The sequence below is a fragment of the Silene latifolia genome, chromosome 1 (assembly GCF_048544455.1).
Source record: "Silene latifolia isolate original U9 population chromosome 1, ASM4854445v1, whole genome shotgun sequence".
Taxonomy (NCBI): Eukaryota; Viridiplantae; Streptophyta; class Magnoliopsida; order Caryophyllales; family Caryophyllaceae; genus Silene; species Silene latifolia.
This window is the reverse complement of record NC_133526.1, coordinates 194925039-195065985: the sequence shown is the minus strand read 5'-3', so window position 1 is coordinate 195065985 and position 140947 is coordinate 194925039. Positions and strand designations below refer to the sequence as shown.

General features: G+C 39.3%; 14 protein-coding genes, 3 long non-coding RNA genes, 3 other non-coding genes and 1 pseudogene across 20 annotated transcripts; 10 read left to right on the top strand and 11 right to left on the bottom strand.

Moving 5' to 3' along the window:
* Positions 1-22393: 22393 nt before the first annotated feature.
* Positions 22394-24915, bottom strand: LOC141615254 (large ribosomal subunit protein eL30-like). Its single transcript, XM_074433691.1, has 4 exons — positions 24776-24915; positions 24437-24542; positions 23153-23254; positions 22394-22696 (listed from the first exon to the last, which is right to left on the bottom strand). The coding sequence occupies exons 1-4, from the start codon at positions 24797-24799 to the stop codon at positions 22590-22592; spliced, it is 339 nt and encodes a 112-aa protein (XP_074289792.1). The 5' UTR covers positions 24800-24915; the 3' UTR covers positions 22394-22589.
* Positions 24916-26400: 1485 nt separating this feature from the next.
* LOC141615172 (uncharacterized) lies at positions 26401-32596 on the top strand. Its single transcript, XM_074433666.1, has 12 exons — positions 26401-26547; positions 27253-27403; positions 27759-27836; positions 28606-28721; positions 29047-29100; positions 29525-29612; positions 29725-29817; positions 30739-30779; positions 31331-31384; positions 31463-31626; positions 31910-31979; positions 32125-32596. Exons 1-12 carry the CDS (start codon positions 26452-26454, stop codon positions 32248-32250), a joined length of 1131 nt encoding a protein of 376 aa, XP_074289767.1. The 5' UTR covers positions 26401-26451; the 3' UTR covers positions 32251-32596.
* On the bottom strand, positions 32482-34879 carry LOC141615186 (salutaridine reductase-like). Its single transcript, XM_074433669.1, has 5 exons — positions 34789-34879; positions 34379-34622; positions 33444-33521; positions 33170-33361; positions 32482-33019 (listed from the first exon to the last, which is right to left on the bottom strand). The coding sequence occupies exons 1-5, from the start codon at positions 34866-34868 to the stop codon at positions 32642-32644; spliced, it is 972 nt and encodes a 323-aa protein (XP_074289770.1). The 5' UTR covers positions 34869-34879; the 3' UTR covers positions 32482-32641.
* Positions 33356-33794, top strand: LOC141615236 (uncharacterized). The gene is made up of 2 exons (XR_012529740.1): positions 33356-33447; positions 33528-33794. It is a non-coding gene; the product is annotated as an uncharacterized LOC141615236 (long non-coding RNA).
* Positions 34880-36610: 1731 nt separating the features above from the next.
* On the bottom strand, positions 36611-39403 carry LOC141615199 (salutaridine reductase-like). The gene is made up of 5 exons (XM_074433673.1): positions 39035-39403; positions 38041-38284; positions 37549-37626; positions 37257-37448; positions 36611-37134 (listed from the first exon to the last, which is right to left on the bottom strand). The coding sequence occupies exons 1-5, from the start codon at positions 39103-39105 to the stop codon at positions 36757-36759; spliced, it is 963 nt and encodes a 320-aa protein (XP_074289774.1). The 5' UTR covers positions 39106-39403; the 3' UTR covers positions 36611-36756.
* Positions 37434-42200, top strand: LOC141615244 (uncharacterized). Its single transcript, XR_012529753.1, has 3 exons — positions 37434-37535; positions 37633-37730; positions 41217-42200. It is a non-coding gene; the product is annotated as an uncharacterized LOC141615244 (long non-coding RNA).
* LOC141615211 ((+)-neomenthol dehydrogenase-like) lies at positions 39954-42675 on the bottom strand. Its single transcript, XM_074433677.1, has 5 exons — positions 42565-42675; positions 42225-42468; positions 41032-41109; positions 40750-40941; positions 39954-40548 (listed from the first exon to the last, which is right to left on the bottom strand). Exons 1-5 carry the CDS (start codon positions 42588-42590, stop codon positions 40171-40173), a joined length of 918 nt encoding a protein of 305 aa, XP_074289778.1. The 5' UTR covers positions 42591-42675; the 3' UTR covers positions 39954-40170.
* Positions 42676-43664: 989 nt separating this feature from the next.
* On the bottom strand, positions 43665-54966 carry LOC141615223 ((+)-neomenthol dehydrogenase-like). Its single transcript, XM_074433683.1, has 5 exons — positions 54770-54966; positions 54427-54670; positions 44493-44570; positions 44217-44408; positions 43665-44143 (listed from the first exon to the last, which is right to left on the bottom strand). Exons 1-5 carry the CDS (start codon positions 54793-54795, stop codon positions 43766-43768), a joined length of 918 nt encoding a protein of 305 aa, XP_074289784.1. The 5' UTR covers positions 54796-54966; the 3' UTR covers positions 43665-43765.
* Positions 54967-61166: 6200 nt separating this feature from the next.
* Positions 61167-63415, top strand: LOC141615158 (F-box/WD-40 repeat-containing protein At5g21040). Its single transcript, XM_074433662.1, has 2 exons — positions 61167-61329; positions 61459-63415. The coding sequence occupies exon 2, from the start codon at positions 61567-61569 to the stop codon at positions 63214-63216; it is 1650 nt and encodes a 549-aa protein (XP_074289763.1). The 5' UTR covers positions 61167-61329; positions 61459-61566; the 3' UTR covers positions 63217-63415.
* Positions 63416-64082: 667 nt separating this feature from the next.
* Positions 64083-64156, top strand: TRNAV-AAC (transfer RNA valine (anticodon AAC)). Its single transcript has one exon. It is a non-coding gene; the product is annotated as a tRNA-Val (tRNA).
* A 172-nt stretch (positions 64157-64328) lies between these two features.
* On the bottom strand, positions 64329-67258 carry LOC141615145 (uncharacterized). Its single transcript, XM_074433658.1, has 6 exons — positions 67036-67258; positions 65793-65936; positions 65309-65373; positions 65155-65215; positions 64910-65056; positions 64329-64636 (listed from the first exon to the last, which is right to left on the bottom strand). The coding sequence occupies exons 1-6, from the start codon at positions 67166-67168 to the stop codon at positions 64509-64511; spliced, it is 678 nt and encodes a 225-aa protein (XP_074289759.1). The 5' UTR covers positions 67169-67258; the 3' UTR covers positions 64329-64508.
* A 4299-nt stretch (positions 67259-71557) lies between these two features.
* LOC141590412 (mannose-6-phosphate isomerase 1-like) lies at positions 71558-87881 on the top strand. The gene is made up of 5 exons (XM_074411009.1): positions 71558-71842; positions 75372-75539; positions 75741-75953; positions 77846-78103; positions 87555-87881. The coding sequence occupies exons 1-5, from the start codon at positions 71558-71560 to the stop codon at positions 87879-87881; spliced, it is 1251 nt and encodes a 416-aa protein (XP_074267110.1).
* Positions 87882-88297: 416 nt separating this feature from the next.
* TRNAT-UGU (transfer RNA threonine (anticodon UGU)) lies at positions 88298-88369 on the bottom strand. The gene has a single exon. It is a non-coding gene; the product is annotated as a tRNA-Thr (tRNA).
* Positions 88370-88458: 89 nt separating this feature from the next.
* TRNAT-UGU (transfer RNA threonine (anticodon UGU)) lies at positions 88459-88530 on the bottom strand. The gene has a single exon. It is a non-coding gene; the product is annotated as a tRNA-Thr (tRNA).
* Positions 88531-89043: 513 nt separating this feature from the next.
* LOC141615136 (uncharacterized) lies at positions 89044-94193 on the bottom strand. Its single transcript, XR_012529657.1, has 3 exons — positions 94104-94193; positions 93978-94017; positions 89044-91250 (listed from the first exon to the last, which is right to left on the bottom strand). It is a non-coding gene; the product is annotated as an uncharacterized LOC141615136 (long non-coding RNA).
* A 142-nt stretch (positions 94194-94335) lies between these two features.
* Positions 94336-98877, bottom strand: LOC141615121 (BTB/POZ and MATH domain-containing protein 4). The gene is made up of 4 exons (XM_074433654.1): positions 98391-98877; positions 95642-95987; positions 95040-95328; positions 94336-94850 (listed from the first exon to the last, which is right to left on the bottom strand). Exons 1-4 carry the CDS (start codon positions 98762-98764, stop codon positions 94663-94665), a joined length of 1197 nt encoding a protein of 398 aa, XP_074289755.1. The 5' UTR covers positions 98765-98877; the 3' UTR covers positions 94336-94662.
* A 6108-nt stretch (positions 98878-104985) lies between these two features.
* Positions 104986-111301, top strand: LOC141615082 (5-methyltetrahydropteroyltriglutamate--homocysteine methyltransferase-like). The gene is made up of 12 exons (XM_074433642.1): positions 104986-105224; positions 106635-106988; positions 107089-107176; positions 107489-107616; positions 107702-108093; positions 108180-108343; positions 108882-108962; positions 109048-109214; positions 109498-109603; positions 109687-109937; positions 110055-110256; positions 110689-111301. Exons 1-12 carry the CDS (start codon positions 105052-105054, stop codon positions 111055-111057), a joined length of 2475 nt encoding a protein of 824 aa, XP_074289743.1. The 5' UTR covers positions 104986-105051; the 3' UTR covers positions 111058-111301.
* A 360-nt stretch (positions 111302-111661) lies between these two features.
* Positions 111662-115770, top strand: LOC141615097 (uncharacterized). The gene is made up of 4 exons (XM_074433647.1): positions 111662-111920; positions 113662-113759; positions 114167-114508; positions 114938-115770. The coding sequence occupies exons 3-4, from the start codon at positions 114409-114411 to the stop codon at positions 115657-115659; spliced, it is 822 nt and encodes a 273-aa protein (XP_074289748.1). The 5' UTR covers positions 111662-111920; positions 113662-113759; positions 114167-114408; the 3' UTR covers positions 115660-115770.
* LOC141615109 (uncharacterized) lies at positions 112125-113594 on the bottom strand. The gene is made up of 2 exons (XM_074433651.1): positions 113410-113594; positions 112125-112884 (listed from the first exon to the last, which is right to left on the bottom strand). Exons 1-2 carry the CDS (start codon positions 113510-113512, stop codon positions 112289-112291), a joined length of 699 nt encoding a protein of 232 aa, XP_074289752.1. The 5' UTR covers positions 113513-113594; the 3' UTR covers positions 112125-112288.
* A 1982-nt stretch (positions 115771-117752) lies between the features above and the next one.
* Positions 117753-124481, top strand: LOC141615067 (abscisic-aldehyde oxidase-like). The gene is made up of 10 exons (XM_074433638.1): positions 117753-117984; positions 119248-120906; positions 121041-121300; positions 121484-121693; positions 121845-122063; positions 122143-123105; positions 123274-123369; positions 123455-123553; positions 123626-123815; positions 124040-124481. Exons 1-10 carry the CDS (start codon positions 117846-117848, stop codon positions 124321-124323), a joined length of 4119 nt encoding a protein of 1372 aa, XP_074289739.1. The 5' UTR covers positions 117753-117845; the 3' UTR covers positions 124324-124481.
* A 1914-nt stretch (positions 124482-126395) lies between these two features.
* On the top strand, positions 126396-140201 carry LOC141615055 (abscisic-aldehyde oxidase-like; annotated as a pseudogene).
* Positions 140202-140947: the final 746 nt, after the last annotated feature.

Sequence of the window (140947 nt, the reverse complement as noted above, 5' to 3'; positions counted from 1 at the left end):
ACGGGTGCTCACGGAGATCTGGAGTAAGGGGTGAGGGTACGTATTAGGAAGCTCTTTTGATCGAACACCTAATCCCGCCCGCCTCGATAGCGGCCTCTACTAATGATTAGGGAAGTTATTTATACTCGATATATTGTCGGCTATATGCATGCAATGCAACATCCACAGATTAATCCTAACATATGAAAATTTACTAGGTCGGTTGACAATTAATTAGCAAACAATTGGGTCGAAGTTGGATTTAATTGTTGATTTACATGTGAACCATACAAATGATACAAAATACAATAATAATAAATAATTACATTGGAATAGGCGATTTATGTCGGAAATACCTTTAAAACGGATAATTTGATAAAAGGAATAAGAAAAAAAAAAAAAAAATGCGAACAGGAATTAGCGTGATAATACGGATATTAGTTGATTAATACGTAGCTAACTAAACTAGGTCAAGGCAGAACGGGAGTTCAGGGACAGAATTCACCACAGACAGGCGCGGCGAAGCAGCTGCGCCCTTTGGAAGAGGCGCGGCGATTCTTTGCGTCATTTCCCAAGGGTGAGTTCGGTCGTGAAGTTTAATCGCAAAACCGTTAATGTTATTTGTTAATTTTAAGGATTGATTACGATTTTAGACTCGGATGAAAGTGATTAATGGATTATTTAACATGTGATTGGGGTCATAAAACAGTAAAACATGGATGAGACGGGAATAAACGGATTAATTATGTGAAGGGTCGATGTTAATGAATGAACAATTAACTAACTAAACGAATTAGACTAAACATGATGAATTGACGACGGATTAATGACGAAACAGGTGAAAATATATCAACAATGAATCCCGGAAACTCAACATGAATGAATTGAATCCCCAAAACTCGAATTGAATTTAATGACAAAAAAAACGCAAACATGAGATTATTTGGGATTTAAGTCGGAACAATAATAAACAAAACACATTAATGATGAATGATTAATTATATACATAAATTGATATGTTAATGTGAACGAATCAACGGAAAACAATTGAAAGCAAATAAAAACGAAAGACGAATTACAGAGGACGAAGAAGAAGAAAAGAGGCAGGAACTGCGGCAGCCTCACGAAGAGGCGCAGCAGGTGCCGCGCTCCTTCGAAGAGGCGCGGCGATTCTTGCTGCGTCTTTTCTCGACGCCATCTCTTTGGAAATCCGCAAAAAAGGTTTTAAAGACGGTTTTAGAAATCGGTTTTAATGAGGTACTTTCGACATAAACCTTACAATCGTTATACAATAATAAAAATACAATAAATAAAGAGAATTATTACACCCTCAGACTTACATGTTGACGGAACGAGAAGAACTAAGAAGATCGATTAGTGATGCTCGACGCGAATGCAAGGAAAGAGTGCCCTCGTAAGAGGAAAACGATTTAACAAGTTGATTATTTAGATTGATTGAGTGTAGTGGTCAAATTGGTCGGTCATGCAACGGAAAGGCTGGTACCCGGAAATATCCGAGCTTACGTGGTCGGAAGTCCAAGCACGTAGGCGCCAATTAGTAAGAACGAAGTCTAGAATGCAAAGGGAGAAGAGAAGGGCGGACACTCGCGTGAGAAATATGAGGAACGAGAGCTCCTATTTATACTAATCACGTGAAGGAATAGGGTTTCGGAGACTCTTTGGAAGTGAATCTCGGAAAGATATAAAAAAGATACGTAAATCATGCAAAGAAGGGCACTGGGAAGAGGCGCAGCAGCCCTGCGTCTCTTGGAAGAGGCGCAGACTGTCGTCTGTTCCCGTGAGGTTTCCTCTGTTTAAGAAAGATTTCCGTGTTCAAGTTATGGTAGGACGGATTTAATTCGATTATCTTTTGAATATTACGGGATATTATTTGCCAAAAGATAAAATTTGTGAATTATGGAATAGAAATATCCGGAACATTCCAGAACATTCTGACTCGGGTTTTAACAACTATCGAAAAATGGAGACGGTTTTTGACCCGACTCGAATGTACTCTAATTACCGCCAAAACGACCGTATCGGCGCGTAGATGACAACTAAGAGGTTGATATTTGTATTTGAGCAATCACTTGACGATAATCTTACGAACTGTCACAAATCGTTCCGCGAATCAAACATGCGCCCAATCATCACCGGGTGGTTTTGCGAGGGGTGCGAAAACGAGGTGTCTCAGAGCCCCACTTTGACCGAGGCTTGGACAAGGCGAAAGTCAAAGTATAGCCATCAGGTCAATCGAAGATTACAACCTGACGACTATGGCGACGCGAGGCGGCTCAAGGGGTTTGAGCCAAGGACCTGTCGTCGGGAACATTTTAGAGTCTGTCGACTATTGGGGAGGGTCGTTTAAAGTCCATTAGACTACGTACGGAAGCTCGCCAGCCATAAGAAGAGATCATACCTGAGACTTCTTCGGACTTCGCGGGGAACAAGAGGTATTGGAAACAGCAGGACGTTGGTAGAAACTGCTGGGGGAAATCCGCTCGCGTCGGTCTCAAACGGACTTCAGGTCGGAGAATATGCCGACGACTAGGGACATCTCGGTCGTCGTAGGGGAAACCTTGAATGAGCAGTACTGCAAAATACTACTGCGCTGGGTAAAATAATTTGACGAATAGGAACATCTTAATCGTCATGAAAGAAAGTCTTGAGCGAGCAGTACTGCAAAATACTACTGCACCAGATAAAATGGTTGAGCAATACTGCGAAATACTGCTGCGCGGGATAAAATGAATTTGGACAATACTGCAAAATACTGTCGCACGGGATAAAATATGGGCCGGAACGAAAGGAAATCGTCGAAACGGACCAAAATGATAAAATGTTATCGAAGAAGAGGCGCACCAAAGATGGGCCCACGAATAACGAACTCATAACGGATTTTTGAAAATCCACCAGGAGGGAAACAAAAGAAGGGGCGCAGCAAGAGCTGCGTCTCTTGGAAGAGGCGCAGCACCTGCTGCGTCTGTTCCCCAAGTTGGCAATTCTTCGTAAAAACGCGAAAGTCAGAAGGTTTTCATTTCATTATTTCGAAACACAATTCCTTCAATTTCTCTCTCGAATCTTCACCATTTTCGTCAAGGTTGGATTCAAAAGCTTGCTTGGAATATGACTAATCGAGGTATGTGCTTTAATCTTGCATTAATCACTCATTTTTGTCGCATTTTGAGCCGCAAATATTAGGGTTTTCGACCCTTTTGATCGAAAATTCGGGGCTTTTTCCCCAAACGGATTTGTCTTGCCAAATTGATACTAGAAATGAGTAGTAGGCAATGTTAGGAACATAACCATGTATTTACTTCGAATTTTCATCAAGTTTTGAGCCCTTGAGCGAATTTTGAGACGGTTTCACAGCTAGATCATAAATTGCTTCGAAAATGGCCCTAGGATTGCCCATTTGTGATGAAATTTGATATTTGGGACCCTTGGATGATGGGTAAACTTCCTACCATCTCGGAAGTTTGGTTTGTGACAACTTTTGCAGGACACCCTTTAGGGCATAATCGCCGTTATAGCGAAATGCTGCCGAATTTTCGACTCGAACTCGGAACTAGGCTTTGACTTGGACTTGACTTGACCCTATTCATCACGTGAGTGATTGAATCGGTGGGAATATGGCCAAGGATGGCCAGAAAGGGGCGATTTCCGAGCCTTGAAGACTCGAAATACTACTTAACCAAGGCTTGTCATCATGTGATGCGGCCTGGATTTGCTTTAATCGTTGCAGGTGACGATGCTTCTACTTCTGGGAGAGATCCCATGGACATAGACGCCGCTGTTGTTGAGGAGGCTTTGGAGCAGGCCTTCACCGCTGCGGTGATGGCTGCTGCAGAGGAGGTTCCCGAGGAGGAGGCCGCGGACGAGGAGGAGATTCCGAGACGGGCCCATCTCGGACGAGGAGGTCGCCAGCTGAGAGGTGCTCCTGCGTGGGCTGAGACACAGGGGAGAGTAGGCACCTTGTGTGGGCTGCAGAGGGTCACTTGTCCTACAGGACGGTGAAGAGCTTGGTAAACAGGAATTCCCTAACTCATTACCTATCCTTTTCTATTTTCGTTCAAATCTCTTTTAAACTTATTTCAAAACTAAAGATAGCTTTGTTCCAAATCATAATAGGAGGCCGGGAACATCCGGTCGTTCTCGGGGTATACGACAGCGATGGAGCATTACGAGCGGCTGTCGGAGGAGGAGAGGGCCATGATCGAGCGCGGAGCGTTTGGTCCTCAGTGCAGTGTCGGAGGGATATCGTGAAGAGGAAGTTGCGGGCCAACCTTAGCCTGGTCCGCGCTTTCTTGGATCGATTCTGGGATACGACTTCCACATTTCACCTGCCTTTCGGTGAGGTGGGAGTCACCTTGGAGGACTACGGCATGATTTCTGGTCTGCCGTGCGGGACTGAGGAGATGGCGTGGCCGGAGACTGGCATGAGGGCGGATTCGGCCGAGGCGAGGAGGTTGATCGGCTGGAACCTGTCGCCGAAGGCTGTGGCGGTGCCGGGTTTGGTACCCAGTACCTATGTTCGAGATTACTTTGCGGGGAAGACCCCGGCATCGGTGGTGATCGGTGGGAGGGAGACGGCTCCTCCTCCTTGTATGCAGTGAGCGGAGGGCTCGTCTGTGGCTTTGGTGGTTCTTGTCTTCGATCTATCTCGGAGACAAGGGTGAGAGGGTCAGTCGACGAAGCTTCTTCCCTTTCTTTCGACCCGAGTTCCCTAGGGCGTTGGGACCGGTCATCTGCTTGGTTTTGCGGTCCTCATCCGCTTCATGAGGGCCATGGTTCGTCCGGAGTTGATGGAGAAAGGGACTTCTCCCGGCGCCGTTGGACACAGGCTCTGTTGGAGGTATGAACCTTCCTTTAGATCAATGTAAATTCCTTTCTTTTATCAAAGATCGAAAGGTCGTCATTGACTATTCAGTTTTACAGGCGTGGGTGTACTCCTACTTTCCGGGCCTCGCGCCCAAGAGGACGGAGCCGTTGGAGAGGGCCTATCCCGTGGTGAGGATTGGGTCATGTGCTTGGACGAAGAGCAAACGTTCTTCTCACAATGTCTACCGGCGGGATGTGAACGCCCTTCACCGAAAGCAAATGAGAGTATCCCGTTTGTATTCATTCATATTTTTGCCCTTTGCTTCAAATTGATCATAGGAATGACCTTTGCCTACGTATCGTCGCAGTGGGTGCCCAGACCTTGGGCGGAGTACGCTGGAGCGCCTCCTTTTGTCGCGGAGGTCCTTCGTCCTAGGAGCTCGAGTCGGCTGCTGTTGTGGACGTCGATGGGTCCTGTATGGTATCTGGGCGAGCGGTTAGCTCGTCAGTGCTTTCGGGGCGCGTTGACGGTTCCCATCGATCCTCCGAGGACGATGTTCAGGGAGCCTTCTGAGGCTGAGAGAGAGGCGGACTTAGCTGGTGCTGGTGGTGACGACCTTCTTCTCCCTGATGAGGATTACTCGGCGTTTCTTTACGGGAGGTTGGCCTATTGGCCGGTAGTGGTGAGTATCCTTTGCTTTCTTGATTTTGAAAAAAAAAAAAAAAAAAAAAATAAAACGACGAAGGATCATCGATTAATGAGAGCCATTTTGTCTTTGCAGGAGGTTGAGGCGGCGGGCATCGAGCCCCCAGAGTACCCCGAGACCCTCGAGTACACTGACGCCACTGGGAGGACGACGATCTCCGAGCTACGTGACTTTGATGTGGCTGTGACGGATGCTGGCCTAGACGACTGGCAGCATCTGATTCGGAGGGTGAGTTCCCATTTTGCACAGTTTTCGTGTAAGAACACATTTGACTGAACCTTGTTTAATTTGACGAGAATTTCCTTTTGAAATGCAGGTCGCGCCATCTCGGTTCGTGGCACTATGGAGGGTGGCCAACCGGCTACGAGCTACGGCCATTGAGGCACTCGTCGGCGGTCGAGGTCGTCAGGTATGAACCTTATACCCATTTTTTAGTCTCTCTTTTTTTTTTGATTTTCCAATTGAGCTGATTGACATGAGCCAATTTGTTGCTGTTTACAGGTCGACCGCGAGTCGGGACGGGAGTTGGCCCAGGCTCGGGAGGAGACGGCTCGTTTGTCGAGGGAGCTCGAGTTTCGGGATGCCGAGATCGCTGCTCTTATGGCGAGGGTCGCCGAGTTGGAGGGCGCTCGCGTGCTTTGTGTAGTTTTGTACATCGATTTTGAACACTTTTTGGACTCGTTTTGGGCGCATGCCCCGATTACTGGATCTTTTTGACTTGTTTGGGGCGAAGCCCCCAGTTTGCTTGCACATTCGGACCTGTTTTGGGGCGAAGCCCCGATTGCTTTGTACATTTGCTTTTTTGTTGTATATACGATGGCCTGAGTGCCTTTTCTTTGTTGGGTTGTGTTGTTTGTACCTGCAGGTTAGTTCTTGAACAGGTTTGGTAGACAACGGTTTACGCCGTTGCTGCCGGAATTTACATAGAAAAAATCACGCAACACATACATTTTGTATACACATGAGGCCTTTAATTAGTGCAAAATGAGACTCAAAAGGACCCCAAAAAAATGCAAAAATTTTGCCGGAAATGACCGGCCGGTAGGGAGGGCTACCCCCTAAAAAAAAAGAAAGAAAAAAAAAACTATAAGTTAGAAAATGGAGAAATATAAATATTTGAAATTTTATTAAAATGAAAATAATAAATTAATTATGTCAAAAAAGAAATGATTTAAAGTGTGTTAAAATGGTGGAAGTGTCGATGCCGCCTCGAAATGTGTGCCCGCGAATTTAGGAAACCTGAAGCATGGTAGATTTTTCGGATTTACCAAAATAAAATCCCGTAGGAATAGGAAATTATTCGATATAGGATTAGGAAAGATCCAAACACGGAAATCACAGAAATCTAGTCTGGGGAAGAGGCGCAAAGACGAGTGCGTCCCTTTGAAGAGGCGCAAAGAGTGCCGCGCTGTTCCCGGGAAGGTCGGTTCTGACGGATTTTTGGAAACAGCAATTGGTATAAATAGAAGCGTCGACTAAGCTTTAAATTATATAATTCTTCCGTCTCTTCTTCGTCGCCTCACATAAAATTCTCAAAACAAATTTTCAAGAGAAAATCATGAATACTTTGGAGATCCGCTTGAAGGAATGGACCAATGAATTTTCGAACACGGAGAAGCATGATATGGGTGCTTATAACCTTGGGTCTTTGTTGAGTTTGAAACTCATTAAGGTTGTAAAACCGTTCTTGGATGCTTGCCTTGATTACTGGGATCCAAATTATCATGTTTTTGCGTTCCCAGGAGGTGATATTTGTCCTTTTCCGGAGGAAATTGCTGCTATTGGCGGGTGGGACCCTGAACATTTACCTGCTATCCCTTCTACTGCTCAAGGGTATAAGAGTAAGTTTAGAGATTTGCTTGGACTTACTAGACTCGAAGTGGATCGTCTTGTTACTTCGAAAGGCGTGCGGATGTTGGATTTTATAGATCGATTCATCAACAGGGCCGACCCTACTGTCTCTTATGTTGCTAGAAGGAGAGCGTTTGGCTTCTGTTTGCTTCATGTGTATGTCTTTCAGGGACATGTTGACGAAGAAGCTGCGAGGTGACCCCGTCTATTGGGTCTTATTGAGCAAATGGAGCTGCGCAGGAGCCCAGCTTGTCTATGTTTAGGGGAGATTGTCTTGGGCTTGGATAATAGGAAATCCAACCGCGATCTTCCATTTTTGGGGAGTCCCGTCATTCTGCAGGTAAAAGACACCTTCTTTTTTTTTTTTTTTTTCTTTTTTTTTTTTTTTTTTTTTTTTTTTTTTTTTTTTGTTTTTTTTTTTTTTTTTCGTGTCTAATACATTGTTTTTCGGTAGGTTTGGCTTATGGAACAGCTCCGATTGCTCGAGCCCCGGTTCATCCACTTTCCTATCATGCCCGTATGATTTCGATGAGGACAAGGTTGTACATGGTGGACTTCACCCGAGTCTGCGACTCTTTGGAAGAACAAGTCAAGACCGATGATGGCCCTTTGATCGGTGGGTTGTACCGTGGTGGCACCTCAAGTCATTCTTTGGAGTGTCTTCTTTGGATCCCACTAGGTCCGTGCGCATCCCTGGATTGGAGTTTATGGTGTGCATCTTTCCCGAGAGGTTGATGAGGCAAGTCGGGTTGAAGCGAGATGATTCCTAGGCTTGACACCATCCCGTTGCTATGGCGTTGACTACCGAGAGCCGAAGAGAGTGGGCTATGAAGTGGGCCCAAAGAAACATGTGGTTCTTGAGCTTCTCCGCCAATGCTTTGTGGGTGTCGGATTCCTATCTGAGGTGGAGAAAGGCTGCAACTTCGGAGGAGCGCGAAAGACTGAGGAAGCGTGAGCCCGTTGACTACAAGGTGCGCGAGGGAGAGAAAGAGAAGGAGAAGCATCTAATCAAGGAGAAGAAGAAGCCGGGTTTCAAGTCATTCATCCTTCAAAGAAATCGAAGACTACTCCTGTCGCAGAGATGGTGGTTGGCAAGAATGGAAGAGTCAGGCCTCGAGAAAGACCGTTGGTGATTAGGTCTGAAGTGGTGCAAGAGCGCCCGGCTCGAGGTCGTGACAAGAAATATGACAAGACTGACAAGGGCAAGGGGAAGATGGAGGAATAGCCCAAGTCTTATTATTATTATTTGATTATTATTATTATTGTTGTAATAAAAAGGAGGGATTTTTAGAATCCTAGCCTATCTATTTTTATTATCTGTCGTATTATTATTATTAGAATTTGAATGAATGAAATAAAAAATGGTTATGGAACCGTTGTTATTTTCTATAATTATCCTTGTCGAATTTCAAGTGCAACGCAAATGTCCTTCTATTTACATTTTAAATATAACGGTGGGTTGAATCCCGTGAAGGATTGCCTACGTATTCACTTAGAAAAAGCGAAATCAAACCCTTGCGCGTAGTTCGAGTAAATGTAAAAGGATAATTGTTCGAAGCAAGAGCTTGTAATGAACGTAGAAAATAAGCATGAGCTTTGCTTACTCGGGAGGTGCGAATTTAGTTTGTGTGATGATATGAGGATGACAAGTTTGCCAAGATGCAAGAGCATAGTGACATTCAAATAGGCCAGGGGCCGTTCATTTAGTGCCACAAGAGCGACACTTAGGTTTACGCGAGGCGCGTTTTTGTTCTATCCTAAACATAGTATCGTTTCAGTTGGTCGAGATTTGTGGGGTTTGAAAACTCATTCCCATCTAGGTCTGTGATTCTAACCGCACCCCCTGGGAGTATGGATTTGACTAGATATGGTCCGGCCCAATTAGGTTTGAATTTTCCCCTTGGGTCGACAGGTAAAAGAGCTCTAACCGATTTGAGTACTAAGTCTCCTTCTTTGATGTTTCTTGGCCTAACCCTTTTGTTGAAAGCTCGTTTGATACGTGCTTGGTATGTTTGGACATTATGTAAGGCACGTAGCCTACGCTCATCCAGGAGGATGAGTTCTTCATATCTATCTTTCTTCCAATCGGCTTCCGGGATTTGACTCTCTAGGAGGATGCGTAGAGATGGTATTTCGAGCTCGACTGGTTATACGGCTTCCATGCCGTAGGTCAAATAGAAAGGAGTAGCCCCAGTGGGTGTCCTGACTGATGTACGATACCCCCACAAAGCGAAGGGTATTTTGCTTGGCCAATCTCTGTAATTGTCAGTCATTTTCTTGAGGATTGTGACGACATTCTTGTTAGCCGCTTCTACCGCGCCGTTAGTCTGTGGTCTATAGGGCGAGGAGTGATGATGCTTGATCTTGTATTTAGCCAGCAATTGTTCGGTTTCGGCTTGGAAGTGGGACCCATTATCGCTGATGATCTCATGTGGGCAACCATATCGACAGATGATGTTATTCTGTATGAACTTTGCCACATTTTTAGCTGTAAGAGCGGTGTAGGAAGCCGCTTCTACCCACTTGGTGAAGTAGTCAATTGCTACTAGGATGAAACAGTGACCTCCTGTTCCTACCGGTTATTTTCCCAATTATGTCAATCCCCCATGCGGAGAATGGCCAAGGAGATGTCATTGTATAGAGCAACGAAGGAGGGACGTGTTGTACATTCCCGAAGATTTGGCAGTTGTGGCAATGCCTCACATATTTGATGCAATCGGATTCCATTGTGGTCCAATAGTACCCTAGACGTGTGATTTTCTTTGCCATCATAGGCCCGCTCATGTCAGGACCGCATTCTCCATCGTGGACTTCCTCCATCACCTTTCGTGCCTGTGAATGATCAAGGCAACGTAGAATTACACCAAGAGGTGTTCTTTTGTACAATTCTCCTTGCATTAGGATGTATTGGGAAGCTAGTAGGCGTATAGCTCGTTGTCCCCTTTTGTCCATATCTGGTGGATAGGTACCATTAAGCTTGAAGTTTAGGATTGCTTGGAACCAGGGTTCTTGTATGATTTCTTCTTCATCGGTAATCTGATGGACATATGCCGGCTCCGACCGTCGTTCAATACACAAAGGCATTTCCATCATGTAATCGGCATGTTTATCGAGAGATGCGAGTTTTGCAAGAGCGTCCGCAAATTGATTTTCTTCTCGAGGTAGGTGTAAGTAGGTTACATGATCAAAGAATTGAGCCACTTGGTCTATCCTAGCTTGATAGGGTGCTAGGCTTTCGCCGGATCTTCCAGGATCCCGTAACTTGTTGATGATCGGTGACGAATCCCCGTGCACTCGTAGGTTTTTGATGCCTAAGCTTACTGCCGCTTGTAGTCCGATGAGACAAGCTTCATATTCTGCAGCGTTGTTTGTCACCTCGAAGTCGAGTTTGACAGCAATCGGTGTATGCTCACCTTCAGGAGAAATGAGCAACACTCCTATCCCAAATCCTCTTAGGTTTGATGCTCCATCAAAGTATAGATCCCAAGAGTCTACATCAGTTTGAAGTATATCCTCGTCGGGAAATGACCAAGTATCTATGGTTTGTGCGTCGTTGATGGGATTTTCTGCGAAGAATTCGGCGACGGCGCGACCCTTTATAACTTTCAGTGGCACATATTTGAGGTCAAATTCTGAGAGCATCATGGTCCATCTTGCCAGACGTCCGTTGAGAACGGGTTTCTCGAAGAGGTATTTGACTGGATCCATTTTGGAGAATATCTTGACAGAGTAGCTAAGCATGTAGTGACGTAGCTTCTTTGTTGCCCACACAAGAGCGAGGCATGTCTTTTCGAGTTGTGAGTATTTACACTCGTATTCCAAGAACTTCTTACTTAGATAGTAAATAGCTCTTTCTTCACTTCCTACGGTTTGAGCTAGCATAGCGCCCATGGCGGTTTCGATTCTGTGAGATATAAACCAAGAGGTTGATCTCGTTGTGGCGGCATGAGCACCGGTGGTTTAGCCAATATCTCCTTGATTACGTCGAACGCCTTCTGACAATGATCGTCCCACATGGTGTGGTCTGTTTTCTTGAGTTTCTTGAAGATAGGCTCGCAAATCATCGTAAGTTTCGATATGAATCGACTTATGTATTGCACTTTTCCCGGAATCCTCGACTTCTTTTTCTCGTTTGAGGTTGTGGCATTTCGATCAGAGCTTTGATTTTGGAAGGATCTATTTCTATGCCTCGTTGGCTAACGACGTATCCTAGGAGTTTGCCAGATGTCACTCCGAATGTGCACTTTTGAGGGTTGAGTCTCATGTTGTACTTCCGTAGCCTTGCGAAGAACTTGCGAAGGTTCGCAATATGTCCCTCTCTTTCCTTGGATTTGACGATCATGTCATCCACATATACCTCGACTTCTTTATGCATCATATCATGTAAGAGTGTAGTCGCGGTGCGTTGGTATGTAGCTCCGGCGTTGATCAATCCGAACAACATTACTGTATAGCAATAGGTTCCCCATTGGGTGACGAACGCGGTTTTGTGCATATCTTCCATGGCCATTTTGATTTGGTTATAACCCGCGTATCCATCCATGAAGGAAAGTAATGCGTGGTCCGCAGTATTGTCTACCAATATGTCAATGTGAGGTAGAGGGAAGTCATCTTTTGGGCTTGCTTTGTTCAAGTCCCTAAAGTCAACACAAACTCGGATTCTCCCATCCTTTTTGGGTACGGGTACTATGTTAGCTACCCGATCAAATGTAATACTCGGAAACTTTGATGAATCCGGCTTTGAATTGTTTGTCAACTTCTTCCTTGATCTTTAGAGCCCACTCTGTTCTCATTCGTCGAAGCTTCATTTCACGGGTTTGAAACCTGGCTTAATCGGAATCCTATGTTCGGCGATATTCCTGTCGATCCCTGGCATGTCTTTGTAGGACCAAGCGAAAACGTCTTTGAATTCATTTAGGAGGTCTATGAAGTCGGCCCGTTCGGTAGAGCTCAAGGTAGTCCCTATCCTAAGTTCTTTGGGTTCTAGTTCAGTTCCTACATTGATGGGTTCGGTGTCCTCAATTACAGTCCCCTTCCCCTTCCCCTTCCTGTAGTATTTCTTTGGCTACGTAGGGAGGTATTTCGGTCAAGTCTGGGTTTTGGTCATCCTCAGTATCATCATAAACAGAATTGCACTCAAGATAACGCAAAGAGTAAGCAGAACCTGATTTATTCATATTAAGATTTGAGTAAAGTTGAAACAAAGAAGCCAACCGATCCATGGTCGGTGGCGGCAAAGGGACGATGAATGGGGCATTTCCCGAACTACTGTGACTACTTGAAAACAAGCTAGGAGAAACGAAGGGAGTGGGGTTGACGACAGAATAGACTCTCTAATGACTTCTCTAGACTTTGACTCGACTCCGACTCCGACTCGATTCGAACTCGTCGTCTTCCGGTTCTTCTTTGAACATCTCTCCTTCTCCAGTGGTGAGCTTGAAGAGTCTTCCTTGATTGTTAGTCCATTTGATCGATTTTCTCCACCCTTTCTCGCCGCTTTGTGTCGATTTCCGTGATCAAGGCGGTGGGGTTGAAGCGATCGTCTTGAAGTATCGTAGTAATGATCTCATCCTGCGCGGCCCTAACAAATCGGTCCTCTCCAAACAGGAGGCTAACAGCTTGTTCGTCTAAGCAAGGTGCTTGACGGGTTTTGACGGTAGGAACCGTTTCTGGAGGGATGAAGTAACAATCGTGAAAGATCTCGATTCCGGCTAACTTCTTCTCGAGGTAATGCCAAGGTTCGGGAAATCCATGAAAGAGTTCTGAACTTCCTTCTTGAACGAAGTATCCATTCAAGGTAGGGCGATATGGCCTCATTTGGACTCCTACATACTTGCGGTTTTGGACTTGGGCGAGCATTTCGAGAACTTCTTCAGTTGTGGGTTTGTACCCTAGTCCCAGTGGTATTCTTGATGAGTTGCCTTTTTTGTATGGCGCGAAGGTGTTCTCCCGAACTGGGTTCAAAGGCATTCCAGGGAAGTATCCCTGGTTTTTGAGTATGTGGTTGACCACCAAGTTAGAGTAGGGATTGTAGTATAAGGGTGCCAACTCGCTTTCTATGACATTCACACTTTGGAAGCCCCCAAGTTCGTATATGGGATCCGCAAGGACTTGATTATTTGATTGCTTCTCGATTATGGCTTTGATGGGTGACGAAGTGATCGTCACAACTTTGCCATTTAGTGGGATCTTGATCTTTTGATTAAGGGTGGATGTTACCGCTTTGGAAGCATGAATCCAGGGCCTTCCCAGAAGTATGTTGAATGAAGCTTCGATGTCCACTATTTGGAAGTTGACCTTTCGTTCGATTGGTCCCGTTGCTATGGTTAGGTTAGCAAGTCCCACCACTTTTCGTCGTGTACCGTCATATGCACGTACACCTTGATTTGTAGGGGTCCAGTCCGACTCCTTCATGCCTAGTTTGTATGCCGTTTTGAGGGGTATGACGTTGACCGCGGAGCCATCGTCTACCAAGGTCATCGGCACATTTTTCTTTAGACAGATGACAGTGATGTATAGAGCAAGGTTGTGACTGGCGCCAAAAGGTGGCAAATCTTCATCCGAGAAAGTAACAGGGTTACTTAGTTTCGGTGATTCTTGGAAGACCAAGTTGACTACATCTTCAGGAGTAGAATTATGTGCCACATTCAATTTGGCCAAAGCTTGCAGCAAAGCTTGGCGGTGTGGAAATGAGCTTGCCACTAGTTGCCAGACTGAAAGATCAGCCTTGGTTTTCTGTAATTGCTTGAGCAAATGATCAGTGGGGTCATCTTCGTTGTCATTCGGTGTGATGACATTGGTGGGTCCGTTTTGAGTAGTGCTTTGGTATGGACGACCCGAGCGAGTTAGGTGATCTACATCTTGGTCTTCGCCATTTTGGACTATTTCCTTGACTAAGGAGTTTTCAATGAGATATTCGTCTTCATCGTCATCGGCCCAAACCCCATGGATTGCGGCTAGTTCCCTCATCCTCACGATGTCACTTTCTAGTTGTATGATTTGATCGACTAGTTTGTCGACCACGGCGACTACTTCTTGCATAGTGGCATTTTGAGAGAAGATCAATGGTACGCGTTCTTTAGGTGTTGCCTTGGGATCGCGTAAGATCGTTACCATGTTTTCTAGTTCCCACACTTGTCTATCTACACTCCTTACCCATGCGATGAAGTCGGACACGGTGGGGGAGATGGTAGAGTAGAGTCTTTCTTTTTCAATTGCGTGAATTTCATTTTCGACGGGAGAGATGAGATGTGAGCAATCTAAGGTAGATTCATCACTTGTAATCACCAGAACTCCAAGAGGATTCTGAGTGTTGTTGGGCTTACCTCCTGGTGGGATTGGAAGTCGGCCATCTTCAATCATATCTTGTAGCACGTGTTTCAACTTGTAGCATTTTTCTGTGTCGTGCCCCTTGCCCCTATGGTATTCAAGTAGGAATTTTCATCCCAGAATTTGGACTTCCTTTCGGGTTCGGGAGTAGGTCCAATGGGTTGGAGTTTACCTTGCTTCACTAGTCTTTTTAGAGCATTGGAATAAGTATCCCCAAGGTTTGTGAACTTCCTTGGTGGGCTAGTTTTCTTGGATGGCTCGAGAAGGTTAACTTCGTCTGTCTTGCTAGTAGAGCCGTATGAACGACTTGTGGACCCTTGGTATCCTCGACCTACCGTTTTGGACAAGAGTCCTTTGCGGATGTCGTCTTCAATTCGTGTCCCTAATACGGTTAAGTCTTTAAAAGTCTTAATGTTTTGATATCTCAAATGGTTGGCGTATATGGGTTTGAGATTGTCCACGAACTTTTCCACAAGGGTGGCCTCATCTGGGCGTTCAACTAGTTGAGTACTAGTCTTCCTCCACCTACTTAGAAAGTCGGTGAATCCTTCTTTGTCATTTTGGGTAAGAACCTCTAGAGTACGCATGTTGACTTGGATCTCGGCGTTATCCGCATATTGCTTTGAGAATTCGATCGCGGCGTCCTCCCAAGTAGCGACCTTCTTGTGATCTAAAGTGTAGAACCATTGCTTTGGGATGGTGTCGAGAGATGAAGGAAAGATCCTTAAGAACATCTCGGGTTTGATGCCTTTGATAGACATGTAGTCCTTGAAAGCGCGGATGTGGTTCAAAGGGTTCTCATGTCCTTTGAACTTAGGGATATCCGTCATGCTAAAGTTAGTGGGCAATTTGGAATTGACGGCTTCATACTTGCGATTGTTTTCCCTATAGATGTCATCCCCCTTAAGGTACATCAATTGCTCCTCTAGATATTGGAGTCTTTTCTCAGCTGCGGTGGTCCCCATGAGAGGATTCTCATCCTTAGACTCGTCATCGGAAAATTGCAGTGCTTCACTTTTAATGGGAGGTAGCTTTCCCTCTACATCAAAGATACGGCCTTCGATAAGCTCAAGGCGGTCATAGGTTTGTTCTTGAGTGATTTGCATTTGGGCTATCGCGGCTAGGATTCGATCATTACTTTCTTGAATTTGCTGGAGGTTCGTATCATCACTTGACCCAGGCATCTTGGAAACTGGATAAGAGATCGGCGACGAATCAAAACACGGTCGACCATTCCATCACACTTGCTAAAAGAGGAGAAGACTTGACTCGTGAAGTGGGTGTGTGCCACTTGTGTTAAGTGAGTTTTGAAAAAAGACAAGGTCTTTGGAAATGTGTGTCCTAGCCAACCGTAGTGCAGTTGTAGGAGTGGACTCGAGGTGAGGTTTGAAATGGGCTTGTGGCCCGAATTTTGACACGACAAATGGGCGAGCTTCGATTTTGTACTAATTAAAGGCCCTATTTCGAAATTCTTTGATTGAAAACGGGTTTTGATTTTTTGAAAATTCGTCATGGTTTTATTCAGAAATGGTGATCACATAAGGTTTACACATTTATACAGGCATTATAACGGGATGCTGAGTGCATTTAAAAGGGTTTTGGTTTAAAGGGTGGGTTGCCATACCGAACCATCAAACCCGAAGTCTGTGGAGAGGCTCGTGCCAAACAAGAGTAAGGCCGATTCCTAGTCCATTTCCTCAAGTAGTGAAGGCCCTTGATACAAACAAGAGTAAGCATCATGGTATGGATGACGTCAATCGCTATCCATCCTTAGGCCCAAATAAGAATTAGGACCGTTTAGACGGGACGATTGGTCGAATGGGTTGGGTTGGGCCTAGGAAGGCCGAATTAAACGGTCTAGGAAGACCGAGTTATGAAAACCGACAATTGTCTTGTACAAACTCATTCCCTAACCTTGTTCAAGTTTCACCCTTAGCTACACGTAAGTGTATATCCCCAGCGGAGTCGCCAAACTGTGGACAGCGGGCCGCCCACGGGGGCGCTTGGAGTGAAGGGGCTCGAAAACAAGCGTTTGCATTTTGTAAGGAGTCGCCACCAATTTTTATGGGAAATTGGAACCGTGCGAGTACCTCGTGTCATGTCAAGACACAAAGTAGTGACATGAACACCAAGCAATCGTTACCCTTAGCATTCTATGTCTAGAATGACTCTCGTGGATGCCAATGAACACGGGTGCTCACGGAGATCTGGAGTAAGGGGTGAGGGTACGTATTAGGAAGCTCTTTTGATCGAACACCTAATCCCGCCCGCCTCGATAGCGGCCTCTACTAATGATTAGGGAAGTTATTTATACTCGATATATTGTCGGCTATATGCATGCAATGCAACATCCACAGATTAATCCTAACATATGAAAATTTACTAGGTCGGTTGACAATTAATTAGCAAACAATTGGGTCGAAGTTGGATTTAATTGTTGATTTACATGTGAACCATACAAATGATACAAAATACAATAATAATAAATAATTACATTGGAATAGGCGATTTATGTCGGAAATACCTTTAAAACGGATAATTTGATAAAAGGAATAAGAAAAAAAAAAAAAAAAAAAAAACAGAATTAGCGTGATAATACGGATATTAGTTGATTAATACGTAGCTAACTAAACTAGGTCAAGGCGAACGGGAGTTCGGGGACGAAATTCACCCTGAACAGCGCGAGAGCATCGCGCCCTTTGGAAGAGGCGCAGCAGTTGCTGCGTCTGTTCCAAGGGTGAGTTCTGGCTGTGAAGCCGGAACTGCAAACCGTTAATGTTATTTGTTAATTTTAAGGATTGATTACGATTTTAGACTCGGATGAAAGTGATTAATGGATTATTTAACATGTGATTGGGGTCATAAAACAGTAAAACATGGATGAGACGGGAATAAACGGATTAATTATGTGAAGGGTCGATGTTAATGAATGAACAATTAACTAACTAAACGAATTAGACTAAACATGATGAATTGACGACGGATTAATGACGAAACAGGTGAAAATATATCAACAATGAATCCCGGAAACTCAACATGAATGAATTGAATCCCCAAAACTCGAATTGAATTTAATGACAAAAAAAACGCAAACATGAGATTATTTGGGATTTAAGTCGGAACAATAATAAACAAAACACATTAATGATGAATGATTAATTATATACATAAATTGATATGTTAATGTGAACGAATCAACGGAAAACAATTGAAAGCAAATAAAAACGAAAGACGAATTACAGAGGACGAAGAAGAAGAAAAGAGGCAGGAACTGCGGCAGCCTCACGAAGAGGCGCAGCAGGTGCCGCGCTCCTTCGAAGAGGCGCAGCAGTTGCTGCGTCTTTTCTCGACGTCTGTCTACTGGAAATCCGCAAAAAAGGTTTTAAAGACGGTTTTAGAAATCGGTTTTAATGAGGTACTTTCGACATAAACCTTACAATCGTTATACAATAATAAAAATACAATAAATAAAGAGAATTATTACACCCTCAGACTTACATGTTGACGGAACGAGAAGAACTAAGAAGATCGATTAGTGATGCTCGACGCGAATGCAAGGAAAGAGTGCCCTCGTAAGAGGAAAACGATTTAACACGTTGATTATTTAGATTGATTGAGTGTAGTGGTCAAATTGGTCGGTCATGCAACGGAAAGGCTGGTACCCGGAAATATCCGAGCTTACGTGGTCGGAAGTCCAAGCACGTAGGCGCCAATTAGTAAGAACGAAGTCTAGAATGCAAAGGGAGAAGAGAAGGGCGGACACTCGCGTGAGAAATATGAGGAACGAGAGCTCCTATTTATACTAATCACGTGAAGGAATAGGGTTTCGGAGACTCTTTGGAAGTGAATCTCGGAAAGATATAAAAAAGATACGTAAATCATGCAAAGAAGGGCCTGGGAAGAGGCGCAGCAGCCACTGCGTCTCTTGGAAGAGGCGCAGCACCTGCTGCGTCTGTTCCCAGGAGGTTTCCTCCTGTTTAAGAAAGATTTCCGTGTTCAAGTTATGGTAGGACGGATTTAATTCGATTATCTTTTGAATATTACGGGATATTATTTGCCAAAAGATAAAATTTGTGAATTATGGAATAGAAATATCCGGAACATTCCAGAACATTCTGACTCGGGTTTTAACAAATATCGAAAAATGGAGACGGTTTTTGACCCGACTCCGAATGTACTCTAATTACTGCCAAAACGACCGTATCGGCGCGTAGATGACAACTAAGAGGTTGATATTTGTATTTGAGCAATCACTTGACGATAATCTTACGAACTGTCACAAATCGTTCCGCGAATCAAACATGCGGCCCAATCATCACCGGGTGGTTTGCGAGGGGTGCAGAAACGAGGTGTCTACAATCATACACCAGGTTGGACTTGGGTCCTTAATGACTCACGTGAGAAGTGATATTGAAAAGCACTTGAGTCACCTACGTAGGTGTAACGATCATTAGACTATGAGAAGTCTTCTGAACACATCTATTAGTACCGAGGTAAACACATAACTCTAAAAGAGCGCGTTGCACTTTCGCGGAACGATCTTAATTCTGAAGGTATGATATGTGTTGTGGGGGGTATCGACCGAAGCTCAGCTAGGAATTCAAATCGCAAGATATTCTCTCGCTGTAAGTAAGTTGTTTCCTCATTTCACTAAAGTGTCAATTCAAATCGTAAGATATTGATACCTAAGTATCCAATCCTTCCTTTACCCAGAAATTTCTTCTCTTTGCTTTTCCTCGCCATCTGTGGGGGATTGTTGGAAATGATGGCTGTAAAAGCCAAGTTGCTTTGTCCAACTTTCCATTTGATATCCCACATCGGTGGATTAGCTTGGTCTCCATGTGTTTATATTGTCTTTTGTCTATCACTAGCCAATTGTGTGGACCAAGGAGGCTTTTGTTGGGATTGTTGGGCATGTGGGTTTGGGTCCAAACACACACGCGCGCGCGCGCCGGCCCGGCCCGGCTCGAGCTCGGGCTCGGGTTTGGGTTTGGGTAGAGCACCTGCGGTGCGGGCCAAAGGCCCCCTTTTAATCTTTTTTGGGCTTGTGTGTAGTGGGCTGTCCACATTCAGTGTACTGGAACTTGTAACAGTCAGTCAATTAAGACTGTTAGTGGGAGCGATTAAAGAGTTGTTAATGCTCCACTAATTCCGTTTTGACTGCTGCGTTTCTGGAGCAGTTTTTGGCTCCGCTGTTGATCTTTTTTCGCTATAAATAGATCATCTCGCATCTCTCCAGCACACACATCAACAATCACTCTCCTCTCTTCTTCCTCCTCTTCTCTTAAATTTCTGGGTAATGGTAATTATTTTCGTTCCAAGTCTCACAGTTCCGAGTGGGCGAAACTGAGTTGGAGACTGTAGTGTTATCCTTGGGGAACTACCGGCACTAGTTGATCGCCACCACGGTCGTACCGGAATATAGTTTTCAAGGCAGTGGCTCCGTTACCACGGCACTACAATTCGGGTTATATCTCTTCTGTTTTTTTGCTTTTCATTGTTGCTGCATCTTTACTCCAACACGTTTTCCCTCCCCTCCAAATCCCTCTACCTTCATCTTGCTAACCAAACAATGGATTTCTCATTCTTCCAATTCCCTCACCTCCCTTTCCCTCCAAATCCCTTAATCCAAACACACCCTAAGAATATCACCATACTCAGTTTACAGCAGACACAATCAACACCCCGCGTTCAGACGGCCCGTCCTTTCGGGTCGACAGCGATATACTGACCCGGAACAATTCGACGTGAACCGGATTTCCCAGTGGTTTCCTGGTGTACCTTGTCAAACGAGTTCTTTTCCTTGTTGTAATCCAGTATTACTATCCGACCGGAGTCTGAACTAGTGAGGATGTAGTCTTTGTGGGACCCGGTTAGACGGAAGTGATCGAGGGAGCGGATGGAGCCGAAGATGTCGACGGAGAGGAGGGTTTGTAGTTTTCCATTGTCGTCGATACGTACAAGGTCAAGGACTTTGCCTCGGGCGATTACGAGTTCTTGGGATTTCGGGTCGCCTGAGAAGTTTCCGTTTATGGCGGTTTGGATTCCGGTTGGTTTTTGGAGGGTTAAGCTGTAGAGGTACATGGTTGGTTGCAGTTTGTATGTACAATGAGGACTGAGGAGGTTGAAGCAGGGATTTAAAGAGAGGGTTTATACTAATGGTATGGCGGTCGAAGGCCAAAATAATACGGAGTAATATTTTAGGAATATTCTACGGTATACCCTTGGTTTTTTCATTTTTCTATGTTGTGAAATTCTATAGTGTAACCCTGAACTCTATACATTAGTGTTTATACCATGAGATTTTTTATTGTATTTGTTAACTTAGTTTCTTAAATGACCTATTAAATCGTCTATTTACCATTTCAATTGCTCGATAACCTACTCATTTACTTATTAGTTCGCCAAATTACTCATTAACCCACCAAATAGTATACGAAACTAACTAAAAGCTTATCAAATCTCCATTATCATGTCATGAATCATAACATATGTTTTTAACAGTAGTTGATGCTTATTAAAAGTGATTTGTGATGTTTCTCATATAGGATGGTGATACAACGTTAATAAGTCAGGATAAATGTCAAATTAGTGTTGTTTGATAGTGATAAAGTTGATGGAGAGTTAAACGAGGTCATGATGGAGAAATAAGTATGAAGTTTAGGGGTATGATGTAGAATGTAAAAAAAGGAGGGGTACAACATAAAAAACCGAAAAACTCAGGAGTGCACCTGAGTTTATCATGTCATGAATCATAACATATAATGTATAATTACAGTTTTCCTAATATGTGTCACAAGGGTTATATAAAAAATTTATAAAGTTATTCTCATGAAAAATTTAAGTGTAAACTCAGTTTTACCATAATTAATCAAACTAAGCAGAATTATTCCATATTTAACTCATTAATGTGTGCTCAGAAAAAAAAAACCGTATTAATAATAGTAATAATTTTTTGTTGTTAAGTTTTTTTCAATTAAATAAATTTAATTTAGTCCTTATTTCAGTTTCATATAATTCAGTTCAATTGAGTACAGCTAAACTATTCCAGAGAACTTTTATCCCCATCTCATTAATGGAAGGACCGACAACTTTTATCCCCATCTCATTAATGGAAGGACCTATGTCATAACCAGAGAACTTTTATCCCGGTTGTCAACATTATCTACAATAAGCTTTGAATCGTACACATATCCAGCATGCAAATACGGTGTACTCCCAACATCTAGCATCTTAATACCTGCACAAATTCTTGTCTAAAACGTGTATCCATCTTAATAGTATGAATAAAATAAGCAGTTTAATGCATAGGGGAAAAACAAAAAAATTGTCATGATATTTAATCCGTTTTAATGTTACAAGTTAAGACAAAGGTAGGGAGACTAATTGTAGTACAGCTGTACAGGGCCCTTGCCCCTTGGTGACCCAACTTCACAGTTGACAGTTTCTGGCTAAAAAGTTGCTGTAATTCATTTCAGCTAACAGCAGATTGGTGTTCAAGCTTCAGATTTTCAAACGATTGTGAACCCTAGAGGGGCAAATAGATGCAAGTATGCAACAAGCATTCAAAAATTTCGCAACAACTTGTTAGTTTTCGGAACTTTTAGTTTGGCCAAATGTCGAAACCAAGCCTACATTTGATGTGCAATCGAATTTCAATGCGCATTGACGTCACTTCTGGGGTAAATATTAAGGTTCAAAGCCAGTAAAAAGCAAAGTACATCAATCATAATAAGTTGGAACTCATTCGATCTGATTGAAAATGGAAACATAAAACAGGTCTACATGGAAACATATCCATAACACTAAAACAAAACAAAGTAATAATCCTACAATAACAAGATTCCTCAAAATCGCTTTCTGCACTGAAACCAATTATAACTTTCTATATCGAATCTAGATTCAGTGGTCAGGCATGTTCTTGATGATATCGGAATCACCAGCATCAATGACGCTGAGGCAGCACACCCTGTAGTACTTTCCGCATGCAGTACCAAGATCCACATTGTCTGAAACAAAACAAAAAATGACAGGGGTTAAAGATTATCCGGAATTCGACAAGAACAACCAAGTACGTACTTCACAAGCTATTTAGATGATGCACTAATATTGATTGGGTGGCATCTATATACACAACATTACAAATGCAGAACATGAACTACAGTCGAATTTGTAATCACGTCAAGGAGAGTTAATGTGAAGAAACTGCAAAAGTTTCCGCACGAAGAATCAAAACCCTAACCACTAGTTAAAAGGAAGAAAAGCCTTAAGAATCACGCCAACCAACTTTAGTAATATGAGAAATATAGCCTTTAAGTTAACACTAGCTCCTCAAAACATCATAGAAGAAAAATACTCTCAAAATTTCACCTATCTTGGAAATATCTGTGTACAAATTCATGGACTGAAGTAGGAAGAAGCGCAAGGCGAGATAATGTGAAGAACAGAAAGACAAAAACACTTACTTCCGTTGTAGTGGTGAACTCCAACCTTGGCCAACATAGCGTAGTACTCAATCTCAGACTTCCTAAGTGGGGGGCAATTGTTGGAGATGATGACCAACTTAGCTGAAAACAAAAAAGATCGATTAAGTACATTTTTAAAACCAACAGCTACACATCAAAAGAAGAATGAAGCGATAGCTTAATCAAGGAAAATACTAACATTGATAATACACCACACCAAAATATTGACGCGTACTAACACTTGGTGACCAACATTCAATGTAACTGACTATCCCTGAGACAGTGTTAGCCTTGCACAAGCTGACCAACTTCGCCAACTAACATTCTTAGTTTTAAAAAGCGTGAAGGATACCAAGGCAAGGAGGGGCCAAGGCGACAGACTGGTCTTGTAGAAGAATCAATCTTTTTTTGGTATACATACATTGAAGAGATTTAACATTTGAAACATAACAATTGTAGTTTAATGTACTATACTACCATAGATGAGCACGACTACATTTTACAGTAATTTTAGAGTATGTCTACTGCCACAGGTTTAATAGGTATTTCCAAAGGAATTGATGTGAAACGGCTAGCATAGGAGGAACATTTTATGAAAGAGCAAGACCACCATGTCACCGTGATATCACTGACATGTCCGTTGGAAAGGGTACTCCCGTTGTCCCAATCATTTGTTTGCCTTCTTTAATCTTTGTGAGGGGTATTTTATCCAAAGGCGAACAAATTATTGGGACGGAGAAGAATCTGCCTATTTTTAGCTAATCACAACCTTTTTACACTAAAAGAAACCGCCTTATGAAGCTTTGATTGGTAAAACAGTCATATATAACCATTAACAGATCAGCAATTCTCTCCTGTGACGGTCACAATTTGCGACGGGCAAATGTGACCACTTTTTGATTAAATGTAACCACTCAAGTACTGTTCATAAAATGTCTCCTATAAAAAAATGGTCACATTTTGCCCGTCGCAAATGTGAACAGTGTTTGTGACGGAATAGTACCCGACACAAGGGAGAATTTGCGAATATGTTATTACCTATAATCTACTGCCGCAAATCAAATCATGAGAGATTCAATCATTAAACAAAACAACACTTAAATAGCTTTATCAAAGTGTAATCTACAGCTAGATTCCGTAACTACGCTATCATATCACACAAAATACAGTATCAATACAGAATGTGAATAAAACTCAGATCGAAATCAGAAAAACTTAATAAATGTACATTCATACATACAAAAACAGCTAAAAAATCGGCGAAAAAGTAGCAAAAAAGAATACCTTTGGAAGAACGGAGTGTTTTGAGGACAGTCTTGTAACCAAGAGTGTATCTACCACTCTTCATCACTAGAGCCAACCTATTGTTGATGCTCTCATGTGTCTTCTTCTGCATTTTTCACAACCACATAATTATAATAATAATCAAATACTACTTCCGTCTCATTCATTTGTTTACTTTCATATTATTTACGACACCGTCTCATTCATTTGTTTACCTTTACGTTATGTTTCGAGACGTATTTTAATCGAAGGTAAATAAACGGAAACAATATCAAACAAATTGAATAAAATGATGAAATGAATGAAGAATGAGAAGGAATAAGATAAGATGGAGAATACCGTTTTCTTGGAGGAGGCAACCATGGTGACGGTGTTGGAGTTGGCGGCGGTAAATGAGAGGAAAGAGGGGAAATGAGAGGTGTGCCTCGTCAAGTATATGAGAGAAGGATGAATTAGGGTTTTGTTAGGTTTATATAAGTGTAGTCAAGTGATGATTTTGTGTTGTGTTGTGTTATTGGAGTGGGAAAATGGGCTGTGAAATGTGGGCTGTTTTGGTTTTTGAGGGGTTTGGTGGTATGGGCTACTAACAATTTGGCCCAAATTTGAGTAATTTGTAGATCTGGCAAAATTGACCCGATGTGAATAACCCGACCCGACACCCGAGCTGAAGGCCTGAGCTTGACCCAAAACCCAAATTGACCTGACCCGAATGTGTGTATTGGTGCAAACGGATTTTTATCTATGAATAACTTGATCATAATTGACCCAAACCTGAAATAACCTGACCCGAACCCATCAAACCCGAAATTGAATCGACTCGACTGACCTATTTGCCAAGTCTAGTAATGAGTTGGTCACAGGTCAGGTCACCATCGGAACAGGCTCGTGATATGGGACTGTGGCACAATGATAGTCTTCTTCAATGTTAGGAGCTTCGGAATCAATGGTTTGAGCATGCCCTCGTGAGTGGCGCGCTAGAAAGACCGAGTCGATCATGGTCTATTTTTTACTTAATGCCATTGGTGAGACGTCTCGGCGAAGGCTAGCACTGGCTCGGTCTGATAGAGAACCCCGACTGTGTCGGACGAAGTATTTCTCACCCACATGTTGGTTGTACTAACTCGCCACGTTGACCCAGCTTTACATAGTAAAATAGTAACAGTCTCATTTAAAACGGTTTTACAGGAAAGACACCACACCACGAAGTCGGTTATGCCTCTCATTTGAGTATTTAACTTATGATGATTGTTAGCCACGCTAACTCTTGGAAGATAGATTTAAGTTAATTTTACGTTTGTAAAACGGTTTTACATGGGTTAGTCTTGCTTAAGACCTAAGACCTCTATTATCAAAGCGGGAGCTGCCTTAAGTTAAGATGGTAACAAAAAACGAGGTTATCGAGATAGATAAAAAAATGTTTAGTTATGAGGAACATAACTGATAGAGCTGGCAAGTCTGGCCCGAGTGACTCGACCCGAACCCGAGCAAACCCGACCCGACAAGTCCTGAAAATATTGTGACCTGAAACCGACCCGACCCGACCCGATAGCGGCAAGTAACCCGACCCGACCCGATTATCAGTGACCCGAACTCGACCCAGATCCGACTCGATTAAATTGATGACCCGACAATTATTAAGCTTAATTTTGATCAAAATGAAAGTGAATTTGTGTTTAGATTGGTATGTTTGACTTAGTAATGAATAATTAAACCAAATAATAGGTTAAAAACTAGTTTTAATGGTAAAAAAATTATAGTAATGCGATTAAGTTATGGACCCGATAATGTCCCGACCCAAACCCGCTCGACCCGATACATCATTTGACTTGAAATGATTCGACCCGATAACGGTCTGAACCCAACTCGACCCGAAAGAGTATGGTGATCCGAAAGAGTATGGTGACCCGATATGACCCGAACCCAACATAACCCAACCCGACGTGACCCGATTGCCACCTCTAAACCCAATTCAACAAAACAAAATTCCATTCCGAAGCAAGCAAGGAAGAGCAAAGATGAAGAGTGTAGCAGTGATATTGATGGGATGCGGTGGTGTTGGACGCCAACTTCTTCAACACATTATCTCATGTCGCTCATTTCATGCTTCTCAAGTATTTTTACCACTACCCTTTTCTCTATTCAACTCAATTAACTGTAATTTACCTGAAAAGTTACAATCTTTTTCATTAATCAATCTTTTTAATTGCAAATTAGCAATACCACGATCATTTAATCAATGCAATTTGCGGGATTAATTAGTAAAAGTGTGATCTTTTTGATTAATTTAATACAGTAACAGTTATTTGATGCAATTTTCATATTCATTTGGAAACAGACTCTTTGTATTGGTAATACAAGGGTGCATGCATGCGACCCCTATCCTGCAATTTGCAGGAGCCATTGAGACACTTGGGTAACGTTGTCGAGTGAGATTAAGAGTAGTGGGTCTTTTTCTACTTAATTAAGCACACAATTAACCTGAAAAGTTTTGATTTTTTCAGTAATTGATCATTTTAATTTGAAATCAGCAATGCCATGATCATTTATTCAGTTGAATTTGTGGGATTATTTAGGAAAGGTGCGATGTTTCTGATTAATTTAATGGTAGGGAGTGAGATTAAGAGTAGTAGTAGTTGCTGACAGTAAATCACTGGTTTCTGTACTCAGTTTGATTTACAATTAGCCCGAAAAGTTTTAGATCATTTTCACTAATCAATCATTTTAATTCAGAATTAGCAATGCCATGATCTTCTTTTCAATTCAATTTGTGGGATTATTTAGGAAAGTTGTGATCTTTTTGATTAATTTTATTGCAGGGAGTGAGATTAAGAGTAGTTGGAGTTGCTGACAGTAAATCTCTTGTTTTTGTATCGGATTTCTTCACTAGTGAGCTTGATGATCATTGTCTTGCTGAAATTTGTCAACTTAAATCCAACAGTTCTTCATTATCGTCTCTCTCTTCTTCTGGTAATCTTATATCATCGCTACTATCTAGTAGTGTTAATATTTCATTTATTTCGGTCGTTTGTTTACCTACTTTATTTTACGATGTCTTGGTCATTTGTTTATGGTTTTAGTTTGAAATGTTTTAGTGGGTTTGTGTTCCAAAAGCGATTGGTCCACTTGTCTTTAGAGCATGTGCAATAGTTGATCCCTCATTGTTCATATATTTGTTATCACTTTCATGGTGCAATTTCATTTAAGTAATGAGCAGAATGTTGTTAACTTCTTTTTGTGTTTTTGTGTTTACTTAATGTTTCTTTCATTGGTCCACTTAATGTTTTTTTCATTTATTTGGCGTTTTTGTGTTTACCATGTTCAGTACCATGTGAAGTGTTCTCCAATGCTGAGACAATGCCGAAAATTACTGAGATTGCTGGACATCTGGTTCGCTCTACAGGTTTGTTCATCGACAAGTTACTTTTGCTAGTTGTTTTGGTTAGTTTGGGTGATTATTTTTAAGATAGTTTTTCAGTATGACACAATCAAATGTCATTAGCGAGATAATCTCATTGGAGTGAATTTTATTTTTGTGATGATTTGGATCAAGATTACATACAAAGTTAGAGTAGCTTGTGAGATCGTCCATCACACAAAGTTGTGTAATTTTAAGTTGTACACTTTGTTCTTCTAAGGTGTTTGATGGTTCATGAAAGATCTCTAAGTGAGTCAAGTAAGATATACAAGCTCATGTGCTTGTTTGAATTGGCAGTTACAGGGTTCCTTTTCCTTTTCGGGAGGGGACGATAAGATGCCAAATGATATGATCTTATGGAAGATCAGCCTTCCTAGTGTCCTAGCTCCACCATTTATATGCGAAGGGGAATGACCGAATGAGTATGACACCGATTGCATTCATGATGATGAACTGTTTTTGCCAACTTATTATTGTAAAATAGAACACAAAAAAAGAAAATAACTGATAAACTTAAAAGGATACTCTTTTTATTCTGCCCATGTGCTGACTTGGAAACAAGGTTATCATATCTAGGACTCTAGGAGTGTTGAAAACTTGGTGAATTGATCCTACAGAAAAGTTTTAAACGTATACGCCTTAGTGTTCGATATTCCTTAATTCCTGACTAGATGTGGCCTGAAGTTTTGTTACAAAATTTCGCATCTTTTAAATATCAGTTCTCAACATGCTGAATTTTCACTTCGTTCGACAGGTTTGGTGGTTGTTGATTGCTCTGCTAGTTCTGACACTATTGAGATATTGAAGAAGGTGGTTGAATTGGGTGGCTGTATAGTCCTTGCAAATAAGAAGCCTCTTACATCCTCCATGGTAATGAATAACTCGTGGCTTTTATTTTATTTTATTTTATTTTATTTGCAGTGTGGGGTGTGGGGTCTGGGTCCTGTCATAGGAAGGTTGTTCGTGTTAGACCCTTGATGAGTGATGTATTCACCATCTTGTCTTTAAGAAATATGCGACACAGACAATTCAAAAGTCATTTGATTGTTCAATTTCAATGTACTCCAACTACCAAGCCTGATAAATTTGAGTCATTTGTCTCCTTGAAAAATGACCTATAGTTGTTGGCTTCATATTTTCAATTCTCTACATCTTTTACTGACGAAGTCTAACAGTGCTCGCTCCTCGAATGCAGGTGGATTATGATAAATTAGTCTTGCATCCACGTCGCATCCGACATGAATCAACTGTATGTACTCTTTCTGCCACTTCTGTATTTTTTTTTATTGGTGGTTGGACTGTGGATCATCTATCCTTTGGAAACCTCTTATCTGTTGCTTTTAATTTTCGGAATTTTTGTTATTGTTACATGCAACAGTCTATTCTACAAATGCTACACACCATTATCATTTTACTTGAATAACCCATTCTCCTGCTGTTCATCCTTTGCTTTTGCGCTTTTCAATTTTCATGAAGCAATTATGTTTCGACGTTTTTACAAGCAAATTATAGCTTTCTAATGGAAACATGTGCTATATGTTCAACCAAGATTTATTATTGAGTAGTAATTGCCTAATTGGTGCATGTTGTGCACCGTGTCCATCCTTTAATATTCAATGGCAAAGAGATGCTTTATCCAGTTATCCTTATCAGTGTTCTTTCACCTGTGTCAGGTTGGTGCAGGTCTACCAGTTATCGTGTCCATTAATCGCTTACTCTCATCTGGGGACACTATTCACCGTATTGTAGGCAGCCTGAGTGGTAATTTATCGGACCAATCTGTAGTTTCATAGTAGATAACTAATTTTATTTATTTTCAATTGGAGATAGTGCTGCAACTTCGATTTTCACGTTACCTAGATTTTTCTGATAGGTACTCTGGGGTATGTAATGAGTGAGCTAGAGGAAGGAAAGCCTTTAAGCCAAGTAGTGAAAACTGCAAAAAGCCTTGGTTATACTGAACCAGGTATTTAGTTTTAATAACTTGCCAGTAAAACATTGCAGTTTCTTCTTGTCATTTCATTCTATGATATTCAAATACAACTTCACCTTAATCAATTAATTGGCACGGATGTTCAAAAAACGTCACTAAATTAGTTGATTGTTGATTGTTTTCTTTCCAACTGAATGTGAACCTATGTTTTACTTGAATGCGTAAGCTGAGACTCATAGTACTGACAAAAGTAGCCTAGTTGACCAAAAGTCCAAACCGTGCTCTACTAATCCCTGTGAATTTTGGTTTGTTTGACCTCGGTAATTGCTGATGATTGATACAATGATACTTCCTTCTTTGACTAGCTGAATGCATTCTATAGCAAGTGAAAGTCGTTCACTGTTAGAGTGATTGTTTAACAGAATGTAGTTCTGCTCAGGGTTACCTAATTCGCTCGTCCCCCTCCGAATTGCGAATTAATTCGAACGAATTAATTCACAATTCATTTTCATCTTAATTCGTCCCAATTCGCGAATTATTCGCTGAGATGAGCGAATTATATGATTATGCTAAAAACCAAAAAAAAATCAAGAAAAATTGGAGTATAGACAAGATACTAGGTTATTTTGAAGTTTGAACTTTGAAGCCAAGCACAATGATTTGATTCACTATTGTAAATTTGTAGATTTAGCTTTAATTTGATTTTGATTTCTGACAGGAAGATGATTTTTTTTTAGCTTTGTTGATATAGAAGGATAATCCTTTTGCGAATTGGATTCGACGAATTAACGAATTTTAAAATAATGTAATTCGCCAGCGAATTGAATTCGCTAAATTGAGCGAATCGCGAATTAGAATTAAGAAAGCGAATTGAACGAATTGCGAATCTGGTAACCCTGGTTCTTCTGCTTCTCCAACTGCTCGTATTTAATTTGAATTATCTCATTATTACAGATCCTCGTGATGACTTGGGTGGTATGGATGTTGCAAGAAAGGTACGTGCTTTCCCCTAGGCATAGGTATCTATTGATTAGTTAATACCTTAAACTCCTGATTTTCCTTCCTCTCAGTCTCCACGTAATAGAACAAGACATATTTATAAAATTTATGAGCGAACCCTATTATATATGTTAAACATGCTTTGTACTGCTATGTACCGAGGATTAATTATTGTTAGATGGATCAATAACCTCATGACCATTTATCTACTTGAGATGACGACATCGGTAACAACTACAACAAATTATCACAATGTCTATAAAGCACTCGCGATGTTGAGATAAGAAGATTCAGGATTCTTAATAACCCTATAATTATCTATGCATGCCGTCCCGAGGATAGCCTTTTGACCATTTGGGTTGATACTTAAACTTAATAAGTTAATGGTATTAAGAAGGTTCAGGATTTGTTCACAAGTTTTAATTATTATTGTGTGGTGTATAACGGATAAATGATCATTTCTCTATGTAGCTGTGATGCTAATTGGTTTGGGCTGTTAGATTTCTGACAAGCTACTCCTGACGTCCTTATGATACGTGGATTACAGGCTTTGATCATTGCCCGGCTTCTCGGAGAACGGATTGACTTGGGAAGCCTAAAGGTTGCATCATATAATCACTCTTGCTCATACATTGCCATTGTAGAGCATGACATCTCATAATTCTTCCACCGTGAACAGGTTGAGAGTTTGTATCCTCAAGAAATGGGACCTGAAACAATGACTGTAGATGAATTTCTGGCCAATGGCGTTCCCCAACTTGACGATCATATTGCAGAGAGAGTTAAGAGAGCTGCTTCCAAGGGAAATGTTTTGCGTTTTGTATGTGTGATTGAGGGTTCCAGGTATCATTCTTCTTCAATTTATTCATCATTTTATAATTTATGTTTCTGGTTTATAACTTAATTAGTTAATTACGCTTAGTAATTAATTAACATCTATCACAGTGGACTGTGATGCTGAAAACTTGTCTTTGAACAGTAAATTCTGACCATTATGAAGGTCTGCTCGAAACAAAATTGTTCAATTGATTAAGCCAATACCTGCTTAATGCTTCTGTTGTATGATCTATCATCTGGATTAGCCAACATTTTGATGATGCTTTGTTTTACGATTTCTCTTACGAAGGTGTGAAGTGGGAATTCAGGAGCTTCCCAAAGACAGTGCATTGGGAAGACTGAAAGGGAGTGACAATGTGGTAAGCGTTTGTTATACACGTTTATAGTGGCCGCCCTATAATTCTACTTGTTTAATCATAGATATAACATATTAACGTAAATGTTGTATTTAATGCTTTGCTGGAGACAGCAGGTTTTGATTGCTAGTGTGGGTCATATTTGCAGGTGGAGATATACAGTAGGTGTTATAGTGAACAACCATTGGTCATTCAAGGTGCCGGAGCTGGCAATGATACCACAGCAGCTGGTGTTCTTGCTGATATCCTCGACATACAAGATCTTTTCACTTGAGTTGAAGTCTGAACCCACCTTGAAAGACAATTTACTTGCTTTTCAGGTTCTCCTAAGTTGCAGAACTGGTCGACATCTATAAGTGACGGGTGACTACTTTAGTGAACTACTGATCAGACTTTTCAGACAGGTCATTTTGGGTATTTTGTGTACTTCGGGTCAGTCAGATCAAGTTAGATAATTATGTAGAGAACTATTGACTCTATGTGATGAAACTTTAGACACGAAGAATTTTAAAGAGTAGATGATAAAATACTAGGATGTCTGTTTTTATGGATACAATTTATTCTGCTCATGATATTAAGAAAGCATCTGATAATATAAATATATTTTGCTCATGATTTTAAGAAAGCATCTGATGTTCATTCTGATATTCTCTCTTCCCTTGAGCTCAGAAGGCAGCTTCTTCCATCTCATTGAAGAAGCGTCCTGTGGGACCTCCATCAGGGAGCAGTGCCAATTTGACAGGCGCTAAAGCGCCTTCTTCTGGAGTCATGGGTCCTGTATGCCATGCCAGATCAGTATCAACATGGCCAGGATGCACACAGTTTATGTACATCTTCTGGTGTTTTTTCGCCAGCAGTCGGGTGTAGGCATTGAGTGCTGTCTTGGAAATTCCATAGGCAGGTTTCAGTGAGGGCCATCCATTGGCTGGCAGTACATCTTGTTTCACATGATGGAGAAAATTCTGCAGTATTTCATGAATTCTGTCCTCTTTCAGGGTCTCTACATCTGCAAATTCGTTTCTGATCTGAGCGATCGGAATTCTCTGCAGAAAAAAAAATTGGTATTTTTTATTTTATGATCAATTGCGATAACAGAATGGAATAACTTCATCTGACCGACTGACTCCGAAGCCAACAGAGACAAGAAGAAACTTTTTTCGAATGCCATGTAATGATAATTCAAGGGCACTGACCGATAATTCTCCTATGATTGAGGAGACATTTACGATCCTTGCTCCGACAGCTGAAAGCTCAAGCAATGGAAGAAAAGCTTCAGTGACACTTTTCGCACCATAATAATTTATGTTTAAGCATGCTTCTGCTGTCTCATGAGTTGTCTTCATCACATCGTGCAGGCGTGGCAGCAAGTTGGCTGCTTCAGATTTCTACTCGAGACAGAAAAAGTTCAGAGTTCTGTTAGGCATTCATCAGTCGGAAAAGAAACTATGAGAGTCACCGGAACATTACCCAGGTTTGTGGAGTAATATTTAAGGCCTTTAGCCTTTCTTTGTCTACTAGCATACCATCGTAACCTGCATTGTTCACCTGTAGGCAGTAATGCAGCATTAGCTAACACAAGCACGCACACACAAGTACACCTCTCATGCTGGTATTCGGCTCAGATCATTCAGGTGTGCTTATATCTAGTACAACTCAGTTTGGCTTTGATAGTTTCCGAGTCAATTTTACAAGTCCATACTCAAACACGGGCATTCTTGAATTTTCCGGTCTCAAACATTCTCTGTCAAACCATTCATTTGCTATCTTGCATACTTGATGCTTCCTCCCATTTTTTTTTCAGGATTTTCCACTTTCATTTTGCATGAATGTTAAAAATTTAATACTAAACCAATATAATTTGTGTTAATGAGGTGCAAATGGGATAATCAAAACAATGTAAGCGATGCAAGTGAGGTGTAACCGTGTAAGTGGCTTCAAGCAAGGCAGTTGTTAAAAGAACAAGAGAAATTCTACGTTCTGCACCCGAGTTTTAGGTTTTTTTTACGTTTTACCCCTACCTCTTTAAAATTCGATGGTGTACCTGTGAACTCTATAAATGAGTCTATACCAACCTTACATCGTCTTTGCTAACTTAGTTTGTTAGAACCTAACACACACTTCATGAAACCTCCCATCAGTATTCCATTCGTGAATTTCTAATGGATGTTTTTAACAATAGTTTGTGCGTATTAAAGTTGATATGTGATGCTTCTCATAGGGAAGGGTGATATGACGTTAATGAGTGAGAATGAAGGTCGAAGGAAGGTAATTTGGGAAGGAAGAAAGTGAAGAGTAAAGGAGGTCATGATGGAATACAATGTAGAATATAGAGTACAAAGGTAGGGGTAAAACTTACGGGTACAACGTAGAATTCCCGAAAAAAACAATGAAAGAAAGCATACCAATATATCGAGCTTCCCAAACTTAGCCTCAATGAAATGAGTTAGGGAGGTGATACTATTAGGATCAGTTACATCGAGCTGATGGAACACAACATTGGTGAGACCCAAGTTGTGAAGCTTTAAGGTGGCCTCCTCTCCTCTTTCTTTGTCTCGGGCCGTCAAAACCACCGTCACCCCAGCAGTTGCAAGCTGGCGGACAATTTCCCATCCTATCCCTTTATTAGCACCGGTCACGACAGCAATCCTGTAAATTATAAACATGTTTGTTACTTACTAGACATCTTTATGAATTAGCTACGTAAATAGTAAATGATACTCCCTCCATTTTTTCACGTTCTTCCACGTAATTTGAAAAGTGAGAAGAACCCGGTAAAACGGAGGTTAGTACATTAGATTGTTAAGTGAATTGCCTCTCATATTCTTGTTTAGAGGCCATTCTTTTAAGCTTTTGATGGTCTTCTATGAAGTTCAAGTGGAGTTTAAATAGCATTAAAAGTTACTGTTTACAATCATTATACTAACACCATTATTTACCTTTTTTTGGTCTAAACCATCCGGTAATCCGAACCACATTGGGCCGACTAATCCGGATTTCGGGGCGTGTCCAAGGATTACGGTATTTAAACCCCTCCCAATCGCAGTTGTGGGGGAATTATTTACCTTGATTTGGGTTAATTTCATAAATTGGGACAATTTGATACGAAGTACAAAATTCACTATAAATTCAAAGAACCTAACCGATGCACTTTTTTACCATATAATCCGTATAATGTCTAAAATTGTGAAATGGTTCGGTACTTAAAGTGTACTATGGAGCACACCCCATAGTTATTGGAATTAAAGTGACTCGACTTGAACGATTCATCAAGATACTTACTTATCGATTGGATCATATTAATGTTCGTTAGGCTCATTAGGACGTACTTGGTACTGCGATCATTGAGGGTAGAGATGTTAATGGATTGTCGTGTTTGAAGATTCATTCATCTTCCATTAATTTTTTTTTTAAATTAATTTCATCTGACACCCAAAACGATGACCCAAGCATGACCTGTAATCCGAATTGACTTGAAGTGATATGGTCTGACCCGTATGTTTATTGTTTTAAACTAACCATTGCCCCTATGAACTTGATAATAACAGACCCGAAAATGACTAGAATCTGACTCGAGCCGAGTTCTACCAAACTCGAAAATCAACTTTATTTTTGCCTAAATATCACTTAATCAACTTTTTTTTTTACCCATTTATCGAGAATCCACACATTTTTTACCACATTGCACGTTCTACTTTTTTATACCAATTTGTCCAAGACCCTGGCTTTGTTATTAATTTGGTAGTTTGGCCGTGATTTTTGACTACACAAATCAATAAATCATCAATCTCCCACTTGCGGCACATGGAAGAGGTCCACAAAAACATACCAAAAATGGAAATAGATAACTACTTAATAATACACCCTAAAACGGAAATAAATAACTTCTCACCACCCGTCACGGGAAACCATTTGAATATTTCATACAAAATTCAATATAAATTCAAAGAACCTACTAACTCCTACCTACACACTGGTTTTTAAGCCATAGTTCGTACTCCATATGATTGTCTTATGTATGAAATTGTGCAGAATTCCAAAGGAGACTTAAAGCTTACTTGAAATGGTGCAGACAGACTCCAAATGTTAAATTCGAATTAAATTGACTTGACGTAAAACGATTCATCGAAATGCTTACTTGTCACAATCGGATCATATTATAGCTCGCCAAAACGTAATTGGTACACTACTACAATCATTGGGGGACCAATACCTAAATAACCTAACATGCTCTAGTTGCTTTTCAACCGCTTGTTCAAGAGCTAATTCAAGAACTACGATCTTTGGTTCTGGAACGAAATCATTTTTTGTATATGAAAAAACCTTTCAGATTAATACCTCGGATGGAAGCTTAATCGGAATGAATTATAATAATTATTTTCTGATCAAAACAAATAAACATAAGTACTCGTGGAAGGCAATCTCACACAAAAATATCATAAAACAAATCTTTTTGGACTACTTTTTCACATACACAAGTACTACTAGGATGGTTTTACGGAATATTACTGAAGAATTACCGAGATACTAATATAACATAATTTTTTTCAAGTTTCATACCTAAGATAATTTTTAGACGTGAATTTTTTTTTTGACTCTATGCGATGAATCTTTAGATAATTTTTAGACACGAAGAATTTTAAAGAGTAGTTGGTAGAATACCAGTAAGTCTGTTTTAATGGAATCAGTTCAGTTTCTCCGGAACTAAACATAAATTTATTTTGCTCATGATACCAATAAAGCATCTAATGTTCATTCTGTTATCCTCCTCATTCCCAGGAGTTCAGAATGCAGCTTCTTCCATCTCATTGAAGTAGCGTCCTGTGGGACCACCGTCAGGGAGCAATGCCAATCTGACGGGCGCTAAAGCGCCTTCTGCTGGGGTCATGGGTCCACTATGCATTGACAGATCAGTATCAACCTGGCCAGGATGCACACAGTTTATGTACATCCTCTGGTGCTTTTTCGCCAGCAGTCGGGTGTAGGCATTCAGTGCTGTCTTGGAAATTTCGTAGGCAGGTAACCGTGAGGGCCATCCATTCGCTATCAGTGCATCTTGTCTCATATCTTCGAGAAAATTTTGCAGTATTTCATGAATTCTCTCCTCTTTTAGGGTTTCTATATCTGCAAATTCGTTCCTGATCTGATCACTTGGAATTCTCTGCAGAAAAAAAATTGATTATTTAGTATTTTATTGCGATAACAGAATGGAAATACTTCATCTGGCGGAAAAAGATAAAACTGTTTTTGAATTTCCTGTAATGATAGTTCAAGGGCACTGACCGATAAATTTCCTGCGATAGAGGAGACATTTACGATCCTTGCTCCGACAGCTGAAAGCTCAAGCAATGGAAGAAAAGCTTCAGTGACCCTTTTCACGCCGTAATAGTTTATGTTTAAACATTCTTCTGCTGTCTCATAAGTAATCTTCATCACCTCGTTCAGGCGAGGCAGTAAGTTGTCTTTTTCAGATTTCTACTCGAGACAGAAAAAGGGAGTTTTGTTAGGCATTCATCAATTGGGAAAAAGAAACTACGAGAGACAGTACGTCAGTACACCGAGGTATGAACATTACCCAGGTTTGTGGAGTAATATTTAAGGCCTTTAATCTTTCTTCGTCTACTAGCACTCCACCGTAACCTGCATTGTTCACCTGCAGACAGTGATGCAGCATCAGCTAACACAAGCACACACACACACAAGTAGACCTGCCATACTGGTATTCAGGTCGGGTCATTCAGGTCTGCGTATATCAAGGCTTTTTTTTTTTTTTTTTTTTTTCTGCCAGCAGTAAAAAGTAAAAACAGACGGAAAGTTACATGGATTTATCTAGCATAGCTAACACGTGAACTCTTGAATTTCCGAGTCTCAAACTTTTCTCTGTCAGACTAATTTGCTATCTTGCATATTTGTTCCCCCCTCATTTATTAAAGACTTTTCAATTTGGTTTTGTACAAATTATTTAAAATACAATGTAGAATATAAGAAAGGTCGAGGTAAAACATAGAAATTCAAACTTAACGGGTACAACATAGAATTCCCGAAAAAACAATGAAAGAAAGCATACCAATATATCTAGTTTCCCAAACTTAGCCTTAACGAAATGAGCCAAGGAGGTGATACTATTAGAATCGGTTACATCGAGCTGATGGAACACAACATTGGTGAGACCCAAGTTGTGAAGCTTTAAGGTGGCCTCCTCTCCTCTTTCTTTGTCTCTGGCTGTCAAAACCACCGTCACCTCAGCAGTCGCAAGCTGACGGACAATTTCCCATCCTATCCCTTTATTAGCACCAGTCACGACCGCAATCCTGTAAATTATAAACTTGTTTGTTACTACACATCTTTAATTAAATAGTAAATGATACATTAGATTGTTAAATGAATTTGCCTCTCATATTCTTGTTTATTAGAGTCCATGCTTAAGCTTTTCCAAGTGATTATTAATTTGTTACTCTTCTGATTCTTCAGACTAAATACTAGTAACTTTATAGTATTTTGTGTTAACTTTTGAAAGAATTTAAAAGATCATTTATAAATTTCTCTATATATATGCCTGTACAACTTTACACGGTAAGCTAGTTTGATGTAAATTCAAGGAACCTACTACCTGCATAAAATAGTGTGTATATTGAAGGAATGTAATGCTCTATTGAGATACTTCATCAGTATTTGGACACCTATTTGCGAGATATCGTAGCCTAATTACAAGCGATAACATACCTAATTAGTTGCTACAAATAGAGAAACAGATTATTACATTATTTACCAAATATATTCCATATCAAGACTTAGGAATCAGAACAGAGGGATCAGAAATGATCAAAATTGGAGATTGGATTATTAACTGGCTAAGGTTCTTACAAAATCTCCAAGAAGGTGAGCAGAGGGTTCTTAGGTTTCTGGCTACGCTTTGGGGCATATGGACTCTTCGTAATAATACGATCTTTGGAGGGGACTCAATCCCAACACATGTTCTCTTTCAGTCAGTCGCCATGAACATTGAGCACAGTCTCAGGGGGATCCGGATGGAGGCAGAGAGAAAGGAAAAGTTTCATTACCTTGCTGAGATGGGGACGGCGGTGCTTTCGCAGGATACTGTAGCAGTTAAGAACGGCCATCCGGTCTTCATTGTTGGAAATAGTAATCAATGTAGGGTAACACGGGTGAAGGTTGATGCTAGTTGGGAAAAAAAGCTACAATGCGGGAGCGGGATGGGTGGGGTATGACTCTAATGGGATGGTTGTGGCTAAGGACGGTAGGTTTTAAAATGGGCAGAGGATAAGGCTATTCTGCATCTACAAGTGGCGTCTGACTGTCTCCAATTGATTTTGCAGATATGAGGCCTGGAGAGAGCAAGCCATACCATAAAGGATATCTTACAGGATATGAATTCCCACTATGCTTCTTTTCATTGTTTAGTTTTTGTTTTTATTACTAGGCACCTCAATATCATTGCACATGGCTTGGCCCGTCATGCAATGAAATTGTAGAACCTTTATTTACAGTTGTCAAAAAAAAAAAAAAAAAAAAAAAATTCCATATCCAACACCCCCCGCAGTCGGAAAGGGAGGAGGACGAATGTTGAGACTTTCTCGAAAACCATCAAATAGGACTGATGGAAGTCCTTTGGTAAAAGTGTCGGCCATCCGAGAGCGAGAAAGGACATGGTGTACGCGAACGTCACCACGAGAAACCTTTTACCACTCTTTTTTGTTACCAAAAAAATATTTACATTCCAATTGGTTAGATAATAGCTTCCGTGGTCCGTTCGGTTTGATCCAGAACCGGATTAAAATAAAGTATGGCCCGATCTGCTCCAGACCAAATTGCGTGGTCCGGTCCGATCTTTAGTCCGGACCATTGGATGAACACCCCTAGCTTTCTGGTTAGTAACTTATGCATAGTGATTGAAATAGATATACAGTGAAAATAAGTCGAAGTTAGCTAAGGTAACACAAATAGTTTGAGAAAGTAGGGTACCGAAAATGAGACGGAATTTTTATTTTTGACTCTGCGATGTATCTTTTGATAATTTTTAGACACCAAGAATTTTTAAGACAGTTGATAGAATACTAGAATGTCTGTTGTCATGGAATCAGTTCATTTTTTCCGAAGCTAAACATAAATTTATTTTGCTCATGCTATCAATAAAGCATCTAATGTTCATTCTGTTATCCTCCCCGTTCCCACGAGCTCAGAAAGCAGCTTCTTCCATCTCATTGAAGAAGCGTCCTGTGGGACCACCGTCAGGGAGCAATGCTAATCTGACAGGCGCTTTAGCGCCGCCTTCTGGAGTCATCGGTCCTGTATGCCATGCCAGATCAGTATCAGCATGGCCAGGATGCACACAGTTTATGTACATCCTCTCGTGTTTTATCGCCAGCAGTCGGGTGTAGGCATTGAGTGCTGTCTTGGAAATTACATAGGCAGGCATCAGTAAGGGCCATCCATTGGCTGTCAGTGCGTCTTGTTTCACATCTTCGAGAAACTTCTGCAGTATTTCACAAATTCTGTTCTCTGTTAGGGTCTCTATATTTGCAAATTCGTTTCTGATCTGATCATTTGGAATTCTCTGCAGAAAAAAAACTTGGGATTTAGTATTAATTCGACAACCGAAGGCAACAGAGACAGTAAACCTCCCAAACAAGTTATTCAGGTGGGCATGGGCCAGGTCATCTCGAGACAACAACTTTACCCGTGGTGGAAATGAAAAGCGATTATTTTTGAATGTCATGTAATTACGAAAACAGCAATGAATTTTAAGGGCACTGACCTGTAATTCTCCACTTAGAGAGGTAACATTTACGATCCTTGCTCCGACAGCAGAAAGCTCAAGCAATGGAAGAAAAGCTTCAATGACCCTTTTCACGCCGTAATAATTTATGTTGAAGCATTCTTCTGCTGTCTCATAAGTAGTCTTCTCCAATTCATTCAGGCGTGGCAGCAAGTTGGCTGCTTCAGATTTCTACTCGAGACAGAAAAAAGGCGAGTTTTGTTAGGCATTCATCCCTTGGGAAAGAAACTACGAGAGACACCCATGCTGTATGAACATTACCCAGGTTTGCGGAGTAATACTTAAGGCCTTTAATCCTTCTTCGTCTACTTGCATACCACAGTGGGCTGCATTATTCACCTGTAGGCAGTAATGTATCATCAGCTACCACAAGCACGCACACACAAGTAGACCTGCTATACTGGTATTCAGGTCGGGTCATTCAGGTGTGCACATATCAAGTAGAGTACAAATCAGTTCGGGTTTGATTGTTTTTGGGTAATAACTAGGTCAATTCTGCACTTCTATACCTTATTTTTTGCCAGCAGTAAAAACAGTCGGAAAGTTACATGGATTCAGCTACCATATATTAATAGGAATATTTATAATAGTTGGACCTCAACCATCACCTTAAGGTTTTGGTTGAGATGGTTCATCTATCATGGTATCAGAGCCAGTGTGACCATAGGTCACGGGTTCGAATCCTGGCAACCTCAAAACTTACGCGATACGGGGGAGCCGGTGCACAATTAACCACTCTTCAAGCCCAACGGGCATTTGAGTGAGGGAGCGTAATAGGAATATTTATAATAGTTGGACCTCAACCATCACCTTAAGGTTTTGGTTGAGATGGTTCATCTATCATATATAACGTGAAGTTGTGAATTCTTGAATTTCCTAGTCTCAGATTGTTCTGTGTCGGACTAATTTGCTATCTTGCATATTTGGCACTCCCCAAGATTTTTCGAATTTTTTTTTTTGTAGTGCGAAAAAATCTTACATTCTAGTAATATGGCTCTTAGAGCCATACTGAAATACTACAATGTAAAACCGAATAAGATACAACATAGAGTAATAGTTTCTTAATAGAGAACAACTAAGGAGCGATTTCCATTAGGTATCCGAAACTTGATGAAAGAGAACAATGGTCTAGTCACGAACATCTTCACCCAAATCATCAGCCAAAACTAACATTTTTCCAATTTGGTTTTGCTCGAATGTTATAAAAATTCAATACTAAACCAATATAAGCTCTTCACAAATTCTCATTTAAGACGGACATATCCGTCTTAACCTTACTAGTCAAGTAACACACAAAAGACAAAAACAGAATGCATTGAGCCATATTAGTAACATTTTCGCGAAATGCAAAGGTAAACTGATGACTAGCACAAATAGGATAAGACGGTCTCGGTCCATTTCTATAAATCTAGATCCACATTAAAAAGTCCAAAAACAAGTGAAAGAAAACATACCAAAATATCTAGTTTCCCAAACTTGGTCTCAATGAAATGAACTAAGAAGGTGATACTATTAGAATCAGTTACATCCAACTGATGGAACACAACATTGGTAAGACCCAAGTTGTGAAGCTTTAAGGTGGCCTTCTCTCCTCTTTCTTTGTCTCGAGCCGTCAAAACCACCGTCACCGAGGCGGTCGCAAGCTGCCGGACAATTTCCCATCCTATTCCTTTATTAGCACCGGTCACAACCGCAATCCTGCAATTATAGACATGTTTGTTAGTTGTTACTTATTACACATCTTTATGAATTAGCTACGTAAATAATACAGTAGATTTGGGCAAGTGAATTTGCCTCTCATATTTTTGTTTAGATGCCATTCCTATAATAAGCTTAGTGCCTCAAGTGATTTAGTGAGATTTTCTACGAAGTAAGTTCAAGTGGGGTGTATAAATGATGATGATTCTTTAGCTCGGGTCCGGGTCGGGTTTGGGTCACTTGCGGTCGAGTTAGCCTGGTCATTTCTTTAGCTCGGGTTGGTTAATTACGATAATTTGCCTGGTTTGAGGTGATGAAGTGACAGTGCTAACGTGGAATGCGGTTCGACGTACTAGCGAAAGGGACGACGTGGCACACATTTCGAGGTGATGACGTGACATGTGGTCCGAGGTGATGAGGTGTCAAGCAGTGCTAACATGGAATACGGTTCAAGGTACTACGGTGAAAGTGACAATATGAGACACACTTCGAGGTGATGACGTGACACGTGATTTGAGGTAATGATGTATGTGACATACATACCGCATATATACATATCTTTCCTTAAAAAAATATAAGTCAATACATATAAGACATTGTGTATTTTAAGGAAGATATATTGTCTTGACCCAACGGTCAACCCGCTACGGGTCGGGTTTCGACCTTTTTTTTACGGGTCAAAACGGGTTCGGGTATCTTTCGTGTTCGGCTTGAAAAAACCAGGTTATTTGCGGGTTATTTACGGGTTAGGTTACGGTCGGTTTTTGGGTCGGGTCAGGTTTTGACAGGTCTACTTGTAGTTATAAGAGGGAATGAAAGAGGTTGAAAATGTGAACGAAATGCATCCTAAATACTTTGCCATGTCTTTAAAAAATGACCGTAATATTCTATTTTTTTTGGTCTAAATCCACTTAAGGTACCAAAATGTGAATGATATGTATGATATGCACATTAAGGTATTAAGTTTTAAAAAACTTTTAATAAGATGTTAAGTTTTAAAAAGTGCAACATTAAAAAGTATTTTCATCAATTGATCCGTTAGTATATGATAATGTTCTTAATTTAGGCTACACTGATAATAATTATATAAATTAATATAACATCATTTTTTCAAGAGTTTTTCTAATGTGTGCCCTTAGGGCACATGTTAATAATCCAAAAAAAGAAAGATTCTTGAGAATATTTCACTCTTTTTTCAAATTTTATAAGTTCATTTTTATCCGAAGCTAAACATAAATTTATTTTGCTCATGATATCAATAAAGCAACTAATGTTCATCCTGTTATCCTCCATGAGCTCAGAAGGCATCTTCTTCCATCTGATTGAAATAGCGTCCAGTCGGACCACTGTCAGGGAGCAATGCCAATCTGACAGGTGCTAAAGCGCCTTCTGCCGGAGTCATGGGTCCTGTATGCCACGACAGATCAGTATCAACATGTCCAGGATGCACACAGTTTATGTACATCCTCTGCTGCTTTTTCGCCAGTAATCGGGTGTAGGCATTGAGTACTGTCTTGGAAATTCCATATGCAGGATTCAGCGCGCACCATCCATTAGCTGTCAGTGCATCTTGTTTCACATCTTCGAGAAAATTCTGCAGTATTTCATGAATTCTGTCCTCTTTTAGGGTCTCTATATCTGCCAATTCGTTTCTGATCTGATCATTCGGAATTCTCTGCAGAAAAAAAGAAGAGAATTTTTAAATGTCATGTAAAGAAACAACGCTGAATTAATTAAAGGCCACTGACCCGTAATTCTCCTGATATAGAGGAGACATTTACGATCCTTGCTCCGACAGCTGAAAGCTGAAGCAAAGGAAGAAAAGCTTCAGTGACCCTTTTGACGCCGTAATAATTAGTGTTGAAGCATTCTTCTGCTGTCTCATAAGTAATTTTCATCACTTGTTTCAGGCGTTGGAGCACGTTGGGTGGATCAGATTTCTACTCGAGACAGAAAAAGGCGAGTTTTGTTAGGCATTTATCAATTGGGAGTAAGAAACTATGAGACCGAGGTATGAAAATTACCCAGGTTTGCGGAGTAATATTTAAGGCCTTTAATCGTTCTTTGTCTTCTAGCATACCACTGTAAGCTGCATTGTTCACCTGTAGGCAGTAATGCAGCATCAGCTAACACAAGCATGCACACACAAGTACACCTGCCATACTGGTATTCAGGTTCGGTCATTCAGGTTTGCGTAAATCAAGTACAAATCAGTTCGGGTTTGATTGTTTCTGGTTAACGACCGGGACAATATACACGTCTCTACTCGAACACGGGCGCTGTTGAATTTCCTAGGCTCAAATGTTCTCAGTCAGACTACTCAAATTGTATTAATGACAGAGGCAAGTGATGCAGTGGTGGAGCGAGGGGGGCTAGCAAGGGCACTCACCCCGCTGACAATGGAAAAATAAAAAACTTACTTAAATTTCCGATTTTTTTTCAAATTTACCTTATGAAATTATTCGTTCGTCCTCGCTAAAATTTTTCGCCACTCCTAACAGGGAATCCTGGCTCCGCCACTTAGCGATGTGTGACTGTGTGAGTGGCTTCAAGTAAGGCATATTAGTAACATCTTTTGTTATATTCGGATTGTTATTAGGATAAAATTTTAAAATGATTACTGTTTTTCTTTTTACTAAATTACGATTTTGTTAATATGGGAAATGCGTACACTCTTTGTGAAGTGGAACCGTGGAAGTAATGTGTTTTGATTAGAGGTGATCATGGCCGGGCCAATGCGGGCTTGGGCCGGGTCCTTCTAACAAAAGCGGCCCATTTGTGTGGGTCGGGCCGGGTCGGGCCGCGTCGGCCCAGATGCGTGGGCTTATTTAGCAAGCCCAAACCCGGCCCTTATAGGCTAATGCGGGCTTTTGGGCCTAAATGGGCTTTTCGGGCCCTAAAATTTACGACTTACCCTAGGAAATAATTAGCGTAATACCTTCAGTTACAACTTTTAAAACATATATAGTGTATAAATTTGCACAAAATATGATGAAATGCATATTAATTGCTCTCTAAAATAAAATAATGACAAAAATCGCCACTTTAGAATGCTTAATCTTGCATTCTTAGATATGATTTATGTTATGTATACTTTGTTTTTGTTCCGGGTGTAATTCCAGAGCAAGTATTGTTACCACCTGTGGCTCGTAGAATGATGTCTTGAGTTGGATCCCTCGTCTCTATCGTTCCTCTCGGTCTCTCCTGCAACAATGAACGAACTGAGGGCTTGGCTTTGTGCCAAGCGTACTCACTCCGACGCTCAAGTCAGTGAACTTAGAGGGATAAGTTGTAATTACTTGGCTAAGGATATATTGTAGAGAGATAAGGAAAATATTACCAGATTAATAGTGATTCTTAGGTTAATTTATGGATCCTTTCCTCAATGAAGGTTGAGGAGTATTTATAGGCTTTCACCTTTTGTCATGTAGTGGCCAAGTGGCCAAGTGGCTAGCAGGTGGAAAGACCGTTCTACCCTCGGCCGATGGACCCATGGCAGGCCGGCCGAGGGTCTTGGATATGAGTACGCGGATATGTGTCCCGGCTGGCTGGTTGCCAGGCCGAGACCCCAGGTGACAGGCCGACGGGTTGCATCGGCTAGACTGTCTAAGTCGTTGACTTGTCGTGGATATCTTTGACCTTGCTCAATATGTTGACTTGGTCAGCGGTGCAGAATATGCCCCATCAATTTGCCCCCAGCGTAGTCTATGCCGTGGTATGGGCTCCGATGTATGCTGAGCGTATATTTTGCGCAAGTAATTTCTGAAACTTTTCTGTATCGGCTTCTTCTACCTCGGCCTGGTTCTTCTTAGGCCGTACCATATCCCCCCTCCACATGGATGTGTAAAGGGCATCCGATGTGGAAAAGGAAGTGACGCTGGCCGAGACCCGGGTTGGGAGTGCCGGTTGTTTTTGATTGCCCCCAGGCCGGTGCTTCCTAGCTTGGTTGATCATGTGGCCGGCGGAGAGCAGATACCTAGGAATTTGTTGAGGAAGATGAATGGGCGAAGAGAGGTGAAGGGGCGTGTTGAAGACGCTTGTTCACTGTTGCATTGATTGACGTTTGACTGTTGCGACGATTGACTTTCCATGGTTGCATGTATGACACGTGTCTGTTAGCTGATTGGCTGGCGCTTCATGGGCTATTCTCTGATTGGTCCTTCTTCATGGGCTTTTCCCTATAAATAGGGCAGTTATTCCGTGAAATTGGCCACCAATTTCACACACCAAAATTTTCTTCTCTCTAAACTTTCAAGGGCTTCTTTGTCTTCTAATTTTCAGAGTTGTTACTCCGGCGAGTGTTTTTCTTCAAGGTAAACAAGCAAATTTCCTCACTTCTTATTTTTGTTAAATAATCACTGCTATCATGTCTTCTGCTGACGCCGGGACTAGCGCTTCTGCGCCGGGGGGTTCCCCGTCGCGTTTCGATGAGGAGGAGAAACCAGATGCCATCCCGATAAGGTCTGGGGGCCCTAGGTCTCCTTCTCCTGAAGTTGATCCTCAAATTTTGGAGGAATGGGAGGACGACGATGATGTCGATGATGACGCAGACGATTTTGGTGATGCTGCTGAGAGGGCTCGTCCTAAGGGGAGGCAGTACGTTATGGATCACGGCGACGCCTGTAAGGTCCGCCTTGACCGTGCTTGGACCCATAAGTTCGCCAGCTGTTCCGGTGAGAAATTTTTCGAGGGCCATTTTTCCTTTGGTAGGGGATACAAAATTGTTATCCCTGAGGAGGATCAGGCCGTCTGTTGCCCTCCACCGGGCCACACCGGCGTATACATGCGGCACTTGGAGTACGGGCTCCGGTTCCCGCTGAATGAGTACGTTATGGCCATCATTAGGGCCATGAACGTTGCTGTTGCCCAACTGCACCCGTTGGCTATGAGGACCATAGTCGGCTTTGTCTGACTTTGTCTCTTCAAGGGAGAGGCCCCAACGGTGAATTTATTCCGCCGGCTTCATCATCTCCGCCATCAATCTCTCGGCCGCGTCGGATGGTACAAAGTGCAAATGGAGCGGGTTATGTCTCTGTTGACAAACTTACTTCTTGCAAGGACTGGAAGGATCGGTGGGTGTATGTTAAGGTGCTTGGATGACTATCCGCCGCCCCGCTCCTTTCAAAGACCAAGTTAATTTGCGGTGTGAGACTAAGGCGGAGCACGACAGATGGGTCACCCGAAAAAAGCTCAAGATGGATGCCGGCAAGGTCCCTCTTAAGGAGGATGAGAAGCTGGCGATGAGGCTCTTTGAGGCGGACAAGAGTGGGGTGCCAAAAAGATGGATTCCCCCAACGCAGATTATCCTCCAGAATGAGCCGCTCTGCCATGTCGGCCTCATACCGGCCCTAGCACAGGGTGAGTGGGGTCGGTGTGAGGCCCATCACCGCTCTCAATGCTCCTGTTTCTTAAACTTCGATTTATTTCTTCTACTTAACTCTTGCTTTGTTTCCTTCGCAGACCACTTTGGACCGGACCTGTCTGAGGATATCCTCCGGAGAATGGGGCTGCACAAAGATAAGACCGTTGCTAACTTGCATCCCAAGGCTCTAACCCATGACCGCAGGACGTCGCCGAATGATCTCATGGATCAGCAGCTAAAGAGCTTGAACGTGGTGGAGGCCCAGGCGAAGGTTGTTAGTAACATGCCGCGCCACACGCGAAAAACAAGGTCTTCGGCGGCGATGGCGTCGACATCAGTTCCACCTCCCATTCCCCCTGTTCAGAAGGCAACGGTGGAGATCGTTGATATCACCAATGGGGAGGACTCTGATGAGGAGGGGTCTCCCCTTGTCCGTAAGAGAAAGGGGACGCCTCTACCGCCATGCGTTGCTTCGCCGCGGCGAGGAAACGAGTCCTCCGCCCAAGAAGGCCAAGCATGGTACGATCTATTCTCGTGGCTCGATTTAGCTTGGTTCATTAGGCGCCGCGATGACGGGCTCTTTGGCATGTCTATGCATGTTGATACGATGCTTTCGTTAAATTTTGCGGATCGGCCGGCTCGGGCCGTCGCTCTTAATGAGCGGCAAGTGGAGGAGAAACCCGCGCAGTCGGGTGATCATAACGTCACCATCGACTCTTCATCCCGTAAGGCTTCCCCCCGATTGCAGTCGGTGATCGAAACGTCACCACCAACTCTTCATCCCGAAGGCTTCCCCCTCCCGGCTGCAGGCTGGTGATCGAAACGTCACCACTGACCCTTCATCCCAGAAGGTTTCCCCCTCCCAGCTTGTAGCGGAAAGCGCGAGGTTGATCGAGGAGTCGGCGAGATGGAACGAGCCGACCGGTGCTCGTATTATAGAGCGAGGAGAAGGCCGTGGCTCGGTCCCGCTCTTGAGCTTAATGCCACTAAGAAGGTGGCCGCGAAGGCGAGGCCGGATCTCCTCAATGAGCGAGGGCTTAGGGGAGATGCTTTGAAAGCGCTCTTGGCCGAGAGAAAACTTAGGGAGGACGCCGAAAAGGAGGTCCTTCTTGAGAGAGCCAAGGCCGAGGCTCTTGCGGCCGAAGTTGCAAAGCTGCTGGAGAAGTGTGACCTTGTTCAGAGGCACACTGACCTTTATTTCCAGCAGAGGAATGAATTTAGGGGCAAATTTCAGATCCAGGGGAAGGTGATTCGGAGCAAGGAGGCCATTATTAGACAAAAGGAGGAGGACATTGAGATGCTCCAAACCGTCATGCTCCCTAACATGTGCACCGACCCGGGATCCGGCCGAAGAAGCCGCCAGGGAAGTGATTGAGGAGCTCTTCCCTCTTGCCGGTTCCTTTCCGTGGGGCAAATTTGACGAGCTGTTTGACGATAAGCTCGAAGCTAAGGAGAAAGCCGTGGAGGAGAAGGCCAAGGAGGCGGTGAGGGTGAAGATAGAGAAAGAGGCGGCCGCGGAGAGTGCAGCCCTTGCTGAGAAGGCTAAGGCGGCCAAGGAGGAAGCCGAGAGGGCAAGGGCAAATTGAGGCCGCCGAGGCTAAGGCCGAGGTCGCCGAAGCCGAGGTCGCTAAGAACGCGCCGGGTTTCCCATCGAAGAAGATGCTTATCACCGCCGATGGCATGGCAAGCAAGAATAGCATAGGGAGACGGGCGGTCGTCACCGGACTCACCCGGCGTCTCGGATAGCTTCAGCTGTTCGGGAGCCAATTATTAAGCCTTCCCTCCCTGCCATTTTTGGCGCTTCAGATGATACCTGTAATCTTTTGTTTTTTTTTCCTTGTATTTTGTACAACTTTGGTAGGTTGTGTTTTGGCTTATCCTTATGGGGACGGCCGTCGTCTGTATTCTCCTCACTTGTAACTTATCATTTTTAATAAGAGTTCGCTTCTTTTGTCTTCGGCTTGGCCGAGGTCTTTACCTCACTTTGAGTTTCCTTGCGCTAATAGTTGAGCGTATCAACTGTACTTAGCGTCTTTACTTTGCCTCTGGCTTGGCCGAGGTCTTTTTCGTCTTTGTCTGAGTTGCCTTTTTGTTTCCGCCTCGGCCTGGCCGAGACAGTCTAGAGTGCGCATCCCAACTGTTTTTAAACGCTTTTAAGGCGTTTTGATCGTTACTGCGAGTATCGACCGCGTTGGCCGTAACTACCGCGGCGTCTGCTTCCTGAGGGTGATTGCCGCTCTTGTCGGTGTGACAGTGTGAGCCAGTGTCGGCTTATTGGTAATGACGGCCGCTCTTTTCGATGTGACAGTGTGAGCTGGCGTCTTATTTCTTGATGACGACCGTGGCGTCTACCACTTGGAGTGACTGCGACGGCGTCAAACCTCTTGGGGTGACTGTCGTGGCGTCTACTACTTGGGGTGACTGCGACGGTGCCTGCTTCTTTATGGAGACTACCACTCTTGTCGGTGTGACAGTGTGAGCTGGCGTCTATTTCTTGATGACGGCCGTGGCGTCTACCACTTGTAGTGACTGCGACGGCGTCAAACCTCTTGGGATGATTGCCGTGGCGTCTACTACTTGGGGTGACTGCGACGGTGCACGCTTTATGGAGACTGCCGCTCTTGTCGGTGTGACAAAGAGTCATGGCGTCTATTTCTTGATGACGGCCGTGGCGTCTACCACTTGAGTGATCGCGACGGCGTCAAACCTCTTGGGATGATCGCCGTGGCGTCTACTACTGGGGTGATCTGCGACGGTGCACGCTTCTTTATGGAGACTACCGCTCTTGTCGGTGTGACAAAGTGTGAGCCGGATCTTCTTCCCCGTTAATGACCGATGGGAAAAAAATGGACACTTTGATGGAAGACTTGGATGATTTTTCATTAGGTATAAACATGCGTTGGGGTGCCCATCTTGGACACCTCCGCCGCTATACAAAGTTTTCCCGAGATTACCAGCGTCCTAATGGCTCATCAAAGGCACACCTTCCCAGTCAGCCGCTAGTTGCATCCATGAGGTCGCCCTCCTGTTGTAAGGATGGACTTTTTCCTTTCTCCGACTTCTTTGCCACTTTGAGGGATTGCATGTTGCATCCTCTGGCAGCGATCTGGACGTTGACCACCTCGTCCTTCTCGTCCTTGGAGACGAGCTTATGCGCTTCCCCCCGGTCCGAGACATACATCAGTGTTAGGGCTCGGATGGACATCACTGCGTCGGCCTCGCTCAGAGTGACTCGGCCTATGAGAACGTTGTAGGCGGACGAACCGTCAATGACCACGAACTCAGCTAGGACATTCTTAGCCGCGTTCCCTTCGCCGAACCTCATCGGTAGTCTGATTGACCCTAGTGGTACCAGTAGGCCCCGGAGAAGTCCGGTGGATTGGTGCGGGGGCTTAAGTCCTCGACTTTCGATCGAGGCCGAGGAAGCACTCCCCGAACATGATGTTCGTGTAGGCGCTGTGTCAATCGTGCACCTCTTGACCAGGTGGTTGGATATGTCCAAATTGACTACAAGCGGGTCGCTGTGAGGAGCGATGACTCCTTCGTAGTCCTTCCTTCCAATAGTCATATCGGGGATGTTGGAAACGGGGATCGCTGTGTTGGGCACAAAGTTGATGGCCTGATATAGCTCGTTCAGGTGCCGTTTGTGCCCATGGGCGGACCCTCCGTTCTCGTTGCCCCGATGACAACATGGATCACTCCTATCCGTTCAAGACGGATTTCTTCTCTCGAATCGGCCGGCGTCGGTCTTTTGGCCTTTGGCAACGTACTTGCCGAGGCTCCCCTTCCGGATCGCTTCTTCAATGGCATTCTTCGATGCCGGCGGTTGTCGATAAGGTGACCGGTGTGGCCGTGGTACTCAAAGATCGCTCGTGTCACCGTCTCCCTCTCGGCTTGAGGGGCCTTTCCCACTTCCTCGCCCTCGTGCTTGCTCAGGGCGAAGACCTCGGCGGCCGATACGACGAGGGGGGTTTTATCATTATACCGCCTCTGGTGGTACGATCCCGAACTCCACCCGGCGCCCGTCGAGTCCTGTTTCTGGCAGATTTATCGATCGTGACTCGTTATTGTCACGGCGTCTTTCACTGCATCGTGACCGATCATTGCCACGGCGTCCTTCATCCGGTTGTCCTCCCGCGCTCTTCTTTTCGAGGGTTTGGCCTCGCTAGGGCCTACCCGGTGTTTTGTGATAGTCCTCCACTTTAATGGCTCGATCGCCCAATTGTCCGCGGCGTCAAAGGTCGAGCCGCCGCATTTGATGAGCTCGTTTTTTAGGTCTCCTCGGGAGGCCTTTCATCGCCGCGGGTCGCGCCAGGTTCATTGCTCACTCACGAATTTGCTTGAACCTTGGCGTCGAACCTCTTCACATAACTTCGGAGAGACTCGCCTCCCTCCTCGTCGATAGTCGGGAGGTCCGATGTCTCCACGGCCCTCCTCTTGTTGCGAATACGGGCTAGGAATGCGTCCTTTAGGTCGGCGTAATAAAGATATCGACCCGTCGGGTAGCCCCTTGTACCAACTCGTGCCATCCCATGCAAAGTGTCGTTGGGAAGATTCGGCACCAAACCTCATCAAAGTTGCTCCCATACTGACATGTGAGACTCGTAAGCCTCGACGTGGTCGGTCAGGTCACCTTCCCCTTTGTATGCTATAGGTGGTAACTTCACTTAGTCGGCACCGGGTATCTAGGACGTAGGCGCCGAGGGGGTCGTCGACCACATGTCGGATGACACGCGGCGATCGGCTCCTCGCATTCCTAGTCCAGCTTCTCTCCTCGTAGCGAGAAGGACTTCTCCTCCGACTCGGTGAGTCGGGCTTCTTCCAACTCGACGAGTTGGGCTTCTTTCGCTCCTCCGGGTGTGCCTCGTTCGTCTTGCGGCGACGCCTGTCTTCTCACGAGTGCGAGAAGGACTTAGGTCTACCACGACCACTTTGGGCTCCCCGGTGTCTTGACGGGGTCGCCTTCTCCTAATGCTCCGTTCAAGTTTCTTGGGGTCACATTTTGGGCCCTGGTCTCCGGATGGTTTCCGCCGCTCTTGTCGGGCGTGACGCTGTGAGCCGGCGTACTTCCAATTAGGTCCAGGAGCATCTTCGCTTTGCTACGTCAACCACGTGTCACATGATGGTGACCTGGTCGGCAGCGCAAATGGAGTGTCCGGTATTATTGGCATCCCGTACTCCGGTTGAATCACTTGACCGACGGAGGGTTGCACAACTCCAGATTTGTGGACGGTATCATCTTGGTAGAATTCGGTTTCGTCGGTCACGAATGCCTCTTGTTGTTTTGACATCTTTTTGGCTTTTGGGGTGGGTTTTTTGTGTGTATTTTTGTTTGGGAATGAATGTGACTAGCTTCTAGTGTCTTTCCCCACAGACGGCGCCAATTGTTCCGGGTGTAATTCCAGAGCAAGTATTGTTACCACCCGTGGCTCGTAGAATGATGTCTTGAGTTGGATCCCTCGTCTCTATCGTTCCTCTCGGTCTCTCCTGCAACAATGAACGAACTGAGGGCTTGGCTTTGTGCCAAGCGTACTCACTCCGACGCTCAAGTCAGTGAACTTAGAGGGATAAGTTGTAATTACTTGGCTAAGGATATATTGTAGAGAGATAAGGAAGATATTACCAGATGAATAGTGATTCTTAGGTTAATTTATGGATCATTTCCTCAATGAAGGTTGAGGAGTATTTATAGGCTTTCACCTTTTGTCACGTAGTGGCCAAGTGGCCAAGTGGCTAGCAGGTGGAAAGACCGTTCTACCCTCGGCCGATGGACCCATGGCAGGCCGGCCGAGGGTCTTGGATATGAGTACGCGGATATGTGTCCCGGCTGGCTGGTTGCCAGGCCGAGACCCCAGGTGACAGGCCGACGGGTTGCATCGGCTAGACTGTCTAAGTCGTTGACTTGTCGTGGATATCTTTGACCTTGCTCAATATGTTGACTTGGTCAGCGGTGCAGAATATGCCCCATCAGTTTTATAAATCTAAAAAAATATACTTGAGTTTGTAAAGAGTTGAGTATAACTTTAACGCTACTTTAATAGGTTTTATTAGAAAAAATATTCATTATTAATAAATATGGGCCGGGCCGGGCCAAAATTTGGGCCAAACACTTGGCCCAAACCCGGCCCCAAAATATTTTGGACCTTTTTAGGCCGGCCCATGGGCTTTTTTGGTCCAAAACTGAGGCCCAAGCCCTTCAAAAAACCGGGCCGGGCCGGGTAGGGCCAATGGGCTTGGGCCATTTGATCAGCTCTAGTTTTGATCTGAATGTTAAAATATCGGATGCAACAAATTTGGGCCGGATCTGAATTCGGTTACTGGAATAGTAAATCGGGTCTTTTTAGATCTAGATTAACATAATAAAGCGAAATTCATAGTCCTAATCCAAATTCATTGAGCTCTAAATTGGGATTTGCATGTGGAAAAATTAAATGCAAGATCTAGATCTAGATCCATCTAAACTTGATCTCGATCCGGCCTATTGTCATTTGTCACTCTTAGTCTCTTAGTCACAAACCTCAGGCTAAAAACACGTTTACTTTCACTTTAAAAAAAAGTTGAAAAAAAAAGTTCAAAACAAGTGAAAGAAAGCATACCAATATATCTAATTTCCGAAACTTGGTCTCAATAAAAGGAACTAAGGAGGCGATACTATTAGCATCAGTTACATCGAGCTGATGGAACACCACATTGGTAACACCCATCTTGTGAAGCTTTAAGGTGGCCTCCTCTCCTCTTTCTTTGTCTCTGGCTGTCAAAACCACCGTCACCCCAGCGGTCGCAAGCTGACGGACAATTTCCCATCCTATCCCTTTATTAGCACCGGTCACAACCGCAATCCTGTAAATTATAAACTTGTTTGTTACTACACATCTTTAATGAATTAGCTACGTAAATAGTAGGTTATACATTAGAATTTATATTGTTAAATTAATTTACCTCTCATTTTCTTGTTTAGATGCCATTCTTTTAGCCAATTTAAACTTTTTGTCTCTCAAGTAATAAGCTGTGTTCTAACTTCTAAGTAAGCTCAAGTGGGGTGTATAAAGCATAAAAAAACTACACTTTTGATTCTTCAGACTAACATATTAGCTTTATGATTAAGGTTAATTTCATGATTTGGGACCATTTGATACGAAAATTGATGTAAATCCAAGGAACCTACCATAGACGTAAACGATTGTCTAATGTGTGAAATTGGGAAAGAGCATTTATTCAAAGTGATTATGCTTGACTCAAAATGTAATAATAACACACCAAATTCGAATTAGAGTGACTCGACCTGAACGAATCATCTGTCAAGGATAACAAATCATATATTATATTAAAGGAGAAACCATCTACCCATTTGATCGCCACGTGTCAACGCCTATTTATATGCCACGTGTCAACGCCTATTTATATGCCACGTGTCATTTGCTAGGTTTCTAGGACGTAAATTAAAAAAAATAAAAAATAGAGGCATTCAAATAAAATATTTTTAGATTGGTTTTGGAGTAACTTTCATAAATGTGATATAAATGTGGGATATTAAATCAGCCTCAATTTACCATTCATAGGAGATTGCTAGCGTGATTTTAGGAGAAAAGTATTGTCTGATTTGCCTGTTATTTCATAACAATAATCCATCCTATTGGTGGTCTGCAATAATCACACCATCCTATCAATAATCCCAATTAAATCCAACCTAAGCACCATGCATTCTAATAACGATCCAACTTGTATTTTTTTAAGTTTTTATTGGATTATTTGATAGTTTTTGGACAACCTAGATGATATATGTGATGTTTATGTGTAATATTTTCAAGTGATGAATCAAGTACTTGATTTATTTGATACATATAAACATAAAAAATATCAAATTTGTTCGTTATTAGAAGGTATGGTGCTTAGGTTGGATTTAATTGAGATTATTGATAGGATGGAGTGATTATTGCATACCACCAATAGGATGGATTATTGTTATGAAATAACCCTTTAACATATTGCCATAACTGAAATTAAAAAAATTAAGTTCCCAGTAATCTTAACGATAATATAATCACAGTGACATAAAATAAAAGTAGCTTATTTTAGAAAGTACATAAATGATAATATCAGTTAAGATATAAGAATATTTAGCATAATTTTATGTCACATTTTTAATTAATATTCATTCCTAAATTAATTAGATTTCGAAAGCTACATAACCAATTATGTATTTAAACATAAGTAGAGTACTTGTATATTAATGGAAAAGATCATATAGTGTAGCAACATATATTAACGGTTCAGGATGTCTTAATTTTTTAGTCTTTAATTTCCTTTTTTTTTTTTTTTTTTTTTTTGATATTGTAGTTGGGACTTGGGAGTAACTCTAAATTAAAAAGTGTCGATTATGATTAATTTTATATATGAAACTAATTGACTGTTAATGTGTATCACGATTCTAAATAATAAGAGTGATTAGTGATTACCAACGTTGGGTTTCAAGGGCGAGGTCGCGAGAAGGAATTCAATGGTAACTCTATCCAATTCATTTGTCATTCATGAAACGTATGACTTGCAACTCATTCATTCATCACCAATGAGATGAAAAAAATGGATAAGTGGAAATGTGGAATAGTGAATTATTTATCATCTATCCCCTTTATTTACGGAGTATTTCATTTCTTTACGTTTAGGTTTGACCAAAATATTACTGTATATTCAACAACATATGAAAATGAAATAATAGAGTGAATAACGTTTAAGTCCAACAAAACTACATTTGAAAGAATGAAAATACATTGGTAACCAACACAAATCCATGTAAAATAAATAAAACATGAAAGTCAATAAATAAATCTCTTTGATAATAAGGAAAATAAAACTACTTCGTATGTTTTTGTGATTAGTTTGATATGGTGCTGTAATACATTTGACCTTTAATTTATAGTTGTCTACTCCGTATTAAAGAGAAAACAAATTCACTTATTGAAACTTCAAACAAGTTACACAAATTAGGCTATTTTGAGATTTTCAATCGATTTTTGGTGAATTTATTTGAAAGTGTGCTGGGGTTTTGTGATGGGGTGGAGAAGTTATGTGGTCAACGAAGGGGGCGAGAGTCATGCAGTAGTGGTGGAAGTCGAAGTTGGCAGTACAATGATGGTCATTGATGAGGGTTACGTTGTGGTAAGATGATATGAGCAATATAGATGAAAAATGACTAATTATGGGTTGATACGCAAATAAAGGTATTTTGGTAAACATTCTTCTTTCATTCGCTTACTTTAATAATAAAAAAAAAAGTTTAAAATTGTTGTAAAATCTATGACTTCTGATGTGAAGTTTTCGATCCCCTTTCACATAAATGTTGAGTTTAAGAAATTACAATGTAACTCATAAATAATACATATAAGTCATTATATTTTTCACATAAATTTATCTTCGAGGTGATGCCAGGTTGTGATAGTTGACTCTATATTACCGAATCATTGAGACTTCGGGTTGTTTCGGGCTATGGGTTGCGGATCAAGATCTACGAGCTTATATTTTGATAAAACGGCTCGGTCGGGCAAAGTAATTAAATTTTTAACTCTTTTAAGTGCGAGAGTATGTAGGTTTAAGGAAATAAATCGAAGAGGGTGTAATGGTCACTTACACCCTGTTCTCTTGGACTGATTTTCAATTATTTAAAAGTTCAGTTCAGTTATAATATAAATATTATTTATTATATGATGCTGGATATACAAATAGTTATTTGTGTATAGTCGATTAAAGACACATAAATAAGCTTTTTTAATACGGAGTATATAAACTATTACAATTACAATTATAATATAAATATTATTTATCGTGAAATTTTGAAGATCGCCCGTGCGGACACAGGTTCAAAAGTTAGTATCATATATTATATTAAAGCAGAAACCATCTGCCATGTGTCATCGGCAGATGGCTTCTGCCACGTGTCAATTTTGTATCATTTACACACAACTAAATAAATTGCTAATTACAAAATTATTATAAAATATAAATTACTAATATAATCACCTAAATTAAGTCCTGTAATTTTGGTGCCTTACCATAAAAAAGGCAACATTATTAAATTATGCTAATCAATATTTCCGAGATTTGATATCTAAAAAAAATGTTTCCTAAAATAAAATAAAAATTTTTACACAATATAAAAAACTTCCCTGTTAATCTGTTATCTTTATTTAAGTCAATTAAGCAATTATGTAAGGTGAAATCAATCACAGCAAAATCATATTAGTATTATCCAAAAATACAATTGCAATATCTTTTGAATAATTCAATTATCTATATACGTTTAGCAAATGAATTTCCAATCCATTGTGGAAAATTTTGAATATTTGGAAAAAATCATGGACGGCTAATATAATGCATTTGGGTTACATTATATAGGCATGAATGAAATCAACCCAAAATCTTGCTATTTATACACATAATTTCTCTATTTTTATAGGATCTGTTAAAAATAATTTATATACATGCCATGAAATTGTGTTTTAGGTTATGTTCATGTATAAAGTTACGGTTTTACCGCATAATTGATAAACGATGGCTATAGTCTCATAAGAAATAATTTGTTGAATTTTGGAGGATAATTAAGTGTACATGAGCATGCTTGAAGGATATCAAGGCTTATACCCCCAAAATGTGCAATTTAAATTTATAAAAAGGGGAATTTGAGAATGTTTAGATATATTAGGGTCTTTGATTGGATTGAAAATATGTTGAAGAAGCGAGATTGATAAAGAAAAGACTATGGAAAAAAAGGTTGACCAAGTTGATTAGCTGAGAAAGGTCAAAAGTGTTTGAAGGAAAATGAATACGCCTGTATATAAAATGAAATATAAGACAAATGTAACGGAGGGTTAACGGAATTGGGGGTTGAGTTCCTTAACTGGAAAATTTAATAGTGTAGGTCTTTAACTGGAATAAAAGAGATAGTCTAAATTAATGTGTGTTATGTAACGAAACAAGCGGAAGACAATATTTCATTACCTTGAAAATATCTTACTTTATTCAGATAATGGGTTTCAGCAAAAATATAACAATAAATATAAGTTACCTAAAATTTCTCAAGTAATTCCATAAAAATATATCAGATCACGAGTAATAGATAATATAGCATTATAAAAAAATCAATTTAGATACTTAGTATTATTTTCAATTTGTATAAGTTGGAGTGACTTTATAAAAATTTCTAACAACTAATGCATAACATTAAGACATGGAATAATTCGGGGGTAAATTTTAACTGGGTGATAATTACTGGGTAAGTTAATTTACTTGGGTGATTAGTTTATTGATGATAGGTTTGGCATATAAGGTAATGATTATTGAATAGATGTTTTGCTCCCTTAGTCATTACCCGGGGGAAGGGTGGGTAATGTATTACCATTTCATGAGGGTAATAGATTAAGGAGGTAAATAATTACTCTCATGCCAAACATGAAATATGCACCTTACTTATCACTCGCATATTCATTCCCCTCATTTTACCCTCAATCCAAGCAAGTCCTCGAGGTAATGAACAAATAAGGTGTTAGCAACAAAAAATACTTTAGCCATTTTGATTTTATTGATCAATTTCTCATTTTAAATTACAAATTAACTGTGTTGTATGACAAAATGATATACACTGTTGAGAGGCAAGTGGTAACATGACTCCATAAACAAAAAAAATAAAAAAGTTATTATTGGTGATTTGAAAGACGAATAAATGGATAATATTGATGGTGAGAGGTCGATATAGGGGAGGGGTTGCGATGGGTAGGTAATGATGGGGTGGAAAGTCGCATAAGATTACAAGAAGGGTTAGGGGTTAGGCATAGGGTGGGGTCTGGATGGCGGATATGCTCGAGGTACGAGGGATGGGGAGGATGGTGGAGGCAAGAGGGAGAGGGATAGTTGGAGGACGTAGGATATGGATTGTAGGGTGGTGAATAGTTGTGAGGAGGGGAGGCGGTTGAGATAGAGGTTGAGAGGGACGTCGTGGTCTGAGGTACGGTCACCACTGCGGCGGGGGGTCTGCTGGTGGGTCTCGAGGTAGTCGGTCACTGATGCCGAACCCTGTTTCCAAACGTGTAGGCAATGGTGGGTAGGAGAAGAAATAAGAGAAAAGGTAGAGAATTGAGAGAAGAACAAACAAGAGGGGTATTGTGATAAAAAAAAAGTGTACAATAATTAGTAAAATTAAATGTATACTGTAAATAAACAGTAGTATGAAATATCCAATAGTTTTAAATCTATACTTTTCATATTTCACCTTTCATAACTTAAAAAGTAGAGGAAAAAAACAAAGCACTTTGAATAAAATTAAGCAACATAACTTATCAAAAGTATATGGGTAAACCATTTTCGAAAATTTAGTAATTTACGAAATCCGAAAAAAAAAATATGCAAGTTTTTACTTTTAATAATAATTTCCGTTACCACCCGTGCAGTGCACGGGTTCAAAAACTAGTAAACTCAAATACTTGTGTAAGAGTAGAGGTGCACAAAAGGTGCGGGCTACCCCGCCTCTCGGGCCCATAAAATAGTGGGTTAGCAGAAATAACCCGTGGGTTTGACCCATACATCCCGCTCCCCACTCAGGTCAGGCTCGAGCCACGCTTGAAGGAGCCCAACTTGACCTGCATGCATTCTCACATGAGGCGGTCTCGGTCTAAGGTGGACACGCCCTACTCGACCAATGCCCAAACCTATATAAGACAACCTTACACAAAAATATCGTAAAGCAAATAGTTTTGGACTACTTTTTCACATATGTATTTGTGTAACACGGTTTACACGAGTTTATTGTGAAATGAGATCTTTTAGTAACGACTTTTACTTGTTGGTACAATCAAATTATTTTTTTTCGGTGACTTGGTATAACCACATTACGGGCGGTCATCCGGGTCGGGCCGGGTAAGGATAGTCGAATAGATGGACTCGGAACGGCTCGGGTTGGGGAACGGGGTCTGCACGGGCTGGGCCGAGCCTGGTGGAGGTGGACTCGTAACCGGTCGGGTTAAGGTTTGGGGCGGGACAAGGGTGGGCTGACCGCGGGTCAGGTGGATTTGCGTCATCCGAGCTTGACCCTTGTTTTTGACTGATCGGGTCGGCCTGGTCGCGAGTCTAACGAGTCGGGTGAAAATTAACATGAGAGGCAAGTTAGGTCGGCTCGACCACCCCTAAACCAAATTATGCCACCAACAAAAAAAACATACTTTAACGGCCACATGTCCTATTAAGATGACCCGACTCACATCCAATCCGGTTGACCCGTTTGCAAGGTCTACCCAAAATCAAAATATAATCCGACGGATATAATCATATCCTAGTAAGATAAAAACTCAATAACAACCGTAGGATAAATAACAACAAAGAATCGGTGGTGCATCTTTGAGTTGTATACTTGGTCTCTCTTCGACCTTTCTTCCTCTCCTCTCTCATCTTTTATTTATTTCCTTCGCTCGATCTCCGGTTACTCCTTCAATACGCCGTCGTTTCACTCTCTCAAGGTATCTTACCCTTTTAATTTTCTCAATAATTTCTGTTATTATACCCAATTAATTGTTTTTTTCTGGGATTTTTTAGGGTTTCTTGGATAATTTTGTCAATAATTTTGATTTTTTATACTTTTTTGCTAGAAATTGGAAAAGGGTATTGATCAAAATTAAGGGTTTTTGAGAGTTGTGGAAAAAGTTTGGATCTTTAGGTTTTTAGGTCAATTTTTTTTGGAGGTAGGAAGATTTTTTATGGCATTTGAATGCCAAGATAATTCAGGAAAAAATAATATTGTTGTTTGTCATAATCCTGTGAAAAATCAATTGGGTCATGCTCAGTTTTGCAAAAAAGGTTTGATTTTCGGCGAAACGAAGAGTTTTGGTGATATAAATAAGGTTGAGAAGTGTGAAATATTGGTGCCTAAGTTGGAATTTAGTTCAGTTGGTCACAAATTGGTGGCAACTGATGAGGGTTCCTCGAGTTGTCGTCGGTCTATTAATGACCTGCCTCAGGCTTTGATTTCGGAGATTTTTAATTGTTTGGATCCAAAAGAGCTTGGTATTGTGTCTTGTGTTTCGGCTACATTGTATAAGATTGCCTCGGATCATCACGTGTGGAAGGATTTTTATTGTGAGAGGTGGGGGCTTCCGATAGTCAGGCCTTTGAATCCTGGTTTAGCCGATGAGAAGAGTTGGAAGGATTTGTTTGTTGAGAGGGAGTTTAGGAGTAGAATTTTTCTGGGGAAGTATAGGGTGGATTACTTGAATGGTCATATGGAGGCAGTTCGGACTGTTTTTCTGTTGGCGTCTGCTAAGCTGATATTTACTGCTGGGTATGATTCTGTTATGCGGATTTGGGATATGGAAGACGGGTTAGCAGTTGCTTCATCTAGGTCTCTTGGTTGCACAATTCGAGCTATTGCTGCTGATACAAAGTTGCTGTTAGCTGGGGGTACTGATGGCTTTATTCAGTGTTGGACAGCGGTTGAAGGGATTCCTCATTTGTTTGATCTAAAGGGTTGTCAATCGGAAAATACTGAGTTCAGACTTTGGGAACATGAAGGACCGGTTACCTCTCTTGCTTTGGATCTTACAAGGATCTATAGCGGATCATGGGATATGACTGTGAGGGTGTGGGATCGTATTTCGTTGCAGTGTTTTATGGTTTTGAGGCATAGTGATTGGGTTTGGAGTCTCGCACCTCATTCTGCTACAATTGCTAGCACATCTGGTTCTGATGTTTACATCTGGGATACCGTTAGTGGTACTTTGGCTGCAATCATTCCTCGTTGCCATTCAGGGAACACCTATGCTTTAGCCCGGAGTCATACCGGTGATTTTCTCTTCACAGGAGGCGAAGATGGCGCCATTCACATGTTTGATATCTCTAACTTTGCAGAAGAAGAGGACGTCGTCAAGGTGGCAACTTGGATCCCTCATTCCGGTCCTGTTAATTCACTAGCGTTCGAGTTTCCATGGCTCGTATCAGCTTCTAATGACGGGAAACTCTCTCTTATCGATGTGAGGAAACTACTGAAAACCAAAAGCCAACGCTACGCAAAGCGACCAACTATCGAACCTCCTCAGAGAATGCTACATGGTTCTGGGAGTAGTCTGTTCTCAGTCTATATTGGAGCAGACCGTATTGTTTGTGGGGGCGAGGATCGGGTTGTGAAGGTTTGGGACTTCTCCCAGGCTTTGGAGAGAGAGATGAGGAGTAGGGCACAGAGGGCTATTCGGCTCGAGAACAGGATGAGACAACGTAGGCTTCAAGCTGAAATGAGCTCCAAGAGTGGCCGGGCTGACAAATGTTCAGTGGCACCGAAGAAGAGTCCTATCAATGGTGATCGAATTGGTGTCTGGCATAATAAGAGGAGTGTTACCGCAAAAGTGAAGGCCTAGCAGTAAATCAGTAATTCTACTGCCAGTGACTTTCTTCTAAGATTTACCAAACCAATTTTATTCTAGTTTCATTGCAGTAAAAAAAAAAAGCACAGATTTGGTAGTTATGTCAGGTTATATGTAACTTTTAGTTCTCTGTTATTGCGTTAGTGTTTGTGATGCGATGCACCTTTGGATGTCAAAAGACATCTCTTTTGAATCTGTTTCTCGTCGACTTCATCGTGATGATTCAACACCCTCAGGCCTCAATATATCATTGCCCTTTGTCTGGTGATTTACATTAGTCATCCTGAAACTTGCAAAGAAAAAGATGCATGTCTTTTATTTCTTGCATTTCTCCGGATTTGTCGGTTTTGGATTTGGTGAGTTACTTATACTGCTACTTCTTGCAACTAATATTAGTCTAAAACAAAGTTAATTGGCAAAAGAAAAAGATCTACTACTGTTCCTTTTCCAAGCTGTATAGATTTGTGTAGGGAATTATATTGATGTATGGAAAGACAACGGATCATGCAAGAGGGCTTACAGTAGATTGATTGAGAACTCGGTTCGAGTGTTTGATACAAGTAGTAAAATCAAGTTGAATACTCGTCTAAAACCTTAAAGCTCACCACATATCATGAATTCATGATTCATGATGCTTTGTATTTAGTTAGATTAATCAGATTATGGTTATGTAGTACGTTTTCCGTCTCGATCATTTTTTTACCTTTTATATTCATTCTTAAGTGGTTTTTAGCTAAAGGTTAACAAATAATTGCGACGGAGTCACGAAGGGAGTATAATCAACGCTTGATTGAGTTCTTATGGCTAAATTTTATGGCAAGTAAAAAAATAAATAATTCAAACCAATCTTACAACACAAAGGTGTCGTGGTGTAGTTGGTTATCACGTCAGTCTAACACACTGAAGGTCTCCGGTTCGAACCCGGGCGACGCCATAATTTATTTTGACTTTTTTTGTTGAAGTCCGTTCTGCTCACGCCTCACAGTATAAAGGATGAAGGTACATTTTGAATTTTTGATATTTGTAGGCGAAGAAGCCAGATATAAATACGTTTAGACCGCAAGTGAGGGCGGTAGTTCTCTACGCTCTTTAGAGACAACTGCGACTTTGGAGTAATCTTTTAAGAGGGATGCAATTAAGGCAAAACTTCAGTACAGAAGTACAAAACTATATGCAGACCAATGTGGTTAATCTCATATATATACTTTGATTGTTGCGGAAATGCAAGGGGAGTCGATTCAGGATAAGTATTGAGATATTTGCAGTCTAGAATTCTAGATTGTTAATTATTCGGTTTCTGGTTGTGGAGCAGCACTCGCGCCATTGCTTTCTGTTTGTTCTTCTGAATCTGCTTCTTTTTCTTCTACAGTTTTCTTGAGCCTTGAAACCCGAAATATTGCAAGATGATCATCCCCTGTCAATACATGAAGCGCAGGCGTTTAGTGAACTATTTTGCATTTTCCATCATACGGTGAACTAGACCCGACAAAACTCACCTTAGCGAATATGCCTGTACCTAAACAGAATAACCCGAACATAACAAGAAACCTGAAATAACCTGATGCAGCCCCAAAATTGGTTTGACAGTTGGACCCATACCCGACTCAGATGACTCGTTTGCTACTTTCTTGACTAAGTCAAGTAACAGTGAAACTTGTAAAGGAACAATTGAAGGAATAGTGGTTACCAAATGTGAGCAAGCTCCCGGGTGGTACAATGGCAGTGGATCCAGGCGCTACTCGTGTTTCATTAATGTAAGTACCATTCGTGCTGTCCAAATCTGTGACCAGAAGACTGCCTTCTTTGTTTTGAAGCCGAGCGTGCAAGCCTGAAACTACATAGGATCCAACCACATTCACAAAGGGATTAGGGAGCTAGATTAGATATTAGACCTGCAAAGATTTTAATAATGAGACGGTCTCAAGATAATACCTGTGGCAACAGGAATCACCAAATCCACTTTATCAGCCACTCGACCAACAATCATCTCGCTCTGACAAATTAAACATTACTGATTACACTCTTGAGATATTGTAGTAAATTGTATGTATCGAGATTCGGCCAAATCATAAGGACAATAACTTACAGAGAAGATTTCATATGCACCTGGCCTTTCAACCTTATACCCTATGTGCTTGCAATCGCCGTCTCCTGCAAGGCACACCATACATGCATCACTATGAGTCTAAGGCCGATAAGACAAACATGCTAATATATTCTTATGTCGTGATTTCGATGGGACTAATACTTCCTAGGTCACTCCTATTAGGCTACTGTGACATTTTGCATTAAACCTGAGTCATGAGTACCACCTCTCGTGACTTTACCAGCCGAGCTAACTAACATCTTTTAAACAGGTGTTGTTAAGCACCCATTTTTGCCATCAAATTCAAATACCCCAAGCATCTACAAAACCGAAATATTCATTATAATTTCGTCGTTCTGTTATTACTTCATTGACCTGAATTTTAAATCCTAGTTCCGCCACTACTAACATAATCACTATCCAAACTTATATATAAAAAAAAAAAAAAAAAAAAAAAAAAAAAAAAACAGAACAAGCAACTGACCTACAGGTTCAAGAAGCCAACCCTGAGCAACAGCAGCTGATATAGTTCCACCATTAGAAGAAGCATACACAACTCCTACATTTCTTCGAACACACTCATATTTTAGTCCATTACAATGTAATCTAACCCTTCTAAAACCAAGAACTAGTTTTGAATCCCGTGCAACGCACGGGTTAGCTTTGGAGATTAACATTTGTTATATACTTCGTATATGGGAAATTAGTTGTAGTACTCATATTAAAACAAATGATTCTTTCACCTAGCTAGCAACACCAAAATATTTATTTATAATTCTTTCACTAATAATTATACTACATCAATTAGCACATTTTCGTTCATTACATAATCAAAAAAATCATCTTTGTTCACTGTAAACATCCACTTAGTGACCTTCACACCATCTCATCGGGTCATGATCCACCAAAGCTTGAACTCTCTTCATGATTATCAAATATCTTAAATCTTCAAGATTAGAATAGTATCAAAAGAAATAATATCATAATGGTAATAAAATAATGTTGGAAAATGGGAAATTGAGAAGCTACCTTGCTGTTATTGGAGTAGATTCAATTTGCCTTTCTTTGGCTCGAATAACCACTCACTCGGATGTCTTCATGTCCGTGTGTAAACTGAGGCACATTCTTGTTCATCATAAAATTTAATAAAATAAAACAAAAAAGTTTTTGTTAGATAACAATAAAACAAAATTACAATTAGCGATAAATTAGAAAAGAAAAAAAGCGCAAAAAAAAAATCACAAATCACAAAGATTTATATATAGAAAACTCACAAAACAAATATTTCATGATGTTGTGAACTATCCAATAGTCACTAAACACAAACAAAAAACAATAAATTTTGCTCTACCAAATCGAGAAGTATCAGAGGATTTCTATGCGTTGTATACCATAGGATTGTCAAATTTTAATGGTTTGACGGAGGATTTATGTAACTAAAATATTAAATTAGCATTTGAAGTTGAGGCATATGGATCAAAGTCTCCATTAATAAAAACGGATGTGAGAATAAATATATAAACTATTATTTCATCCATTGAGCTTCCCCAAATCAATATTTGCTTACTAAATATTACTATTAATTAATGAATAGAGCCTAATAAATTTTTTTTTTTAAGTTGGGTAATAGATAAGGTTAATTATATATGCTAGGTGGCTTGGATTTAGAGCATGACACGTGTCACTTCAAAAGGCACTCAACATGCCTTTTTATGTTATTATATAGATTTGAGCAGATTGATAAGTTGCTTGAGAGATTTTACGATGCGAAAACCGAGAAATACATGTAGAAGTAGAACTACAACTTAGTGGCTTAGAACTGTTTGCATATATCAAAGATTTTGCAGAAATTGATTCCATTTTTCTACAGAATTTTTTCTTCTATTATTATGTTATTGTGTATGTGATTGAGATATTTGGATAGGGTACGTTGTTTTGTGACTGGTTTATTATGGGTCCAAAATTATGGAGATGTGGCAACCATTTATTGCATATGATAGTGATCCGGATAATGAATGGTGATTTTATTTATTTATATTACTAATTTTTGAACCCGTGCACTGCACGGGTGAAAATAGAAAGTATTATTAAATGTAACAACTTACATATTTTTTGGATTTAGTAAATTATTAAATTTTAGAAAATTTCACTTTGTCTACTACTCATATACTTTTGATACTATGATTTTTTTTATTCGAAATACTATGATTTTTTTCTCGACTTTTGATAAGTTATTAGCAAATAGTCGAAGTAGGCAGCTGAGGTAACTTAAACTTGTCCAAATTGAGCGAATTCAGGACCAAAGCTTGATCTGAACCCGAATTGTGTAAAACAATGGATAAGTAACTCCTTATATGAAACTCCCTTTGTCCCACTCATTTGTTTGATTATTTCATTTTGGGTTGTCTCAATCAATTGTGAGCCTTTATATTTTAGAAATGCCTTTGATAAGCAATTTGATACTCCCCACTCAATTTGATTAACTTGTTATTTAATAATTGACCCCCTCCTCTTTTCTTGCCATTTGGGTCCAAACCAAAGGCAAACGAATGAGTGATCGGACGAAAGGACTCAAGGGAGTATGAAACTTCATATTTTATTTACCGAATTGTTATTACACAAACTGGAACTATTGCAATGCGACACATGTTATTTTCCTACCCCGTTGACGTACCAATGTTTACGTTCTCATACGCATTTAAGTAAGAATGTATAAAATGGTTTTCGTACCCCGTTGGCATATCAATGTTTACATTCTAAATTCTAATATACGTCGTCTTAAACTTAAAACGGGTCAAATAAAACACATAGGACAAAAGCATAATATCTAGGGATTAATAATAAACTTGTCTGATCCGTCCAAGTACGGTGTTATTTAACCCCATCTTAAGAAATACCAACTATGCATTTATAATGTGAAGTATCAAAATGGTGGTAAATACAACCATAACCGTTGTGAATTTCTACGTCATTGGTTAGTGTTGTATTGTCACTTGTGTAAAATTATATGGTAGATATATATTTTTAAATCAACCTTAACTAGAGTAACTGCAACTCAAAAGAAGTATTGTGAAGAGTAGATTAGAGTACAGAAAAAGATGAATCAAAGGATGATTTATTTAACATATCAATTTATACAAATCAATATTAACCTCTATCTAACTTGTCTCCAATAAATTGTTCAATCAATTTGTGTTAGTTACATTTCTTGAAAGATACTCTCTTCGTCCAATTCATTTATTTTTGTACATTTAAATAAAAGACCTCTTACAAAGAATATCAAAGATAAACAAATGATTTTGACGGAGGGAGTAATATGCAGTACTCTAGTCCAATCTACTCATTGGAATATTAATGGGAAAGGAATCCCTTTTTAACATTAATGAGGATAATCATAATTGGAATAATCATAATCCAAATCATTTTGAATGAATTTGGCCAAATTAATATGTTGTTTATCAAATAGAGGTCATATTTGGTAAACAGCGGATTAATTTCACATAAGCAGATTGCAAAAGCAGATTATAAATGACAGATTTTATCAGAAGGTTTGACTAACATATTATAATTAGCAGAATTAATTTGAGTGTTTGGTAATTGGCAGATTACGATTAATAGATTGTTAGTTTTCTTTGTAAAATGGAGAAAAATTTCCTATTTTATAATATGTTAACCAATATGCTGGGGTAAGCAGCATATTGTAAAACAGCATATTGACCCCAAATATGCTATTTTAATATGCTGTTTACCAAACACTAAAATTAGCATATTGATTGGTCAAACATGCTAAAACCCTTGAATATGCTAAAAATTGGTCAATATGTCGTTTACCAAACAGAGCTAGAGTGTTTACTAACTTTACTATTTTCATGTGTTTGGTAAACGGCGTATTCTTGTGACATATTAGTCGGAATCTATTGTTTTTGAATATGCTGCTATTACATAGGTCCTATGTTTTGTACACAGCTGATTAATTTCAGCATAAGCAGATTGTCAAAGCAGATTATAAATGACAAATTTTATCAGAAGGTTTGACTAGCTTATTACAATTAGCATAATTAATTTGAGTGTTTGGTAATTGGCAGATTACGATTAGTAGTGAAGAGTCAAGGGCGAGAACACCTAAGAGGGGGAGGGGGTGAATTAGGTGTCTATTTAAAATTTAAGCTTAATGAAAGCTTCTTTTAAAACTTTTAAACACTTAAAACAATACTTAAATGAAAGGAGAAGTTGATACTTAAAAGTAGAGAGTTAGAAGTAATCAACAACGGTTCAGCAAGCAGAATTTAGAGTGTACTCAACTGTTGATTCAGAAGATATAAACGCGTGAGTATAGAGTGACAGCGGAAATAAAACGAAATAGACACGACTAACGATGTTTTTAAAACTGGTTCGGTCACTACTCCGCGACCTACGTCCAGCGCTATTTTACTAAACGTCTTATAAGTAAACTCATACAAACTAAGACCACCCTGAATAATAAAACAACTCCCCAACCTACTCCGTTTGCTAATGCTTAAAAGCTACTTCGCTTCCAAGACTTTTGCTTTGAGCTACTCCGCCGAAAGACTCCGTGCTTAAAGCTACTCCGCAATAAGGCTTTTGCTTTGGGCTACTCCGCCGAAAGACTCTGTACTTAAAGCTACTCCGCAATAAGGCTTTTGCTTTGGGCTACTCCGCCGAAAGACTCCGTGCTCAAAAGCTACTCCGCTTCTAAGACTTCATGCTTAAGGATAACTCTATCCGAAGACTTGGTTTGGTTCTACCCGGTTGTTACAAGACTCCACTTATCTCAATGTTGTTCACTCAATTGAACGGAGAAGATAAAGTTTAAGTACAAAATACAGGATCCTTGAACACGACTAAACGATTAGGTGCAACACAACAAACTCAATAAAAGACTCAAAGAAAAATAAACAAACTTGCAAAATGATTCAAAGATTTGTAAGTGATAAACGAGTTTGCAAAGTTAATTTACTCGATTGAAAGTTTAAGTCTTTTTCAGTTTAAAACTCGTTTGTTGCACACCTATAAAAATGAATTAAGCAAGGTATTTATAATGTCCAAGTAGTATACTTTACACATTAAAATATCTTACACTCATAAGTACAAGTGATTAAAATATTATAAGTAGTTTGCTTGGGCAACATACACAAGTCAACCGAATTCTTCTCCAAGCAAACCGAGTATTCTTCCTCAAGAAACCGGTGCCTAAGAATGCAAGAAATCGGATTGTGCACACACAAATATGGGTTGGGTTTTTCATCAAGAAACAAGCATAAATGGTTGTGTTTATGGGAACCATAAACATTTCCATAAATGTAAAAAGCAAACAACTAATTTATAGAAAGTGTCTTATTGTGCAAGCAAACTTCTTAGCAAGACATTCAAAGCTTTATTTTCTTCAAAAGACTTCAAAACATTTCCAGAAATTATTTGTGATACTTGAAAGCATTTTAACAAAGGTTCAAATAATTTCGAAAGATTTCTTTCAAAGACGAGTCAAAAGTAACAGTTGACTGAACTGTTGTTTTTGCACCTAAACGTAAATTCAAGTTAAAGATCACCTTACAAAACATGACTTTAACACTAATGACAATCTTTATCTATGATCTTCATGATGACTTTCTTGATAACCTTGAATTGATAATTGAAGCTTCATGCTACATGGTTAAAACTTAAGAGGCACACAATTAAATAACAATGAGATTAATTTGTCTTAAGCCATCATCAACAATAACTAATCAAATTGGGTGATCTCTTCAAGTAGATTGTTAATTTTCTTTGTAAAATAAAGTAAAATTTCCTATTTTACAATATGCTATCGATTGCAGTCCAATGAGGCAATGACGATTGATATATGGAAGGTGATAGTTTTCTTTAAATAAAAGCCGGAATTTTAAGGAAGAAATATATTATGTATTTTTCTCAAATTGCTGCAATAATTATGGTAATAAATCGTAATAATGATGATTCTCAGTAACAATAAATTATCGTAATTTATTTTTACAGTACATGCGTAGACAAATTTGGTAATGACACCAAAAAAAATTTGCATATATTTTCAGTATTCTTAAAGACATTCCCTTTATTCCGCATTTCATTATCTGTCTTCTTCTTGTTAATTCTTAGCAAAGCTCCAGTGGATAGAATTAGAAATCATAACATATACAGACTAAGTCATAAGTCTCTTCGGTCACATCTGATAAAATTGAAACAATACAAAGAAAGCATAGTACAGGAAAAAAAATGGAGCGTGTCGAGAGACTAATATGTAGCGTAAAAAACTATGATTGGGGAAAGTTCGGTCCAAATTCCGAGGTTTATAGATTATATGTAGCGAACTGTGGTGATTTAGTCGTCGATTCAAACAAACCGTATGCTGAGCTATGGATGGGGACTCATGGCTCTGGGTCTTCATATATTGAGGGTTCGGAGGGTAAAACTCTCAAAAATTGGATTGAAGAGCACCCTTATGTCCTTGGTGACAACGTTTTAGACAAATACGGTTGTGATCTACCCTTCTTGTTTAAGGTACGTACTTGTTCTCCATCATTGTTTTTTCGAGCCTTACATAAAGGAACTCATCACAAGAGAAATAGGAACATACATCATGTAGTACCTCAGACTTCATTTGTTATTGAACATATAATTGAGCATATGTGTGTTTTTTCTGAGTTTATTAAAGTTTATAAGTTATTTTTTAATTTTTTGCCGTCAAAACTCAAATTTAACTAAGTTTATATGTAACTAGTTTAGATCTCGCGCAATAAATGCGGGGTATTTATAGAGTTACTAATATAGACCATCATCACAAATCACAATATATGGACGGTATTTATAGAGTTTTACTTTTTAGTGCATTATTTATAGAATTTAAATTAACAATTCACTTATTTTTCATATTTCTCCTTAATCTATCTTGATTAGAGAAATAAATAAAAGTTTAAATCGTAAGAAATAATAAAATGGGTATTCGTTTTTACCGAAAAATTAATGATGTTAATTTACAAATATTTACAAATATAACATACTGTATTTTTTAGCTGCAAATTTTTATCATAAAAAGTCGAAAAATTTTAACAAATATTTAGTAATACCATATTTTGAGCTTTATGTTTAAGTGAATGAATTCATAAACTTTATAATAAAACTCAAAACTTTAAAACAAAACTCGAAAACTTTATTATAATTCTCAAAAATAACAAAACTGCTAGTCTGGTAGTAGTATAATCCACTTACTAGTCATCACAAGGGCGATTAAAATACTGAGGGGGTTTGAACCCACTTGTACGTTAATTTTATATATATCACTAGGTAGTATCCCGCGCTTCGCACGACCTGTTTGAATATTTTATTATTATAAATAGAAATAAATTAATCTTTTTCAAATATTATTTTTTTAGCAAATACATACAATATTCTCTATATCCACTTAAACTCATGATATGTACTTCGATTTAGTATACACATAAAATTTTGCGACATAATTTGTTATTGTTAAAAACATACATGTCAGATAAAGTTTTTTCAATGTTTTACGTACGTTACGTCGAATTTCTTCTACTCATTGGCATATACATGGTATAGATTTTAGTAATATTTTTGTTACTAATAAAATATTATATTAAATAGCATAAATGTATTCGAATAATGCTACAATAGACATTAAGTACTTAAATTAGATCATTTTGTGATACGTTATTTTCCAAATCAATTAATATTTAATCAAAAGGGTGTGAATATAATTTTTTGCATTTTTTTTTCATTTTTTGTATGAAAATTGTATGATACTTCTGTATCAAATATATAAGGTACAAACTCAACTTATTCAAATGTTTTAGTTGTGTCTTACATGTATTATGTGTCAGACATATTTAAGAAACTTGCACGTTTTGTTTTCTGGTATAACTATAAGTCTACAAGTAATGATGTTTAAGATTTTTCGTAAAATAAAATGAACTTTCTCAAATATAATTTTTAGAGGTTTAATTTTTATAGTATTTTAAACGGTTTCTAACATGTTCCCTAAAGACACACACATTAATAAAGCATAATAGGGAAATATTTTAAAATACAACATATAAAATATTTGATTAAAATGCATTCGTTATCACCGTGTACATAAATGCTCGTTATCACACTATTTAAATCCTCATAAAATCTCATATATATTAAATTTATCGCGATATAATTTTATCATTCGCACATTGTTAAAAAATTAGTTATCTCTTAGGCCATATTCTTTCTTCTTGCTTAATTTCAGCTCGTTTCATTTCTACTTGCCGCTATTCGGTTCAGTTCAATTTAATCAGTCAGTTTAATTCAACTAATCTCTTCACAAATCAACTCTTACTTCAACTCTATTCAATTTAGCTAAATTCCATTCAATTAATTAAATTCACTTCAGCTCAGCCCCATTAAATTCAATTCAGCTTCTTTCAACCGTTCAACTGAAAAGAACAGTGCCTTAGTAGTTATATATATCCTTAATTTTTAGGATTAATTAATGAGAATAATCCAAATTATAAGGGTCCTTCTTATATTACTCCATACTATATTTTAACCTTCTATAATCCCAACTATCCTTCATCCTTCCCACATTGCACCCAACTGACCGACTACCTGAAGAACAGGTAAACCCCATGTTATATGAATTGAATTTTCTTTCCTTCCTCTACACTAACACACCTTACTTCCTTATCCTTTTTCAGTCTTTACCATGAATTTTCTCCATTCTCTTCTTCTCTTCACTCACATAAATTAATCTGTCCATTTTCTTCTTCTCTTTCCTCAATATTTATAATGAATGGTGGCATCAAAATTCAACAGCAAACACCATTACTTTCACCATTCAAGCTCCACCATGGATGTCGTAAGTTGTTCAGTTCCGATGCGGTGCCGAATTGAATTCGCCCTCTGCTCTTCTCTTCAATCGATCTAGCGGCATAGGCCTGGCTCTGACACACCGGTCTGCCGTTGACTCGCTGAGAGTGCACGTGTCACCATCCTAGTTTGATGGGTTGTTTTAATTTGTTGGGCTGTTCTAATCTCATTAAGACTACCGTGCATTTCATTAAGTGTGATCGGGAATCTCGTGGGGGCTACCTCTGTTGCTATTATGCATATAATTATAATGTCTTTATTACTCTTTTTTCTTATTCTTATTGGGATATTGGATTAATCATTTGCGCATAATACAAATACAACAAGAACAATTGTCTACTTGCTCAATTATTCTGTCAACTCCAAACTTGGGATCCTTGTAATGCATATACCCTTGTTATTTCACCTAAGATGAGGATGGTTATTTGAAAAAAAAAAATAAGAAGGGGAAGAACTGAAGAACCAATAATGGGGAAAGAACAGGAAGAATTAGGGAGAAAGAAGATTGTTACAAAGAAGAAGAAGAAAGCTGGTTCTTTAAATAAAAAAATGGTGTACGTTACCGGTTTTAGTAGGTAAAAGATTAGACAAGTGCAATTAGAGAAGGGTATAGGGATAGTTAGGATTAAAGTGAGTTAATGTATAGTTTGGATTAATGTAAGAAGGTCACTTATAGTATGGATTATTCACATTAATTAATCCTAATTTTTATTAATAAATACAATGCCTCTTACGAATATGTTTTGGTTAATGGATCTAATGGTCTAAATTTTACGATATTTCTCACAATGTTTTCTTACTTAAACGTAAAACCTTGTGAGATACTCAACTAACTCACCCATAAATATCAAAATATTTCAATTAATATAACAGATATTATACTCAAATGAAAGCAATTTTTGCAATAAACGTAATGATTTACTTTTTAGAATTTTTATCAAAATATTATTTTAATAAATTTAGATTCAAATAACCGTACTTATTTAATGTAATTTAATAAATACCGTATCATTTATTTTTATTAATTTATAATTAATACTTTGTTGAGATTTATGCAGTAATTATTATGTTCATATTTAATGATTAACTGTAATTAATAACCGTAATTAATGTTGAATATGACACGTGGCGCATCCACAGCGTTTCAACCCAGTTTTATATGATGTGTATGTTGTAGGTGTTATCAGTTGCGAAGCCATTGTCGATACAAGCTCACCCATGTAAGGAGCTCGCAAAAAAGTTGCACTTCCGATATCCTAATGTCTACACGGATGGTAATCATAAGCCGGAAATGGCTCTTGCGATAACAGAATTTGAAGTCCTCTGCGGATTTGTTGGTCTTAAGGTGTAAATTCTTGTTTAAGATAAGACAAGCATATTCGTTTTAAATATTAAACAGTTCAAATTGGTGGATGTATGAGACAAAAAGTAGAATGTCTCGAGAGTTGGGAATGACAAAAAAGCGTCACCCATTTTAAACTTTAAAACTGATATGATCATCTTAACGGAGACTAATTGTTTTGTTTGTTGTTCTGTAATACGATAGGATCTTCAAAACATTCTTGATAGTGTTCCGGAAATATCACAATTAGTAGATTCGGATGTGGTTGATAGAATAGCAAATATCGATCCAAAAGATGGAGAAGACGAAGTTAAAGCAGCTTTGAGACAATTATTTACGCAAATAATGTCAGCAAGTGATTATGTGATTGTCAAGGCTTTGTCTCAATTGATTGATCGTTTGAGGAAGAAAGATGAGGTAACAATTTTGTTCATATAGCTATTTACCATTTTTGCTTTGTTCTTGATGATGTATGGAACACGATTCAAAGAGTCGTCAGAAAAATGTTCGGGTTGCTTTTAAAATTAGACATAACTTTACTAATACGAATATAACTATCTACTAAAAAAAAATAGGTGATTTTTCAATTTTTCCGTCCGAAAAGCATCTTCTAAATAAGGAAGCTAACTACAATTGAGTGTATTCATTAAAAAAGGAAACTAATAATTTACATTTTATTTCATTAAATTATTATCTTTACATTAAAATTAATATTCTCATCAAATTATATTATTTTCACTAAATTCTAAACTATCTTATCTTTATTAATTCAGAAGACAATACTCAATCCAGGGCGTGCCACGTCATTAATTCAATTTTTTTTTTTTTGGAAATACATGTTATGGTGGGACCCGTTAGTGTGCAATGTATTTATTTATTCAGAATTTCGGCTATACAAACATGCGATAAATTCCGTCTTAGAACAAATACTATGAAATAATTTTATAAATTCCGAATAAATGAAATTAATGGCATATAAGCGAAATGAATTACAAATCGGAATAAATGAAACTAATTACAAATAAATGAATTACGTAATTTTAAAAAATAATAATAATAAAATTACATAATTACGAGAATGAATTACATTTAATTACGGGATTGAATTACATATAATGCGAATCAATACATGCATAATTTTTAAAAACTAGACAGTACGATATATTTTTTTAAAAAAATATCCTTTGTTATTTCCTTTTAAACCATTGCATGTGAACACGTATTTGGAACAAGTTTAAACATTAATTACGTAGATCGTTGATTTAGACTAACTAGATAAGTACAATAGAAATGCAAAAAAAGAAAAAAATACATCCAAAAACATTAATACCGGCCCAAATACATACCCGTGCAATTTTGCACGGGTTTAAAACTAGTAATATCTTAATTAAAATATAAATAAAATTTATATAAAACTATAATTTGCTAAATCTTTAAGTGATGATATTATGTGAGAATGACTTGTCCCATATACTACGTACAAAACAAAACTGTAAATCAGCACATTACTCAATTCTCTCGATTAATTGTCAATTACAACCTTTTTCTCGAAGCAAAATACTATGACGAGAAATATAAACAATTAATGAGATACCACTATTATATAAGTAATTTATTAAAAATAAAAGAAATTTTGAATAGTGGTTTAAACTAGAATCCATTTTTGAAATAATGGTCAAAAATAAAATATTTGTCGTTTTGGGTCGGTTTTGAAAATATTTGTCAAAATGGTGTCCACGTAGGCTAGGGATTTCTGGACCTAAAACACGCCATTACCAATGACGTGTTTATAATGAGTACGGAAAGAAACTTCATTAAAAAATGGATTAAAACAAACACGTCATTGGGAATGGCGGGTTTCGGAGGGGAAACACGCCACCGCTAATGGCGTGTCTTATGTAATTTTTTTTTTTTTTTTTTAAGTTTAGTGAGTTGAGGAAAAAAATGTTGTAAAGACACGCCACTACTAATGGCGTGTTTCCTTCACAAAACACGCCATTAGTAGTGGCGTGTTTCAGGTCTAGAAATCCCGAGCCTACGTGGACACCATTTTGACAAATATTTTCAAAACCGACCCAAAACGACAAATATTTTATTTTTGGCCATTATTTCAAAAATGGACTCTTTAAACTAGTGTAATAATAACAGAATAATACGATGTAGAATAATGATTTTACAAATATATATATTGAAAAACTTATTTGTAAACTACGTTAGATGTTGTATTAGATGTAAACTTCTTTATCCCATTTTTCGTCACTAAGTTATCATTTCCTAATTAGTGTTGGCTTTTGAGACAATATGTGCAGTTAACATCCATAGAAAAGCTTGTGCTACGGCTTGAACCGCAATATCCGGGAGATGTAGGTTTACTAGCCGCGTTCCTCATGAACTATGTGACACTTAAACCCGGTGAAGGGTTGTGCTTGGGTGAAAATGAACTACATGCCTATGTTTCCGGTGATTGCATCGAGTGCATGGCTACTTCAGATAATGTCGTCCGGGCTGGACTAACATCAAAGCACAGGGATGTTAACACACTCTGTCAAATGCTTACTTACAAACAGGTACTCGTATATATCTTTTACGTTTTCATTATTTTGTAAAAAGTATTTTAATGAAACGTAAGGAATTAGTTGGCTGAATTAATTAGTGGGACTAGTAGGGCTGTTAATGACCCGAGACAGCTCGCGAGTAACTCGAGCTCTGCTCGGTCAAAACTCTGCTCGGGCTCGGGTTCGGCTCGGGAGCTTAACGAGTCAAGCCGAGCTAACGTTGGCTCGGCTCGAAAAGTTCGTGAGCGGCTCGAACTTGTGTAATTAGTTAAGATATTACTCATATTTTATAAAATATTTTGTCATATTTATATATTTGTATCACACATATAAAAAATATCTCATTGATTTTCAATATTTACATATAAAACTTTCGAGGCTTGTTATTAAAAATATCAAGAGAGAAAAAACGAAAATTCAATTATATATAAGCTCGAGTTTGACTCGAGCTCGCGTTAAAGCTCGCAAACTTGATAACGAGCATAATTTTATCAAGCTCGGGTAAGCTCGAGATCGGCTCGGGCTTGAGTTTTACTTTATGAGCACAAGTCAAGTAAGGCCAAGCTCGGGCTCGTCTCGGAACTTTAACACCGGCCCTAAGTGGGAGTATATGGCCTTGTTTAGCAAATGAGTAGAAGCAAATTCATAATAGCGGAAGATTTTAGTAGTGAGTTTGACTATCAAATTAAATTAGCAAAATTAATAAAGGGTGTCTAATCATTAGCAAATTATAGGATAGTTAGATTGTTCTCATGTATATATTGAACATACGGTTACTATATGCTACTATGAAAAACAACATATACAAAAATACTAGATTTCGACCAATATGCTACCAGATATGTCGTTTATCAAACGCATGAAATTAATAGATTGGTCAATTTAGTATTTATGGGCACTTTGTCGCCAGTCGTTCAAGCTCTCATTGTCTGAGCCAAAACCTCGAAAGAGGCTTGGGACATATTAGAACGAACCTATGCTAACCCATCCCATGCACACATATTGCAAATCAAGGATCGCCTTGATTCAATTGTGATAACCACCGATCAATCCATCACCGATTATATGAATGCTATAAAAGCATGCATTGATGAACTCGCCTTAATGGGCAAAATCCTTGACCCGGAAGATATTGTTTCGAAGATTCTTAAACGCCTCGATTACAATTTGTACAAACCCGATTGTTGTCAAAGGGTGGTAGAATGGAGAGGACGAGGTGGCACCAATCATCTGGATTGGTGTTTGTAAAAGGAGGGGGAGCGGTTGTAAGGACTGGAGACGTGTGTAGGCGAATACACCTTCGATGAATTTAACATGGCGCGATGTATATATGCGATTGGTTTTCGGTTCAAGACAATGAAATGCACTTTGAGTGGACGAGTATCCAACAAAGATACAAGGAATGGAGCGATAATCGAGCTTGTGCTTTGTATATGGCTGTAGCCATGGATAGCAAAGGCAGCCGAAATTGTGCAATTTGGTGTAATCAGGTCGAGAATTATGCATTTTGAAGTATGGGGTATGACCATTTAGTGTTGTAGTAGAAAGACGATTTATAAGATACGTTGTCGTACTAAAAGCAAATGGCCAAAACGTGGTGGGTAGGCCGGCGTGAGATAGGACTATAGGAGTGCGACGCCCGTTTCAACTATGTGACGGTGTCTTCTTTCGGCATACCCATTATATTCCGGGGTATGGGGCGGAGAGGTGAAGTGACTAATTCCATTATCGAGTAATGTCGGGTTTAATTTTTGAAATTCTCCGTCATTGTTAGAAAAGAGTTGACGGATGGGTTTTTGAAAATATTTTTCCACTAAGGCTTTGAACCGAAGAAAGACTTGTGTGGTTTCAGATTTGTGTTTTAGTGGAAATAGCCATATGTATTTGCTGAAATAGTCGACAAATACGACATAATATTTATATTTTTCACGACATTAAACGGGATTAATCCATAAGTCGGAATAAATTAAATCGAGTGGCGCGTTGGTTTTAATGGTCGATGTCACAAACGGTAGTTTCTTGCACTTCCTAATGTGACACGATTCGCAAAAGGAAAAATTAAAAATAGGAAATGGTGCATTTTTATTAATAATTTTCATAACATCAATAGTAGGGTGTCCTAATTTATGATGCCATGAGAGCGGAATTGACCCTTTATGGTTTGAATATGCATGTGGTTGCGACGGACTCAACTCGTAAATGCCATTCTTAGCCGTGCCCTGGAGGAGTGGTGCACCCGTCGACATTACCTTAACAATAAAAGAAGACGATGAGAAAATTAAATAAGCATTTTTATCACGACATAATTACGAAATTAACAAAATATTATTTGAAATTTGCGGCACATGTAATACATTATTTAATTAAATAGAAGAGAACGGTAATTGAAATGAACCTATATTGGCAATGTCGAGTGCGGATCCATCTCCAATGATAAAGTTGTCATGGCCTTGGTAGGGGAAATGGAGAGTAAGAGTGTCAAGGTCATGGGTGACATGGTGGGAAGGCCCACTATCAAGAAGGTAGTTAGGGTTGGGGCTGGGGAGACCTTGGGTTGTGGTGTGTGCCTGCCGCTGGGGTTGGGGTTGGCGAGTAGGTGGTTCGGGGAAGACAGTGTTTGGAAAAAGCTTGCGAAAATATGGATAATTGGCTATGACATGGCAAGTTTGTCGACACCATTGGCAACGGCCTTTGAAGGGACGCGGGTTTGGGTTGGTGGAGGATGAAGGGATGGTGTTGTTCTGATTGTAGGTGGGGATGTTGGTGGTGGCGGAATTGCGTTGGTGGCCACGATAGTGGTTGTTGTGACGATAAGATAGATTGGGAGTGGGTTGGAAAAGATCATTGGTTGGTTGTTGTTTAAGGAGGAGTTCATGTTGAAGCAATTTTTTGTGTAGGGCTTCAAACGAAATTGGGTTGTCACGAGCACGAACTGTGTCCATGACTGGTTTGTAGAAATTGTAATCGAGGCCTTTAAGAACCTTCGAAACAATATCTTCCGGGACAAGGATTCTGTCATTAAGGCGGGTTTATCAATGCATGATTTTATAACATTCACATAATCGGTGATGGATTAATCGGTGGTTTGCACAATTGAATCAAGGCGATCCTTGATTTGCAATATGTATGCACGAGATGGGTTAGCATAGGTTTGTGCTAATATGTCTCAAGCCTCTTTCGAGGTTTTGGCTCGGACAATGAGAGCTTGAACGGCTGACGACAGATTGCCCATAGGTGCACCTAGGATTAGTCCGTCTTGTTTAAGCCAAGTAAAATATGCGGGATTTGATTTTTCTATTTTTTTCATCTCCGACAATTGTTGGTGAAGGGGACGTATTTGAGTCGTCTAACAAGTCTAACAAGCTATAACCAAAGAGGATGTGGGTGAGTTGGAAGTGCCAAGAGGTGTAATTGAGGGGGTTGAGTTTGACACAGTGATTGAGATTGGGGGAGGTGAGTGGTGCAGCGGTTTCGTGCGGGTTGGGTACTGTGGTTTCGTGGTTTGACATGGTGGTGGTGGGGTTGAGAGGGACGGTTGAAGAAAGGGAGATTGTCTAGAGGGATATTTTAATTGTAAATATAGAATGAGATATATTCTTGTCTAGAGGCTCCCTTTCCTAGCCTTATTTAGTCTCTTCTCTACTCTATATAAGTAGCATGTATATCCCTTCTCATTGTAAATTCAATATATATAATACAATCTCTCTTACATGGTATCAAGGAGTCACAAAAGATCCTCCAAAATCCCTCTTTCACCTCGTCCCGCCACTTTCAAACGCATCTCTCTTGCTTCAACCGTCCCTCTCAACTCCACCACCACCATGTCAAACCACAAAATCACAGTACCCAACCCGCACGAAACCGCTGCACCACCCACCTCCCTCAATCTCAATCACTGTGTCAAACTCAACCCCCTCTATTACACCTCTTGGCACTTCCAACTCACCCACATCCTCTTTGGTTATAGCTTGTTAGGCATCTTAGATGGCTCAAATTCGTCCCTTTCACCAACAATTGTCGGAGACGACAAAACAAAAAAAAACAAATCCCGCATATTTTACTTGGCTTAAACAAGACAGACTGATCCTAGGTGCACTTATGGGCACTCTGTCGTCAGTTGTTCAAGCCCTCATTGTCCGAGCCAAAACCTCGAAAGAAGCTTGGGACATATTAGCACGAACCTATGCTAACCGATCTCGTGCACACATATTGTAAATCAAGGATCGCCTTGATTCAATTGTGAAAACCACTGAACAATCCATCACCGATTATATGAATGCTATAAAAGAATGCATTGATCAACTCGCCTTAATGGGCAAAATCCTTGACACGGAAGATATTATTTCGAAGGTTCTTAAAGGCCTCGATTACAATTTGTACAACCCGTCATGGACACAGTCCGTTCTCGTGACAACCCAATATTGTTCGAAGCCCTACACGAAAAATTACTTCAACCTGAACTTCTCCGTAAACAACAACCAACCAATGATCTTTTCCAACCCACTGCCAATCTATCCTATCATCACAACAACCAATACAGTGGCCACCAACGCAATTCCGCCACCACCAACGTCCCCACCTACAACCAGAACAACACCATCCCTTCATCCTCCACCAACCCAAACTCGCGTCCCTTCAAAGGCCGTTGCCAATGGTGTCGACAAACTTGCCATGTCATAGCCAATTGTCCATATTTTCGCAATCTTTTTCCAAACATTGTCTTCCCCGAACCACCTACTCGCCAACCCTAACCCCAGCCGACTGCACACACCACAACCCAAGGTCTCCCCAGCCCCAACCCTAACTACCTTCTTGATAGTGGGGCTTTCCACCATGTCACCCATGACCTTGACACTCTTGCTCTCCATTTCCCTTACCAAGGCCCTGACAACCTTATCATTGGAGATGTATCCGCACTCGACATTGCCAATATAGGTTCATTTAAATTACCGTTCTCTTCTATTTAATTAAATAATGTATTACATGTGCCGCAAATTTCAAGTAATATTTTGTCAATTTCGTAATTATGTCATGATAACAATGCTTATTTAATTTTCTCATCGCCTTCTTTTATTGTTAAGGCAATCTCGACGGGTGCAACACTCCTCCAGGGCACGGCTAAGAATGGCATCTATGAGTAGAGTCCGTCGCAACCACACGTTTATTCGAACGAGAAAGGCTCAACTCCGCTCTCATGGCATCATAAATTAGGACACCCTACTATTGATGTTATGAAAATTATTAATAAAAATGCTCCATTTCCTATTTCTAATTTTTCCTTTTGCGAATCGTATGTCACATTAGCAAGAGCAAGAAACTACCGTTTGCGACATCGACTATTAAAACCAACGCACCACTCGATTTAATTTATTCCGACTTATGGACTAGTCCCGTTTACTGTCGTGAAAAATATAAATATTATGTCGTATTGGTCGACCATTTCAGCAAATACATATGGCTATTTCCACTAAAATACAAATCCGAAACCACTCAAGTCTTTCTTCGGTTCAAAGCCTTAGTGGAAAAATATTTTCAAAAACCCATTCGTCAATCTTTTCTGAAAATGGCAGAGAATTTCAAAAATTAAACCCGACATTACTCGATAATGGAATTAGTCACTTCACCTCTCCGCCCCATAGCCCGGAACATAATGGGTATGCCGAAAGAAGACACTGTCATATAGTTGAAACGGGCCTCGCCCTCTTATCTCACGCCGGCCTACCCACCACGTTTTGGCCATTTGCTTTTAGTACGGCAACGTATCTTATAAATCGTCTTCCAACTACAACATTAAATGGTCATCCCCCATACTTCAAAATGCATAATTCTCAACGTGATTACACCAAATTGCACAATTTCGGATGTCTTTGCTATCCATGGCTACGGCCATATACAAAGCACAAACTCGATTATCGTTCCATTCTTTGTATCTTTGTTGAATACTTGTCCACCCAAAGTGTGTTTCATTGCCTTGACCCGAAAACCAATCGCATATATACATCGCGCCACGTTAAATTCATCGAAGATGAATTCGCCTACACTACAAAAAAAAAACGTTTCGATGCGACGGACACATTGCGACGGAAGACTAACCCGTAGCAAATTTAAACCTGCGACGGATTACTTGACCGAGAGGGAGGGGGTACTATTTAATTTCTTACTTTGTTGCTATTATATGATTATTTGATTTCTTACTTGGCGCGGGAAATGCAGCACCACAAATTTGGGAGCACCACCGCCGCTCGACTGGTAACCTCTTTTCTATTCCTCATACTCCGGGTTTTGTTAGTAGAGTCGCAAAAGAGAATGCCCGACTTAAGCAAGTCGAGGCCGAAAATCTCAAAGGCTTTCGGCAATAGAGGAGTTCTTGAGCCAACAAGGTTTTACTACTCAAACTTGTAACCCCGGAGGTGTATTTCAAGCTAGAAATGACTTTGATGATGATGGTGGCGACAATGCTAGGCCTACTCCTACTCCCGTGTATTGATTAGTAGTTGTTAGTTGATTAGTAGTTATCACTCCTACTCCCGGTTTATGGACTTATTTAGCTTTCTTTGTTGAACAGTTATTGTACTAAACTTATGTAAACCTTTTATTTTAAGTTAATGCGAAAACGTTGTTTGGAAATCTCGTCTTGAACGAGTTGTGAATTTGTCAATTGCTGGATTTTCTGTATGTTTGTAGGAAACCGGGAGTATATGTAATTGCTTTCAAAGCAATTGGGGAGCTGGAAAAACGCTGTAAACCCCCTAGTTCATTCTGCCCTGCGACGGAATTTGCGACGGATTTTCCGTCGCAAAGTTTGACTAATGGGTTGACTTTTGGGACACGTGGCCTTTATGAACAGTGTTCTGCGACGGAATATCCGTCGCAAATGTTGACTTTCTGGTTGACTAATGTGCCTACGTGGCCTGTATGAACAGTGAACTGCGACGGATTTTCCGTCGCATATTTTGACTTTCTGGTTGACCATTGTGCCTACGTGGCCTCCCATGAACAGTGAACTGCGACGGAAATTCCGTCGTAAGTCCATCTTTTGCGACGGGTTACTGCGACGCTTGATCCGTCGTAGATTTTACTTTGCAACAGAATTCCCATCGCAAAACTAAATTTTGCGACGAAATAAAGCGACGGAATAAATCCGTCGCAATTCCGTCGCAAGTTCTGTATTTGCGACGGGATTGGCATATTTGCGACGGATTTTTCTGTCGCTATGGAAGCTTTTATTTGTAGTGTTATACATGTCTCCTTACAACCGCTCCCCCTCCTTTAACAAACACCAATCCAGATGATTGGTGCCACCTCGTCCTCTCCATTATACCACCCCCTGGCAACAATACCACCACCACGCCTTTCACCACACCTTCCACCACGGCCATCCAATCTCGTTATCCCATCACCAACGTCTACACTAGACGTGACCCTCAATCCCAAAAATCCTCTACCTCTACCTCTACTCCTATCACCAACCCCTATACGCCTCTCCCATCATCGTCCTCTCCCTCTGCCCCTCCTTCTCAACCCACGCCTGAAACCACCCTAATGCCACCACCTCCTCCTTCACACTGAACTGTTGTTACCCGACTTGACAATAATATACGAAAACCAAACCCAAGATATGCTAACGTCGCTCATGCTTCTGCTACTATTACTTCGTTACCTAATACCGTCAAACAAGCTCTCATACTCCCTCAATGGGGACAAGCTATGCAAGACGAATTTCAAGCTCTTGAACGAAATAAGACTTGGAATTTAGTCCCTCGCAAACCGTCTCAAAATATAATAGGCTGGAAGTGGGTCTATCGAATTAAATATAACCCCGATGGCTCGCTCAAACAATATAAAGCACGACTCGTCGCCAAAGGCTTTCACCAACGTCTCGGCATTGATTACACTGAAACATTTAGTCCGGTTGTAAAACCTTCAACAGTTCGTCTCATTCTCTCCCTAGTCGTTATTGATTCTTGGCAGCTACATCAACTCGATGTCAATAATGCCTTTTTACAAGGCACATTGATAGACAATGTCTATATGGCTCAACCACAAGGTTTTGTTGATGTCTCTAAACCCGACTATGTCTGCAAATTAAACAAGGCAATTTACGGCTCAAAACAAGCTCTTTGGGCTTGGTATACTGAGCTCAAAACCTACCTTATTACCTATGGTTTTAAACAATCAATTTCTGACTCATCATTATTTATTCCAAAAATGAAAATGATCACCTGTATTTATATGCTCGTCTACGTCGACGGTATCATAACTACAGGACCAAAGCATCAGCATTTACAACTATTTATTAACAATTTAGCTCAACGATTCTCAATCAAAGACCTCGGACCACCATCTTATTTTCTCGGAGTTGAAGTCACACCCAATGCTCTTGGACTTCATCTCAACCAATCTAAATATATACATGATTTGTTAGTCAAATACAAAATGTCGGATGCTAAACCAAATACTACGCCTATTGCCCCCGACGCCCATCTAATCCGTGAAGATGTCAAACCGGCCAATTCAAGACCATTCTGAATATCGAGCCATTGTTGGGAGCCTTCAATATCTCTCCCTTACACGACCTGACATCGCCTTCACTGTAAACCGTCTAGCACAATTCTTTCATTATCATGCATCTACTCATTGGATAGCCTTAAAACGTCTTCTTCGCTACCTTCAAGGCACTCAAACCTATGGCATTCAACTTTATCGCACCTCACCACTGTGTCATCATGCATTTTGTGATGCTGACTTTGCTGGCGATAAAGACACCTACATATCAACCACCGAATACATCATTTTTCTCGGTCGTAACCCAATCTCATGGTCCTCCAAAAAACAACGTGGACTCGCTCTCTCTATAGCCGAAGCTGAGTTTCGAGCTCTTATTGTTGTTACCCCCGAAACTCTCTAGCTCCGTAACTTACTCACTCAACTCAACATAACCATCACAAAACCCTCTGCACTTTACTGTGACAACATGTCTACCACGTTCTATGCTAAGAATCCGGTCTTTCACTCAAGAATGAAGCACATGGCACTCTCCTTTCACTTCGTCCGTGAGCAACTACAAATTGGTCAAATCCGCATTCAACATGTTGCAAGCAAAGACCAACTAGCCGATGCTCTCACCCAGCCACTCCAGAAGCATCGTTTTCAAGAACTGCGAGACAAGATTCGACTCCTTCCTCCGACGCCCATCTTGAGGGGGCGTATTAACAATATTCACTCCATATATTCGGAATCTGCAAATATAGCAAGGCAATCAACAGTACAATCAATCAATCCCTCAATCAAATGATATTTTCATTGTAAATAAAGAATGAGATATATTCTTCTCTGGAGTCTCCCTTTCCTAGCCTTATTTAGTCTCCTCTCTACTATATATAAGTAGCATGTAAATCGTTTCTCATTGTACATTTACTCTATATATATACAATCTCTCTTACATTTACAATATAATCTGCAGGGCCATCCTGAAATTCTAAGGGGATTTAATGTGGAGGGCAGTAATGGATGTATAAAGAGATATTGTCCGCCTTTTGAGGAGTTTGAAGTCGATCATTGCGATCTATCGGAAGGGAGACCGACAACGTTTCCTACAGTTTCTGGTCCGTCCTTGTTTTTGGTTACTCGGGGAACTGGAACAATAATAACAGCGGGTTCTTCAGATGAGAAGATTATTAAGGTAGGAGACGTTTTATTTGCGACTGCCGGTATTGCTTTAAGTGTTTCATCTAATGAAACTCGGCAACTAGAAATCTACAGAGCTGGAATCAATAGCATGTTTTTGTGATTAAACGAGGAGCGTTGCTCGCAGATGAGTTAGCCATCTTGCTGCTGTTGGTTTCCACCTTTCGTTTGTTCTCTTGACAGTTCGGGCACTTCTAATGCTAGGACTAAGAAATATATAATATCTACCATTGATACAAAATAAGGTCCCAACTTTTGATACCTTTGATCATAGTGTAAAATTCACCGCTTATTTAAGTTTACATACTCGTACATTTTTACAAACAAATAATTTAATAAGTGTAAGCTTCCTAATTTCCACAAGCAAATTTAAGTTATTTGTAGGCGACTAGAGAAAAGAAGACAAGGAAAAAGATAGTTGAATGAAAACAACAAAAAAATGATGCAGAAGTAACCAATTAAATCAATCAAAGGTAGAAAGTCTGCAACATTATGAAACAAATAAAAAGTGATAAAAAATGCCCCCATGCAGGATCGAACTACAGACCTCCAGTTTACAAGACTGGCGCTCTACCACTGAGCTATAGGGGCTTGTTGATTTAAATTTTAATCAGAATTACTTTGGCTTATAATCTAGGCTATGTAACATTGTTATGAAACAGAAAAAAGTGAAAAAAAAATGCCCCCATGCAGGATCGAACTACAGACCTCCAGTTTACAAGACTGGCGCTCTACCACTGAGCTATAGGGGCTTCTTGTTTTAAAATTTAATAGAATATATATATCTTGTTTAGAAACTAGGCTATGCAAAGCAAAACACCCTTCGGAATCGCGGTGCAAATTAGAGAGCAACAACGACTACATAACTTCACCGTAGCTCCGTAGCATAAGGGAAACGCAATCAGACGAAACAAAACCGTAGGTGTGCTCAGAAATTATAAAAATGGTGACTCAAATTTCTTTCGATAATCATAGTACAACAAATCAGTTTGTATTAGTTTACAGTCACTGAGCATTAGATATAGGCTGTTACACGATGTACCTCCGCTGTCACGTAAAGGAAAATGTATTTTGCTTAAGATCATAACCATTCATGAGCTGACAAAGTTCTGTCTGAGTTTTCCTCAGAGTCTCACAGGCAAACATATCGAGAAGGCATTGGTGTCAACAATTTGGAAATGTGATGCAAATTAGTGAACAATGGCTACATAACTTGACCGTAGCATCTTTCATTAACCAGCAGCAGAAAAACGCAATCACACGAAACAAAGAGACAGGGTGCATCAAAAATACAATATTTATTACAAATTTGCCAATACAGGTATACAACCGATATGTTGATGAAAATAGCTGAATTATATCAAGTTTTGGCTAATAAAAGCAATACTGGACACTGCTATGGTTTATGAGCCTACATAAAAACAGACCACGATAACCCACGACACTTAGCACGCCACCTTGATGGCAATTTAATATCGTGCTCATTACTGGGTTCGAAGACCCCTGGAACCGCGGCCTGTAGAACACCACTGCAGTTGCAAGTTTGCAACTAAATATCATGCTCATGAGTGTCAAGACTCATGACATGGGTTTAACCATTTAAAGTTGCCGTCAGCTTCACAATGCTACCGACATGGTTTCCTTTACACCAGAAGAAATGATATTCATCATAGTACAACTATATCAAAAGTATTCAAAACAGAGGGCATAAACTACAGAAACCAAACTTTCAGCAATCAGCAGCAATCAGGTCGAGTTTGAGTAAACATCACGAGATAGCGACCAGCTTCCAGTAATTCATTACCAGATTGAAAAGGCCCTTCCGAAAGTATTCAAAGGAGAACTTCAATCCCCAAGTTCATCTAACTGTACTCATACCTTCTACTAGAGACTTGCAATTGAATTCATACTTCTTGCAGTTCTCAATAGTAGGAGCCACCCCCTTTTATCCTTGTTAAATTGCTATTCCACCGAAGATGAAAAAGCACACAGTAAAATTCATTACTTTTCATGAAACCGTCTATCAGAAATCTCATCTTAAGGCATTAATAAGAGGAGTTTATCAGACACTGGCAAAACACAAGACTAAAGACAATGGGAATACAAAGCATCTCTTTACAGAAAACAAAAACAGCAGATAAACAAAATATATCCCAATGAGTAAATGATCCCTTTCACAAAATCTCTACAAGTTGATGCACCATTTTTTTCTCTAGAATGTCAGCTATCCCATTTGTACCTCTTCCTAAAACTAAAAATGAACTCTAGAACCCATCATTTGAAGGCGTGGCGTAATCCAACTAACAAAGAATCTAAAACTCAATCAGAACCTTCCTTTCATCAAAAGAGCTATTCTTAAAGTTTGATTTAACAGATATGGGAAGACTATCTAACTCCATTCTTTGTGTGAAAGCAATGAATTTAGCTTCAGATGAAGCCCAGACATCATCAAATACGGAGAAAAACAAAGAATTCCTAGAGAACTCATTCGCTAGCCAGCTGCCCCTCCCAATATATTACACGGCCTAAAGAGTGTGTCGGTGTTCCAGGATAGGGCCGGCTAGCCTAAAAAATTATGCTACAAACTGTCTTCAGTAAAAATTTCATTGAAACCAAGATTGCTCTTGAAATGCTTGGTGTTTACTTCAACCCCACCTAAAGAGATTCATAACTAAGAAAAAAGTAGGACTTCAATTAAAACAAAGATAGTGCAGAAAGAAGAAAAAATTTGCTCCCACTTTTATTAATCCCTTGCTTACCCATGTTCCGAGACACAACAGCCAGACATGGATATGACACTTAAGACACCTCAGTTTAACCCAAATAAGAATTAAAAAAAAAAAAAAAAAAAACTAGAGTCCAAACTTGGACATGCACCTGTGTCGGATACTTCTAAACGCTTTTGAGTTATCTCAAAGATAATAGCATAAAAAGAGAAATATATTAATTACAAGAAACTAAGAGCAACCTCATTAAGTCTACTTTCATGTATGGTAAGCTTGTATATATTTCATTAATGCATTAAAAGGTACTATGACCAAGGCATGTCACTAATGTGCTAAATATGATTAATATAGCAGTGTCTAGGGGGATTAATTACTTAAACTGCAAATTTATTATTTGTGACGAAGTCCTTACTCTGCTCTATCCTTTCTCCATTTCCCCAATCTGTTTCATCATGCGTAGACGGTTTGATTTAAATTGTGCACCTAAAAATCAATACCCAGTCATCAAAATTCTAACCAGATCTGATATGGCGACATCTCAACTAGTTTTGCCAAGGCACCCTGTAGAGGAATTTCTCGTCTCAAATATGCCTGACAACATGAGAAATAGGCTAACAGAGGGTGATGGAAGGGCAAATATATGGGTGGTTGACGATGAGAAGCGCATAGAGCATTACTTGACAATGGTTGATCGTGATCATCGATACTCAATCATAAGTTGGAGCCATGTTCGTCACAGCAGGGATCTGAAAGAGGGACAGGAGATGAGGTTCGGATGGATGCATCATAAATTGCACTTCATCGTTATAACAAAAGGTCTGTTAAATGCAACCGATTGACACTACTGCTAGATTATAACATTTCACAAATTATCATACTGGTGTTTCAACATAATCGCCTTAGTTTAAAAAGCACCCCTAAACCTAAATCATAGTGAAACACTATCCAAAACATCTCAGTGCGCTTTAAGAAAACCTTGTAGATGAGAGGTGGCAATATTCTGCGATTTTCACAAAAATTAGGCAAAGTCCATGCTTCTATTGACCTTCATTCTCTCTTTTGTATAGCTAGGGATTTATATTTTTATCTAGTTCTTTTATTACACCCTTCTCTTTGCCACATTATCCCTATATTAAACTCCTTTGAATGTTAGTACTCTTCAAAATCCAAAAAGGGATTTTGTTTGCACGAAAATTTATTTTGAAAATAAAAGTTTGTTCGAAAGCAATATGCCTCGTGTACATAAAGGCATGCCCTTTCGCCTCAAGGCCACGAGCCCTCAAGCCTTGGTGTGTGTCACAACCTTTAAAACCAAGGATTGCGCAAATCTTACCCCTTTCACCTCGCGTCCTCGCCAAAGACAAGACCTTTGTGGTGGGGGGTAATGTTGTTGTCGTTGTAATCTAAGTAATCCATAATGACCCATTTAATTACGACATTCAATGGGGTAGTTACTAGCCACTCAATGATACATTATACTACGTGATAAAATGATAAATACCATGTAATATATTCACTTCGTCTCAAGAAATACCTTCTAAAATACGGAATTATACGATTAAAGACATAATTAAACCTCAAAAATAAAAATACTTGTTTCAATGTAATAATGATATGGTTAGATAAAGGGTTTAATCAAAAATTACCTTATATATTCTCTAAAAAAAAAAAAAAATTACCTTATATATGGGAGTATTTGTAAAAATACCACCTTACATTATTTTTTCAGCCGACCACAAATCATTTTGGGATTAAGGCTCTGATGTTGTTGTTGTTGTTGTTGTTGCTTTCGACTACCTTTGTTTTCTTTATTTTTGGTGGATAACCACCTATGCTAAGAGTCTAGACAAATTTGATTAGCTTTCCCCCTTTGACCTATCTCACATGACTCTTCTCTTCTTTTAATCTTGCTTAAATCTTGCTTAGGCCCGATTTTGGGAAGCCATGATGTACTTAAACTTAACTTTAGTAGATGTTCGTAGTTATTATTGAAATATGATAGCATAACATTTACTTGTCAGATATAAAGTTGCAGTTTGGACGCAGTTAGTTGGTCATTGTTGTCGTTAAAGGGTCATGTGAGATAGGTTAATGATACTAAACTGACCAAATCTCACCGGATTTTCAACATAGGTAATTTTTGACCAAAAAAAGAAAACAAAGGTAATCTAAAACAAACAAAAAAATATGCAAGATAGTTGTTTTACAAATACCCCTAAATATAAGATAGTTCTTGAGGGATATTTATGTACCGATAGCAAAAAAAAATAAGAAAAACAATAAATTTTTACCCCTTAAATGTTAAAAAATACGATAAAATTGAAGGTAATTGTGAAACAGCCAAATGTTGAAAAAATGGAAGGTATTCCCAGAAGCAGGAGTAACATTTTAAAGGAAGATCCATTGTTAAAAAGATGAAAATAAGAAAACGGCCTCTTTGTGTTAACACATGGGTAAGGTAGCGTACATGGGAACCCCTCCCCCTTTCAAGACAAAGAGGCACGAAAAACACACACAGTCACTCACTCACTCACTCTCTCTCTCTCTCTCTCTCTCTCTCTCTCTCTCTCTCTCTCTCTCTCTCTCTCTCTCTCTCTCTCTCTCTCTCTCTCTCTCTCTCTCTCTCACACACACACAATTTGCGTGAGCTCTCGAGCCAGCAGTGGAATGTTGTATAGCTTTTACCTTCGTATAACAGACAACCGCAGCCATGTTGAATAATCAGATTTTGCAGATAATGACTACAGTGATGACTCAGACGATGACCATCAAGAGAATGGAAACAAAGACAGACAAGACGACGAACAAGGGGTAGGAGAATGCATAGATGAACCCCCTGCAAAAAGGAGGAGAATAGATATGGGTAGGTAGATTTCCTATTCTACATGGTTAATCTTCCTAAACCATAAATTGCTCATTCTGCCTATCATCTTCTCAGCCTGTTTCGTCTTCTGCAGCAATTGTGCAATGTCTTACTTACATTGCTTACCATTTCAAAAATACTTTGTTTAGAAGTTCTTTTATCATCAATTATTATGTGTTGGTTAATTTGAGATACATAAATACACTACTTTGTTGAATATTAATCATTTGTTATCAGTGACAGACCTCTCCTTGTATGTTTCGTTTAAAACCTTGAAATGCCTATGAACTTAGAAGTTTACACCTTAAATCCAACAAAAAAATCTAGACATGAAACACACCATCCTCTTATTTCAGGCAGAGGCATCGTGATTCATTAAACCTATGTCGTCCCCTAGACTACTGCAGCTGAGCCTGACATAATACAACAATTTTAGATGCGTTATATGTAAAACACTGCTCTTGCCGGTTGAGGCAAAATATTAAATGCCATGATCAATGAAGCTAATAGTCAGGCAACCAGATTCCACAAGTTCTAAAGAATATTGCATATAGATAACGACTAAGACTATATTATCCACAGAATAGAAAAGAGTTTCACTTTGAATTACCTGAATCTCTAGATCTTTAAAGTAAAACACCCAGGTAGTTCTGCAACAAAGTGAAAAACAAAGAGGTTAAAACTCATCAATATGGTTCATGTATAGTTCTAAGGTGTATCGATCGTAGAGCCTCACCTGACTCTGCCGATCATCCTTCAATCTTCCTCCTTTCAGCTTTTCCCCCCTGTTCTAGTAAGTTTCTAAGCTCAACCTGCTAACTCAGAAATTTAAGGATAAAGTAAACACCAAAACACAAATAGGCGGCTGTAGGCCAAGTGTTTCGGCATTGCAGAAAGTTTTTTTTTTTTCATGCAGGCGCATTTTGACTTCGAGAGAAGCAGAGAGACGCGGGAATGTAGAATAGGTGTAGGGTGTAGGGTGTAGGGAGGAATAATTCTACTACAAATAGTGACATTCATAACTGTAAGTCATTTACATTTTCATTCAGAATGGAGGAAAATGTTTCCAAAACCCTTGTATCTAAATCAACAAAGTTCACTGCTAACACTACCTAAGCTTGGACTTGAAAGGCTGACAATTAACACATACACCCAGTGATACATATGATGTCGCAATTACAAAAACTAGAAGATACACCAGCAAAACACTGAAGGTGCGACTTAGCTCTGACTGCCCTTCTTGATACAGAAAGCTTTATATATAAGCGATAGTGTTAGCTACAATGCGGATTTCATCATGTCCTTGACCTAACCCTCCTTTCATTTGTATCACCGCCATCTGACAGTTGGGCCCACACACTTCGAGACTTTCCACCTGCACTACTGCAATCATCCTCACAACCAGCAACTGTCTTCAAGAGTTCTGACTGCAGTGACGGACAATGCACCTTGAGGTATTCAAAGCCATCAGAGCGCATAACAGCTGAATATACAAGCAAAAGACAAAAACTAGAGATTAGAAAAACATCTTAACACTAGTCCAGTGTGATAATAATGAAGAGCACGAACAATAAATACAATGTACATATAGCTAAATCAAGCGGAAAGTAAGTGGCCTTCATCCATTTTTCGCACATCAATATAAAAGAAATGAAAAGGAGAAAAAAGTTACCAGCAAGGTTTTCAGCTGCATATCTTAGACAAACACCCTTCAAATCAGTGGCGTGATAGCGATCGGCTAGTGCTAAAATCTCTCCAACTGTGGATACATCAATCTTCAGACACAACGAAGATTCACACAAATGCCTGAGCCGAGCAATCCCATATTTATCTGCTGCTGCCAGCAACCTTGCTATTAACCAGTCGGAAATAGGGCGCTCGGAAGATGAACCAGATGACATGAGAAGCTCATCTTCCTCAACTTCCATGAGAGCATCTCTATATACAAAGTATAGCATAGCCTATAATAAAGGATAACATTAGGGGGGGAAAATCAGATCAATTATAAACAAACAAATAGCCATATTAGTCTACAGCAAATTGGGAAATTCCTAACAATGTTTTCACCTAGTTCTACAGTACAAGTAAAATAGCAACCATAAAAGATGAGGCGATGAGCAAACACACAACTTAAAGGTAGAGAACAATCATTCCTTCAAAGGCTTTGAGGAAAGGACAATCCACCCTTCAAATAATCCTAATCATTTCAAAAGTCTGATCATGATGTATGACATCTACCAATATAGAGCAAAAGAATCGGTATAAAATCCTCACCTTAAATACTATAGGCTCCATATCAGTAATAGCTATCTCTTCTTCCCCTTCGTTAGAGCTCTCCAAAAATTCTGATTTGAATACACATGATCGAGCAGCCAACACCAGTTTGTGTGCATGGAATTTCTCTCCGGCCACATTGAACACGATATCTGAACCTTCCATGTTTTCTAATAATGACCCAAAATGTGCACCCATATCAGACTCAGGAACCCGGACTGGGTGCATTCTAGGACAATCTACAGATGACACAACAACACCCACAGTACAATTGATTTTCAGACAGTCATCCTTGAGAAAAGACGAAGTTTCAAGCACATTTCTCTTAAAGAAACGCTTATATCCCCTGCATGAACATATAAGGGAAAAAATACTCATCAGAATCAAAATAAACTATTAAGTTTCGCCAAAATTGACAAGACTTAACCGCATACGGAGTAAATCACAGTCCAACAACCAGACACACAGATGGTATTATCTCAGAGAGTGAAGCTAAATTCCATGTTTCCTAGATTTGATAGAAACCGGTAGAAGTGGATTTAGTCCATTTAAAGATAGTTGATCAGTCTGAACATTTCCATACACAGCACTACAGCAGCAGCATTTCAATGAGAGGTTCAATTTCATACCACATTGCTATTTCCACCTTTTATAACCCCTCGATAATCCAACATATTCAGGAACCCATCACAGAAAAAGAATATGCCCTGAGACCTTAACAACAGCCAATTAAACCATCCACTTAACTAATACATCAACAGTGAAAGCTTGAAACTACTAAAAAGCCCAATAGAACATATAACATACTTTTTCTACCTGTTATTATTCCTATCCAACATGTCTAGACAATCAAGCCTGGTAAAATCTAAATCAAAGTACCAAACCAACAAACAACAACTAATTAATCTTTAGTTTCAAAAAAGTTAATTAAAAAGGTTGAATTTTACACCACATACATTCTATTAGACCTCTATTAGAAACTCCCATTTATACTACTGAAAGATCGTGTTCTCCATGGTTTTTCCCTTGTTTACAAGAGGTTTTCCGTAAATCTTGCGCCATTTTTCCTTGCATATTCCCTTTCTTTAGTTTATTCACACCATCACGTAAAGCAAACAGGAACAAAACCAAGTTAAACTGAATAATCACAACACCTACACATAAGCCAAATAACATATAACATACCTTGTTTACCTCTATTTATTCTTATTCCGACATTTCTAGCAAGGAAACAATCAATCCACTAACCAAAAACTAAAACAGACCAATAAACGCTTTATTGGGCTAGTGACCTTAATAATAGCCAATCAAACCAATCACTACTAATCCATCATCCATGAAGGTTGGAAACTACTAACACTCCCAAACCCCAACAAGCATATAACGTACCTCTTCTACGTCTTATTATTTCTATTCCAACATTTCTAGCAAGGAAACAATTAATCCAATCGGTAAAATCTAAAACAGACAAATGAACAACGACAACCTCAAGGGATTCCAGAAACTACAAGTTAGGGCGTCGGATAAATGCATCTTTACCCTATGTTAGCCTACTTCCAAATGATCCAACACAGACACCAACATTCCAACAACCACCTCAAGGCCTTCCCCATATTACACGCTAGGGCGTTAGAAGCAAGCAGCGATAAACTACATTCCCTCCAAGACATTTACAAATTAAAATTTAAAAGATCAAATTCCATAGTCCATACCACATGCTACCCCTATACTTCATCATGGAATAGACGTGCACTCAGTTTAATGCACCGTTTGGCTTCATTCCACCGTAATCCACAGTTCCACACCCCAAAAACGACGACACTTCTCTTCAATAAAAATTGTAGATAACAAACGACAAAAGAATTTCACCTTTACTTCCAAAATAACTACAAATTGGTAGATCGAATCCCATACCACATACTACCCCTATAATTCATCATAAATAGAAGTGCACTCGGTTTAGTGAATCATATTCCTTCAGTCCATGGTAATCCACACCAAAAAAAACGACAACACTTCGACTCAATCATAAATGCAAATAACAAACAACGACAAACGAATCTTATATTTCCTTCCAAAACATTTACAAATTGAAAAAATCGAATTCTATACCACATACGACCCTTATACTTCATCATCAAGTAAAAGTGCATTCAATTTAGTGAACCATTTCGCTGCAATTCATTGTAATCCACATCCAAAAAACGATACCTATCTCAAAAATTTAAATAACAAACATGGATTCCTTCCAAAACAGTTAAAAATTGAAAAGATCGATATACCACATACTACCCCTATACTTCATCATAAAATAGAAGCGCACACAGTTTAGCAAACCATTTCGCTTCATTCAATCATAATCCACAATTCCACAACCAACAAACGATCACAACCCGTTTCAATCAACGACATAAACAACAAACAACCACAAACGAACCTTACATCTTCTACAAAATAATTTAGCATACCATTTTACTTAATTCAATCATAATCCACAATTCCACACCCCACAAACGATCACAACTCAGTTCAATCAACAACTTAAACAACAAACAACGACAAGCGAATTTTACATTTCCTACCAAAACATTCACAAAATAAACCCTCAAAAAGATTCAAATAAATTCGAATTCCATACCATTTCGCTTAATTCAATCATAATCCACAATTCCACACCCAACAAACGATCAAAATTATGTTCAATCAACTTAAACATTCAAAAAAATTCAAAAAAAATCGAATTCCATACCACATGCTACCCCTATACTTAAGAGTATAGGGCCCGCTCTCGAGCGACCGATCAAAATGACTATGAACCTTATGCTTAGGGTTATCACCTTGATCAACAAGCGTGAGCTCAAACAATGCACGAACATCAGTACCTTCACTAGCAAGCGCAATAAAAACCGATACGTAAGCCGAATTATCCTCAGGATTTTTACCGTCAGGGTAAAAGTATATCGCCCATTGATATCCGCCAACGGTAAAATTGTCGGACGCAATGTGTTTACCAACACCCATGCCTTTCGCTAAGGAATAACCTTGAATTGTGAATTTGTGAGATCCGTTTACTGTTTCTGTTACTACGCGTGAGCTTGTTGGTGAGATTATTGCTTCCGCCATTGTTAGAGGTTTTGAAATTGATTTGGGGATTTTGATGAGAGAGATGGGATTTTCGAGCTAGGGTTTGGTAAGAGGATAGAGAGAATGGAGGGGATTAAATTAAATGATTAATTAATTCTAGAAAGGGTGATTTGGCTCAATTTAAAGTCTATAACATTAAGGAGACGTTTGGTTCAGACGTAAAATGTGTGTCATTTAATGTTTTTCAATCTTCTGGAAAGAGTTAGGTGAAGACGATAAATCTTCACAAACACTTGAAATAAGGTGTTTTTTTTGTTTATAAAATGTGTTCTATTCGGCGTTTTTCGAATTTTTCGAAATAATCTGGTAAAAACAATTGATCTTCATAAATAAAAGTAAAATCAAAGTTTTTCCCGAAAAAAAAAAAGGTAAAATCAAACTTTATATTGATATATTTTAAGGGGGAGTGTTTGGTTATAGTTATAGCTATGTTCCATCGGTTTTTTCGTATTTCTCTGAGCGAGTGGATGAAGATGATATGAATCTCGTAAATAAGTGAGATTAGTTATGTGATAATCTATTTTTTATGATTTATTCAGATACTTTTTTCTCACTTACATATGAGAAAATAGACATGAGAATAACTTGAAGTTCATCTGGTGCTTCTAGATTCTATAATGATAAAGCTTAATTTCTCAGATGAAACGTTTTGACACTTGAGAATAGAAATTTGCATATGAGGTACATCGACGGGGCATCTCCATTCACTTCATTCATGGATTAGCTCAATTCAACGTGAGATTAAATTACTAGTTTTAAAACATCAAAATAGTCAGGAACAAAATCTTTAGGTAAATATAAATTGGCATAGATTAACGACGAAATTACTATTTCACTTGTGCTGATTACTTGGTGATGTAAGTTCTCGGTGATTTTTTTATTTCGATGAATCTCTTCATCGACATGTAAGGCCCTTATTGTCGTAATTCGTTATATGACAACCCGTTTGTGATCTTTAAAACCTAATTGTATGTCGTCGAATGATACTCCTTTTTCTTGATCAGACCATTCATCTAAAATTTCGCTTTTTATTGTAATCAATCGCAAAAAATATCTCTTATGTAAAAGATTTATGACCCTACCTAATTTATGTCTATTGAATAAGAATTGTCTCATTAATCTTAGACAGCGTGATAAATAAGCTAGATTTTTATTTATTTTTATGATCTATACATTCTCAATCGAATGACATAAATACTGAAATCACGTCCACAAGTAAAATGGTGGTGCTTATTGTTGCAATAGGGCACTATTCCGTTATAGATTACGGGATTCAAGCCTAATTTTTTGAATACTTTGAAGAGAAAGAAGAGGAAATAACTACGCTGGATAAAGATAATGAGATGGATTGTAAAGGTACTTAAGTACATAGTCAAAAATGGAGTTTTTGAGAGCCGTAAGAGATGTAGGTAAAAGAGCGGTGGCTATTAATGGTGATTGGTGCATTGGAGGTTGAATAAGTAGTGGGTAGATGTAATTAAACTCGATTAAGTATGCACGTTGTTATTATTATAGTTACATATATGAGTTGTTGTTCTGTTATTAACTTATTTTGGTACATTGAAAATAATAAAAAGCACATAATAAGGGAACAAATTATTTATTTATTAATTTTTAATGTAATAAACAAAACGTAGTTCACTTAATATTTTGAAAAGAAAATAAATAAATAAATATATATATATATAATCAAAGTAGAATTAATATTTTTGGTGTTTTTCAATGATGTTGTTCATGTTCATAAAATATTTTTGCATAAATGGTAGTCAAACGTCAATGTTGCAGATCTCAAATTAAACTCCCGTTATTGGTATACATTGTGTTTCTATGCATCAAGTCTCCCCTGTCGCAAGCTTGCGATGGATATGTCTGTGACAAATGAGAATTTGTGGGTTCTATATGCATTAAATTTATGTATTCCCTCGTTTACTAGGTACCTAAAAGGAAAACCATACTTCATAACAACAAACTTTTAAATATGTGATATTCCACTATACTACAGCCAATAATACAAAATGCCTAAAAGTATTAATGAAACAAAAAGAAAAGAGTCTTGCTCAATCTAGCGCACCAATTTACTTAATTAGGCGCATTTTTCTTCTTTATTTTGAGTATACCCCCCTCACTCCTCACCCCCACCAAGAGAAACAATAGAGAATAAAAAAAAAAAAAAAAAAAAGAGAACAACCAATTTAATTGAATCGTTTCATTTGCATAACCCTAATTATACATCTCATCAGAATAATCAATATGAAACATATATGTTCATTTGAAATTAAAACATTAATTCAGTTTTGTAACTGTAAATTATTGAGTAGATTAATATTTTGTAGTATAATGCTTTTAAAGGTTTGCTTGTTTTGGTTAGGGTTTTGAATTTCTAATTAGTTTTATTACCCGTGAAATTCAAAGTATATTTATTGTTACGTATATAACCACAATTTACTAAACTTTTGCCACTTTTTATTAGTATTTTGCAACGATTATTACTGAGTTTGTTAGTGTTTTGCAACGATTATTATTATTGTTTTCTATTTTTTTTTCTTTTTTTATTTACTAAAATTTGAGCTTAATCCTTCTTTGTCTTTTGTTTAATGTTTGTTAGTTAATAGGAATCGTTTCGTTGAGCTGCCTAGTGGTGTTAATTGTTTGACGGATGAAGGATTTAATATTCGGTTCTTATGAGAAAGATGTATATTTTGGGCTTTGTCGCTTTGAGGCAGCTTTGATAAACAACGTTGCTATTTCTGAAACGTTTGATATGATGTTAGCATTCCTGATGTGTTTTCTCATTTTTTTCTCATGGAGCTAAAAGTTCGATATTCTTAGATTCAGGATTATAGTAGGATGAAGCAAAATTGTTCGTTAAACTTATTGCATTTTTTTCTGTCGGGAAGTTGCATACTTGAGGTATCACTTGCGTAACTTTTGATGCAATTTTCAATATTGGGTCATTCAGAAATTGACACTTCTTCTAAGTTTGTATACATTGGATCCCCTTTATCTCGTCTTACATGGGAGCCCTTAATGCAATGGAGTATATTTAGGAGCAAATAAATCACGAAAATCGTTTATGGCTTTCAGAGCAATGCGGCATGGGAGTTGGCGAGCACTGCAAAAACACATACATGGAACTACTGAGGAAGAAGGTGCATCGGTATGTGGTGTTCGAGATCGATGAGAAGAAGAAGGAAGTAGTTGTCGAAAAGACTGGAGGGCCCGCCGAGAGTTATGATGATTTCCTTGAATCGTTGTCTGATAATGGTTGTCGCTATGCTGTGTATGATTATGACTGCTGAGAACTGCCAGAAGAGCAAAATATTCTCTTTAACTGCTTGATCGATATCTTCTGTTTTCTTCTTTTCGTCGAGTTTTACAAAAAGACCACTTATTCTGTCGTTTATTGGACAGTTTCAACTTTGAGTTTTATTTTCAATAAACTGGATGATTCGAGATAGGAAATGCGCATTGATTCAGAAAATTTAGATCCAATACTTGGACATCTGCTTGAAGTCCAAAAAATTTTATAAACGTTTTGGGGTCGTGGTGTGACGAAGGATTAAGCTCTTGTATAAGGATGATTATTTGTTCTATGAATGATGATGATTTGTTCAATGTTATAAAGTGCTAAAAATGTGTGCAATGAATGTGTTAAGTACTCTGTACATTGTGATTTCAGTAAATCCACATTGCCTCTTGATAATTTAAGAGCTCATCTACGAGTTAATGACTTGATAATTTAAGAGCTCATCTACACATATTAAAGGTTATTTTCTTTTCCAATATCGAGTGGCGTGCAACATAAACCATCCTTTTTTTAGACACTTCTTAATAAACACGAGATGAGTCTGGCCTTACCCGCGGTGGAGGAGAGAAGTCTAACTCACAAGCCCAAGAATGCTCTTATCTCCCAAAACCAATTGGCAATGGGAGAAACACCCCTAGGCCTTATAAGATAGACAATCTCTCTCTTTTTCACCGATGTGGGACTCACAAGTGGATTTATACTCCAACACACCCCCTCACTTGTGAGCCCACTTAAAGATCGGTCTGGAGGGACTGAACATCCTCACAGCCGTCACAGTGCTCACTCGACCCGAGGGACTGGACTTCCTCATGCTGAAACCGGAGGGACTGGACATCCTCACGGCGGGTCGGTGTACATAAAGGCTCAGTTTTTAAACACGAGACCCAAGTCTTTTTTTTTGCCTTGGGCTCTGATACCATAATAAACACGAGATGGTCTGGCCTTACCCGCGGTAGAGGAGAGAAGTCTAACTCACAAGCCCAAGAATGCTCTTATCTCCCAAAACCAATTGGCAATGGGAGCTGAGAAACATCCCTAGGCCTTATAAGATAGACAATCTCTGTCTTTTTCACCGATGTGGGACTCACAAGTGGATTTATACTCCAACACTTCTTATGATTTATCCTTATTGTTGGCGGTTGATGATAAACTAAAACCCAAATACTTAATTGACCAGAATTGTCATTTTAATCTGAACTGTTTGATTAATATCCATCGTTATGTCCGAGGAACATGCCGAATTATAGAAGTATGTAACATGTTCTTGTGTGATTCTGTTGTATTCTGTATTATCAAGTTGTATGATCTTTCGCTTCAAGTTTCATTATGTTGTATTATCAATACTTCAACTTTAGGCAATGGGAAAATGCCACGTGGAATAAAAATTAAATGATCTAGAAAGCCTTTTAACTATATTGTATAGATATTAGAAATTAGTTGACCGATTTATTGGTTGTGGAGGAGTGGCGCAGGCGGCTTGGGTGGAGGACGACAGAGAAAACGACGGCGTGTGTGGGTGGCCGCGCCTATGGTTATGGTTTATGGATGGCGACATATGTTGGTTTGTGAAGACTATATTCGATGTGGAGGAGGGGAGGGCGAGGAGAACATCAGGTGGCTGGTCTGGAGAGGGATCGAGGCGGCTGAGTCTCCGAGTGGTGGTGCGGCTGGGTGGCTGGTAGTGGTGTGGTGGTTGTTGACGGCGATGGTAGCGGCGGTGATGGTTGAGAAATTAAAGGAGAGAGTTAAAAGGTGAAAAGTTAGAGGCAGAGAGATTTTTTAATTATCTTTTAAGACGAAGGATACTTTTGGAATATCAGGAGTAAAATGCGCGGGATTGAGTAAATTAGTACGCGTGATTTAGCAATTGTACCAAATGTGCACGGGACTTGCTAAATCACGCACGACATTTTACTCAATCCCACACATTTTTTCCCATTATTCCAAATGTACCCCTTCCATTTTTTCACACTCACTAGAAAAGAAATGAAAAAACCCAAAAAAAAAAAACTCGCAATCCCTTTGTCCTCTCCCAATCACCCGATCCTTTTTCTAGGTGGTTCATGAAGGGAAAACCTTGCCTTTTCCATAAATATGATATGGATATGGAAACAGCTTATCAAATTGTATCAAACATCGACAATGCAGCAAAGCTAGTGCTTTTCCTTTGTCGAAATCGTGTTTTTCAGTTCTGGAAAATTATTTGGAAAAATCAAAATCATGGAGGAACCATCTAACTCGACGACACGCGCTTGACACTATCACTCGACGCCGCCCCCTCCGACCACCCTAATCCAGCTTGACGATCCCACAACCACCCCTTCAACAACCCAACTCAATCGAAACCCTAATTGTAAAAGAAAACTTTTTTTTTAATAAAAAAACTTTAACTAAATCGACTAAAATATAGATGGGTCTTAATAAATTATTGATAAAACGCGAAATTATGTCTAATATGTGCGAATTACGATCTATAATAGTTGAACGATTGATTAATGGATTGGTTAGGTTTAGAGAGTAAAGGGAGAGAAGTATTTTATTTTATTTTTAAACGAAGGGCAATTATAAAATATTAGGGTAATATGCGCGGGATTAAGCAAACTAGTGTGTATGATTTAACAATTGCGATTATTAAAATGAATATATCGGTGTTAAAACAAAAAAACAGGTACACGCTAACTAGATTGCTGACTTCATGACTACTATTGGACATTCATGTCCATCTCTTTCGAGGTGGTTTGATAGCCGGTGGCTTCAACTTAACTCCCTCATTCGAAAGGATGAAATAGGTTGGTCCTACCCTGATCAACCTAGTTTTTTTATCTAAAAAAAAAAAAAAAAAAAAAAAGTCGAGGATACTCTGGTATAGTGACACCCAAACCTTCTAATACGATCCGATACGATACAAGGCACGACACGATACGACCCGACTCTTGTTACAAGTTCTGAGGAAAATCTGATGAACACTGTCAGACTGTTACTAGTCCAAAGAATGAAGCAGGTGTCACTATCTCCATTGACGCCTTTGTCTTCATCACTTTCATTCCTCTCATTTCGCACCCCTCTTTCTACTTCTTTCTCTCATAAACCCCGCTTTTCCTTCTCCTTTCTTCGTCTCACTGTTCGCGCCAGGTATTTTATTCTTCTATCCGTAAGTCTCGCTTAGAACGACAGTATCCGTCTCTAGATGAAAAGGGGTCAAATAATATTCCCGCTTGCATGTATAGGACAAGCCTTTTGTTTAGTTTAAGACGGATATTGCCGTCTTAAAGAAGAATTTGTGTTCTTCTATTTGATTGTTTTTGTTGTTTGGTTGCCAGTTCTATTGTACCATGTTATTGTCAGTGGCGTATCCAGGATTTGTAGTTAGGGCCAGAAAATTTTGGGATTTGTAGTTAGGGGGCAGAAAATTTCTGAAGGATAATTAGCAATGCTATAAATTAAACTAGAAAAGATTCAAAATTTTAACTAAAAGTTCCAAAATTTGCGATGTTTAGGGTAAGCGACTTCCTCTGATAGCCTCCTTTAGTTCCGTCATAGCTCATCATACTCCCTCTGTCCCGGTCATTTGTTGTCGTATTCCATTTTGGGTGTCTTAGTCAATTGTTGTCATTTCTATTTTAAGAATGAACACGATGAGCAATTTGATCATTCACACTCAATTTGTTCCACTTGTCATTTAGTAATTGGCCCCCTCCCCTTTCCTTGGTTTTTGTGCCAAAACCAAAGGACAACAATCGACCGGGACGAAGGGAGTACTACTTAACAGTTTCTGTTAGTTCTATTTGCCAATTCCAATAGTTGAGTGCTTAGATTAATGGGTTTTTGTAAACTTTGGATTTTGCACTGTTTTTTTCTTTTAGTTGATGGGTTATTGGGAGGGAGGCAGGGTTAGGATTCGGAGTTAGGTACCACCAGTACCACTGTGTCACAAGGGTGAGTTTGCATACCCACTCACTGTGTTAATGTCGTCGTCGTTGGAGACTCAAAACCCACCTTAAAAGTTTGAACTCTTTGAAGCTCATTGAAAAACCTTTTAACCTACAATGTCTTTATAATCAGTGGCAAGATGGTTTTACTTGTCGTTTTAGTAGGTGCCAAATGATGCTCATATGTTTCTGTTTGAGGAGTCATGTTTGACGGTAATTTGAACTTGGTTTTTGTTAGTCTCTGAATAATTTTGGGTGTGTTTGGGTAGGAAAAATGAAGGGAAAGGGAGGGGAGAGGGAAGGAGGGAATAGAAAGGGAGGGAAGGGAAGTGGAGGGGAAATGAGGTGTGGGTGTTTGGATACAATTTCCCTCCAAATCTTGCCTATTGTGGAGAGATCTTAATTTGCCTTGGAGGAGGGAAAATGGATCCCTCCAAATATTTTCCCCTTCATTTCTCTCCACCCTCATTTGCTATCCAAACAAGGGATTTTAAGTCCCCCAACTCTCCCTCCCTTTCTTTTCTCTCCAAATCCTTCAATCCAAACACACCCTTAGAGTAGAAAATAGGGTCCTTTACCTTATTATTTGGTTGGTGTATTGATGCATCATCAGAACAATGGCATCACACATTGTTGGATATCCCCGCATGGGTCCTAAGAGGGAGCTGAAGTTTGCTCTAGAATCATATTGGGATGGGAATATTAATGCAGACGAGTTGCAAAAGGTTGCTTCAAGTCTTAAAACGTCCACTTGGAAGGAGATGGCCGATGCCGGGATTAAGTATATACCAAGCAACACCTTCTCTTATTATGATCATGTGTTGGACACCACCGCAATGATTGGTGCTGTTCCTCCAAGGTATGGATGGAATGGCGGTGAGATTGGCTTTGATGTTTACTTTTCGATGGCTAGGGGTAATGCCACTGTTCCGGCTATGGAGATGACCAAGTGGTTTGATACCAACTAGTAAGTGATCTTTATATTTCACAATATGTTTTCTGGTGGAACTTGAAACCTACAAGTATATATTATGGTTTGTGACTGATCTATTTGATTCTTGGTGCAGCCATTACATTGTTCCTGAATTGGGCCCCGACATGAAGTTTACATACGCATCTCACAAGGTGGTAGATGAATACAAGGAGGCAAAAGCTGTAAGAACTCTGTACTCTAAATCTCTGAAGCTCGTTTTTGTACAGTCGTCTTTCATTTTCCTTGTCACTTGGTGTGAGGGACAAATTTCGGAGTCTCTTTTATCGATCTTTCATTGAAAATTTAATCACTGATATGTTTCGGTATGAACTTAGTTCTCCAGAATTTATCTGAGAACTAATTTTAAGAGTGTGGCGCATTTGAGAAGCATTTTTTTACTGCTATTGAATACTCATACTAGAAGACAAGAGCCTTATTTGAATATGGCAAGTTCTGTAGTTAAAATAATGTGATTGTATTTGTTAATGGTGCAGCTTGGTGTTGATACTGTACCAGTGATTGTTGGTCCAGTGTCATACCTCCTATTATCCAAACCAGCTAAGGGAATTGAAAAGACCTTCCCTCTACTTTCTTTGCTTGACAAAATTCTTCCTGTTTACAAGTAAAAACTCTAATAAACGACAAGTCTTTGCCTTCTTTCTGGAATTTGTTAGTCACTGGTAATTCTGATCGCTGCATTCATTCAGGCAAGTTATATCTGAACTGAAGGCTGCTGGGGCTTCTTGGATTCAGTTTGACGAACCTAAACTCGTTATGGACCTTGATGCTCATCAATTGCAAGCTTATACATTGGCCTACTCAGAGTTAGAGTCTTCTCTGTCAGGCCTAAATGTCCTCATTGAAACCTATTTTGCTGATGTTCCTGCTGAAGCATTCAAAACTCTCACTTCATTAAAGGGTGTAAATGCTTTTGGGTTTGATCTTGTTCGTGGAACAAAGACGTTTGACTTGATAAAGGCTGAATTTCCGTCTGGCAAGTACCTTTTTGCTGGAGTAGTAGATGGTAGAAATATCTGGGCTAATGATCTTGCTTCTTCCCTCAGTAACTTGCAAGCTCTCGAGAGCATTGTGGGAAAAGGTAAGTATAGTAAATGGTTCTGTGGAAGATGTATTGTAAGTGTGCATTGCACGAAGCTGATTGTGCTATTATGCTTTGTGTTACAGAGAAACTTGTTGTATCTACCTCATGTTCCCTTCTTCACACTGCCGTCGATCTTGTGAACGAGACTAAGTTGGATGCAGAGCTCAAATCATGGTTGGCTTTTGCTGCCCAGAAGATTGTCGAGGTGGATGCATTGGCTAAGGGATTGTCTGGACAGAAAGATGAGGTAATTTTTTTCTTTTGCAATATTTAATAATCTATTGTAGTGACTACTGATAAGTTATACAAATATTTGGTCAATGGGTGGTGATATAAAACTGTGATCAACAAATTAACAGTGCCTCAAGGGCTCTCACAAATGTCAGGGTAAGAGTAAGCGGTCATTATGTCATATGTACGCAACCTAACCCATGTGTAACACACAAATGCTATTTCAGATGGATGACTCGTAATTCTAATTGCTTCAACAATTGCATCATAACAACTGCTACTTCAAAATACAAAGAAGTTTACCAGTTTAGTGAGCCATTTTTCCTTATTGCACAGTAAGCCAGAAACCAAAGAATAGTGTCTTTGATTCATCTCTCAAAATTAGCTTATAGTGTGGTTTGATTCTTTCAAAAATAGTGTACTTCCATCATTTTAATTTTTATTTCGTTGATATTTTGCTCTAGAGGTCATTGCTGCCGGACATTTGGCCGTCCTATGTTTTAGCGAAGCTTGGAGCTTGCAATCTAAAGGCTGACTTTTTTCACATGTATTAGGCTTTCTTTACAGCAAATGCTGCAGCTCAAGCTTCACGGAAGTCGTCCTCCAGAGTGACTAATGAGGCAGTGCAAAAGGCGGTAGGTTCACCCCTATTTCGTCTGTGATTTTTGGTTGCTTTCTTGACGATCATATTATATAGTTATGATGTATTATCGGATGCAGGCTGCTTCATTGAAAGGATCCGATCATCATCGAGTCACCAATGTAAGTGCCAGATTGGAGGCTCAACAGAAGAAGCTAAATCTTCCCCTCCTACCTACCACCACAATAGGATCCTTCCCTCAAACAATGGATCTTAGAAGAATCCGACGTGAGTACAAGGCTAACAAGTACTCCCTCTGTCCATCTTTGAAATTCATACTTTTTTTTTGGATTGTCCATATTTAAAATTCCTGCTCTGGAGTCTTTCCTTTTTAGCTTGTTATTTGTGGTCAAGTGAGTTTAAATTGCACATCTATCATCAGCTTGTCTTATTATTGAAATCCTCAGTCCTTGTTCTCAAGGAGAAGAGAACTTCAACAGTGGACGTAGGTAGTATGCATTTTCAGCCATTAAACTGCATTCATGCTATTCAGGTTCATGATTCCAACTATCAATTATTTAAATTGTCAGGATTTCCGAGGAGGAATATTTGAAAGCCATTAAGGAGGAAATTAGAAAAGTTGTTGAGCTCCAAGAAGAACTTGACATAGATGTTTTGGTACATGGGGAGCCAGAGGTGAGCTTGTTCCACTAAAGTGTCCTGCTCCTGTGAAAAAAAAATACTTTGCAATGTCTAATGTTTTGTTTGGTACCATGTAGAGGAATGACATGGTTGAATACTTTGGCGAACAACTCTCTGGTTTTGCCTTCACTGTTAATGGGTGGGTCCAATCCTATGGGTCCCGGTGTGTCAAGCCACCAATCATCTATGGCGATGTGAGTCGACCTAAGCCTATGACGGTCTTCTGGTCTACAATGGCCCAGAGAATGACAAAGCACCCCATGAAGGGAATGCTTACTGGGCCTGTAACCATCTTGAACTGGTCCTTTGTCCGCAATGACCAGCCTAGGTGAGAATTTTTGTCGATGCCTGAGCCTACTATTATCAAACTGCCTTTTATTTTATTTTATTTCTTGTAATCCATTATTTTTGTTTAGCATGTTTATATTCACTCTTTATTTTCCAGGTCTGAGACTTGCTATCAGATTGCTCTAGCTATGAAGGACGAAGTTGAGGATCTTGAAAAGGCAGGCATAACTGTCATCCAGATTGATGAGGCGGCTTTGAGAGAGGGATTGCCTTTGAGGAAGTCTGAGCAGCCTTCTTATTTAGATTGGGCCGTCCACTCCTTCAGGATCACCAATTGCGGGGTTCTGGACACAACTCAGGTTTTATTCTATACTTTGCAGTTCCAGGAGAGATGTTTGCTATGTTTGTGCTCTAGACACTGAAAATTTTCCAATTCGTTTGTGTTCTACAATCAGGATTTAGTTCCTACACAAAAGACTCATATGAGGCATTCCCGAATGTGAGACCAATTGATCAACCCAATAATTCAGTGAGGAATATGTAAGAATTTGAGTTAGTCTCACATGTGAACGTCTCATATAAGAGTAATTGTAATTTATAGTAGCCAAAATGTGAAATTGAGTAAATTTTTGCTATGAGATTCCTAGAACAACATGCTATCACCCTCTCTTATGCTTCTCCAGTTTGTTTTCATCTCGCTTACATCTTTATGTGCTAATTATGAGACGCTTGATTAAATCATAAACAGTGCAACAATTTGGACATGTTTGACACCTTTTTTACTGGCACAGATTCACACCCACATGTGCTACTCGAACTTCAATGACATTATTCACTCTATTATCAACATGGATGCTGATGTAATCACCATCGAGAACTCCAGGTCAGATGAAAAACTCCTTTCTGTCTTCCACGCGGGTGTCAAGTATGGTGCTGGCATTGGCCCTGGTGTGTATGACATCCATTCCCCAAGGATCCCATCCACAGAAGAGATTGTGGATCGTGTCACCAAAATGCTTGCAGTCCTCGAATCAACTGTCCTTTGGGTTAACCCAGATTGTGGGCTGAAGACCCGCAAGTATGCTGAAGTTAACCCAGCTCTTCGCAACATGGTTGCCGCTGCCAAGACTGTGCGCTCCCAACTTGGCAGTACTAAGTAATCACATTAAGTTGGTATTCTCTTGTACAACACTCCCAAAATTATCTAAGAAAAGGAAAGAGTTGTTGGAAACAATAACATTTGATAAGGGTGCTTGGCTGCTTGCTTTGTCCTTTTTGTAGGCTTGTTAGTTGAGTCTTAACTTTTCTTTCTTGTTCTCCGCTTTTTGTATGTACTACTTGGTAATACCTTACGGCTGTTTTGATCCCTTGATATTTATGGAAATGAATACAATTTTACCAGTACGTTGACGGTACCAGATGATATTCTTCCCATGTTTCGTTTCAGGTGATGATTTTTATTCCCCACACTTTTGATTTTTATACTCATTCTTTGAGAACCATACTCTCACTCTCTAATTCAATCTTCGGAGTGTAAAAATCAATCCTTGGAGAGTCTCTTGTGCTATCGAATTTGTTTACTATTTATAGGCGAGGCTTGGTGTCAAGTGTAAACAGGAACAGTTAGTAATTCATTGTATGTCGCTGTCCATGCTGTCTTCTTATTGGTTCTACTTTCACGAGGTAATTTCTTGTACGATTAATGGTGAGATTTGTGTAAAAATTACTCCATGGGTAAGTGTATATCTGGAAATTGTTGCTTAGGTCTCAAGTAAAAGCACTGGAAAAAGGCGGAGAGGAGGAAAATATGGCCTAGAGCATTTACAACCATAAAGTCAAATTTGCAGGAGATATGTGATAAGAATTGCTGTTGTATCCCATCTATTAAGCTTTCAAAGATGACCCAAGCTACTCTTCAAGGAATCAGTATGTCAATGGCGTGTATGTTGATTTGCCTGCTCGTGTAACCCAGAAGCGTGCTCATGAGGAAGCCTCAAAAGCTGTCTGAGTTGGTCAACTTCTGGTAAGACATTTTCTGAACTTTAAGTTACAGTGCTAAAAAAAGCGGCGTATTTTACGATGTATACATGTGCAGCCTGCTTCAAATTCGCCAACCAAAATCTTTTGTCATGGCTGTATTGTGTTTTTAATTTCTTGATATTAGCAGTGGATGGCTGAATGCATAATAGCTTTCTGCCTTTCTCGTTATATAGGAAAAAGGAAGCTCTTTTATTACTTAAAAGAAGGATTCTTGAATTAAGAATAAATGATTCAGGTAGTATATTACTATAGCTTATATGTCAGAGCATCTCTGCAAGTTTTTTTTTTTGCACTCTCTGGTGCACTTACATGTGTACTTTTCCAGGATTATGTAGGACTAGGACTTCGAAATTATTGGTCGTAGTGTTCTAAAATGCTTTGCTCCACATTTCCAGAACTTGGGTGCATCTTGATAATGTATAAGCTAAGTAATGTCATCATCAGGAGTAGCAGAATGAAAACTCCTATCCTTTTCTGTTTTTCTGGCTTCTTAAGCTCTTTAAAAAGCCCGCTACCATAAACCAGCTTGAGTTTTTCAGCTAATTCTCGCTTAGCTTCCATTTCCTCATCCTTGCTAGGAATCTCATCTTTCTCCACCGCTTTCTTCTTCTCTTCCTTTGCCTCAGATTCAAGAGAACCAGGGAAGTCATGTGGAGGAGTTATAAAACCATCATTTTCCCTCTCGGGTTGAGGCTGTGATGAGGGAGCTTCTTGCTGTGTTTGAGGCTTTGGAACTTCTGTTGCTGCTGATGTGATCAATTTTGGCTGCCTAATGCGCAGTATGCCGCCCTCAAATTTAGCAGTGATCTCTTTTGTGTCAACATCTGGTTTGATCTTAAACTCCTTATTAAACCGTTTCCATTTGTTATCACTAGTTGGACGTTCTCCACTTATCCGCAGGACGTGTGATGTGGTTAGTTGGACCTTCAATTGTTCCTTCTTAAAACCTGCATATATAATGCCATTAGAATATACTCCGTATGTTTAAACCCAAGGCAATGTACAAAACCCGACAAAGCTGATCAGTCCCATATAATCTAGCCCTAGATCCGACTTAGACCCAGATGAGTCACTCGGAACTTGACTCAATCCAAGTTCTAGCTGGATCAAATTTGCTGGACTCGATATTGATCCAATTTGAAATCCCCCAACCCAAATGAGGGCGTTGAATGGTCCTACAGACCTACACTCCTACATACAGTGGCGGAGCCAGGATTTGAACTTAGGGGGGGCGAAAAATTTTAGGGGGGGCGAACGACTAATTTCATAAGGCACCCCAAAAAAATTTCGAAAAATTTAACTAAAATCTTCGAAAATTTCATCCGCCAGGGGGGGCGACCGCCCCTGCTAGCCCCCCCCCCCCCCTAGCTCCACCACTGCCTACATATATGTATGCTTTGCTAATCTAGACTAAAAGCTTGTTTGAGGTTAGATCATGAGAATGTAGTTACAATTTGCGAACATGACATTACCTGGAAGATAAAGAATCAAGGTGTCGCATTTTTCCTCGGATATCAAATCTGATACAGGATCGAAGTCTTCATATAGGCGATCAGAAGCTTTGTTCATCATCATAGCTGTTAACTGTTGCTGTTAGTTTCTCACTGTTCTGTTATTGTTGGGACGAACTCTTTTTTGTTTGTACTTGTTTGTCATCCGTGTATCTAATAAATAGGACCATTTACATACGCGAGAAATTAATTTTTGCATCCATTTGCTTTCAGATGGGATATACCAATACTTTGTGAGTGCTAAAATTGTGATATCTGCTCTGAAGGAAAGGAATTTCTTTGATTTGTCCTGTGCTTTACTTCTCCTGAAGGTAATGTCAAAAGAATCTGTTCTATGTTTAGTCTCATTTCAAAGCAAGGGTATCAATTCGAATTTCAAACCTTGATATTTACTCTCGTATCGTGTCCAACACTCGACATCCAGACACACGGGCATTTACACGTCGACACTTTATTTTGACAGATACCCTAGTCTTACATTTTCACGTCGTTTTATGCGTTCAGCCATCCGTTCGCCATCAACACAATGCTTTTAGCCGATGTTGTTACTTTGTTGTTTTAGTTTAATCTGTATACACACTTTTTTTACGGCTGCCAAAAAAAAAAGAAAAAACATTTGGACACACCCATTTCCGATACTAACCCTGTATGGCAATTTGGTATGGCTTGTAGATGAGAAATTGAGAAGCTTTAACATTAACTTTGTTTGCTTTCGCAGCAAGCTACGGTGGAGCGCATGAGTCATGAATGACAGAAAGAAAGAATTTTCTTTTGCTCATCACAGAGGAAAACATTTCTGCAACCATGGAGCATTGGAATATCCACTTTGAAAGGCAATTTCAGACTGCTTAAAGAGAGAGCATCAGATTCCTTCCTCTTCCACTGTATAAATAGCCAATTAATTTAGACCAATTTCCATCACCATAAACAAAGCAGCTAACAAGAATAATTCAGAATAAAATGGCCAAGATTATCCCTAATCGTGTGTTCGAAGATTACGACCCTCCATCAGATTTGGTAACAGAGGAAGCATGTGACACCCTTCTCATTTATCTCCCTGGTAATTTTCTTCAAAATTTAGGTTCAACCATTTTTCTTTCAATTTCAAAATGGTATTCCCTACACTCGATTTATCTTGTCCCCGTTTAACTTTTGTGGTAAAACAATATTGACTTTGGACGAGAAATTTACTACAACAAATATTATAGTAAATTTCACAAGTCAAATATGATAAAATTTTACATTTATCTGAAATTCTGAACATATATTTAGAGAAATTAATGGTAAAAGTTGGCATCGGTTAACCAGTAAAGTCAAATGGGGACATTACATGAGATGGAGGTAATATTAAATATCGGTTTCAATCTTGGCTACAAGATTGGCCGTAAAGACAAAATTACAGCAGTTAAACAGAGTTCGGGTTAACCTACAAAGCTGTTGGTCGCAACCTAGATTTATAACATAATCTTCTATGACTTGTTTAATGCAGGATTTAAGAAGGAACAGCTGAAGGTTCAGTTGACAATATCACGTATGCTCAAGATTACTGGAGAACGTCCCCTCGGTGATAACAAATACAGACGTTTTCACAAAGAATTTCGCATTCCATCAAACTGTGACACTAAGGAGATCTCTGCTAAGTTTGAAGGTGGCATTCTTTACATCAGACAACCTAAAATAATTACACCTGCTGCACCACCACCACCTCCACCGCCACCGCCACCAGTAGCTGTACAGCCTCCGAAATTGCCTACAGAAGCTCCTCGGCCGCAGCAACCACCTCCTCTTCCATCACAAGTATCTGCCCCTTTACCACTGCCACCACCATCACCACCACAGCAGCAATCACAGCAACAAGCTCCCCCTCTACCACCACCGTCACCACCACAACCAGAGTCTCATTTTCAACAAGCATATCCAGAGCAAGACGAGCAAGAGGAGCCGAGGACCGAGGAAAGGGGTAATGAGGAAATGGGTAGCAGAGAAGAAGAAGAGAGTAGAGATGAATCCGGAGTAGTACATGGGCCAAGGCAGGCGATTGGAACTCTTGGAAGTGGGATATTTAGAGAGCTTAATCAGCCTGATAATTTGAAGAGGCTCGGTGTTTCTGTTCTACTGGTGCTCATCATTGCCTTCTACATTTCCTACATGTTCAAGTCATTCATGGGAAATGAGCAGGATATTGTGTCGGATTATTATGAAGAACTGTAATCGCCATGGGAGAATTCCTACTCTTGCGAACAATACATGTACAGTGATGTATATAAGTACTCTATGTCTCGTCTCCTGTAAGACGGTTTCACAATAACATGGTTACTGAGCATATATTCGTTGCCGAGCTTTGTGCATTCATTAATACACTTTTAAGTAATAAAATTACATCAGCTACTGCAGCTATGATGCCTTTATTTCTACAAATTATTTCATGCGAGTGTGGAAAGCCTCAAGTGATCTAGTTTGAGGAAACCGGATTGCTCCAAACATTAAACACAGAATAAAATATCGAGTTATCAGAATAAAAAAACTTTATCTATACATTGTGACTGTTATATGGTGCGATAGAAACAAATATTCAAATATGATAAACAGTCACAATTTTTATGTTAAAAGGTGACCGGTGGCCATTAATAAAAAAAGTGACCAGTTTATAATAATAAAATGGTTATTTTTATGTGGTCGCATTATATGATAGTCTCATAATATAATTTGTGAAAAAAACAGTGGAAAAAATAAAAATTAGTAAATCGGTGTTGCTCTTTCACATACGCCTTTTACTCTTTCACATACTTTTTTTCATAAATTTTCCATCTTCTACTTTTTTCCTAAATCTAAACAAATTAGGTTTTCTATATACCATTTTCCCTAAAATTAAAACCTAATTCTTCTAAAACTTGAACAATGGATTACAATTCTTCAAATTATTCAATTAATGAAGTAAATACTAATTTGTTTAGCAATTATTAAAAACTTCATTGTTTATTAATTATTTTGTCTTAAAATTAGGGTTTATAATCACACTAAAAGTTCTTCAATTATGTTGATGGCGGAAGACATGATGGTTTGTTTGATGGACTGTGGTGTTCGGGGCAAGGGCATGGTGGACGACGGTGGTCGAAGCAGGGATATGGTACAGGACGGTGGTGGTCGGAGCAGAGAAGGAGAGTGATAGTGAGGGGGAAGGGGAGTGCAGGGGAGGGGGAGTGTTGGGGAGGAGGAGAGTGATAGTGAGGGGGAAGGGGAGTGCAGGGGAGGGGGAGTGTTGGGGAGGGGAGGGGAGGGGTTACTGGGTTACTGTTATTTGTTCATCAATACGTTTCTTTTTTCTTTTCTTTTTATTATTATTATTATTTTTTTTTTCAAAATCATTATTGATTATTTTTAATTTTAGTTTTACTTTGGATTTCCGGCGAGGTGTTGGTTAATGGAGGTGTGTGGTGGTTAATGGAGATAGATGGTAGTAATTTAATGGTGAAGGGGTTTATGAAAGGGAGAATTTTTTTTGAATGGGTAAAAGGAGAAAGAAATGAAAAGGGTAACATTGTAAACTACGTATGTGAAAGAGTAAAAGGCGTATGTGAAAGAGCAATACCCTAAAAAATAGCCCCTCAGAGGACATGTTTCAAATCTGACTATTCTGAAAAAAATTGGACCCGAGGTGATCCATACCTGAAAAATGAAAATGAATCGATTAGAGGTTATCCAACCCGTAATAACCTGAACTCGGAATAATCCAACAACAATACATTCGATATTCATCCAAACCACAAACCGATCCGACTCAAAATAAATTGTACTCCCTCCGATTCAGATGGGTGGTAACACTTACCTAAAATGGATGAACCACACCAATGGTAACATACCATATTTGGCATGAAAAATAACTAAATTACTCTTATATCCACTAACTATTTACAACTTTAACATCCACTCAACCACTCGGCACTCACCAACTACTTATTTAATCCACCTAAACTCATGTGACCCTAATTAATATTTCCTAATTTACCCCTCACTTTTCCACTTTTTCTTAAATCACTTCTTGCTTATGTTTACATTATCGAAGGGAGTATAATGGTATTGAGTATTGACCCAACCCGAACAATTCATTTGCCGGGTCTAGCCATAATTATTAACTACAGTAGGACTATGTTTTTTCATCATCTTTCCTTTAAAGTACACATTTTAATTTCGCAAAGCAAAATCTGGCGGTTTTAACTTTTATCATTCCTTAATTACACATTTTAATGACAATTGCCCTTTATTTATGATAGTGACCGTTTGATTGTTACTACTTGATTAACATGAACCATAAAATAACTAACGATCAACTTGAAAGATAAATAAAAGATTTATGTGTCTTTATTTAGTGGCTTAAAGCTTAGCTTAGAAAAAATAAAATGGGCAATGTAGGTAATTTGGTGTTTGCGATTAATGGAGAAAGATTTGAAATACCAAGTGTTCATCCTTCAACTACTTTGCTTGAGTTTTTACGTACTCGAACCCGGTTCAAAGGTGTCAAGCTTGGTTGCGGTGAAGGTTAGTGTTATACTGTTATGTTATGTTTGCCTGTTTGGACGTACGTGTATGTGTGAGGTGCATGTCGTTGATAGTTGGGTGGCGGATCCAATATTTGAAGATTGTAATAAATGTTAGAAATAATAATGATTTTTTTTGGTAAATCGAAGCGCACTTAGTCGCATTATAATAGAGGGGAGGGGGATTCGAACCTGAGACCTATTGTCCACAATACCTCCGTCTTAACCACTAGACTAAAACATCTTCGGTTTGAGATAATAATGATAAGATCGATTAACGAGTCGACAATGGCACTCTTGCTAGCTCTCCTTAGATCCGTCACTAGTTTTGACACTTTATTGCAAGGAAAGTTGATGAAATTTCATTCATCCGTTAATTATTTATTGGATTGTATGGTGTGTGAGCATAAACAGTAATTTTTTGTGTAAGGCGGTCTTAGTAAAACATGTAGATCATTGATATATAACTATTAGATAATTACAATTGAATTGTAAAAATAAAATATTCATCAAAAAACATTCATACCGTCCTAAATATAAACCCGTGCAATTTTGCACGGGTTTAAAACTAGTTATAGTTATTCCTATTACGCTCCCTCACTCAAATGCCCATTGGGCTTGAAGAGTGGTTAGTGCACAGTCCCCACAGTCTCCCGTACCGTGTGCTGAAATTCCACTTCGTGGATTCAAACCCGTGACCTATGGTCACACTGGCTCTGATACCATGATAGATGAACCATTTTAACCAAAACCTTAAGGTGATGGTTGAGTCTCAACTATTATAATTATTCCTATTAGTGTGTATGTCTTCGGATGGTTTTACTCTCATTTTGTGTCGGAAAATTTTACATCAGACCAACTCGAGTAGAAATATAAGAAGCTATGTTGATTGAACTCGGCTACAAGTATACAAGTATTGTAATGGCTGTATTTAGCTGTATGTTTTTGCTTGTTTGTAAACAGTATGTAACCCATGTCCGAGTGTGTAGTGTGTGAAGCGAATATAAAGCGAAAAAATGAAGGTTCTATATTCTAAGCTAGAAAGATGAAGAGTTGTGTGAGTTTGGCTGTATAGAATGATATAATCAAGCTGATGTCTCCCTAAGTTGTATGCGCTTCTTAGATTATGAAATAGCAGTTGGTTGACATGATTTTCGACTAATTTTCATTCCGAGTCCTCTATAATCAAGCTGATATCTCCCTATGATGTGCAAAGTACTGATTAATAGGTAGTTCTGTTAATAGCATTAATTGCCATATGCAGGTGGTTGTGGTGCATGTGCTGTGCTACTATCCAAATATGATCCGGTTCATGATCAGGTGGAGGATTACTCTATAAATTCATGCCTGACACTACTTTGCAGCATACACAATTGCGCAATCACTACGACTGAAGGCCTCGGGAATAGCATAGACGGATTTCATGCCATACATCAAAGAATTGCAGGTTTTCATGCTTCTCAGTGCGGCTTTTGTACCCCTGGAATGTGTGTTTCTCTATTTTCTGCCATTCTTAATGCTGATAAGAGTAATCGGCCTGATCCCTCTCCCGGGTTTTCAAAGATTACAGTTTCTGAGGCTGAAAGGGCTATTGCCGGAAATCTCTGTAGATGTACTGGTTATAGACCGATTACAGATGTCTGTAAAAGCTTTGCAAATGATGTGGACATTGAGGATCTGGGATTAAACTCCTTTTGGCAGAAAGAGGACAGTTACGACGTTAAGGTGAAAAAGCTACCATTATATGATCCGAGTTGTCAGAAATCGACATTTCCTAAGTTTTTGAAGGATGAATTGAAGTTTAATCTTCTACTGGATTCGGGGAGATTTTCTTGGTATAGCCCTTCTACCATTAAGGAACTCCAAAGCATTCTGCAGTCAGTTAAGACCAATGAAGTGGACCGTGTGAAAATAGTCGTCAGTAATACGGGTTCAGGTTACTATAAGGAACTAGCAGACTATGATACATATATAGATTTGAAGAACATTCATGAACTCTCGATAGTTAAGAAGGACTCTACTGGTGTCATTTTCGGTTCAGTTGTTTCTATTTCGAAAGCCATTGCAGAACTGAAGGAAGATAGCCAGGATAGTTTGGTTTTGAGTAAAATTGCCAACCATTTCGAGAAAATTGCGTCTAGATCCATCAGAAATTCAGCTAGCCTTGGTGGAAATCTAGCTATGGCGCAAAGACGCGGCTTCCCTTCTGATATTGCTACTGTTCTCCTTTCTGTTGATACAACTCTCGACATAATAAGCAGTTCTAAAAGGGAAACCATAACTATGGAAGAATTCTTAGAAAAGCCTCCTTTAGGTTCCAAAGATATAATACTATCCATCAAAATTCCTAATTGCAGTACTAATTCAGGGCTACAATCTAAAATTATGTTTGAAACATATCGAGCTGCGCCTCGTCCTTTGGGTAATGCATTACCTTATTTGAATGCTTCTTTCTTGGCTGAGGTTTCTGAATGTGAATCTTCTGATGGGTATATGATGAACAAGATTCAGTTGTCTTTCGGCTCATATGGAACCAGGCATGCTATTAGGGCTAAGGAGGTTGAGAAGTTTCTAGAAGGAAAAACGCTTGACCGTGAAGTTCTATATGAAGCTATGAAGTTGGTTCGGGCTAGTATTGTGCCAGAAGATGGCACTTCACATTCATCTTATAGGGTTAGCTTAGCAGAGGCCTTTGTTTTCGAGTTTCTTCATGGGCTGGTTGATACTGGTTTTGAAATTTCCGAATTGGGTTTGAATGGATTTAATGATTTTCAGTCGGGAATTGGAGATGGACTGTTGGAGGATGAAAACAGTCACTCCCAGCCTTTGATGTCACTTGCAAAGCAAGTGATTGTACCTGGCACCGATTATCGTCCTGTGGGGGAACCTGTTTCAAAAACAGGAGCTGCACTACAAGCATCTGGTATGCTTTACGCGTTAATTGTTTCTCTAACTATTATGAATGACCCAATCTGAGACCAAAATTAGACCTGATTTCTTGACCTGAAACCACCCGGTCCAAAAATGAACCGCGTCAAAATGTTTAATCTTCTGCAGGTGAGGCCATCTATGTAGATGATATTCCTTCTCCAAATGACTGTCTCTATGGAGCATTCGTGTACAGCACGAAGCCATTGGCAAGGGTAAAGAGTGTGCAATTCCAATCTAATTCACTTCCAGACGGAGTTCTCGCAGTTATTACTTATAAAGATATCCCTGAAGGAGGGGAGAATCTAGGAAACAAATCACCTTTTGGAAACGAGTCATTATTTGCTGATGAACTCACTAGGTGTGCTGGTGAACTTATCGCATTAGTTGTAAGTCATTCTTCTTGTTATACTCTGATGAGCTCTCTAGGTCTGCTGTGTTTCCTTTTTAACACAAAACGTATACAAGACAGTCTCACATGTAAACTCACTAACCCATATACTTATGTGAGACCGTCTCATACAAGACTGATGGTCTAATTAAAGTCTGTTTTTTCTTTATCTTGATATCAGGTCGCAGATTCACAGAAACATGCAGATATTGCAGCAGAAACTGCAGTAGTCGAGTATGACACAGAAAATTTGGATCCTCCCATTTTAACTGTTGAAGATGCTGTCGAGAGATCTAGCTTTTTCGACATCCCACCTTTTATTTGCCCGAAACCAGTTGGTAACTTTGCTGAGGGTATGGCAGAAGCTGAGCAAACAATTCTCTCGACTGAGGTATCCACGAGTTTAATAAGTTATGCTTTGGCTAAACACAAGACAATCACATAATATTTTTTTTGCTTCAATTAATTTTTAGTTGCATGACTTTCATTTTCGGCCTGTGACTGGCGGCACAAACTGCTCTTGCTGTTTTATTTATTTTTAGATCAGACTTCCGTCACAATACTTCTTCTATATGGAGACACAAACTGCTCTTGCTGTTCCGGATGAAGATAATTGTCTGGTGGTTTATAGTTCTGTTCAGGCTCCACAATTTTTACATACTACCATTGCCGGATGTCTTGGAATCCCTGAACACAAGGTTCGCGTCATTACCAGAAGAGTTGGAGGTGGATTTGGTGGGAAGGCTTATAAAGCTTTGCCTGTAAGCATTTTGCTTCTACCTTGATATTAACTCGCGATTTTTGTATAACAAAATTCTCAAGGAATTTCATGCCTCATAGGTTGCGACAGCTTGTGCACTTGCAGCACACAAGCTTCGTCGTCCTGTTAGGACGTATCTTAACCGCAAAACTGATATGATAAGGGCAGGAGGAAGACATCCAATGAAAATCACTTACAGTGTTGGATTTAAAGCAGATGGGAAGATCACAGCCTTGCATCTTGATTTACTGATTAATGCAGGAATAGCTCCAGATGTTAGCGCTATTATACCGCTTTGCTTCATAGGCGGATTGAAGAAGTATGACTGGGGTGCTTTATCATTTGATATCAAACTATGCAAAACCAACCATCCAAGCAAAACTTCCATGAGAGCTCCTGGTGATATTCAAGGGTCATTTATCGCTGAAGCTATAATAGAAAATGTCGCGTCAGCCCTTTCCATGGATGTTGATGTTGTCAGAATCAGGAACCTGCACACTTACGAAAGCTTAAGCTTGTTTTATGAGAATAGTTATGGAGATGCAGTAGAGTATACATTACCCTTAATTTGGGATAAGCTAGCTTCCTCTTCGAATTTTTACTTAAGAAGGGAGATGGTAGAAAATTTTAACCGCACTCACAAATGGAGTAAAAGAGGAATTTCAAGAATACCCATTTTTCAGGAAGTTACGCTGATGGCAACACCTGGCAAAGTTAGCATTCTCCCTGATGGTTCGATTGTGGTTGAAGTTGGAGGAATTGAGCTTGGACAAGGTCTATGGACAAAGGTTCAGCAAGTGACTGCATTTGGTCTTGGCTTGATACAGTGCGCAGGGTCCGATACCTTGTTAGGTAAGGTACGCGTTATACAAGCAGATACATTAAGCATGATTCAAGGAGGGTTAACATCCGGAAGTACTACTTCAGAGTCTAGCTGTGAAGCTGTTAGGATTTGTTGTGGTTTATTGGTTGAAAGATTATCTGCTGTCAAAGAGAGACTGCAGGGACAAATGGACACTGTCAATTGGGAAACATTGATAGCGGTAACTACTTGTTCATTCAGATATTGTCAAGATAAATTACGACTGTTTTCATTTCATAGTCTTGTCCGACATTTGACCACACACATGTCAGATACTTTAGACCGAGTCTAGGTAAATTGGAAAGGAGATGGCTGAATCAAGTCTTATGATGTTAGTTTTTCATTGCAGGCGGCCATGCATTCAGTGAGTTTGTCTGCAAGTACATACTTTGTGCCTGAGGTTACTTCCAATAAATACTTAAATTATGGAGCTGCTGTCAGTGAGGTAAACTTTCTTTTACTTTTGCGTCTGCAGTTGTGCTTGGCCCTTTCCTTATTCTCCTTCTTATCTTCAGTTTTTTTTTTCGCAGGTAGAGGTAAATCTTCTTACAGGAGAAACCAGTATCTTACGGACTGACATCATTTACGACTGTGGACAGAGTCTAAATCCTGCTGTTGATCTCGGACAGGTTGATTTTCGCTCAAAGTTTACAAAATTCCTACACATACCTGTAAGAAGAATTAACATTTTATTCGTACAGATAGAAGGTTCATTTGTCCAAGGAATCGGGTTTTTCCTGATGGAAGAGTATCTAAGTAATTCTGATGGACTAGTAACTTCTGATAGCACATGGACATACAAAATCCCGACAGTCGATACTATACCTAAACAATTTAATGTCGAGGTGATGAACAGCGGGCACCACCAGAAGCGGATTCTCTCATCCAAATGTAATATGCTCTAAATTCATCTTTCTGTGAATTCCTGTTAATTGCAGCGCCTTCGCTTTACCTTTCTGGGTAGTTCTTTCTATGGTAATAGTTAGTCTTGTATAAGATCGTCTTACTTTGAGACCACAATATCGAATATTTCTCATTTTATCATCAGATTCTCATATGATATGATCTGTGATAAGATTAGAAACTGATCCACTGTGTGTTTCGTTGTTTTGTAGCATCCGGAGAGCCACCACTGCTGTTAGCAGCATCAGTACACTGTGCAGTACGAGCAGCAGTCAAAGACGCTAGGAAGCAGCTCGCTTCTTGGGGTGGGTTAGACGGCCACGAGTCTTTGTTTCAGTTGAGTGTTCCGGCAACCATGCCTGTTGTGAAGGAGCTTTGTGGCTTGAATGTTGTTGAAGCATACTTGAAGAATTCACTCGCTAATCAGGGGCGGAGCCAGGATTTAAAGTCGATAGGGACAAAATATTTTTGCGGGGGTGAATGGGTAATAGTATAAGGTAACCTCAAAAAAGTTTGTAAAATCTTAACTAAAACTTCGAAATTTTCATACGTCAGTTGGGGGGAACATTATGGAGGACAAGATGAAAGTTATCATAAATCATACATTATGGAGGACAAGATGAAAGTAATCATAAATCATTACCCTTATATGTCAAATTTATAATCAAGTCGGTCATTACACAAATAATTAATTCCCTAGTACTTATCTCCCAATTAAAATTGGGTATTTATCCCGAATATTCTATGGATTTCAGGCAAGCCATTAATAATATGGTATGATGAATTATTACATTAAAATTTAAAATCTGAGTTATATTTAAGCTACTTTTGTTTTAGGCTCCTTTAAAGAAAATTAGGACTCGAAACTCAATTAATCTAATATTGACTCATCCCGAACCATACCTCACATGAAATATTACAAATCGATTAAAGTTACTAAACAAAATGAACTCAATCGAAATCGAACTGACACCAAAACTAATATCAACGCGATTGAATTAAACCGATTTAATCTTATCCTCAACCAAATCAATTGGACCATTTACCACAATTACCAGGTCTAATTGTACTTGTCATTCGAAATTCACCCGAATCCTACTTTGAAATCCTAATTAAAGTTACTAACCAAAATGAAAACAATCGAATTCAAAGTGACCCATATCTGAAAATGACCCGATCAGAGTCTACCCCACCCGCCAACTCCTAAAGTAACCTGAACCTCAAATGACTCGACAACTACACATTCGAAATTCACCCGAATAAAAAAATGACCCGTCCTAAAATAAATTATATGGTGCACTTGAGTCACTTAAACCGAACAATCCATTTGCGCGGATGCTTATGAGAAGCCTACTATTTGCATTTTGTGAGAGAGCAATTATCCGTCTACAATTTTAGACGAATAATATCCATCTATAATGAAACGGATGAGACAAAATTTTATCAATTTTATTCAAGTTTCCATGCAATAATGAAATTTTATCAATTTTATCAAGTTTCTATGCATTCTTCTCCTCGGATTAAAAGTCATTGCCTTTCACTCTCCTGATCTCCTCCCCATAAAAAATGATAACCTAACTAGTATAGTTCCCGTGCTACTGCACGGTATTTTTTAGATTTGTTTTATAAAGAAATTTTCTTATTAAATTAATAATTGTATAAATTAACTATACTTGGAGTTTAATGTTATAATGTATGGAGTACTAAATACTGTATAATCTTAGTAAGAGGTAGAAAATGAAAGTTTATTACCATCAAAACACACTTTAAGTTGAGTTATTTTTGTCTGAAACTGTTTTTTACTTTACTGTTAAAAATAACACTATAATGTTATATCGTTATATAATATGACACAAAATAAAATTAAGCAATGTAAGATCTAATTAAAATGCGTATTACCTTATAACGGAAATAGGTAAAAACAGTATACTACTCATTTAAAAAGACAATTTACAAATAATTAACTAATATTTTTTATTTTTATTTTTTATTTTTAATAAAGAAAATAAATAAAAATTTGTTACGTCATTTAGAAAACCATATTTAGAGTCTAACTGATAAAGGATAATACTATAAAAAGAAGATTTGGGTAATTTTAGAGTGTAACTGGTGAAGGATAACATTTATGGAAATGATTGTATACTAATAAATTAGGGATAATAATTGTTTCTTGTAAAATAGGTAAATATAAATGTAATATTGTTTTCATATATAGTTTTGAGAGGTTATTTTTTTAGGCGGGAAAACTACTAAGAGTTTTTATTCTCTTAGTAGTAGGGGGGATTTTCTAGGACAATTGTACAAATCATTCCTCTAAAGTGCACTTTTCAATTCACAACTCAAAATCTAGTGTTTAGTCAAAAAGGAATAAAATCTGGGGTGGTATTTTGACCATTTTCCTACCCACTCAACAAAAAATGACATATGACATTTGACATTTGACCTTTATTTCTGATTGTTACTACATGAACTGACGAGCATGAACTATGAGACAATGATCAACTTGAAAAGTTAAATAAAAGGTGGTTTATCTTTATTTAATTTAGTGGCCTAAAGTTTAATCTTTAAAAAATGGAGAAGATAGGTAATTTAGTGTTTGCGATTAATGGAGAAAGATTTGAGATACCAAGTATTCATCCTTCAAGTACTTTGCTTGAGTTTTTACGTACTCGAACCCGGTTCAAAGGTGTCAAGCTTGGTTGCGGAGAAGGTTAGTGTTATACTATTATGTTATGTTTGGGTACGACATACCATAGATAATTACTCCGTAAGTGACATAACCAAAATTTGAAGTATGCGGTAAATTAAATGTTAGAGATGATGGAGTAAAACAGAGTCCGTTTTTGAAATAATGCTCAAAAATAAAAAAATTGTCGTTTTGGGTCGGTTTTGAAACATTTACCGAAATGGTGTCCACGTAGGCTCGTTTTTGACGAGCCTGTATGGGGCTTAAACACGCCATACGTATTGGCGTGTTTACTTCAAAGAACACGCCATTAGATATGGCGTGTTTAGGCAGTCTAAAATTCTAACCCAAAGTCAGTAGCTGAATAATATAAGCAAAGGAAACACGCCATTACGTATGGCGTGTCTTAAGAAGAAAACACGCCATTAGCTATGGCGTGTTTAAGCAGCACAATTTTTAGCCCCTTTCCAGTAGCTGGTAAAATCTCAAATATTAAACACGCCATACGTAATGGCGTGTCTTCCTCTTGAAACCCGTCATTAGCTATGGCGTGTTCTTCCAGTTTCCTTTTTTTTTTTTTTTCATTGCTGCACAAATTTCCTTCGTCCTCATTTCTTTCCTTTGCCAAAAAAAAAAACCAAACTCAACAATGCTCAACAATGCAAAGGACAACACAAACCATTGCCTATTATAAATAAAAACCGAGTTTACACACCACATAAGCTTCGCACAAGGGGATTAAATTCTAAGTTTTACAACTAAAATGTCAAACAAATTAACCATCTAAAATGTCAAACAAACCATTAATCCTCTAACTATTACATCAAGTCATCAAGTCTTCTTCTTGCTTTTTCCTCGAATGCGACTCCAAAACCCTTTCTTAGGCTCCGGGGTACCTTGTTCATTGACGGGTGACATTGAAGACATGGAAGGCATTGAAGACATGACCGGCATTGAAGACATGGAAGGCATGGAAGACATAGAGTGTCTAGCCGACATGGATGACTTAGAGCGTCTAGCCCTCCTAGTGTATTGAACCAATGGTGCATCGTCATCCACATTCATTGAGTCGAGGGACTCTTGAACCATTGGTGAACTTTCTTCCCTTGGTTCTACGGTTGGTTGAAGGAGATGAGAATAGCCTACATGTTCAAGCGATTGAGAGGGGTAGTCCCGTAGGTGTGAAACCATTGTGCGGAAATGAGGAGGCACCTCAAGAGGCATTTGTCGAAGCTCCTTATCACATGTATTATGGACATTGACGAAACCATGCGCCTAAAACAAAATAAGTAGTATAAGAAAATCACATTTTATGATATATTGGTTAAGAATTTTAAGACAAGTATATTAAGTGTACTTACAAGATATTGTGTGGCTCCAAATGGTGCTTGATAAGTAGCTTGTGGGGGGAAAGGGTTCAAGCGAAGAATAGTGCGATCCCGGTACCAAACCATGTAAGGGTCGTAGTATCTCATTTCAATATCATCCTCTTCACCACGGAACCGAAAATCACCCCTCCTAACCCAATTTGATATGTAGGGTTGATGTTTTTCTATCCAATTCCGTGAAGAGGCACCTCTTTTGTCAACTTTGTGCAAGTTTGGTTCGGTATTAGAGTTTAAAGGGATAAATTGTTTCCACCCAAATTGACGAGCTACCCTATTAGGAAAATGCCACTCAACAATGTCGAAACAAATCATAGGTGCCATCACTGTCCAATTGTCGGAGTCATCATAACAAAACTCGGGCAAAAAAGACAAAATCTGTCGGGTGTAAGGTTGCCATGTAAACTGATCATGTCGCATTGAATCAAAAGCATCCCTATACCCAATTAGTGTGGTCACCCCTTCCGGCCTCTTACGATTCACACTTGCCCACCTACGACCCAATGAGTCAATCCTGATTTGATGTTGAGAACCTAATGGGTTCGGTCCATGATGGGTAGCATTAACGGGTCTCATGAGTGTAGGTCGACCAATACTAATCCTCTCCCATGCCCACAATTGCAATAGAACAAGGGGGCCTCCAATGTCTTTGGACTTCACGTTGCTTGCTCTACATAAATTGCAATATAAAGTAGCAAGTACGGCACTTCCCCAAGAGTAATTATCTAAGTTGGTCAAATCCCTCAACAAAGGCAAATAAACAACTTGAATGTCATTACCACTCTTATCCGGAAACATGATAGTGGCCATTAAGATAAGCAAATATGCCCTCACGTATTGATGTAGAACATCTTCATTTGCATCTTCCGGAAGACCACTAAATTGTTTTAACAACCAACCAATCCTCAAAGAAGCCCCCTTAAGGTCTTCACTACCAGGTGTTTTGCCTAAGAGTTCAGTTATTAACAAGGGCCAATTATAAGCGGTTGGTCCACTAACAATATCCCCTCTAATCCGTAGCCCTAACAACACTTGAACATCTTGCAAGGTCACAGTAGCCTCGCCAATAGTCAAGTGAAATGAATGGGTTTCCGGCCTCCATCGTTTCAAATTGATGTGGTCTTGAGGTACCATGTCACAAACACAAGACTCATCATGAGGACCTTTGTATGTCACAATGATAAAAACTTCAGAATGAAAGTCTTTTTGTGTAGCCCTTAACCGCCAATTACATGGTGTAGGAATCCGGCCACATTTGAAGGTAATAGTATTAGGCTTTGATTCGGCAACTTTGAAAAATTGATTTGCTTTAACACAATATGATGTCACCTCATCGCTAAGTGAAGCTTTGTTTGGGAACACTTGTCCAACCGCAAACTCTTTCCCATGTTCATATCTTACCATATTTTCCCAAGTTTTCCAGCTATTCAATTCATCCTCATCTAATTGATCAATCTTATTAAACTCAACAATGGGAGCACTAGCAAAGACAAGATCATCATCACCATCTTCTTCATTTGCCAACAAATTCTCATCAAGTATTGCCAATTCCTCATCAATCTCATCACCTTCTAAGTTACCATAAAATTCCCCATCATTTACGTCATTAGTTTGAAGTGAAACAAATTGAGCAACATCATCTAGCCTAATACTTGGTGTAGGAGTGACAATTTGACTAGTAGAAACTTCTACAAATATGTCCATTGAAGGAGCATGTGAATGACGAATACTTGCCCATAACGCTTTAAAGGCTCCCTCATTATTAAGGGGAACAATTTTGAAACACCCGGCACTTGGAAATTTCATCATTACCTTCAATTGAGTACCCAAACTTTGAACACCGATTCCCTTATATATCTCTTCAACTAATTCAAGATATGTCATCTTTGTACTAGCTAGAATAAAACATTGATTCCCTCCTCTATAAGTTACACATCCATTTTGCTCCAACACTTCTCCATCCCAATAACAAATAAGAGGAAAATCACAAATTTCCATTCTATAAAAAAAAATTGAACAAATTTAGTATAAATCAACTACCAATAACCTAATTTCCCTAAAATACATACTGATGGGGCATATTCTGCACCCGCTGACCAAGTCAACATATTAAACAAGGTCAAAGATATCCACAAGCAAGTCAACGACTTAGAAAGCCTAACCGATGCAACCCGACGGCCTGTCACCTATGTCCCGGCCACGGCGGCTAGCCAGCCGGGGCACACATCCGCGAACTCATATCCAAGACCCCTCGGCGGTGAGTCAACAGGGCCCGCCGGCCTGCCATGGGTCCCTCGGCCGAGGGCAGATCAGTCTTTCCACCTGCTAGCCACTTGGCCACTTGGCCACTACGTGACAAAAGGTGAAAGTCTATAAATACTCCTCAACCTTCATTGAGGAAAGGACCGGAATAATCCACAATTTAACCTAAGAATCACTATTCATCTGGTAATATCTTCCTTATCTCTCTACAATACGTACTTCGCCAAGTAACAACAACTTATCTCTCTAAGTTTACTGACTTGAGCGTCGGAGTGAGTTCGCTCGGTCCAAAGCCGAGCCCTCAGTTTGTTCATCGTTTCAGGAGACCGCAAGGAGGATCCAACTAAAGACGTCATTCTACAAGCACGGGTGGTAACGTATAACTGCTCTGAAATTACACCCGGAACACATACCTAAACAACAATTAAAAATCATAAATCGTTCATCCTACCTAATTAGGGTTTCGAAAATTTGGGGTTTTTTTTAAACAACCTTAAATTAACACATATAAGTTGTAGATCTAGGCACAAAACAACATAATTACCAACAATGAAGACAAAATAAGCTAAATCTACATTCAAAAGATGAAATTAAATAAGTTAAAAGAATTAGATTACCTTACTAATTAGGTAGAATGTATTTGAAAAGCAAAAACCCAATATAATGCCGGAGACACGCCGGAGATTCGCCGGAGATGAGTGTGAGGTGAAGAAATAAGAAGGGGAGTGAGGTTTGTTGTATCGCACTTGAGCAGTTTGAGAGGCGGAGATGGTGAATGGTGTGTGTTTTGTGGTAGAAAGTGATGGGGAAAAGAAAGTTGTTAAAAAAAAAAGATTCTCTTTAAACACGCCATACGTATTGGCGGGTTTCTTTGAGAAGACACGCCATACGTAATGGCGGGTTCTCTTTCTTTCCAAAAACACAGCCACTGCACTTGGGCTGAAAAATAGAGCTGCTAAAACACGCCATACGTAATGGCGTGTTTATGTCAAAAGACACGTCATTCGTAATGGCGTGTTCCCTTTGTTTCCTTATGTTGCTACTGACTTGTGGTTTTAATTTTGGACTGCCTAAACACGCCATATGTAATGGCGTGTTCTCTCAATTAAACATGCCAATACGTATGACGTGTTTAAACCCCATACAGGCTCGTAAAAAACGAGCCTACGTGGACACCATTTCGATAATTATTTTCAAAACCGACCAAAAACGACAATTCTTTTATTTTTGAGCATTATTTCAAAAACGGACTCAGTAAAACATTAACTTTAATTTTTAGAAAGTCAATCGTGTCACTTTTGCGTGGTAATGTTTTTTTTTTTGGGTGTAAACGGGATGTTCACCGTCGGTAACAATGTATAATTCCCTCGTCACGGGTGCTTTCACGAAGAGGTAAACGGTTGGCTAAAGAATTTGCTCTATTCCCATGGGCAGGGCCCTGACCTGGGATGGAGTGAGCAACCACTACACCAAACCCATTTTGTTTACCGGATTAAAATACCCCTCACCAAAAATTAAAAAGGTAAATAAATAATCGGGAAGATTCGGGATAAAGGGAAGGGTGTTGCTCTTTCATGTACACGATTTACTTAATCCTGTATAATTGTATATGATTACCCATTGTACCTTCTCATTTCAACTTCCCTCTTTTTCAATTTTCTAACTATTTGAAATCTCTCCTTTTTACTCCCTCCCACCACCTCCCAACAACCACCCCTCCTACACTGTGCTGCCACCCCTTCACCATTGACACCGTTCCTAACAACGAACTTAGGGCTTCTTAAATCACCATTGAAATTATACGAATCCTTTGATAACAAATGAAGGCCTCCTCAAATTGACTGGCATTTTTGTTCAATTCGCGCGAATAAATTGACAGGCATTTTGTGCAATTTGTGAATGGTCAACCTTCAAATGGTAGACATCAGGTTTCACAAAACGAGATCAGAATGCTAAAAATTCAAAGTAACCTTGTTCTTTAATCTTTTTAGTTGTTTCTCGTATTCATGAAACTCAAATGAGTGCGTTTGTAACGACGCCATAATCCTATTTGTATAAATTACTCTAATTTAGTTGTATGTAATTAATTTGATACTATAATTGAATGCCTAATTGATGAATCGAATTATTACCCGATTATGTGAGAATTAAGATGTACAATTGTTTAATTTGCTGAAAATTTGATTAATTTTTTAGAGGAAGACAAAAGGAGAGAACTTTTTTGGTCGGTGTAGGAAAAGGGTAGTTAATGGAAAAGTTATGGAAAAATGTACATAATAGAGTAAAACTTGTACATGAAAGAGCAAGAATGAAAGAGAAATAAGATCGGTATTACTTTTTCACATACCCTTTTACTCTTTCACATATGTAGTTTACAATATTACCCTTCTGATTTCTACATTCCTTTACCCAATCAAATCACCACCATCCATCTCCATTAACCACCACACACCTCCATTAACCATCACCTTGCCGGAAACCCGTCACTCCGGCCGACCTCACATCTGCCGAACCCACGCCAGACAGAAGAAAGGACCACCAACAAGTCCACAAGTATGTCTTCATCAAAGATTAATAAAGCTCGAAAGCTGTTATGACCAATTTGATTCCATAAAAACTACTAGTATGTCAATACATGCATGTCATTTATCCTTTTGAATGACCGGCTGTACATCTCGGTTGCTGTTTGACATAGAGAGAGTACAAACATCAAAGAATAGAAACGTACTACAACATTTTCATTCGATAATCTAAAATTTTCAGAACTTTTAGTGTGATTAATTTTAGGACAAAATAATTAATAAACAAGTTTTTAATAATTGCTAAATAAATTAGTATTACTTCATTAATTGAAGAATTTGGAGAATTGTAATTCATTGTTCAAGTTTTAGAAGAATTAGGTTTTAATTTTAGGGAAAATGGTATATAAAAAAACCTAATTTGTTTAGATTTAGGAAAAGGGTAGAGTAGGAAAACTTTATGAAAAAAACGTTTGTTAAAGAGTAAAATCCGTATATGAAAGAGCAAAGCCTAAACATCCTCCCATGCCCTACATGCTAAATCCCGCACACAATTTTACCAAATCCCGCACATTTTGCCGCCTTATTCCGAATATACCCTCCCATTTCTCAGGTCCACCAAGAGAGGGACAAATCAAAAACCGAATTAAAAAATACAAAAATTCCCAAATCGACGGACCATCAAGCCCCACCTGGAAACTGAACCGACTTCAGCGACGGAAGGTTGATGGCGATGTGGTTGATGACCGTTCGTGGGTATCTCTGGCAAAGATAATCACTCGCTATTTCCGTTCGTGGTCTGATTTTACAATTGTAAACTATCACATCATGGTTTTGCAGAATTGTCAAACATGTTTTCCACTTTCTCTAGCACTTGATTTGTTCACTCAAAGTTGTTAAACAAACAATTATTCATGTTCTAATTGTTCGTAATTAATTAGGTTTGTAAATTGTAATCCATCATAAATTCAAACCCTAATTGTAAAAAAAATCCCTTTTTTTCTAAAATAGAACATTAATTAGATCGATTAAAAGATAGGTTTATTAATAAAATTGTTGATGAAACGAAGAAATTACCGGTGATCTCTACAAATTATGATCCATAATTGTTGAGCTATTGCCGAATTGGTTAGATTTTGAGAGAGAGAATGGAGATAACTCTATTCAATTCTTTTTTTTTTTAAGATGAAGGGTAGTTATGGAATTTAGGGGCAAAATGTGTGGGATAAAGTAATTTTGTCTGCGAGATTAACTAGCCATGATTTAGTGAGGGTTCTAGTTAATAGGAAATAAATATAATTGTTGGACCTCAATCATCACCTTAAGATTTTGGTTGAGATGGTTCATCTATCAATATTATGTCTTTGATGGATGGTTTTACGCCAATTTAGTGTAAAAACCGTTTTACCCTAGACCAAGACGAGCACAAATATTTGCGGATTCTGTGAACAATGTTTAATTAGTTTTCGTCTAAGCTTTGTTGCTTGGACTCGGTTACAAGTGTATAAGTGTTGTATTTAGCAAAAATTCTATGTTTTGGCTTGATTGGATTATAAAGAGTATGTAACCATGTCCGAATGTCTCGTGTATAAAGCGAAAAAATGAATGTTCAAAGCTGTTAAGACGAAGAGTCCTCTATGGAACTAGCCTATCCGGGTTTTCAACATGAGAGAGGTTGAGAACATCTGATCCATTTACTTTTTTTATAGACGGAGGTTTTAGGCGTTGCTATACTGTTCTTTATTGCTGTTGTTATGATGACAATATACACATACAGTAGTTCTGTGCGGACTGCAAACCGTGATAATGATGAATATCCATATTATGGATTTTTGTACAAGACAATGAATTAGAGATCACTTCAGCCGTTAGTATATATCCGTCATTGGCGAAATTAGTCATTCTGAAATTTACTTGTATATCAAGTTTGGCAGTGTTTGTGTTCGGTTTATTACCAGTACTGGTAAGTACATGTGCTGACTACTTTGGATGACTAGCTTTATGCAAAATAGTTTGTGTTAATTAGCTATGAATACTAAGTAAGATGGTGCAGAGAACTAATTAATAGCTAATTCTGTTTCTTACAAATTGCAGGTGGCTGTGGTGCATGTGCTGTGCTACTATCCAAATATGATCCGATTCATGATCAGGTGGAGGATTACTCTATAAATTCATGCCTGACACTACTCTGCAGCATACACAATTGCGCAATCACTACGACTGAAGGCCTCGGGAATAGCAAAGATGGATTTCATGCAATACACCAAAGACTTGCAGGTTTTCACGCCTCTCAGTGCGGCTTTTGTACCCCTGGAATGTGTGTTTCTCTATTTTCTGCCATCCTTAATGCTGATAAGAGTGATCGGCCTAATCCCACTCCCGGGTTTTCAAAGATTACAGTTTCTGAAGCTGAAACGGCTATTGCAGGAAATCTCTGTAGATGTACTGGTTATAGACCGATTACAGATGTCTGTAAAAGCTTTGCAAATGATGTGGACATTGAGGATCTGGGATTAAACTCCTTTTGGCAGAAAGAAGACAGTTACGACGTTAAGGTGAAAAAGCTGCCATTATATGATCCAAATTGTCAGAAATCGACATTTCCTAAGTTTCTGAAGGATGAATTGAAGTTTAATCTTCTGCTGAATTCAGGGAGATTTTCTTGGTATAACCCTTCTACCATTGAGGAACTCCAAAGCATTCTGCAGTCACTTAAGAGCTATGAAGTGGACCGTGTGAAAATAGTCGTTAGCAATACGGGATCAGGTTACTATAAGGAACTGGCAGACTATGACACATATATAGATCTGAAGAGCATTCATGAGCTCTCAATAATTAAGAAGGATTCTACCGGTGTCATATTTGGGTCAGTGGTTTCAATCTCGAAAGCCATTATAGAACTGAAGGAAGGTAGCCAAAATAATTTGGTTTTAAGTAAAATTGCCAACCATTTCGAGAAAATTGCTTCTAGATCCATCAGAAATTCAGCTAGCCTTGGTGGAAATCTAGCTATGGCGCAAAGATGCGGCTTCCCTTCTGATATTGCTACTGTTCTCCTTTCTGTTGATACAACTCTCGACATAATAAGCAGTTCTAAAAGGGAAACCATAACTGTGGAAGAATTCCTAGGAAGGCCTCCTTTAGATTACCGAGATATAATATTAAATATCAAGATTCCGATATGTAGGGCTACTTATTCAGGGCTACAATCTAAAGTTATGTTTGAAACATATCGAGCTGCGCCACGTCCTTTGGGTAATGCATTACCTTATTTGAATGGCTCTTTCTTGGCTGAAGTTTCTGAATGTGAATCTTCTGATGGATTTATGATGAACAAGATTCAGCTGGCTTTCGGATCTTATGGAACCAGGCACGCTATAAGGGCTAAGGAGGTTGAGAAATTTCTAGAAGGAAGAACGCTTGACCGTGAAGTTCTGTATGAAGCTATGAAACTGGTTAAGGCTAGTATTGTGCCTGAAGATGGCACTTCGCATTCTTTTTATAGGGTTAGCTTAGCAGAGGCCTTTGTTTTCGAGTTCCTTCATGGGTTGGTTGATACTGGTTTTGAAATTTCCGAATTAGGTTTGAATGGATTTAATGATTCTCAGTCAGGAATGGAAGATGAAAACAGTCACTCCCAGCCTTTGTTGTCACTTGCAAAGCAAGTGATTGTGCCTGGCACCGATTATCGGCCTGTGGGGGAACCTGTTTCAAAAACAGGAGCTGCACTACAAGCATCCGGTATGCTTTACGCGTTAATTGTTTCTGTAACTATCCAGAATGACCTGATCTGAATAACGATCTGAGACCAAAATTAGATCTGAACAACATAAACAGAAACCTGATTTCTTGACCTGAAACCACCCAGTCCAAAAATGAACCGCGTCAAAATGTTTAATTTTCTGCAGGTGAGGCCATCTATGTCGATGATATTCCTTCTCCAAAGGACTGTCTCTATGGAGCATTCGTGTACAGCACAAAGCCATTAGCAAGGGTAAAGGGTGTTCATTTCCAATCTAAATCACTTCCAGATGGAGTTCTCGCGCTTCTTACCTATAAAGATATCCCAGATGGAGGAGAGAATCTAGGAGCCAAATCAGCTTTTGGGAAGGAGTTTTTATTTGCTGATGAACTAACTAGATGGGCTGGTGAACTTATCGCATTTGTTGTAAGTCATTCTTCCTGTTATACTTATACTCTGATGATCTCTCTAGGTCTGCTGTGTTCCCTTTTAACACAAAACGTATACGAGACACTCTCACATGTGAACTCACCTACCCATATACTTACGTGAGACCGTCTCATACAAGACTAATGGTCTACTTTAAAGTCTTTTTAAGTGTTTTTTTTCCCCCCTTGATATCAGGTTGCAGATTCACAGAAACATGCAGATATTGCAGCAGAAACTGCAGTAGTCGAGTATGACACAGAAAATTTGGATCCTCCCATTTTAACTGTCGAAGATGCTATTGAGAGATCTAGCTTTTTCGACATCCCACCTTTCATCTGCCCGACACCAGTTGGCAACTTTGATGAGGGTATGGCAAAAGCTGAGCAGAAAATTCTCTCTACTGAGGTACAAATGAAATTAATGAATTATTTTATCTGTAATCTGTAATTAATCATCAGTACATTTAATGTAACTTTTTTTTTTTTTTTTTTGCATGACTTTCATTTTAGGTATGTGACTGGCTGAATGAAGGTGCTATATCGACTTTGTAATGAATTCCTGTTTGTATTATTTTTTAGATCCGACTTCCATCACAATACTTCTTCTATATGGAGACACAAACTGGTCTTGCTGTTCCGGATGAAGATAATTGTCTGGTGGTTTATAGTTCTGTTCAGCATCCACAACTTTTACATACTACCATTGCCGGATGTCTTGGAATCCCTGAACACAATGTCCGCGTCATTACCAGAAGGGTTGGAGGTGGATTTGGTGGGAAGGCTTATAAAGCTTTTCCTGTAAGCATTTTGCCTCTACCTCGATAGTTAATTTCGCGATTTTTATTTAGAAACTGATATGGTGCACCAGTAGCGTTCGTGAAATGTAATTCTCAAAACAATTTCATAACTTGCAGGTTACGACAGCTTGTGCACTGGCGGCACACAAGCTTGGTCGTCCTGTTCGTACGTATCTCAACCGCAGAACTGATATGATAAGGGCAGGAGGAAGACATCCAATGAAAATCACTTACAGTGTGGGATTCAAAGTGGATGGGAAGATCACAGCTTTGCATCTTGATTTACTTATTAATGCAGGAATAGCTGCAGATGTTAGCGCAACTATGCAAAACCAATAATCCAAGCAAAACTGCCATGAGAGCTCCTGGTGATGTTCAAGGGTCATTTATCGCTGAAGCCATAATTGAAAATGTCGCTTCTATCCTTTCCATTGATGTTGATGTTGTCAGAATCAGGAACCTGCATACTTATGACAGCTTAAGCTTGTTTTATGAAAATAGTTATGGAGAGCCAGGAGAATATACATTACCCTTAATTTGGGATAAGCTAGCTTCTTCTTCGAATTTTTACTTAAGAAGGGAGATGGTAGAAAGTTTTAACCGCGCTCACAAATGGAGTAAAAGGGGAATTTCAAGAATACCCATTTTTCAGGAAGTTAAGCTGAGAGCAGCACCAGGCAAAGTTAGCATTCTCCCTGATGGTTCGATTGTGGTCGAAGTTGGAGGAATTGAGCTTGGACAAGGTCTATGGACAAAGGTTCAGCAAGTGACGGCATTTGGTCTTGGTTTGATTCAGTGCCCAGGGTCTGAATCCTTGTTGGGTAAGGTACGCGTTATACAAGCGGATACATTAAGCATGATTCAAGGCGGTTTAACGGCTGGAAGTACTACTTCAGAGTCTAGCTGTGAAGCTGTTAGGATTTGCTGTGGTTTATTAGTTGACAGATTATCGGGTGTCAGAGACCGACTGCAGGGACAAATGCAGACTGTCAACTGGGAAACATTGATTGCTCAGGTAACTACTTGTTTTATGCCTTTCTTAGATGTTATTGAGCTTGGACTTGTGTTGCTATCTTGTAAGATATTGTGCTCTTATCTGGCCTTTATGTGCGGATGTTAGCTAGTTCAGCTGATACATCTTTCAATAGTAGTACATAATGATATGGAATTTAAACCCGCTACCATAAAAGCTATCCCTAGGGCTCCCTTTAGGTTGTCTGGCTACTGCATTATGGTATACAGTCATTGATTGAGCCTCAACTTTGAGCGTAGGCTTATCGTTGAGACAGTTCTTTCACATAACATCATGACAAACTATGACCATTTTCATTACTAGTCGTGTCCGACACTTGAACGCACACATGGATACTTTTGGACTGAACCTAAGTAAATTGGTAAGGAGATGGCTGAATCAAATCTTATGATGTACATTTCTCATTGCAGGCGGCCATGCAATCAGTGAACTTGTCTGCAAGTACTTACTATGTTCCTGAATTTACTTCCATGAAATACTTAAATTATGGAGCTGCTGTCAGTGAGGTAAACTTTCTTTTACTTTTGCGTCTGCAGTTGTGCATGTCCCTTTCCTTTCACCTCCTGTTTTTACAGTGCTGTTTTTGCAGGTGGAGGTAAATCTTCTTACAGGAGAAACCAGTATCTTACGGACTGACATCATTTACGACTGTGGACAGAGTCTGAATCCTGCTGTTGATCTCGGACAGGTTGATTTTAGCTGCAAATTTTCAAAATGCCTACACATTCCTGTATTTAACATGTAATTAGCATTTAATTTGTACAGATAGAAGGTTCATTTGTGCAAGGAATCGGGTTTTTCCTGATGGAAGAGTATCTAAGTAATCCTGAAGGACTAGTAACTTCTGATAGCACATGGACATACAAAATCCCAACAGTCGATACTATACCTAAACAATTTAATGTCGAGGTGATGAACAGCGAGCACCACCAGAAGCGGATTCTCTCATCCAAAGGTATATCTATGATGATCTTCCTGTGAACGTCCCGTTCATTCCAACAATCCAACGTCTTGGCTTTACGTTTCTGGGGTATTTGATTTCTTTATACAGTAACTGTAAGTCTTGTATAAGACTGTCGTGCTGCGCGACCTTGAGTATCTGATAGTTCTCATTTGGTTACCACAAATTATTACAGTATATGATATGGTCAGTGATCAGATTATTAGTTTATTAAGACATTCTTGAACTGACTCACTACCTGTTTCGTTGTTTTGTAGCATCCGGAGAGCCACCACTGCTGTTAGCAGCATCAGTACACTGTGCAGTACAGGCAGCAGTCAAAGATGCTAGGAAGCAGCTTGCTTCTTGGGGTGGCTTAGACGGTCACGAGTCATTGTTTCAGCTGAGTGTTCCGGCAACCATGCCGGTTGTGAAGGAGCTTTGTGGCTTCAATATTGTTGAAGCATACTTGACAAGCTCACTTATCAGTTAATTCGTCGTGAGTTACTCCGTACTTGGTCACTTGATATAAATTCTGCAGTTGATGCATTATTCTGCATCTTATCACAGTACAAAAAAAAATGTGAATCGCTTTTTAAAATAATGCTTAAAAATTACTACTACCATTTTAATTTGCAATAAAACTTATATTTCTCGGAGTGTTGCCCACCTAAGACCGCAATACCAAAACCTAAGACAAAATCTACCCCAATCATCCATACCAAATTACCAACCAATCAATCAATCAATACTATATATACTTCCTCCATTCAACTCCACCCTAACACTTTACTTTTTCACGTTTATCAACTTTGTTTTACACGGTAAATATCATTAACTACGTATTTGCAAAAATTATAAAAGATATATTTTTAATGTATTCGTAAAGACGAATCAAACAAGTTCGCACATAAATATATTTTCACTTATGTATTGAGAGAAAATTGAAAATGAACATTTACTTATAAATAGTGTAGAAAATTGAAATTAGTAGAGTAGAGTTGAATGGAGGAACTATATAATCCGGAAACTATAAGACTTAGGTTTCGATTGTGAATGAATTGTATTATTTACGAAGGATGATACATGTATTTATATGAATTACAATGAGGAGAGCTTAACCTAATTCTAGAAATATGGAAAATATATACTTGCTAAAAGTACAATATTTACTTAATCTTTTGCCTTGGAGAATAAGGTAGAATCTTGAGCGATGATTTTTTCCTTAGTTGAGTCGATATGGTTAATACGCCCCCCTCAAGATGGACGTCCTGGGAAGGAGGCCAATCTTGCCACGTAATTCTTGAAAATGACTTTTGGACAGAGGC

Coding starts and splice junctions, on each gene's coding strand:
- LOC141615172 (XM_074433666.1), top strand. CDS start 26,452: ATGAAGAGTGTAGCAGTGATATTGATGGGATGCGGTGGTGTTGGACGC. Junction 27,404..27,758: donor ATCGTCTCTCTCTTCTTCTG/GTAATCTTATAT, acceptor TACCATGTTCAG/TACCATGTGAAGTGTTCTCC. Junction 31,980..32,124: donor TGAAAGGGAGTGACAATGTG/GTAAGCGTTTGT, acceptor TCATATTTGCAG/GTGGAGATATACAGTAGGTG.
- LOC141590412 (XM_074411009.1), top strand. CDS start 71,558: ATGGAGCGTGTCGAGAGACTAATATGTAGCGTAAAAAACTATGATTGG. Junction 75,954..77,845: donor GTTTGAGGAAGAAAGATGAG/GTAACAATTTTG, acceptor CAATATGTGCAG/TTAACATCCATAGAAAAGCT. Junction 78,104..87,554: donor AAATGCTTACTTACAAACAG/GTACTCGTATAT, acceptor TATAATCTGCAG/GGCCATCCTGAAATTCTAAG.
- LOC141615097 (XM_074433647.1), top strand. CDS start 114,409: ATGGCCAAGATTATCCCTAATCGTGTGTTCGAAGATTACGACCCTCCA. Junction 114,509..114,937: donor CCTTCTCATTTATCTCCCTG/GTAATTTTCTTC, acceptor TGTTTAATGCAG/GATTTAAGAAGGAACAGCTG.
- LOC141615082 (XM_074433642.1), top strand. CDS start 105,052: ATGAACACTGTCAGACTGTTACTAGTCCAAAGAATGAAGCAGGTGTCA. Junction 105,225..106,634: donor CGTCTCACTGTTCGCGCCAG/GTATTTTATTCT, acceptor ATGCATCATCAG/AACAATGGCATCACACATTG. Junction 109,604..109,686: donor TGGTACATGGGGAGCCAGAG/GTGAGCTTGTTC, acceptor GGTACCATGTAG/AGGAATGACATGGTTGAATA.
- LOC141615211 (XM_074433677.1), bottom strand. CDS start 42,590: ATGGCATCTAAACAAAAATATGAGAG. Junction 42,469..42,564: donor TCTAAACAAAAATATGAGAG/GCAAATTCACTT, acceptor CTATAATTGCAG/GATTGCGGTTGTGACCGGTG. Junction 40,549..40,749: donor CTCTAAGTGGAGAATTACAG/GTCAGTGCCCTT, acceptor TTTTTTCTGCAG/AGAATTCCAAATGATCAGAT.
- LOC141615254 (XM_074433691.1), bottom strand. CDS start 24,799: ATGGTTGCCTCCTCCAAGAAAACG. Junction 23,255..24,436: donor AACACTCCGTTCTTCCAAAG/GTATTCTTTTTT, acceptor TTTTGTTTTCAG/CTAAGTTGGTCATCATCTCC. Junction 22,697..23,152: donor AGTTCACCACTACAACGGAA/GTAAGTGTTTTT, acceptor GTTTTGTTTCAG/ACAATGTGGATCTTGGTACT.
- LOC141615199 (XM_074433673.1), bottom strand. CDS start 39,105: ATGAAGACCGGATGGCCGTTCTTAACTGCTACAGTATCCTGCGAAAGC. Junction 38,285..39,034: donor GCCGTCCCCATCTCAGCAAG/GTAATGAAACTT, acceptor TATAATTTACAG/GATTGCGGTCGTGACTGGTG. Junction 37,627..38,040: donor TTGGGAAACTAGATATATTG/GTATGCTTTCTT, acceptor CACTGTCTGCAG/GTGAACAATGCAGGTTACGG.
- LOC141615109 (XM_074433651.1), bottom strand. CDS start 113,512: ATGATGATGAACAAAGCTTCTGATCGCCTATATGAAGACTTCGATCCT. Junction 112,885..113,409: donor CTTGATTCTTTATCTTCCAG/GTAATGTCATGT, acceptor TTATATATGCAG/GTTTTAAGAAGGAACAATTG.
- LOC141615067 (XM_074433638.1), top strand. CDS start 117,846: ATGGGCAATGTAGGTAATTTGGTGTTTGCGATTAATGGAGAAAGATTT. Junction 120,907..121,040: donor AGCTGCACTACAAGCATCTG/GTATGCTTTACG, acceptor AATCTTCTGCAG/GTGAGGCCATCTATGTAGAT. Junction 123,554..123,625: donor CTGCTGTTGATCTCGGACAG/GTTGATTTTCGC, acceptor TTATTCGTACAG/ATAGAAGGTTCATTTGTCCA.
- LOC141615158 (XM_074433662.1), top strand. CDS start 61,567: ATGGCATTTGAATGCCAAGATAATTCAGGAAAAAATAATATTGTTGTT.
- LOC141615145 (XM_074433658.1), bottom strand. CDS start 67,168: ATGGAATCAATTTCTGCAAAATCTTTGATATATGCAAACAGTTCTAAG. Junction 65,374..65,792: donor TTGGCTTCTTGAACCTGTAG/GTCAGTTGCTTG, acceptor TGTGCCTTGCAG/GAGACGGCGATTGCAAGCAC. Junction 65,216..65,308: donor GTGCATATGAAATCTTCTCT/GTAAGTTATTGT, acceptor TTAATTTGTCAG/AGCGAGATGATTGTTGGTCG.
- LOC141615186 (XM_074433669.1), bottom strand. CDS start 34,868: ATGCTATTTAAACTCCACTTGAACTTCATAGAAGACCATCAAAAGCTT. Junction 34,623..34,788: donor TCTAAACAAGAATATGAGAG/GCAATTCACTTA, acceptor TATAATTTACAG/GATTGCTGTCGTGACCGGTG. Junction 33,362..33,443: donor ATATTACTCCACAAACCTGG/GTAATGTTCCGG, acceptor TGTCTCGAGTAG/AAATCTGAAGCAGCCAACTT.
- LOC141615223 (XM_074433683.1), bottom strand. CDS start 54,795: ATGGCATCTAAACAAGAAAATGAGAG. Junction 44,571..54,426: donor TTCGGAAATTAGATATATTG/GTATGCTTTCTT, acceptor TACTGCCTACAG/GTGAACAATGCAGCTTACAG. Junction 44,409..44,492: donor ATATTACTCCGCAAACCTGG/GTAATTTTCATA, acceptor TGTCTCGAGTAG/AAATCTGATCCACCCAACGT.
- LOC141615121 (XM_074433654.1), bottom strand. CDS start 98,764: ATGGCGGAAGCAATAATCTCACCAACAAGCTCACGCGTAGTAACAGAA. Junction 95,988..98,390: donor AAGTATAGGGGTAGCATGTG/GTATGGAATTCG, acceptor ATGTTCATGCAG/GGGATATAAGCGTTTCTTTA. Junction 94,851..95,039: donor TGCAGCTGAAAACCTTGCTG/GTAACTTTTTTC, acceptor TTGTATATTCAG/CTGTTATGCGCTCTGATGGC.